This window comes from Panthera uncia (genome assembly GCF_023721935.1).
Source record: "Panthera uncia isolate 11264 chromosome A3 unlocalized genomic scaffold, Puncia_PCG_1.0 HiC_scaffold_12, whole genome shotgun sequence".
Lineage (NCBI taxonomy): Eukaryota > Metazoa > Chordata > Mammalia > Carnivora > Felidae > Panthera > Panthera uncia.
Window position 1 is genome coordinate 13,343,353 of NW_026057579.1, and position 142,875 is coordinate 13,486,227.

Below are 142,875 nucleotides of genomic sequence, written 5' to 3' on the forward strand. Positions count from 1 at the left end.
ATTATAAACCCACAAAAAGATGGTCTTTTAGTTTCTCCTCTTTGACAGATTAAGTTCTCTCTGAATAGGGTATCTTTCAAACCACCAGTTAGTTTGCCATTATATTAAAATAAAGTTCTGAGATTTTGTGTAGGGCGTGTATTGATTTTACACATATTCGTAACTTTAACTTGCAGTAAACAATAACTTACTAGAGTAGGGAAGGTGGGAATTTCTTGGAGAAATAAGATAAAATGTTTAGATGGGAATTTTTGACATACGAAATCTTAAAATACTGTTAACTTAGATTGAGAAAGAACCTTTTGTTAGTGCTTTTGTTTCTTCTCTGAACCAGACACTAAATTAGCATGTCCACATTCTCTGTGCAGATTATCTGAGATCTGCCACTATCATTCTCATTTCTTGCTCTAGATCCAAACTGAGCTAGTATCCATTCAAATGTGCTGGACACAGAAGAGTTAAATAAGTTCTTGCTAAGGGAAACCATTTGAAATCATGTCTGTATATACTAACCTATTTTCCCACTGCCCAAATCACTTACATTCTATTGGATTTTTTTATGTTGTGCCCATTCTACCTTTCTGGATATTTTATTTACCTATATTGTATCCTTTTGAAAATAGGTTTTAGACATATTCATAATACTTAACCATCTCTGTCTTAACTACTTTGGATGGTATTTGATTCATTATTTTTTAACAGGGCCATTGGGTTTACTTACAAAATACACTCATCACAGGGTACCTAATGTTATATAAAATGTCTTTTTTCCCTGCTATTCTTGTTTCTCGTTGCTCACTAACATAATTATAATCACTAGAAATGTTCTTTTTGTTGTTCAGTGCTCCGTTTCCACAGTTGTATACATTAATGTGTTCCTACAGTTCAAATCACTGATGGAGGCAGGTACGCATGTCAGTGTTTGAACTCACTCACCTTGGGTACTTTTAGTCACCTATAAAAGTATGTTGGTAAAGATGTTGCATAAACACAGCTGTTGGCATGAGAACTTCCCCAGTAAATCATTTACTTCCCACTAAATGTAAATGAAGAAACCTAGGGTGGAACTAGAATAAAACTTTTTTTTAAACATGTTCCCTAAGAATTTGAGGGAAGACCTTGAAAAACATATGGAGGTAAGTTAGTCCTGCCTTGGAAAATGTCCAGTGGCAAAGCCAGAAACAGGTAATTACAGAATATAATAAAAATGAAAGTTACACCAGGGCACTAGGATAACACAGTGTTTAGTATTGCTCCTATGAAGTAGAAACATGGTAGAAGCCAGTTAATAGACGGCTCTACATCTCTTCCTAAGTAATTTGGACCTAGTTTATATGCCTCAGTATACCAAAATATGCAACATCTGGATTCTATATAAATCACTGACCGGAGAAGAGAATGGATTTAAGGAGAGGGCAACGATTGGAATCAGAAGCATATATTATATCCCACATAATAATAGGGAGGGGGATGATTTCAATCTGAAACTTGGGGAAATGTCAGGAGACAGACTTGGGAATGATCAACATCCACTGACTTTGCATTGGGATATTCAGAATAAGGAGTCTGTATTAAATCACCAAAGAGGGGGAAAGGGCATTAGATCTTTCTAGATTAGACAGAATCTCAGGTCACAGAAGCAAGAGGAAAACAGCAGCAGCATGGGAATCTAGGTTTAGTAGTAAGGGCAGTAGTCTGTTACCCTTCATCAAGAGCATTGTGTTACCCCAGTTTCACACAAAGAATGAAGCCCAGGATGGTTGTTGAGTAGACTACCAACATTCATGTAGCTAGTAAGCAGGAGAGCTAGAATCAAACCTAGGCTCCAGAGCTCAGTAACCAACAATTCCATATACTACAGGGATTCAGTGAACCAGAGCTTAAAATACCCATTATATCTTGTGACCTTTTCAATAGAACTTCCAGAACTAAAGCCAGCTTACTGGAGTTTGAGGAAGGAAAGACATGAAAGTAAATTTAGACTGTTTCCAGAATCTTCACTAGAGGAGAAAGTAAAATAACAATGTAAAATTTAATGGAATGAAGTGTGCCCTGAGAGGTTACAAAAAGCCAAGGAAATTTTCAAGGAAATTTCAAGGAAATTTTCAAGTGAGTATCTTCAAGATATAGCAGAATTCTCTGTGAATTCAAAGCAAACCTATCTATTACTGACTGTATCTTAATGCCATTTTTTTAAATGCGGCATTTACAAGATAGTTGAGAAATTTTCTTGGGGAAAGTTTTGAAAAGTACAATCAGTTCCTCAGGACAAAAAGGTTTACTCCCAGCATAGTTTCCAGCACTTAACACAGCCTTAGCCAGCACTGGCTCTAATGTCTCCTGCATTAGATTCCTACAAAATCCTTTCTCACTCAATGTACCAGTGGTACTGAAGACCAATCAGATGTCAACTACATTGGGGTGCTTGGGTGGCCCAGTGGGTTAAGCAACCAACTTCAGCTCAGGTCATGATCTCATGTTTCATGAGTTCAAGCCCCTCATCAGGCTCTGTGCTGACAGCTAGGAGCTCAGAGCCCTCTTTGGATTCTGTGTCTCCCTCTCTCTCTCTGCCCTTCCCCTGCTCATGCTCGGTCTCTCTCTCTCAAAAATAAACATTTAAAAAAATTTATTTTTAAAGTCAACTACATTAGTGCAAAACTATAAAGAAATTTGTTTTATTCTAACCTTCAATTTTCAGAAATCCCAACTGAAAGGGATAAGGGAGGGCTTTTTTGTAATCTTATTTACAATGATGCTGAGATAATAGTTTTAAATATTGCACTGCTAACAGTTACCTTTTTTCCCTGTTATTTAAGTGCTTTTCCATGGAAAAACAAGAGTAATAGAAAGCATGTCTCCCCTAGAGGCACATCTGTAACAGACTAGGGCAATGAAATGTATACCTGTATTAAAATTGAAAAGCAATGTGTGGATACAACAAATATTTGCCTAACAATTCATTTAGAGCACCAGGAGATGGGTGTTCTGGATTCAGAACTTGAGTGCACTAACAATTATTAAGTATGATAATCTGTATAAAATGTCCACCATGATGTACAGTACATGGTATAAACTCAGTGTTTAGCTACTATCAATACATAAGTAATTACTACTCAGGAACACCTTAAACAGAACCGAAGGGAGAATATCTCTCGTCCCTTCCTGGTTCAAGTTTGGAATAAATGTTTCAATTCTCCTTATTACAACTTCAAAACAGCCTAAATTATCTTGATATCCTACATACAGACCTATGATGCTTCTTAATTCTAGTTTTTGTCTAATAAGAGAAATCTTTTCCAGTGTATTCAGTGTGTGTGTAGAACAGAGCAGCTTTGGGGCGCCTGGGTGGCTCAGTGGGTTAAGCGTCCAACTTCGGCTCAGGTCATGATCTCGCGGTCCGTGAGTTCGAGCCCCACGTCGGGCTCTGTGCTGACAGCTCAGAGCCTGGAGCCTGTTTCGGATTCTGTGTCTCCCTCTCTCTGACCCTCCCCTGTTCATGCTCTGTCTCTCTCTGTCTCAAAAATAAATAAACGTTAAAAAAAAAATTTAAAAGAAACAGAGCAGCTTTGCAACAGCATCAAGGACAACAAAGGGATGGAGGTGAAGATCAGGAGACTCCTTGTTTTTACATTTCTATCAAATATCCCCTCTAGTTGGGCACTTTTTTTTCCTAATGATAAAAAAAAAAAACAAGGTAAACTAAGAAGGTAGGATGATGCATCTGATTTAGCATAGTTTTCCAAAATGGAATTAGCAAGAACATGCAGTCATTGCAAAGAATACGCTGCTCGAATGGATTGCTCTAAGTAAAGGAATAAATTCCCAATCCTCGTCTTCCACAAATACTCTTTCCCAAACCTAGCTGAGAAAATAACTTTTCCCACTTCACCAAAAGACAGACAAGCAAACAAAAAGTCCACAATATATTTCTGATATATTCCTCTTGTGAATTGCACCAGGTGTAAAATCCTCTGGGTACCAAACACAGAGACCTTAAAATATATTGGTTATCTATTCAAAGCACTCCCACCCCTTAAATCTCTTTATATTTATTTCCCTTAAGGATCAAATTGCCCTGTCTAGGGAAATTCTGAATTCAGAGAAACCAAACGAGTATTGGTTAGTTATGTGGATTATTTTAAATATCACCAGACTATTTTATAAAAACCAAATCTTATTACGATTCATTGGATAAAACTCATAGACAAAATGTTAAATGCTTTCTTTCAGACTTGGAGGTCATTATTCAGTAAGGTACCTAGAACCTATTTTATCAAATCATGTCCTGAGATATTTATTCCGATCACAGTCAATGCTCATTTCATCTTACAGCAAGCAATAAACTTACTTAAACTTATGATAAAACATTTTGTACATAAACTTAAAAATGTGCAGGTGAGCAGAAAGGCTTAAAGACCATAAGCTGGTAAATGTCTTCATGTATGTCTGAGGACTTACTTCATTAATAATGCACTGTCCTAGACCAGAAGTAGCTGCCTATATCGTATACTAGAGAAGCCTCTTTTTGAGAGTATGATCTTTACTAGCACTGGGGTGTGTAGAACAACCCCTCTGAAGGTGTTTTAGCTATAGAAAAAGAGATGGTATGTGGCACTGGAAAGAATGCTATATTGGGAATTCAAAAACCAGTTATTTCATTTTTGAATAGCATTTTGAATAGCTATTACATGGCTCAAAATTCAAAACATAGAAAGTTTTTCACTGAAGTCTCTGTGTCCCTCTGCCACACAGTCCTCCCCCTACCCACTCATAGATATTTAATTTGTTACTGGTGTGTGGATGTGTCCTCTTTCAGAGATATTTTACACATATAAAGAGAATAAATAAGCTCATGTTTTCCCTCCACTTATACACGAATGATGGCATGCAATACATCCATACATACTGTTTTCACCTTGATTTTTCTTTAAAATTTATTTTGCAGACCTTTCTATAACAATTCATGAAGAGTTTCCTTTTTTTTTTTTTAATGTCTAAATGGCATTACATTGTATGGATAGATATAAGCGTTTATTTGTTTAACCAGGGCTTTATTAATTGATACTAGATTATTTACAGTGGTTTCCTATCCTGAACAATAATGTTATGATAAGCCGTTTTCACTTTGTATTTCTCTTGTGTCCCAGGAGATCTTGAGAGGTCATAAGTAAGAGCCGGGATTCTGGATCCATACTGCTGGGGTTTGAAGCCTAGCTTCACCACTTATTAGCTGTGTGTCCTTGGGCCTGTTACTTAAGTTCTCTGTGCCTCAAGTTTCTCATTGTTGGTAAGAACTCGAGTTACTACAGATATTCGATGAATGGCCCTGTGTAAACTACCTAGAGCAATGCCTGACATACAGTAAATCCTGTTTCAGCTGCTGCTACTACTGCTAACGTTATCATCATCATCATCATCTTTAGGATAAATTCCCAGACACAGAACTACTAGGTCAAAAAGAAAATACATGTTGAATTTTGACAGATGTTGCCAAAATGGTCTTCATCAAGGTTCCACAAATTTATATTCCCAACAGTGATATGTGAATGGAATGTCTACTTCCCCACACTCATGCCAAGAAAGTGTTCAAATTTTTTGAATCCGAGGAGTGAAAACTATTACTCTAGTACAGTTTTAAGTTATATTTCTTTTTAGGGAGAAGGGTAACATATTGCGTCCTCTGGATTTCTTTTGGTGTGAATTATCTTTTCAATTCCTTTGCCCATTTTATTTGAAACCCAGAAGTTGAATTTGTCTTAATGAATTTGTAGCTCTGTGTACTGCATTCTACTTAAAAAGGCTTGACCTATCTAATAATTTAAAATATTTATCCCATAGTTTATAGTACGGTTTGATGTTTTTCCATGTAAATCTTTCGTTCATTTGTAAATTATCATGGTGTAAGTTTTGAGCTGTAAATCCAAATTTATTTTAAGCTTGCTTCCCAGTGGTCGTTATTTTGCTGAATTATATTTATTTTCTGAAATGATATGAGATGACCACTTTATCATATACTTAATTATCCTACTGCTTCCTCAGTTTCTGGACTTGGTATTCTATGTCTATGAATTCATACCTTTATAATATTGTGCTTTAATATCTGATGGAGCTAATTAGTACTCACTCATTAGTATTTTTCAGATATTACTTTGCTGTTCATGTTTGTTCCTCCCCGACCATGAACTTTAAAATCGATTTGCTAATGAAAAACAAATTGCCTCTTAGCACTTTTTAGGAATTGAAGAAATTCAAAGGTTCATTCGAAGACAACTGAAATCTTTATGATGTTTCCTTCTTACCCAAAAATTTGGTGGCTTTCCATTCATCTCAATCTTCTTTCATGTCTCTCAGCAGCACTTTATTTTATTTTTTAACTTTTTTTTTCTTTAAGTTTATTTAAGTAATCTCTACACCCAACATGGCTCTTGAACTCACGACCCTGAGATCAAGACCCACATGCTCTTGCTACTGAGCCAGCCAGGCACCCCCATGTATGCAATTGTAAATCTTATGGCAGCCATGTTAAGAAAGTAAAAAAAGGTAAAATTATTTTTAATTATATATTTTATTTAACCCATTATATCAAAAATGTTATCATTGCAACCATGTAACCAATACTCAAAATTTCTTAAGGATGTAGTTTACCTTTTTTGTGAACTGTCTTTGAAATCTGACATGTTTTCAACCTACAGCACATTTTAATTTGGGTTAGCCACATTTTGAGTACTCAACAGCACACTGGCTGGTGCCTACCATTTTGGATGGTCCACATCTGGCAAGTTATTTTTTGTGTACTCAGTATTTGGTATATCATGAGCTGAAAAGGTGAAAATAAATGTCTTATTCCACTTATTTATTTGTGTTTTTCTCATTGAATCTCCTACACTTTTGTCCTATAAATGTTGATGTTCTATAGTTTGGTGAAAAACATCTGTCTGTAATTATATTTTCATTGTGGATTGTTCTCTTTAGCATTAAAATAGGCCCGCCTTTGTCTCTTTTTGTGCCTTTTGCCTTGAATTTAATTTTATGTGATACTATATCTATGACCAATATTTCCTCTGTTTTCATTTGCCTGATATATCTTTGTCCATTTTTTTTAACTTTTGAGTGTCTGAATCACTTATGACAAGCCTCTCATACACAGCCTAGGACTGGGTTTTTCTTTACCAGTCTGAGAATCTTTTTAATAGTTGAATTTAGCCCGTTTACATTTATATGACAGATATATTTGAACTTATTTGAACTCTTCTTATTTTAGGATGTGTTTTCCATTTTTAGACTTTTAAAAGCTACAAGGTCTCTTTGCTTTGGTTTTTGTATTCCGGTATTTAGAAGGATTTAGAGTTCTGTTCCAGTGTTTACCTTTATAACTATGCAGACTTGCCTTCACCTTCTATATCTTTAGAAATACTAAGAAAAGTCATTGGAAACCTGGAATTAAGGCCAAAGAGGGCTTCATGGCCTTTGGGTTTCATTCTAAAGTAGTATCTAACAAGTGTACATAAAGGTTATCTGACTTTCTAGAGCAATGATTCTCAAGTGTAGTACCCAGTTAGCAGGATCAGCACCAGTATCACTTAGGTACTTGTTAGAAATGCTAGTTCTCAGGCCCTACCCCAGACCAAAAGAATCAAACTGTGTGGATGGCCCCCAGCCATGTGTTTGAACAAGACCTCCAAATAATTCTGGGAAGTAGTTCTCAGAGATGGGCACTTTTGCCCCGTAGAGAACATGTGCAAATGTCTGGGTACATTTTTGGTTGTCACAACTTAAGGGAGAGGAGGATGTGCCACTGGCGTCTAGCAGTGTGACCTGCAATGCACAGCAGAGCCCCCACCCTGTCCCAACAAAAAATTATCTGGAACCAAGTGTCAGTCAAGCAGAGGTTGAGAAACTCTCTTCTAGGGGAACAGAACTTTGTTTGTTATACTATTTTTTATGGATTAGGATCCAGATTCTCACTTGAAGAAACTTAATAAGAATGCAAACAATTTTTATCTGGTAGGGAAACAACTTTTTGCACAGTAGATAATCTAAATCTTAGCGTTGAACTGTCCAGCAGGATATTGTGTTAGTTCTCTATTACTGTGTGACAAAATACCCTAAAACTTAGTAGCTTAAAACAACGCTAAGCATTTACTATTATCGTGATTTCTGTGGACTAGGAATTCATGAAGTGGCTTTAATACATGCAGAAACAATTTTCATCTGCTCTGTAACAGTGTGGTTGGTTGGCTTGCTTTCAGGTGAGAGGTCTTCTGATACCTATTTAGCTATATCCTTTTTTTTCCCCTCTGGTATGCCTTGGGTTTTTGTTTTAACTGTTTGTAATTTTGAACTTCTATCCAAAATCTATGGGAAGTTCATGCAGGGAAGGAGCCAGGATAATGTCCAGACCAGGTGAAATCTGTCACCATCCTGGGGTTTGCACTAAGTTCAATTAGTAAAGGCTAATTGGCAAGGACTGGCAACCACGGATCTTTTTTGGTTTTGTTTTGTCACAAGACTGTAGCAGCCTGCTATGGTAGAGCAGATCATGTTCTTGCAAATGTTCCCTGTGTGCTCTGCTCTGTTTCTCAGAACCAAACCAGGTTCGGGAGGCTCCTGACCCGGGCTGGTACATGCATTCCTTCCCTTGTGAACAAAGGATTGAGGAGATACACTTCAGAACTTGCCTCTGTGTTGAGAGGGTGCTTGTAGCTGCCTGTGTTTGTTTATAATCCCTCTGCTACGGGGACATCTCCCCTGAAAGCCTCTGATCAATCTCTGATGCTTTTGGCCATCTTTCCTGTTGGGCCCTCCTAGGCACTCTGCAAATGGAACTTGCTTTTTGTTGTTCTTCTCATTGTTGCTTCTAAACGATTTCCAGCAAGATTAGAATTAATCATTTCTTTTCCCACCCCCAGCTTTTTTAAACTACAAAACTGCTGAAACGCTTAAGGAATAGTACAATGAATATCCATATACCCTTTACACAGATTTAACAATTGTTAACATCTTGCCACATTCACTTTCTCTCTCTACACAAAAACTTGTTTTTCACTGAACCATTTTAAGATTTATTTATTTATTTATTTTTTAATTTTTTTTTTTTGAGATAGAGTCGGGGAGGAGCAGAGAGAGAGTATCCCACCACAGCAGAGCCCAATGTGGGGCTCGAACTCACGAACCCCGAGTTCATGAGCCAAAATCAGAAGTCAGACACTAAACCGACTGAGCCACCCAGGTGCCCCTCACTGAACCATTTTAAAGTAAATAGCAATATTGATACTTCATCCCTATGTTAGCAGGCACCTCCTAAAAATAAAGACATTCTCTTATAGAACCATGAAATCATTTTCATACTGAAGTGAATAAACTTTAAGTTATTTAACATATGGTAGTCTCCTTCCATCAGCAAAGTATATGTTCCAAGACCCCCAGCGAATGCCTGAAACCGCGGTTAACATTGAACCCCAATATAGGCTGTTTTTTCCTACAATATACCTATGATAAAGTTTAATTTATATATTAGGCACAGTAAGAGATTAACAACTAATAATAAAACAGAATGTAAATACTGCAGTGAAAGTTACGTGAATATCATCTCTCTTCCAAAACATCTTTTTTAAGTTTTTATTTATTTATTTACTTATTTATTTAGAGAGGGAGAGAGAGGGAGCATGAGTGGGGGAGGGGCAGAGAGTGAGAGAATCCCAAGCAGACTCTACTATCAGCATGGAACCCGACGCGGGGCTCAAAACCACATACCTGAGCTCATGACCTGAGCCAAAATCAGGAGTCGGAAACTTAACCGACTGAGCCACCCGGGCGCCCCTGTCTCTCAAAACCTCTTACAGGGCTGTACTCACCTTTCATCTTCTGATGATGTGAGGTAACACAATGCCCGCATGAGGAGAAGTGAGGTGAGTGAAGCAAGCTAGTGAGGTTGAATGTTGTGAGGCAGGGGTCACATTAGGCTACTATCGACCTATGACCTCCTGACAATTGGTCAGAAGGAGAATCACCTGCTTCAATGGTATCACCTGCAGGTAACTGAAACTCTGGAAACTGAGCTGCAGATAAAGGGGACTGCTATCGTTCGTATTTAGATTTCCCTAACTGCTGCCTGCAAAGTGTCTGCTTTAAAAGTCCCATCAAGGTTTACAACATTGCATTTGCTTGTTGCGTTTCATTTGGTTAATGTGTTTCCTTTGATCCAGAACTGCTTGGTCCCTTTTAGGTTTCTTTTTGAAGTGTTCAGGCCAGCTGCCTTACAGAATGCCCCCCAGCAATGCCTTCCTTTTGCTATTTTGTATAAAATGCAAGCCACTTAGTTTCTGAATAGATGTGAATTCCAAAGTGCTTGTTATTAACATTTTTAAAAGAAAATAGATATTTTTGTTTGAGGTCTGAGTACCATCTAGACTCCAGCAAGCAAGTTTTGGATGCAACTTGGATGAAGCTATTTCCTGAGGAGTCTTAAATTCCAACTAGTTTCCACTCATTACCACCTTCAGTAGTTGTAAAATACATTCTGGCTGTCAAATAAATGGTGTACTTTTTATTTTAAAAGTTAATTGTTTTTCTCTTGTCTGCCTCTATTAACACTAAATTCTTAAGGGTAGTTATGCGTTGACCTATGTTCCTCTAAACTCACATTTTACGCATTTGGTTTCTTTATGTTGTCTACCTATTTTCAAACAGAGAGACAACAGCCAGTGTTAGGAAACAGACCAGAATTAACCCTCCACACACATAATGTCAGGAATAAGAATATGCGTTTCATGTTGTTTAAATCATGCAGAATTTAGTTAAACGTTGGGTTTAGAGCCTCCAAAGTACACAGTCATGAAAACATATAGTCTGGGATCCTGCAGACAATTTTAGAAAAGAAACCTGCTTAACTGCAGAGTAAGATTAACTTACTTGTAAGATCTTTACATACGCTGTTCAACCTGATATTTGCATGTACTATTCAACCTGATGTTTACAATAGCTCTATGAGGTCTGTTGAGGAAGGTGGGGAAATCTCTCCTTTCACAGGAGGAAAGAAACTGAGGCTCACATAGAGGTACCTGACTTGCCCAGGGTCTCATGACTACAACTGGCAGAAACAAGATTTAAATCTGACTGCAGATCGCATGCCAGAGACAGGCTGCACTCTCTTCATTTGACTGAATTTACCTCCTCAGTCAAAAATCAATGTGTTTAGTTTAGAAATGCTAAGGTTCCTACCATCAGTAACAGTTTGACGCTCCCTTCTGCAGGAGTCCTGCCTTGCAAGTTAAACAGCAAGCCCTTTGGACCTTTGGAGAGACTGTTACCATGGACAGGGGGAGACATTATTGCTTAAGGAGGCAGCCACTCAACAAAAACTGTTCAATACCAACTAGGGCCACCCTCTGGTGAGGCCGACCTAAAACAGCATCAGTCCGATTTGTACATCCCTCTAGGAAGACTGAATTGCAGCATATAACATATTCTGTCCTGGTACCTGATACCAGTCACTGTTAAGAGTTTGGTTTTGCTTTTGCCTTTCACCTAAAAGGTGATAGTGACCATCAAATCTACAAAAGGAAGGTCTGGAGAAACCAGATATAATAGTTTATTTTGCTTCTCCATGAGTTTGCCTAATTTACTCATTTTACTGATTGTGGGAAATTGACAGATTGAAACATCAGAGTCACCAGTGGTTGTGAGTAAATAATATAATCAAAATTACAAGGTAGCTTCATTGTGGACACAGATTCCTCTTCAGCAAAGTAAGAATAGTAGTGTGTGTGTGAGTGTATGCATGTGTATGTGTACGAATACACATACACACACACAAATATGTTTGTTTTATTTTCTTTCTTGTTTGTATTTGTTTTTTTATTCAAGGTACATTTGGTATCTTTGTCACAGGAAGGCTGACAATATAAAACTCTTCTTAAATATGAAAACTCAAAACTAACCCAAACTCAGTGATGAGTGAAATAATTGCTTTGAGGAGAAAAAGAAGAGTCCAAGTTTCTTCCTGAATTTTCTTAAAATTAAAAAAACATATACAAGAAATGTTTCATGTACTGAAATTGCCATTTTCTGTTTTTAATTTTGTGAACATGTATTTCATTGCATTTATGAGTAGGAATAGATAGTATATATACATAGAGCCAACACATAGGGATGGCTGCTGGCTTTCTGAGGGGCTTTGTACATGGTGAGTTCTCTTATTACACAGTTTAATCAAAGCTCCCTCAACTAATAACTTCATTTAATTTGCACATTGATTTCTCAGTCTGTTTGGCACAATTAGTTCTAGCAATTCTGGAACTGTACTTTATGGAACCATCTTGCCTTAACGCCCACAGGCTCTCAGCTCCTGAGGGCAGAGATCAGGTGTTACTTGTCTTTGTGTATCTAGCACAGGACCTGCCCAGAGCAGGTGGTCAACTGTTTGCGGAATAGAACTGTCCTCAATTTTACCTAACAGAGAAGAAAGGCATTTCTTTGCTGAAGGGACTGCCCCTCACAGAAACAGATTCAGTCTTATGTGGTATACACACTTCAACTCCCAATGCAGAGCAGGGCACCTCTGTGGGTCCAGCTTCTCTCTGGTCACGAGGCACCAGGTCATTCCCCTTGCCCACTGGCTCAATCCGACCTCTATATTTGAACATGTTGAGCTAAGTTCTCTCTCTTCTAATCATGTAAAAAACAGACCCACATCTAATTATTTAGGTCAAAGGAAGATATTTAAAATATTGATACATGAAAAGCTGAAATAAAATATTAATCAAAGGTGGTTTCTGATGATCAGATTCTATGACTATTTAATTATGGATGGTGGTTTCTTCAGAAGAGGACAAAAGTTCCCTGTCACAACCCAAACTTTTCTTTTGTAACAAATAAAATTCTCAAAACTATATTGACTTTTTAAAGACTGCTGGGTGTTTTTCATTTCACTAAGTGGTTTGCTTTTCTGGTGGTTTGTTTTTCTCCTAAATTTTATCCCCCAAAATTTTAATTGATTTTGTAATCACCATCCACATTTCTTATTGGCAGTCTTAAAAGGAGTTTTAGGAAAGATAGCTAAACCTAGTCAGATGAGACAAGTATACTTAATTTTCCCCCATGGCAATTATAAATATCAGGAGAGTTTTCATGGCTGTCTCATAGCTTCCTTATGATGCAGAATGGGTAAGACTTATTGAATATAAATGTATGACTCGTTACATATCCTAATAGCAACTGTATGGTAAGAACAATCCCCATGGCAATTATAAATATCAGGAGAGTTTTCATGGCTGTCTCATAGCTTCCTTATGATGCAGAATGGGTAAGACTTATTGAATATAAATGTATGACTTGTTACATATCCTAATAGCAACTGTATGGTAAGAACAATGTAAACATCTTCTCCTTGGGTTGGTAGAACCATCACCTTCCAGGATCTGAAGAGCTTCTGTGTCCTTCTAGAAAATAAGTCCTGGTCCCCTCCAAAAAGCACAAAAGAAAAAAAAAAGACCTCTAAATTGACTCCTCCCCCACCAAAAGTTTATAAAAATACTGAAATAATATTCTCACAACAAAATTAAAGTTTGAGTTTAGAGAAGGAGTATCAAGTACATGCAGAAAAGCTTTCACTTCACTCATAGATAAATGGCTCTAGAAAAAGATAGATGAGAAAACTACCAACTACATCACCCAATCTTTGTGACACCTAACTAGAGCCCAGGAAGGAGGAAATAAATAGTTCACGGGGGAAATCCTCTGTCCCATAGTCCAATCAGGGAGATCCCATGGTGTCACCAGTCAATAAAAGTCCAAGGTATCTTTTCAGATAACTTCCTGAGTTGGAGCGTTCTTCAGAGTTTCTCATCTCGCTCCTTCCAAATGCCAATATGATTGCCTCCAGTGTCCTCGGCCTGAAGTCACCCATCCTGCAATACAAATCAGAACCTGTTGTATGTCTGGGTTGCATTTAACAAAATAAGAATATTCCTAGAAAGCAGTTTATCAGTTACATTTGAGGGAACATCTCAGATGATCAGTACTTTGACTCTCAAGATTTAGAGGGAATTAAAAGGTCATATAGTCCCATAGCACATGAAATCTTAAATCTTACAGAGTCCAACAAGGATGCTTATGTTAATGTTCCCTAAAGGGTGCTCCACAAAACACTGGTCTGTTAAATGCTTCTTCTCGAGGCTTCCCTCTTAGAAATCCACAATGTAAATATGCATAAGGGCACTGAGAACACTTGTAAGGGAAAAAGATATATATCTATATAAGTATATATACAGAGAGATAGAGAGAGAGAGGCAAAAGATATAAACATATTAAACTTTGTTTAGTCCAGCAATCCCTAGCCCTTATAAATTTGTTGATTAGATCTAATCTAGCAGAAGATAATGGAAAACAAAGAAGCATTACAAAGAAAATATACATGTTCTTACTGCCAAGAGAATAATTATGATCTGCCATCTTGTCCCTGCGATCCAGGGGCTCAATGATCATTGGTGAAATGATATCCATGGTCACAAAAAAATATTCACACCCTTGTATTTTAAAATGAGGGTGAATCCTGCAACTCAGCCAAAGGAAATATGCACATCACAAACACAACTGTCTTTTCTGTCAGTGGGCCTTTTTACTCTTGGGGCTCATAAACATCATCTGATTCTAAATAATAAGTGTGTAGATCATTTCTCTGAATCCCATTCATTACCTTGCCGGGCAGAAAAAAATCCTAAGTATGAAACGCCTTTGTCTACATACTCAACTGTGGTGTAATTTTGTCACCTTTTTTTTTCCTTTTTCCTTTTTTCCCTAAACAAGGGTAAATGTCTTCATTAGTTACTGATTTGGATGAGAAGGAGCCTGTATGCCATATGCATTTTATTTATATATGAACGTACTGTCTTCTTCAACTAGCACACATGAAATTCAATACTAGTAGTCAGTGACCTGTCTCTATGACTTATACATGAGAAAATTGAAGGGGTAAGACAAACCCTGAATGTAAACGTTCAATTTTCAAAGAATAAAATTAAATTAAAAAAAATGCAGATCTTTGTCTCTATTTGCTTATAGAGGCTGAAGATCCAGAACTCTTACTCATGTAAGTAATTGTCCTACATCTAACAGGTTGTGAATTTCTCGTAAGCCAGGAGCAAGGTTGAGGTAACTTGAACAGTGCTAGGTGAACAGAAGTGAGCTCATGGCTACTTTCACCATTATTAAGCAAAAGCAGGTACTCCTCTGAATTCAGAGATGGTCCATGAGGTGAGCACCATCTAGAAAGTTCTAGGTAGGCATCCCATGACCCTACCCATTGAAGCTCTTGTTTTTCCTGAGATTTCAATCATAGCCACAGCACTCATGGAAGTAGCCTCCACAGGCTGGGGTGGTAATGGGGTGACTAGCACAATTTTCAGGCTTCATCCAAAAAATCTTGCATAACGATTTCTGGCTTTTTTTTAGATCCCCTTGAGAATCTGCTCAATGCTGTGGACCTTTCCCCAGAAATGAGCATATGTCCATATATAATTTCACATAAAATGTAATACATTTTTGTAAACTCCTTGAGGCCCTTCTTTAGACCCCAAGTGAAGACCCTTCCCCCAGGATATCTTCCTCTGTCCTGGTATCAGGAATTTTTTCTTATTCACCTTTATATTCCCACCTTGAACTATGCTAGGCCAGTTGAAGAAATGGAAGGATAGGACTGAAAGATTTGCCAAGATGATCAATGAAGAAATGTTAAAAATACAGTTGGTATTGCAAACCTATTGAGACAGAAAGTAAATTAGTTGGTTGCCTAGGGCCAGAATGAGATAGGGGAGACGAGCAGTGACTGCTAATGGATACACTTGGGAATGACATAAATGTTCTGTAATTAGACTGCAGTGATGGTTGTGCATCTCTGTGACTACTAAAAACCACTGAATTATACACTTCAAATGAGTATGTTTTATAGTACATAAATTAGGTCTCAACACAGCTGTTTTTAAAAGTTGGTGTTCTAAAGAAAGGAAAAGAAATGGCTCAGCAGGAATTACAAGAAACTGCATAAGACTGAAAATAATATGTGGCCTCCTTATTAATTGTCTTCAATGAGGAAGGAACTAGAGGAATTTTGGTTAAAGGTCACTGGAGATTTTCTCATCAGGGGGAACTATGGAGACAGTGTGTTTAGGTCTCCTAAAGAGTGGAATGTAGAGGACCACCCATAAGAATAAAGAACACTGGCTCGATCCAATAGGATCTCTGCCTAACCCAATAATTCTGTTTATGAGAATGATTCCGTAGAGACGCAATGGCTGCCCTCCATGGCACAGCTTGAAAGGTTAAGAATATGACACCAATTTCCCCAAATCTTTTTTCTGAATACTCTATAGACTGTTGACTAATAAATTTATCTAAGTCTATCTTGAATCAATTTATATTTTCAGCTTATTCTAACAAATTCCATATGCTTCCCAATCTGCTTCGGATGATGTGAGTATAATTTCTGCATGGAGCCAGAGCCTGGCTTATAGAACCTTGAGTCTGCCATGTCTCTGATTCTCACCACCCCCTTCTCCATAGTGCTGTCAAATGCTTTGTGTGTGTGTGTGTGTGTGTGTGTGTGTGTGTGTGAGGGCAAGAGTTTCCAACTCTTCTTCTCTTTCTGCAGGTTTTTTGTTTCCACTGTCCCCCTCCCCCAAGTTTGGGCCCTGATTCTAGCTTGGAAAACTAAGCTGATTGGTAAAGAGTACTGGTCTATTGGATACACACAGTAAGTTATGGGTCCCTAGGACATCATTTTAGGACACAGAAATGGCAGACTTCACTTAGCTTTAGAACCCATCTGGTTCCATTTTGTTTTAAGTTTATTTATTTATCTGGAGAGAGAGACAGAGAGAGCACAAGTGCGTGAGGGAAAGAGAGGAGGAGGGACAGAATCCCAAGCAGGCCCTGCACCATCAACACAGAGTCCGATGTGGGGCTCAAACCCACAAACCATGAGATCATAACCTGAACCGAGATCAAGAGTCAAATGCTTAACCAACTGCACCACCCAGGTGCTCCCCATCTGGTTTAATTTTATACATGATGAAACAGATGCAAAGAGAAGAAATAATATGCCCATGATCATGTACCTAGCCAACAGCAAGACAAAAAGTGATATGTGTTAATGCCCAACCATTCAGCCCCCAAAACTATAGGCTGCCTCCCAGGCTCGCTATGATGCTCATGTCGGCCCCTTTCAGCCTCCCTCTAGTGATTTCATTTGTGGTTTGACCCAGCACTGACCTCACCATCCTGTCTGGTCTCACCAGCATCTGCTTCATCCTGGTCAGGCTCAAACTCAGTGGCCCGATCAACAACATCAACACCCGCCTGCACCCTGGGCTTCTCATTTTCCCACTTGGCAAAACCTTTGTCCTTTGCTGCTTTGTCATGGAACTTGGATTTCATTTTGGGGAAGGTGTGGGACCCCGAGTCCCCCCAGCCAGCTTCTGACCATACGGGTTCGGTCTGGGTGGCCTGGCTGGTGGTGGCACGCTGCAGCCTCACAGAGATCTTGCGAGAAGAGCCTGTGACCAATGTGATGGCTCTGCTGTCCAGGTCTCGGTGTCCTGCAGTGACACCAGGGAACTCGAACACTTCATCCTGCACTGGAAGGGGGAAGACTGTCATGATTATGTGACATCTGATCGCTTCACAGCAAACAACAGGAGTCTGGCGGGCAAGGCCCTAGAGGGACGGACCAGAGGCAGACCCAAGCTGGCTGCAGGTGAGTTGCAGAGAAGTGAGACCTGAAAGCAGAGAGAAGCAAGCGGGAGTCAAGGCTGTCGCCATGCCTCTCACCTGAAGTTGGCCTTGGTGTTTATAATGATTCCGACCAGGTTCAGATCCAGGACCCGGTGGAGGTCTAGGTGTGGGAAGGCAAGCCAAAAGAAAGAAAGTAGAAAAGAAAAGTAAGAAAGTAGAGGACATTACCTGGGGGCAATGAGGGACTTCCAGGCAGCGACCCATGACTGCTGCCCAAGGAGGGTGCCCGGGCAAATCTCCTGCAGGCCAGAACCAGGAGGTCTTTGCACTGTTTGTGACAATTGGCTCCACAGTCTGAAAAATCCCAAAATATCACAGATGATTAGTGTGAATCATGTGTACCTGGTGCTGACTGGGCTTCCAGGGTGGCATCTGAGCCAGGGCCGTGTCCTCCCCATGCTCCTTCCCGTGTTGACTCAGAGTCCAGCTCAGGCCCACAGGATCTGTCCAGGGGCTAGAAAAGGGCCAGTGGGACTCACTAGCCTTCCTGGGGTTCCTCTCACATTTGCTCAACTTCTTCCACTACACGATTCATTGAGGCGCTGGGAAGCAAACAAGTAGGGGCGAGGCAGAGTTGCCTTTGCTTGAAACTAAATGCCAGTTCCACGGGACTGGGGCTCTCCCAGGCCAAGATGGATTTTCCACCAAGAGGCTCCCTGAGCCAGAATGAGGGAAAGAAACCCCAGCGTCTAGTGTCTCCCAGGACCAACAGCTGCCTCTGATCATTTACAGCGAGATGGCCCTTCATTCAGTATTAGCCTACACCTTTTTATTCTTCTTCATTCCTCCAGATCTTTTCCAGAACAACTGAGTTTCTTAAGTCTACTTATTTATTTTGAGAGAGACAGAGACAGAGAGAGACAGAGAGAGAGAACCCCAAGCAGACTATACACTGTCAGCACAGAGCCAAATGTTGGGCTCAACCATCACAGTGAGATCATGACCTGAGCCAAAATCAAGAGTCAGACACTTGACTGAGTCACCCAGGTGCCTCTTGAGAACAAATGATCTTATCTCCTCCTTCTTTTCTTTGCATAGAAACAGAAAACAAGGTGGGCTTATGCCTAATAATAAAAGCCAGACTTGACTGTGGCTTTGAAATGGCAGCAGACTCTGTGAAATCTCCCATTAGAATGCTTTAATTAAGAAGGTAGAATTAGGGCACCTGGATGGCTCAGTCAGTTAAGCGCCTGACTCTTGATTTCAGCTCAGGTCATGATCTCATGTTACCTAAGATCAAGCCCCGCATCAGGCCCTGTGCTGACAGCGTGGAGCCTGCTTGGGATTCTTCTCTCTCTGTCTCTCTCAAAACTAAACAAATAAACATTTTAAAAATATTTTTTAAAAGAGTAGAATATTAATTGCTACTTGGGGCAGAAAATTTGGGCTGCTTTGGAAGAGAGCAACATAATTATTTCCTATAGAGGGTCCTACATTTCCCTTAGAATCACTGAACAAATATGATTATTTTAAAGAGTATAGTTCTCTTGGGGAACCTGGGTGGCTTAGCCGGGTAAGCGACTTCAGCTCAGGTCATGATCTCACAGTTCATGGGTTCCAGTCCCGCATTGGGCTCTGTGCTGACAGCTCAGAGCCTGGAGCCTATTTCAGATGCTGTGTCTCCCTCTCTCTCTGCCCCTCCCCCGTTCATACTCTGTCTCTGTCTCAAAAATAAATAAACATTAAAAATTTTTTTAATAAATAAAGAGTATATTTCTCTCTCACTATCAAAGAGGAACTTTCTAATTCTTTCCAATACTCACTTCTCCCCCAAATGGTCTTATTTCAAATGATCCTTTAATGACATCATGGAAAGACCAAATTATAATGACAGGTTCAGTCTATTTCAATTAATCTTTTCACTCTATGTGCCTTTAAGAGACAATACCAGGGGTGCCTGGGTGGCTCAGTTGGGTAAGCGTCCAACTTCGGCTCAGGTCATGATCTCACTCTGGGAGTTGGAGCACCGCATCAGGCTCTGTGCCGACAGCTCAGAGCCTGGAGGCTGCTTTGGATTCTGTGTCTCCCTCCCTCTCTGCCCCTTCCCCGCTGGCACTCTGTGTGTCTCTCTCTCTCAAAAGTAAAATAAAAACATAAGAAAATTTTTTTAAAAAAAGAAGAGAAAATACCATGTGCACAAAGATGATCCAAGGGCTTAATTGATTTTAATCTTCATAAAATTGTGTGTATATGTGTGTGTGTGTGGGGGGGTGTCTTTAGGGGATAGGGTCAGAAACCAGAATAAAACTATGGCTGGGCAGTAAGATATTGCAGTTGCTTACTGCTTGTAAGTAGAAATCCAAGTTACACTAAGACAACTGATACCAAGAACTAAAGGGAAGGTTTTTGAGACTGGCTCCCATTGAGGTTCAGGGAAGTTCTCTGTTCACGCAAAGTAAGGGCCAAATCCTGAAAGATAGCTACAGGGGAAAAAAGGCATTCTAAGGGAATAGTGTTAATCTAAAGCCATTCTGTGACTAAGATGTTTCCTTTTGTAGTTATATCTTTCAAGAGCATTATCAGATTCTTAAAACCATCAGTACAAATAGTCTGCATAAATTATCCAGCAATTTCTGAAATTAAACACCAAGAATGTGTAATGATCATATGTACAAAGAGCAACATATTCCTAAGTGCCTATTAATATGCATGCATATTGCATTCATCAAGTATATATTTATTTGTTTATAAATTCCTATTGAATGGGGCACTTTATGAACAAATTCATTGAAAAGGGACAAAAATAATTTGTTTAAGGCTTCTCTTTTCTCATCAGCATCTGTGATTTAGTGAGAAAGGAACAGCTTAGATGTGAGAGTAGAAAGAAAGGCATCTATATTACGGGAATGAGTGTGGGCTCTATTCCCATGAAGGATGCAGTTCCTTTATACGGTATTTTAGTTACACTCAGCACACTTCAGAAGTCCCACCTTAACTGTGTGCTTCACAAGACTGTGTGATTCACAAGACATCTTGGAGATGGGGCGACAGGTGTGTGGGTTGATAGGGGTGGTTTGCTGGCTCTTGCAACAAACTATAAAATTCCAGTCTGGGATCTCCAAAACTCCATGGATCCCCCCCCCCCACCGCCCCACCAAAAACATTAACTCTTCAACTGCCAGTGGCCAAAGACCCAAGTTCTCCATGACACCAAGAGTTTCTGTGGTTTCATCAGTCAAATTTGATTCCTGCCCCAAATATCACATTAAAAAATGTTAGGAACATTATATTTATTTACCTTTGCATTTGTATCCTTGCTTGATTATGCCCCAGAGCTGTAACAAAAGACAAAAGAATGTCAGAGAATCTGAATTAAAATCGGCGGGGTGGGGGGGGGGGGGGGGGGTGGGAAAGAAGACCAGAAGAAGGAAGTCCTGGGAGGCATGATGTTCGGTGGCGCACAAACAGGATGTAGCAGATCCTGACACCCTTCCTGTCAGATAGAAGAACCAGCTCCTAGCTCACTCCAGCTGGGGGCTGGGGCGATAACAGTTTTGCTTCCCTTTTCTTTCTGAAAGCCAAATGGGAGCTGGGATGGGAAACTGATGTTGGTACAATTACTGGACTTTGGTATAATGCGCTCTCAGCAAAATTCCACGGGGAGGCTGTCACTGTGTCTGGAAGCCCCCAGCTCCCCCTGCCTTCTTTTTCATCGCAGTAGCTCCTCTTGGCATGCCCCCTGGGAAATAAGCAACCTACACAGTGCGTATCCCACTAAAGCATTTGCACTGTGCAAGGTTCTTTTCCAAGTAGCATTGGTAACTTAAAAGAATACAGAAAAGGAAAAGATCTATTTGTTCATGTATTCATTCTCGGCCTGCTCAGTGTTTGGTCTGTGCCAAGGCTGTGGGAGATGCAGAATAATGTTCAGATTCTGCCAGTCAAGTAGGAAGGAGGATGTAGGAAGTGACAAGTGTCTGAGGAGAGATGTGAGGGCCTCCAGTGTAAGGAGGGGGTGGTCACCCAGGTCGTTCAGGGGATCATTCTGGTGGTGGTGTGTCCACCCTCCTGATACACCACATTCTTTCCCGTGCCTCCCACGGCATCAGACGTGCGGCCGAGGGACACAGGAGCATCGGTATTGTTTTGCTCAATTCAGCAGGTTTCGCTCAAGCTGGAAAATCTCCACTTTTAACCTTGTAGTGGTTAGGTTAGGTGACTGATACCTATTTAATAAAATGATTTTGAAAGAAACAGGGCCAGTGGCTTACTGGGGCTGATGAGGGCATCACTTACAGGTATTATAGGGGAACAATGCCCTGAGTGTTCACCTATGAGAAGAATAGATAGCTGCCAATGTGCAGTGACTCAGGGCATCAGGAAGACTGATTCTCACCCCCTTTCTGAGAAGGAAATTCCACCAGTGGAGAGCGATTCCTTTGAGTCTTAAAAGTTATTGGGTCCTTCAGAATATATTATTAAGATTCAAATGTGCCCTGGGATAGGAAGGATTATTAAGACAACTAACTGGAAGCAAGGCCTCAGGTGCCTGGGATGATTGGAAGAGGAATCCCTACAGAGCAGTCCATACAGAAAACCAGAAAACGGAAGTGGTGTCAGGACTATGACATCATGTCAGAGCTACAGGGATCTTAAAGATAATCTAGTTTGCGGCTCTTCTATAAAAGGTGACTGGGATGATCCAGAAAATTTAAATAATTTGCAAGGTCCCAGACATGGAGACTTTGCAGTGATAAGAAATTTTTCCTCCCCAAGACCTTGGTGATGTTAATAATAATAACCCTAACAGCTACCATTTATGGAACTTTTGCTGTGCAAAAGACACAGTTTTAAGCTTTTTATATGTATTAACATTATACATATATAGACTGGGCTAGCGAGAGGGGAAGTCACTTGGCAAGGTCTTGTCACTAATAAGTAGAGAAAGAAGACTGTGTCACATGAGGGAAAGACAGGAAGCCACTGCTCCTGGGAGTTTTGTGTGTGAGCAAAAGCCACTGATCTAGGACAAGAAAGGATAAGATTTAAGAAGAAGCATTCTAATATCCAGATATGGCACATTATTAGCATAGCTGCAGGAACTGCTGGAAAAAATAAAGTGAAGCATGAGTCCTATCAGGAGGGCAAATCAGGGCATCACTTGCTAATGCTTCTTTAATAACTAGCAGACAGCACAAGGCAGGAAGAGGCTCTGGGTCAGGTGCCAGACAAGGACAGGAGACAGTGACCTCATGTAGATGGGCATAGAGCAATATTTCCCACAGTCCTTTGATTTCGGACCTTAGGTTGCCGTAAGATTTGGAGAGACTATGGAACCAGTGGAACATGATGGCTGAATGAAGCTAACAAAACTGAGCTCTGGCATCTGGACCAAAGAGTAATAGGCATGCTGGCTGCAGGGCCATCTTGTCCTAGAGGATCACATTTTCATCTTCTACAACTTGGGTATCAACTAGACTTTCAGAGCCCATGAGTCTTTGTTCAATACCAAGGCCAAAGCTGCCTTTAGATGACAAAGAATTATCAAATGTGGGGAAAAGAAGTGAACCAGCTTCCTGGTTCCAGATTCAGAGTCAAAACACCCGTGTTTGAATCCTGGCTCTGGTAACTACTGGCTGTGTGATCCTGGGAAAGTGGACTTATCCTCTCTGGACCTCTCTGTCTTGATAGGCAAATGGGGAGAATAAAATGTCCTTGTCGTGAACTAGTTACGAGGATCAATTATACTAACGTCTATGGAAGTACTTCATTACTGTCAAGTGCCAAATAAACGTTACTTATTATTACAACCATCTTCCTTCCAAAAAGATTTTTTTTTTTACTTTTTGAGTTATGAATTATTGAGCCATGCCATGATGGATGTCTGGTGACTGCTACCACATGAAACAAGAACTTGGAGGAACTGGTGAAGATAAATACTCCCCTTAATTGCACCTGCTACGAGTATTAGTGACGAATGCCAAGGCTCATTGGGCAGAACCTTTCCCTGGCAGGGATTAACAGACAAACTGCTCTCTTGAGTTAACAAGCCTCTCCATCCTCCCCTGTTGCCAGCCCTACAATCCTAGAAAGAACATAGTGAAACCTGCAGATATTGCTTTTGTTTTAAACTTAATTTTTTAATTTCAGGGAGCCATCATACTTTACTTCTGATCTAAAGCACACAATGGATTCTGTTGGTGTATTATTTTCCGACACTCTCAGGATGCTGTACAAATAACTACACACAAGAGAAATAATGGAAAACAGACTTACAAATCCTGCACAGTGTTCACAGAAGGTTGGCTTGAGATAGGTCATCTCCTGAAAATTATGGACAAATCCTGGTCCCATTTTACAGTGTAATTGGGACTTAGCTCGCAGGAAGTAAGCCATCATTTCATCTTTACTAATTAGGCCATCCCTGTAAAGAGAATCAAAAAAGGGAACGATCTTTGAAGACCACGTTGCTAAGTGGCTGACACACTTTAATCACCCAACCTCCCAAACCTTTGTGGCCAAAAGCAGGTGGGCAGTGTTTACTTTTCTGTTCTATTTGAAAGGAGGGGACCTCGAAAGACAGCATTCAGTGCCAGAGGCTTTCAGAGTAAGAAGATGTGTGTGTGTGTGCGTGTGTGTGTGTGTGTGTGTGTGTGTCCTGTGTGTCATAGCACAGAAAGTCTCCTTCGTTACCAAAGAGTAGCTTCAGAAGGACATCTCTTTTCTAGCCCTAACCTAACAATAGGGTGTGCAAGAATCAGGCTGCTGGAGAAATGCAGAAAACTGTAATGACTGGGCCCACCAGTCTCAAATTCATTCAGCCTGCTGTCATCCAGGCCACTGCCAGTGGTGGTAATCTTTCATTCAGGTCTTATTGGCTTACAGACCATTTACCAGAGGGATTCTTCCAGATCTTCACAGCCAGTGGCACCCACCCACACATAATCAGACTTCTTGTTTACCAAGATCAAATCCACCTGATAAGAGGTGATCTTCATGCTGCCTTCTCACCACACCAGCACACGCTGGAGACCACACCCTTCTGTGCCAATTCAGAATTCCTTTGTATCTCATCTGTCCTCTCTTGGGTCCTCCTGGTCTGAGGAAGTCATGCTCCCATCCCCCACTCTCCAGCCTTCCAAGACACAGCTCCTTCTGGGTTCTGCTCAGTCTCTTCACCCACTCCTTCCTCTATGTACAAACACACTCGTGACTTCCTCTCTTGGAAAATGACTTTCCTCAACCTCGCTTCCAACTCCAGCACCTATCTTTCCCTTTCCCTTTCTTCCTCCCAAGCTTTCCAAAAGAATGTTCATTAGAGGTTTTTCTTTTTTTTTTTTCTCATTTCCTTTGATTACTCCTCACTCCATATAACCAGGCTTCTGACCCTACCTCTCTGTTGAAACTGTCACAAGGACATCCTCAGTGGCCTTTTCTCACTCCTTGATGTTGCTGACCTCCTGGCTGCACATGACTTGGGGACAGGGTTTTTCCTTTTTTGACACTCTCTCTTCCATGTGACCCTGTGATTCTAAGTAACCAGTTTCTCTCCTTCCTCCCATGCTTCTCCTGCGGGATCTACTTCTTTCTTTCAGCTGCATGTAGGGAGAAGAGCCCCTGAAGCTACATTCCTCAGGGCCCAAGCTCATCTTCCTTTAAACTTTGAATTTGCTCCCACACCCAGGACTCCAGCCCACGAGGCTGGGCTGAAGACCTAGCAATCTATGTCTCCAAAACTGTTCTCCTGAATCTTGGTACCACATCTAGAGCTTGCTAGAATCTCTTCCTGGATGGTCTACTGGCCTTGCAAAATCAACATATCTAAAGAAGAAATCATATACAGTATGAATATTTCAAACCTGCATTTTTAGGGAAAAATTTTTTTTATATCTTTGTATTTATATACAAAGATATATTATATCTTTGTATTGTATTTATATCTTTGCTGGCACAGTGTAAGGTCCATCTAAAGAATCAGCTGAAAAAACAAAAAGAAATGAAGAGTAGGAAGTGATTTTAAATTCATGCCCTACTGAATTTAGGTTACACATCACTGACAGAAACATACTAAGGGAGGTGGGCAGTTAGCAGGTAACTTAAATTTCATTTTGTAAAAGAAGTTTATTTCTAATAATTTAACTTATTTTAAAGGATTCCTTTTTCCAGAAATACAATGAAGATGAATTAAAGTTTTAAGATGTTTATGATACAGTACCAAGGAAAGCCTTAGTGTACTGAATTACCTACAGATTTAATTAAAAAAAAAAAAAAACAAACTTCACACACCAACAAAATTATTATAGAATTTTAAAGTGATATAATTTGGACATTCCACCAGTATAAAATCTAGCATCTCATTATAGATGATTTTTAAACTAAGAACTAATGTCACATAATTAAAAATGAAGCAATTGGGGAGCCTGGGTGGCTCAGTCAGTTGGGCAGCTGACTTCGGCTCAGGTCATGATCTCACAGCTCATGAGTTCGAGCCCCGCATCTGGCTCTGTGCTGACAACTCAGAACCTGGTGCCTGCTTCAGATTCTGTCTCCCTTTCTCTCTGCTCCTCCCCTGCTTGCTCTCTCTCTCTCTGTCAAAAATAAATAAACATTAAAAATTTTTTTTTTAAATGAAGCAATCAAATTACTAATGTCAGTGTTTCTCTGCAATATATATTTCATATCATTATTTTCCAGTGAGCTGGATATTAGCTTCCAAAGTCATCTACTTTTCCAGGAATCATTTGAAGCTCAATAGAAATATATTTTTACTTCATTAACCAAAATAACTTTTGAGCTAGTGGAGAGAAAAACAAAGCAAGGACCCTTCTTGGCTATCTGCAGACATCACCTGCTCTTCTGAAAGCTGTAAGTAATTTAAAATAATTTTCCTTCCTTAGTTTTAATATTGCCCTCAGGTCCACTGATGCTGAGGACTCTACCAGCCTAGATGTAACTATATTTCTCCTCCATTTTTTCTTCATGGAGGTTTTGGGGTTGATGAAATAGAGCTAATTAGAAGTAATATGGAGAGTTGGGCTCATTTGCAAATGGGCACTTACACTCAGTACTGATGATGTAGCCTGCCCTATAATCTCATCCAGCCAGTCAGGTTTGTGAACACCAAGAAAAAAATCAGTGAAACATTACACTTGTCTCATCAACACACTAGGATTGAAGCTGTCAAGATGCAAATTAAAGGTATCTCTGGGGTACCTGTGTGGCTCAATCAGTTAGCTTCTGGCTGTTCATGTCAGTTCAGGTCATGATCTCATGGTTTGTGAGTTCAAGCTCCACATCAGGCTCTGTGCTGACAGTGCAGAGCTTGCTTGGGATTCTCTCTCTCTCTCCCCTTCCCCTGCTCATGCTCTCTCTCTCTCTCTCTTTCAAAAAAATAAATAAACTTAAAAATAAAAATAAAAATAAAAATAAAGGTATCCCTGTTCTCCTCTGACACTAATTTTCTGTTTCAGGATAGCTGCATTAAAACATAACAAAATTAAAACTTACTGATCTTTGTCCAGGACACAGAAGGAATCCAAAAAGGGAAAATTGGCAGCTATACTTTCAAAGTCCTCTTGGGAGATGTACCCATCATGGTCATGGTCATAGTTTCTAAACACAGACTGCAAAGGAAATACAAATATTTACTGAATAACTGGGTATGAGTCAGGCTCTGAACTTGTTATTGGGAAAGCAGTGATAACTAGTATATTATTCTATCAAGGAGCTTGGAATCCAGTGGGAAATAATGAAATCAAGAAGCCTTTATGGTATAACAAGATAAGTGCAATGCTGAGGATAAAAATAGGCTGCTGTGGGGGAATTTTAAGGGAGATTTTAAAAGGTTTCCTGGAGGGGCACCTGGGTGGCTCAGTCGCTTAAGCGTCCAACTTTGGCTTGGGTCAAAATCTCACGGTTCCTGAGTTTGAGCCCCACATTGGGTTCACTGCTGTCAGCCTTTCAGTGAAGAGTCCACTTTGGATCCTCTGTCCCCCTCTCTCTGCCCCTCCCCTAGCTGCACTCTCCCAAAAATAAATAAATATTAAAAAAAAAAAAACATTTCCTGGAGAAAGTGAGGTCTAAACTGAGACCTCAGTTTTGGTAAAAGTTAAGTTTGGTGAACTCACAAATGCCAAAACCATAACAATAGACAATGAAGCTTTAAAATGTTAAATTATCTAAAAAAAATTCAAGTATACTTTTTTTTTTTGAGAGAGAAAGGGAGGGAGGGAGGGAGAGAGAGAAAGAGAGAGAGAGAGAGAGAGAGAGAGAGAGAGAGAGAGAGAATGAGCAGGGGAGGGGGAGAGGGAGATGGAGAGAACATTAAGCAGGCTCCAGGAAGAGGGGTTCTATCTCACCATCATGAGATCATGACTTGAGCCAAAATCAAGAGCCAGACACTTAACTGACTGAGCCACCCAGGTGCTCCTAAAAAATTCAAATATACTTTTAACACAATTACAATCAGAATTCCAGTGGCAATTTGTTTTATGTGAACAAATTGATTCTAAAGTTCAAATTAAAGTAAACATGTTGAGAATAGCCTAATATTGTTTAAGATAAGAAGAAATGAGAGAGAACGTGCCCCATCAGAAATCAAATATTCCACAAAGCTACATGAATCAAACAACATGGTACTACAACTTACTATAGAGAGCAGAGTCCAGAAATAGATCTATGTATATATAGGCATTTAGAGTATCAAAAAGTACCTTCTCAAATCCACAGAGAAATTAAAATTATCCAATAAGTGCTGTTGAGTTAAGTGGCTAATAATCTTACAAAATCAATTGCCCAAAACTAAATTCTAGATGCATTAAATATTTTAATGTCAAAAATAAAGCTATAGGGATGCCTGGGTGGTTAAGCATCCGACTTCAACCCAGGTCATGGTCTCATAGTTCATGAGTTTGAGCCCTGCTTTGGGCTCTGTGCTGACAGCTCAGAGCCTGGAGCCTGCTTCTGATTCTGTGTCTCCCTCTCTCTCTGCCCCTCCCCCACTCATGCTCTGTCTCCCTCTCAAAAATAAACATTAAAACAATTTTAATAATAAGAAAGCTGTAAAAGTATGAAAGATAAATAGATAAAAATAATTTTTATGTTTTGTAATCTCTGAGTGGGAAAGGCCTTCCTTAACATTACATCAAAGTCAGAAGCTGTAAACAATTAAAAAAATTTTTATTTTACAGAGAGAGAGAGAGAGAGAGCGAGTCTGAGCATGGGAGAGGGGCAAAAGGAGAGAGAGAGAGAGAGAGAGAGAGAGCGAGCCTGAGCAGGGGAGAGGGGCAAAGGGAGAGAGAGAGAATGAGAGAGAGAGAGAGAGAGAGAGAGAGAGAGAGAGAGAATCTCAAGCAAGCTCCATACTCAGCACAGAGCCCAATGCAGACTTGATCAAATAATCCTGGGATCATGACCTGAGCCAAAACTGAGTCAGATGCTTAACTAACTGAGTCACACAGGAGCCCCTACAAAAATATTTTATTACGTAAAATGCAAAATAATTGAATCAAAAAACTCAGCTGACAAATGTAAAGATAAATGTCAGAGAAGATTATTTGTAATATACCTGAGAGCAGAGACAGAAAAGGAAAACAGGAGGAGACCTGTTGCAGCTCAGGAGAGCTCAGGAGAAAAGGAGACCACCAAAGTAAAATTACACGTGGCCAATACATTCATGGGAAATGCTCGATTCTGCTAGTAATTACAGAAACACAAACAAAACATTTTTAAACCTCTCAGATTGGAAAACATTAAAATAATGGGTAATTTCCTAGGGAATGAGAAAATAGGCACTCTCATATTAGTTGATGAAGTAAATAGCCACAATCTTTCTGGAAGATAGTCAGTGCTTACTCTCTGACCCAGCAATTCCACTGATGGGAATCTGTTCTAGGAAAATAATTGAACAATGCTGCTCAAAGACATACGTGGGTGTATGTGTTTATGGGGGAATAAAGTCATACAAGATAGTTTACAAATTATCAGTGGTTCCCCTTCGAGAGCAGAATTCCCAAGGCCTAAAAGTAAAACTTGTATTCTCCGTATTTTATGAAAAGCTTGCACATTTACAATGATTCTGACTTTCTTTATAATTGAAAAATAAAAGGATTTTTCCATTGCCCTCTGCTAAATTGGGTTTTCCAAAAGGTTTGTTAAGTTCTCCCTAGAAGCAGATGTATGCAAACAGATTATAATGAATCTTTCTCCCTTTTCCCAATGCTTTCTCTCTATTCTATTTGATCCATATTGCCCTATGTTGCAAGCTGCTTCAGGGTACTTTGGGAGAGGAACAAGGTATAAATGAACAGATTACTTAAAAACATGACTGCTTAGAACCCATTGTAAGTTTATTTATAGAAAACTGAATTGTGCAAAATCACAAAATATACAGTCTTTTTGCAAGTCCCAATACCAATACTTACCTACAATCAAAGTTGCTTAAAATTAACTACTTATACCTACTTTTATAATCTAATATCCATATTTATATCCATATTAAGGATGCAATTCTTTTTGTAGAATAAAATTTAATGTGGAAATGCATAATAAAATCCAATCTTTCATTTGATTGAACCAACAGTAGGCAATTTATCCAAATTGGACCAATCTTCCACCATAAAATTGGAACTGGAGAGAAAATAAGAGAGAAGGTAAAAGGGAAGAGAGAGAGAGAGAGAGAGGAAGGGGGAGAGGGAGATACAGACTCCCCTTGTGTAGCAAAGAAAGTCTGTCTGCAGATAATGGAATGAGCATTCAGAGAAAAGCAGAGAAGAGAGTGGAAAAGAAAATAGTTGTGTCTTTTCATTTCCCGGTTCTAGACCTTCCTGAGCTGCAACCCTTGGAGCTGGATTCCTTCCCCACCTTCCCTGGCTCCAAGCTGGGTCTGTTACACAACATCAACACAAGGCCTCCACTGAATCTTATGGCCTTCTCAGACCTTTTCCTCACCCTTTCTGAACTTTCCTTGCTGCCTCACATGCTGCGTAGTAGTTTTCTTCCAATGCATCATGGTTTCCTTGATGATCCAAGATGTAGAAAATTCTTTCTTTTTCTTTAGGTGTGTGTGTGTGTGTGTGTGTGTGTGTGTGTGTGTGTTTAAAGTAGGCTTCACACCCAGCATGAAGCTCAATGCAGGCCCTAATCTCATGACCCTGAGATCAAGATCCAAGCTGAGATCAAGAGTTGGATGTTTAATCGACTAAGCCACCCAAGCACCCCCTCTTTTTCTTTAAACATCCACCCCCCAGAAAAAAAAGTTTATTTTATCCCAAAGATATGATTCTATTGTATCATACCAATCCATTAAAGCAGAGTGTTTAATCAGATGTCATAGTTTTTATTGCCAAATCTGTTTCCATTTTCCCCACAATGGTGCTTCTACTCTTCTTTCTACATGAAAACTCTGATAGACACTTTCCCATAATTAAGTAATGTTTCTGACGTAAATGGCTCTGTGCAGGTGTGTCACAGACCTCAATATAAACAGCAAGAGAAACTATGCATCCTACAGGATCTTTTCTTACCTTCAGGTAATCAATTTATTGGGCATTTTATTGGGACCCATATAGGTTTTTAATGAGTAGATTCTAATCCCCAAACAGTCCCTCAAATTGCAGGGGCAATGATGGAGGCATCAAATGCTGGTGAAAGAAAGTTGGAAGTAGCTGAGGGTATTTGGGTAAATGAGAACAGAATGACAGGAAGGGGAAAAAGGCCATTCTGGGGGAATCTCCCCCATAAGCCAATGCCATGTAGAGCTCAGTGTCTGCTAAATTGATCCTACCTGCAAGAGGGCTGTTTTCATTGACTTCAGTTGATTCTTGGGCAACTGTAGAATATTCTGGGAAGAGAAAAGGGCCTTCTAGTGCTCTCTACTCTCTCTCAATCACTTACCTCAACTAATTTCCTTATGTGCTTGTTGATGACTGTGGGGTCTGGCTTTGGCATCACTCCTGATGCCCACTCCAGGGGCACCACAGGCTTGGTGGGTGTTGTCGGGGAGGTAGGCTGCTGACAGGGGGGAAAAACACACTTTTCAACTTTATCTTAGACCTTAAGTAATTAGGGGACACTGAGAAAGACATACACATTTTTATGTTAATAATACAGTAAAAACTTACATATGTATCACTTAAATGTTCTGAAAACAAACATGTTTTGTCAATAGAATCTAATCTATAACTAAATACATATTTGCAGAGTGTATTTTGTTTAGCAGTAGTCTAGATTCCATTTTTTTAAGTGGGAAAAAGATACTGTTCTCTCATCCCACTCCAAAATTCTATCCAAGTTCCCCAAATATTACTAAAACATCCTTAAAACCTATATAATAATCCATACAGCTTTTTGTATAATGCAAAATATATAAAACACCTGTTATCTGGTTCTTTAATACCTGGTGTTGATAATAAACTAGTAGATGTTTGCAGTAAATGGGCCCATGTGAATGGCCAAGTTTATGTTCTCATGCTGGCATCTCTTTCAATATGCTTAATCGCTTCTCACTATTTGGCTAATTAGATCTTTCTAGCCTCTTTTGTGAACTTGCTTCCTCCATATGTTTTCCCACTTTCCTGCAAGACATTTTCACTAAATAATGTGGCCAAGATGGTAGCAATAATGCATAACGTGTTTACACAACACAGAGGCAAAACACAATCCTATCGGGAGACAAGCCAAGAGTGCAATGTACTTTATTCCTCTCCCCAGGACCTTCATTAAATGTAAATATTTTTGCTGGTGCATACATGCAAATCTGTTTTAACAGGTGTTTATTTGATACTAAATTGGGGACAAACATGTTTGCAAGAGTGACTGTACTAGATTTAAACCCTTTGCAATGTTTTGAGGTGGGTGTTGCTGGTATCCTTTGGGCTACCAACAGGACCAGAAAGTACTTGCCATCTGGATATGATCACCAACACATAGGCTCACTCACACATCATGACTCTTTCTATCAAGCTTTTCATTTTGTTCATCTGATGAAGGATAAAGCCACGGTTCCCAAACTGTATAACGAGGTGTCCATCCAGAACACTGCAGTGGACTCTCAGGGATACCAAAAGATATTTCAAACTCCCAAGGGAAATACAGCAGTACTCAGTATTTGTTAGACACCATGTAAACTACCAGCTTGAAATAGTTTACAGTTCACCCATTAGATCATGCTGTATTTCTTTCAATGGTATCAAATATTTCCAAAGCAAAAAAAACAATGTGGAACAAGAAAAAAGGTAGCCATATTCAATCTGATGACAAAATTTAAGATATTGTTTCATGCCCAACAGGCACACACATCCATTAGTAAGTAATTGTGGTTTTTAAAGAATTAAAATATTTTTTAATTTTTTTTAATGTTTATTTATTCTTGAGACAGTGAGGAAGAGACAGAGTGCAAGAAGGGGAGGGGCAGAGAGAGACACATACACACAGAATCTGAAGCGGGCACCAGGCTCTGAGCTGTCAGCACAGAGCCCAATGCGGGGCTCCAACTCACAAACTATGAGATTATGACCTGAGCCAAAGTCAGCCACTTAACTGACTGAGCCACCCAGGTGCCCCTAAAATATTATTTTGATTTCAACATATATGTATTGTTTTTTAAAGTGGGTTCTAAGTCATTAGAACATTAATATATATCAAGCTGTTTGGACCTAACTATTCTATACGTGGAATTGTGAGGTATTTCTTTTGACCTAGAGGTAGAGTGAAAAAACTGAGACACCAAATAAAACACAAAGAACCAGTGAGACACGAGCGTGCCCTGTGAAGAGAAAAAGGTTCATGGTGGGACTTTGGTGAGGTCCACCAGCACCAATGGTAAGCACACTGAAGTTACAGGCTCTTGGTACCATCATCCTGACAGGAGCTTGTTCTCCAGTGGCAGCATGTGTCAAACCTAATTGCAAAACAGGGTAACAAGCCACTTAAGATAAGAGACAGTAAGGGATTGGGAAATGTGTTTTCATAGATTCATAGGATTTTAGCACTTGGAAGGGACTTTCAAAGATTCTGCTTTACAAAAGATAAAAAGATTTTTCTGTATTTGATGGAAACATCTTCTGAAATTGGCCAAAATCTATCCTGAAAACAAATGTAAAAGGCACAACTCAGGCAAGTGTGCCTTGTTCTTACCATGTTCCCATATAAGATGTGGCAGGAAAAGGACAGGCAACCTCACGCAGTAGAAAAGCCTAGGCATTGGGGCACTTGGGTGTCTCAGTCAGTTAGGCGTCCAACTCTTGATTTTGGCTCAGGTCATGATCTTACGGTTCATGAGATTGAACTCCACGTTGGGCTCTGCACTGACAGTGTGGACCCTGCTTGGGATTCTCTGTCTCACTCTCTCTCTCTGCCCCTCCCCCACTTGTGCACACGCGCACACACTCTCTCTCTCTCTCTTTCTCTCTTTCAAAATAAATAGATACACATTTAAAAGAAAAAAGCACAGGTGTTGAAGACAGACAGGCCTGAAGCCACATCCCAGTTCTCCCACCTACTGGCTATTAGTGCTCCGTGTGAGACACCTATGCTCACCAGACTCAGTTTCCTTAACAGAGTTAATGAGATAACATGGATATGATGCCCCACCAGGTGCCCAACAACCAACTGGTAGCAATTAAAGTGCTCTGCTCCAGGTAAAGGAAGGTGTGGGCAGGTGGAAATGCCATGGGCACACACATAGCTTGCCACACCATGCTCAGCCTCTTCACAACAAAGCAAAGGAATGAGGAGCTCACAAGTTGCTTTTTGCCAGTAACTTTACCTTTCTCTCTAGCTCTTACTCATGCTAACTTTTCAGAGGCTAGCCTTCATGCCTCCATTTACCTCTGCTGTATTTTCCCACATGGGTCTGTTCTTCAGTGTCCCCAGGAGATGGGCCTCTAGTAGGGGAGCTGAAAATGCTGATGGAGCCACCACACTCACAATTTTAACAGACGTTACCAGGTCAACTAACTCAGACTCAAGTGCACACCCTCCCTGTACCAGAGAACAGCCCTGCCTCTTTGGGGCTGATGCTGCAGAGTCAGAATACAGGGACAGATTGAAGGTCCAAGTCACTGGCAACATCCCACAGAGTTCAACTGGTAAGGAGGTAAGTCATGAGATCTTTATCAGAAACCTGATCTGAGGATACGAGTCCAAGAGGCAAGTACAGACATGTTTTCCTTGAACATGCAAACCTCATCCTCGCCGCAAATTTCAAATTTACCCAGGTATTCTTTTATGAGTGCAAAACAGATCTAAGATACAGTCCGCTCACTAAAACTAATAATCAGTGTACATTCAGTAATGCAATTTCCTCAATCTTATCATATAATGTTTCTTTGCTAAGAGTCAGCCATTAATTGAGACACTATCCAATGTGATACTGAAATTATGAGTTGAGTCGATCATTAGCAGAGAAATTTGTGAATTATGATCAGGGTATTTAAAATTGATTAAACTTCATTTTATGCTGAATGGGATTTTATGTTGAAGAATCTAAAACGCTGTTTCACATTAAGATGCATTGTCTTTTGTTGAGGGGGAGGACCTATAGGTAGGCAGTCTCTCAGAGGAGACACAACACATAGATGATAACAAGAAAACAGAGTGATTGGAAATAATGGTTTTCTTTGTTAGCCTCTGATGAAGAAATCATACTCAAACTGTCAGAGCTAAGCTGTTCCACTGGCAAAATGGAATACAGGTTTTTTAAATTCTTCAGTCTTCAGATCACAAAGCATCACTGTAACAGCCAATTACTGTAAATGACAATCAATGGTGTTTGGCACTGATCTTTAGAAAAAATCCACCTACCGATTTAGAATTTCTAGGCTCCAGCACCAGTGACAATTTGTAAATATCATCTTCTGTGTGATAGAGGTCCAGAGAGAGCTACAACAAATTAGAAAGGATAAATGATGATGTTGGATCACATTTACTTATTTATTTACATTGCTGAAATATTTTCAAACCAAATGTTGAAGCTCAGTGTCTAATAATTTGAGAGAATGCAGAACATTAAAAAGATAGCATGCAGAGGCAGAACATGAAATTTTAAAACCAAACACTTTAGCATGGTCATCAGCATCCTATGTGCTATATCAGATGTGTTTATATCAACAAAAGGCAACATAGTTGAGCTATGAAGTAAGATGCCCCCACTCTCAATGCTACAGGAATTGCTCAGAGAGGCAGCATATAAAGCATGAAGGAAGGTTCTGGAGTCAGTTGGGCCTGAGTTCAAGTCCTAAGCCTGCCACTGGTTAGCCTGGCACCTTGAGCCAGTTATATCTTCTCTGACACTCATTTGCCACATCTGTAAAATGGAAATTATCATAAAAATCCCTACTGAATTGAATTTTGATCAAGATAAAATGGAATACTTCATGTGAAGTACTACACACACAACCTGGTACACAGTAAAATGCCAAGAAATGTTATTTGGTGTTGTTGATGTTACTATTATTATGACAGCTGTTACTACTAATATTATTATTATGTGGGGGGGGGGGAATGGAGGTCACTGAAAACAGAAATGATCAGGACAGAGTCACAGAGGACCTTGTGAACTAGGACCTAACTGGGACTATTCGGACAGAGAAAGAAGGAGAGAAAGATCAGGACAGGCAGGGACAACAACTTAGACCAAGATTGGAGTGCATGAATGAAATCAGTAAAAACTAAAATGCATGGTCCCATTCATCTAAAATAGAAGGCATGAGACTTAAAATCAGCCTGGATGAGTCTCACCCACACCCTTTAATGTTAAGATGCCAGATGAATCATGCCATTTCATCAGCAGTGAACATAACCAGGTGCCCTGTCCTTTCTTCGACCATTGGGGATGAAAAATTCTATTTAACATATTTGGCCTAAAAATAAAAACTTAATGTGTATGGGTATAGAGTGAGGGAGAAGCACAAGAAGGATGAAGTGGGAGAAAACTCAGAGGCAAAAGATGTCTTTCAAGGATTTATCTTGCTTTCATTATTTTTTTTTTGAGAGAGAGAGAGAGAGAGAGAGAGAGAGAGAGAGAGAGAGAGAGGCAGGTGAGGGAGAGAAAGGATCTTAAGCAGACTCCAAGCCCAGCACCAAGCCTGACGCGGAGCTCCATTTCATAACCATGAGATCATGACCTGAGCTGAACTCAAGAGTTGGACACTTCACCAACTGAGCTACCCAGACGCCCCTACAACATTTAAATTAAGGATTGCACACATCAGGTCATATACTGCTTTATCTAGACTTTGTCACCTAAAGATTTTTTCTAAACATAATGAAATTGACTTGACTATAAAACTGCCCCATCATCATTTCAGATCTTGAAAATCCTACCCACAAAGAACAGACACCATATCCATCTTCCATTAAACAGTCATTCCTACCTCCAGGGAGGAGAGGAACCATCCCCTAGTGCCTTTACAAACAAATGCCTTTACAAGGCAGCTCATTATATAAAAGAATGAAGTGAAATGCATGAAAAAGATCTTTTGGTAGAAACACCGGTATAATAATGTCTTATTTGCCAAAACCGTCTTCGCAGATGTAATTACCTTGGGACCTTTCCTCTGAGCTCAACAATAATAAAAATGTGTGATAAGTAGAATGTGACACTGGATCTCTGGGTTAGGGAGGTGACAGGGAGAGGTGGGGTCCCTGATGAATGGGAGACAGCCACTGCTCAGGTACAGCCAATTTTTGTCAGCTTGACCATTGACATATCTTCTCATTTGTCAAGAGAAGCCAGAAATCTGGAGTTTTACATGAAATATCTCAATTTTTAAATCCTGGCAACCAACATAAAATTTTTATGATTCTGTGTAGGCCAAATAAAACACATCTTGCCAATGGCAGTTGCCTGCTATTTTATAAATTCCACGATGGAAAACTCTACCGGCTTCTAAGCCTCACAGAAGCAGGCAGTGCATCCATTGCCATCTTTTCTGCCTCTATAATCCCAGCCACAGTTTGCTGCCTTGCATTGTGAACGTTCCATAGGGAGAAAATCAAGTCACTGTTTCCTTCTGGATTCCTTGTTATCAGGAGTTGATCTGGACTTCGATGAGCATGACCCTGTCCTACTGATTCGGCCTTTAATAATGAATGGCAGTGGCACCTGCTGGGAAAGGGATGACAACAGTGCCAGAACATCTGACCAGAAATCCAAATAAACCACACACTGAGTAGGGGAGATGCTCTCTCGAAAGACACAGAACATCTGTGGTATTTTCATATATCAGATGGACAGATACCAGATCCTATGATGGAAATGTCTTCTCCAAATGTTTGCCCTTAATTTATTAGTGGTGATTTGATCCTGAGCAAGTTATTAGCCTTTGTGGGACTCAGTCTTTTGGTCTTTAAAATGGGAGGCATAAATAATAGCTCCTTCCCAGGACTTCTGTGAAGATTAAATGAGCTAACATGCATTCAGTGGGGTTTGTGTAGTGGGCCATAGAGATGGGCATTGCATGGTTGGCTTCCAGTCAAATGCCACTGTGCTCATCAGTGAATGTATTACACCTGCCATCTTCTGCTTTCCCAGCCATGATCCTACCTACATGCATTCTCTCATCTCCTCTGGATTTTACAGCCCTGTGCAGAGCAACATGTTTTACTTCTTCCACAATTTTTTTTAAAATAATTAGAGGCAACTTGTCAATGGAATCTCAAGAATGCTTGCTTGTGTCTAACATATTTTGAGCTTGGAGAATGGTCTGAATCACTGTTTCATGTTGCTGCATTTACACCCAAGCCTATCAGCAAAGATGGTTGTGGATTTAGTCTGCACATTAAGACCTATGTCGCCCTGACTAGAGAACTGTAAAATAAAACACACTTGGTCATCAAACTATCTTATTGACCATTTTTGCAATTCTTCGTCTTCTTCTTCTTCTTCTTTTTTTTGAAACTGTAAAAATACAGGGGGCTTTCCAGTTATTTGCATATACTCAGAATGGTAAAAGTAACTGATAGATCTAAAAATACTATGAAAAGAATCAGATGATTTCGTATACCATAAAGTAAGAAGCATCAGCTTTTAAAGCTTCTGGTTCCAGGATTAGGATCACAGTGGAAAATGCCTTCTCTAGATTGTCCCTGAAAAGAGGAACAATCCAAAATCCATGTGTTTAGTGCTGGGGTCTCCCTTCCTTCATGTGCCCAGGGCTGTTCAGGGGCTAAATTTACAATGATAAAAATGGCACACAGAGTCTCTGACTCATAGATTTTGTTCTGTAATTAATTCCTTCTTTAGCCACCCATGAAGAGGGAAGGAGAGATTACTTAATTTTTACAGATGCAAAATAAAGTATATATAAAATAGATGTAAAATAAATCAGAGTAAATGCCCATCACTGAGAGACAGAGAGAGAGAGAGAGAGAGAGAGAGAGAGAGAGAGAGAGAGATACCCCCACCCCAAGCTGGAATTCAGAAGTTCTCCCTTTGCAAGCCTTTTGTCCTTTAGAAATCTGTTTCTTCCTTTGTAAAATACAAAGGGACAGGGGTGATGTTACACTCTCTGCCCTTCCCAAGGTCCCTGACAGGGTGTCTGTGTATATGAAATATATGTGAAAATGCTATGAAAAATGCAATCAGTTATTTCTGTAAAGTCCCAAGGTTGCTATGCAGCCTACCACATGGAGCGGACATTCCGTAATTGTTGATTTATTTAAGAGCTCTCATTTTCCATCTTTCAGGGCTCTCAATCATGTATTGGCTTTCTCACCTGGAACCATGTTTAGAGGCAAATAATCACTTCAGGTAAAAACCTGACCTAGAATCTTGGGGAAAAATGAATGGAGAAATGCTGCACGTATGGATGCCCTCACAGCTTCTGTCAGTCAAATGGTTCTAATCCTAACACATACCTGCTTCATGAGATGGCCACTGGGCTCTAGTGAACACCTGATGGGAATCTCCTTTATCTGCATTGAAGAGATTAATCTGCTTGTGGCCAGGAAGAATGAATGTATATTCCTGGGCAATGACCCTTCTTGGTTGTAGGGAAGGAGGAGGGGTCTTGGCTTTAAATAGAAACTGCCTTGATCGATGTCCATATGTGGGACTGTGCTATCTGAGGAGCCACTGGGCTGGAACCACAGTATCAGATTGACACCAGGCTCCTTATTCTCAAGGGGCCACCAGTCCTTATATCTAGAATCACAGAAGTTTAGAGCTGGAAGAGATCTCACAAATGAGCACAAAATCCCTTATGAAAAGACCAAGGGCAGGTCTAGCTAACAAGGAGACAAAACTAAGTAACTGCACACACAGAGCTAAAAGCTTGATCTCCTGCCCAGGATTCTTGCCACTGTACTACACTAGATAACATTGTTGTCCTAAATACAGTGCTTGGTGGCTTCTATATTTTAATACCCGAGGGGGGGTGGGGCGGGGATTGATTGTGTTGTCATCCTTTTTCTTTTTTCTTTCCTTCCCAGGCAGAAAAAAATATATATTTCTTAGCCTTTATTTCTAGGGTTCAAATTTTCCATTTGCACCCAAAAATTTCATTCAAAATCTTTTGATACTTCTCTAAATATCTGTCATTATGTTGCTTCATTCATAACTCAAAATTAATTCCCCTACTCCATCATCATCTTTTGTTGGGATAAGAAAATGCCCAAGCATAGGCACCTGCTCTATGACACTCTCCTCCACGTAGTGAAGGTAGCCTGGACACAGACAGGTGGAACTTCAGCTGGTCTGCAGACATCACCTGTGCCTGTGGCTTTGCTATCTGATTGGGGCTGCAACTCTGGTCACTTATTCGTGGAAACAGATTTACATGGCAAATGATTCATAAGCGCAGGTGCCTGGATTATTGAGAGGGTTTTCCCCCCCCAGTAGAGAACGTCTGTGTGTTTACTGTTTGTCATACAAACTCAGTCCCAAGAGATTTGTTTTTGTGTGTGTCAGCCACTTCTGCTTTATGCTAAGGTACAGCTGGTATTACTCCATGCACTTCAGGGGTTCTATGCCTTGGTAAACAATCATGTGTTCTAGGAACAGTGTGTGAGAAGGTCTAGGAACCACTCCTATGCCAGTGCAGTGGTCCCAGAGGATTTAGGCCCTCAGAGCTTCAGAAGGAAATTGTTTTCATTTTCCATGGCCACGAATGGAAAAGAGTCAATTCAGTATTGCAGTCAAGTGTCTGAAGCTTCCGTATTATAAACCCAAACAGGGAAGTTGCTTCTCCATTTGTTAAACAAGGGTGAAAGAATTTGGTTATGCCTCTTCCCCCTGACAAGGCAGCCATCAATGGGGTAGGTTCTCTCCCATACACCTGTTGTGTCTAAAAGCGCCGGGACCTAGAGATCAGCCACGAATGACAAAAAATATGAATGCTAGTCGAATTTCATCTGTCTGACCCACAACATTCCTAAATACAGCATTCAGTTCATCTGTTGAGCTCCTACATATGCCAGGTATCATGAGAGGCAGTGGGGATATGGGATATATACGGCAGGTAAACAGGAAAAAAAAAAATCTAATACAAAATGATACCTCCCTATGGTTAAGAAAGTATAAAGGTCAAGAGCCACACATGAAGCAGACACTTACTGCTCTGGAGAGGAACAGAGAATGCTCCAGAAAGACAGAAGGTTTTGAATTTGAGCTAGTCACAGGGGTGGATAGAGAAGGGATTTTCCAAGAAAGTGCAAAGGCCAGGAAGCAGAAGGCAGCAGTTCGAGGTGGAAAGCCCAGTGTTCCTCAATGGCAAGTGTGATGTGGCATCAAGTGATGACAACTCAGGATACATAGACAACAAGTCTAGAAGGGCCTCAAAGGCCAGGCTGGCAAGGGGAGGGTGGCAGTGGGGACAGGGAGATCATGGAGGAGGACCAGGTATTATCCCAGGCTTCAGCTATGCTGTGCGGGAGGGCAAAGGGAAATGGATGAGGTGAGGCCACGTAGAAGGTGGTGATGAGCTAGACTGGTGTGACAAAGGAGAGTGAGGGGCTGAGGGCGGAGGGCCTCTCCAAGAGCTCTAGGAGCAGAGCTATAGGGGTGGTACCTAGGCTCCTCAGGACAAAGGAAAATTTCTCTGCCCCGTGATTATAGTCTCAGCTCATGCCGGATATGGGGCTGGGCTCCCCTCCCCTCACCCACCCTTTCAGATCCTGCCCCATCTACCAGCCCTGCATGCAACCTGGTGAATGACCTTCAAGGACTTTCCCGCATCCCCTGGGAAGTGAGAAGAGCTCTCAGCACAAACTCCTGTCCCCTCAACTCACCGTGAGCAGGTTGATCAAATCCATGTTGGGTTCTAAGTGGTGGGAGGCATTCTGCAGAGACACCAGTTCGCTGAGGGTAACGGAGAGCTGGTGCATTTTTACAATGTTAACTTTGTTGTCCTCCATCCAGTCTGGGAAAATGACATGGACTGCTATCAAGTCTTTCAAGTGGACGCCAAGGATGGGAATCTTGAAGCCCTCGCAGTCGGCAAAGGCCTTGCGGTAATTGCAGTAATTGCCGTTGGAGGAGACCAGCTCTGTCATTTCGTTCCAGTTCTGGAACAGATGGAAAAGTAGGATTTTCAAACAGTCTTCCCTCCTACCCACCCCCAGGCCCTGCCGTGTGTGGCTAGGAAATTCCTCAGCCACTGAGAGAAGTATCAATTGCACGAACACTGATGCAGGGAAATTATTAACCTAGAAAAAGAAAATTAGAAAAATGTCCTGGGCCTGGCTATATGAGCTAGACAGTGTGTTCTATTCTACTGCAAAACAGAAACTGCCCGCACCTCTGCCTACCTACTAGGGCTGATAGGGTGTTAAAAAGCATCAATCATCTAGAAGTATTTGGCAATTCATGGAAATACTACAGTCCACAAACATAAGCATGTATTGTATTAAAATACAGTATGTAGTATAGTACAGTTGTTGTTCTAAGAAAGTTGCATTCAAGATATTACTTAAAGGTTAACCTGGAATGGGATGGGGTAGGAAAAGCCACACCGAGGTATGAGATAGCTGTGGTTTGGGACTCTGCCACTAACTAGACAGGTGACCTTTGGCAAGTAACTTCATTTTGAGGGGCCTCAGTTTCCTTTTTTGTAAGAAAGAAGAATTCAAATAATTTTTGAAGATCCACTGGTGGTTCCAAGCCTCTAAGAGCCTCCACTGAATTCTTACTCATCACAATGTGTAAAATGTGTTTTGCTCTTTACTTGAAATTCAGTACGAAGCTCAAGGAAAATAAGACACTTACATAATGAACCCCAGTATGCTTAGAACGAGTGATATGCTTTAGGTCAGAGAGCAATGCTTCTTGGCTTACAACCTCCTGTTTACCGCTGGTTGCCTAAGAGCAACCAGACCTTCCTCAATTTTAATCAGTCTACAACTTTCTGAAAGCAGCCCTGTGACTCAGATGGAGCTGTTTCCATTCCTAGGCCCAAGTTTGGGTCTGATTTACCGTCATTATAATTCCATCCTTCTTGTTTGTGATTGGTTCAAGAACACAGAGGTAAGCCAATTGGTACATTATATTCTTCTAGCAATTGTTATTGGTCCAGGGGTGAAAATGTGACCTGAGATGGTCCAATCTGCCTAAAAACAACGTCTTTCATTCCATGGGGGCAGGGCTGAAGGCGGAAGCTTTCCCTGTCTCCAACTTGCAGACAGCCCAATCAGGAGAAAGGCCGGTCTAAGGAAACAAACAACTGATACTGAAAGGTAGGCAGAACTACTGAGCCAGAGCTCTAATCAGATTATGCCTGGAGTTGGCCCTGCTTTTTGTACTTCCAGGTATGTGAGATGACCCATTGCCTTACTGTCTAAGCAATTTCAAGATTTTTTAAAACTTATAGCTGAAGGTGTCCTTACTGATACAGCACACTACATGCTTACAAAGAAATCTTTTCCTAAAGATGAAATGTTCTTTTTCACTGACAAAAGAAAAATATTATTATTGTGGTCTGGAAACAAATATGGCAGAAAAAGTTCAGTTTAAAAAGACATAGATCATTGTTTTTTTTAAAATATATATATATATATATATATATATATTTTTTTTTTTTTTCCTGAGAACTCAGCTATAAATCTGAGGGATTTTTAGACAAGGTCAACATCTCTCTCTTCCTTTGTATCTGTCCACTGTGTTTAAAACAGTGCTATGAATAGAGCAGGTGTTCATTGACTTGATTTGAGGAGGGTAGGGTAGGAATGATTTGTCTTATTTGCCTTGTACGCCCTGTGTGTGTCACAGTGCATATCACATAGTTAGCACCAAGTGCATATTTGTGGAGTACTCACAACTGCCATATGTTAATGGTATTCTTGTTGGTACACTTGGTATTCTTAAAGGCCTTCTTATTGGGACACTTGCCACCACTTCCAACCTGTTTTTGCCAGTGGTGTGCCTATTACCTTCCTTTTAATTCCCCATGTGTAACCAACCATTGTCTAGGAAGAGAACTTTCCCCTTCTGATAGGAGCATCCTATCCCTAAACAATTTACAAATGACTTTTGTACTCAGGATTGGAATTTAATCCACCATACCTTCGTAACTTCTGAAGAAAGATGAGAATGGGTCTCCTTGAGGCGTGAGATAGAACTATGACTAAGGCCTCCCACCACTGCCATCAGAGTGTTAAAATTTTTGAGCTGAAGGAGCTTCTGCAATAAAAAAAAATTACCATCAATACTTTGTAAGAATTTTTCAACTATTCTAGCCTCTCTGAAGTACAGGTGAATGCACTATTTTAATAACAAGGATCTAGGACAAATAATATCAATTTAACATGAAGCACAAATGCAATCCACCAGGAAAATATATCCATCATTTTACAGAAAACGTTACAACGAATGCTTCCAAGTACTGCCAATTAAAGGCAGTCTTCGTGCATGAGAGAAGTATGATGTTCACCACCAGATATTATGAATACTTTAATTGTCCTTTATGGTGTGAACCCCAAATTTCTTTGATGACTTTTCTCTAGAGGGAACAAACATCTAGAATCCTTTAAGAACCCCAGGCTAATGCCCAGACATACATACCTTGGCGACATTGATAAACTTTGTAATGACTTCTGCCCTTTGCTGGGGGGTTGGTTTGCTAAGAACCATCAACTGGACCCACTTAGAGATTCCATTAAATAAAGCAATAGATCTCTCCAAGGTTGGGTTATTCTCCAGGCAGCCATGGATGACATAGCTTTGGTAATCAGTGAACTAGTAAAGGAAGATTCAGAGACTCTGAATTATAATGGAGTCTTTGTAAAATCAGAAATTAGAACGTTGTGTGGAAGATGTGAGACGCTGTTTCATAACAACATAATGATTTCTTTCATTTAACATTTATGATGGTATCTTACACATTTGAATATACACGTACCCTTAACATATTATTTTGCTGTGTTTCACTCCGCCATACACAGATACATGCTTACACATCACAGTGTTGGACAGGGCGGGGAGGGACAAGAGTCTAAGTCACATTCCAGTGAATCTCAAATTTGCTGGATCATAAGATCCACCTGAGGCATTTGCATTATAACATACTGGTTTCTGGGGACACTTCAGACCTAAAGGATCAATATCTCCAAAGAAAGAACCCAAGAATCTTCATTTTTCACCCACTACTTGTGATTCCAACAGCCAGGCAAGTCTGAGATACAATGGCATACATTAAAGAAAAGGAAATGAATACAAATATAATGATTTCAAGTCAGAATAATTTTGTACAGTTTTTTAAGAAAAAAGAAGAAGAAAACAATAATTGAAGTAAGGCAGCTCCTTAGCAAAACAGACACCTTTTGGGGGAGTCAGCATGGATGCCACCAAATACATGTGAGCCTTCTATCATGTAAACAATGCAGGGGGTTCCCTCTCATGGCCTGCCAGGAAGGGATCATTAAGGTCCTCTCCAAATAGGATTATTTTGTGAAAAGAATCAGTCTTTCAGAAATCCATACTTCTAACCTCATGTTCTTCTTTGCAAGTAATAATGTAATTAATTTCCTGGAACCTTGGAAAAGAAAGAGGAGTGATTGCCCCAGAGCTTGGTGAGACAAAGCCTGATCGTGAGCCATTGTGGAAATAGTCTCATAATAAGTAAATAGAGAGTAGGTGGCTAGGAAGAGACCACAGTCAAGAGGAAGAGAAAGGAGGTGGAGAAGGAACACTATTAAGATGGAGTAGGAAAGAAAAGTTTAATTCCGGCTCTCTATATCTGGAAATAAACAACCTGATGTGAGAGTCTCATCAAAGCCTACAATTCTTATTCTCAACCTATGCCCGTAATTAGGCATTTATACAAATCCCAACCTAAATAAATATGTCTTCTCTCAAATGGAGGGCCTAGCAAAACATGTTCACTTGGGAGAAGTCAATGGAGCTAAATAAACCTTGAATGGTTAAATCTCCACTGAGTATTTAGAAAATCATGCTTTAATCGTATGAAAGGAGACATTGAAAATAGCGACAGATATATAGCTCCTAAGCCATAAAATAAAGGCAGGATAATATTTATCTTTGGTTAAAAGGGATTGTTCCTGTGAATTAAGGGCACTTTTCCAGTGGAGCACAATGACAGAGGCTGCCAATATGAAAACGCAGCTTTTGGGAAAGTTGGCATGGTGGTTGTTATCCTTGGAAGAATAAATGTCAGTTTCTTACTGAGATCCTTCTAAAAGATTTATGCTCCAGAAAAGTGAGGTGCTCAGCCAATTCAATGGGCTCCAGATGGTCAAACAGCAGACAGGCTTTTCCCTTCTTGGATACTTTTTTCCTCTGTGTGACTCTTCTCATCCAGTCATAGGAAGGACTATAAAAGAAACAGTGAGTCTGGTCAATGTGCTGAAAGGCCATTTCACTCAATGGAAGTTATTAACCTACTGACTCTGTAACTCTTGGCCTGCTTCCAGGAGCTTGCGCAAAATACACGCCCTGTCCTTCATATTTGAAGAGAAAACCACTGACCCACTGCCAACAGAACATAAACTTTGAGTTGTTTTTCCAGACAGGGTGGGTTTGCACCGATCCATCCAGAATTTCTTACTTGCTCTTTCTTGTGACCAGTAAGGTTTGGATCACAGGGGAGAGGTCAGGGTTAGGTGTATAAATTTGGCAGATTATCAATATATATGATGGTGATTGAAGGCACATGAAAACCACCTGAAGTTGGGTTCTTACACTTCAGCAACATATGGATTATCTGAAAAATTCGTTATAAAGACAGAGGACTGACCTCACTGCCAGAGATTCTGATTTACTAGGAATGAACCTGAATAATATGTATTTTTAACAACATCCCTAATGATTCCTGGATCATGCACTGTTGATCAAGACTCTTAAAGAACTATTCTAGGAAAATGGACCAGAGTATGAAAGCCCAGGACACAAAAACATATATTTGCAAGATGGATAACCATACTTAGGGCCATTGCATAGTTTTCTCTGTACAAAGTTAACTAGTAGATATAAAATGCGAATCTAATTAGCACTGAGTTCCTAGTAAATGAGCTAACCAGTTCATGGCAAAACAATGGTCAACATTTGTAAAGCCTCAGGCTGATCTCAGAAGCACATAGCACAGGGCTTCTCAAACTTGAATGTGCACATGAATCAGCTAGTGCTCTCTTATTAAAATGCAGTTTCCAATTCAGCAGGTTTAGGGTGGGGCCTGAGATTCTGAATTTCTACTGAGCTCCCATGTGATGCCAGTGCTACTGATCTACAGGCCACACTATGAGTGGCAAGGACTTAGGAGACAGGAACTAGACTTAGTAACTAAGTACTCAGCATCTATTACATGCCAAATGCTATCTTACTATGCATTTAATGGATGCTCATAGTAGCCCCATGACCAAGGTACTATCCCCATTTTATACATAAAGAAATTGAGGCTTGGAAAGATGAACTATGTCCAGTGGGGCTGTGCTCATTTTGCACCAAGACTTTCTTCACAAGAGCACACCTTGATTCTGAAATAGTATGGACTGAGGTCAAGCGGGACCATCACTATTCCATCCCCTCATCATGACTCATCATGTTTGAAAGAAGCTTGTGCCACTCTTACATGCTGGATATGTCGATGAGGCTGATGTGTTTTTCATACCCTAGTTGGCTAGCTACTTCTCGGAACTCTTCAGTCATACGGATCAAACCAAGGTCCAAATTAAACTCTGCAGGAAACTTGAGAATCCAGTACCTGAAAGGCATCAAATATTTTTGATGATGAGAAGATTTCAAGCTAGACCTTTATGGAAATTATTGTATCATTTTACAGATTACATTTCACCATAAACCCAGGACCATACCCCAAATGAGCAATCTCCTATTCCCCTCCGCATGATACCAGCTCTCACTTTTCCCTCCTTCAATCAAGGACCCAAGTCTACCACTCCCTCTCTGAGTCTCTCTTTCTGACCCTAAGTCCTGAGTGTCTCTACTCTCATCTAAGTGCAGGAAACTCTTCTCCCAGTTCATGGCGACTACATGGGAAAGTATATGGTGGGGAAATAGAAAAGAAATGAATTTACTCTTTCCAACAGCTAGTTTCATTCTCTAATCACATTTGCTATGGCTTGACCTCTAAAAGAAAGATAAATTCAACTCCCAGGAACAGAGGAGAGCCAATTTAATCAAAATCAGTAAAAGAGGGATCAGAGTCCATTCTATTGCCAAACTAGGTCTGCCGCTTGGGAAAAAAGAAATTATCAACAATTCCAGAACCATAAAGGAGAAGACAAATTACATGTATAAGTATATTTACCTCATGAAGTAGCAGATCTTTAACCGAAATTCATCACAGTTTTCTCCACTGGCATCTCGATACGTACACTAGTTAAAGAAAAAATCCTTGTACCTTGTTTCCTTTGCCCACACCTGCAGCTGTTTGACCAATTTAGATGAATTCCTAATAAGAAGTCCATACCAGGGACATGTGAGTTATATGGATGTTCAAATGGGGAGACAACAAGCTCTGATGATATCAGCACTGAATAATTGTAACCTATGCACTATTACACCCCCATATTGAGTCCTAGAGACTCTCAGACTACACTGAGGACCGGGATATTGCTCGCTTTCAAGAACCTCTGCTCAGGGTAAATGTCCCCTTACCCTCTCCAATATTCCCTTCTATCCTGAGGCTGTAGAAAGGATGGAGAGGAAAAGTAGAAAGTGGAGGAAGCTTGCAATGAGCCAATGGAAGCCCACATGGCCCTAATACTTGACAGACCCTCTGCCTATCAGGCTCCTACCCCGTAAGGTTTCCCAGTCATGTGGAGGCCCCTGGGGCTGGAAGCAGGCTGATAATAAACATTAGATCTCCAGGAATAAAACCTCCTTATACATGTGAGGCTATTTTGTCATTTTGTGTCATTTGGCTTTCAATCACCTTTTGGGACTGCACGGTGTATAAAAGTGGTAGATTGCTAAAAGCTCTTACTAGAATGGGGTTTCTGGGTCTTTTTGTTTGTTTCTTTGTTTGCTTTTGTATCAGAAGGAAATCTGAAATTAATATCAACCAACCGACTGCAATAAACCTGTTAGAATGTTCTTTGTGTCTTGTCAACAAGGGAAAATGTGAAAACTTAGGTGGCATGTGTGCCTGATTTGTGCCTTATTTTGGTTGGCATTTCCATATGTCTAAACCATATCCTCTGTGTCCATCATTTTGCCATCCTAAAAGGAATAAATTAGGTCTTAAATAAGTGTTGACTATTCTTTCATTATACTAACAGCAGAAATGTTTAAGACAAATTAGAAACATTCAGCCTAAGTTTCCATTTCATTGTATATCTAGTGATTATTTTCAAGTACAGCCAAAACACCCAGATGGATAGTCAACTCTTTGGTCCATCACGCAGATGCCTTGTGTAGACATCTATATATATATATCCACAAAAGAGCTGGATAACTGACTGAAGACTGTTTATTCATCTTAATTTACCAGCTTTTGTTAGACACTCTACTAAATACAGAACTTGATTTATGATTGTAAAAATTATGCAGTAGTTGAAAGGATATATGCAGAGAAGTTTTTCTGCCAATTCAGTGGAAGATAAATACCATCGGTGCATCAGTAGAACTATTCTTGGCAAATAACTATTGTTCAGCTCTCCATTGTCATCTGTTAAAAAAATAAAATAAAGTGGGAGTGAGGAGACAACAGTATTACTCTTTTTCTAATATCAGTAGAGAAACATTAGTGTCAAAACGTCTCATAGACCCAATTATTGTTTGGGTCTTCCTTGCAAGTTGAGTGAATAGGTAGGTCTCACCCTCCCTCTGGTGTTAGATTGCCAGATTTAGCAAATAGAAATACAGAACACTTAGTTAATCTCAATTAAGGTAAACCAAAACTAGATTTTTTAGCATAAGTATATCCAATGCATTATTTAGGATGTACTTACACTAAAAATGTACCTTATATGAAATTCAAATTTAACTAATCATCCCATATTTTATCTGGCCACCCGACTCTGGTCTAACACTTCCTATAATAATAAATTTAAAAAAACAATTAAAAAACAACCCCTTTGTGATTCCATTTGTGCAAAGAATATCCTGAAATGCTGAAGTGGATACATAAACAACATAAAAAGCATGTAGCTTAGTAGAAGGTACAAGTCATATAAACAAATATAGAATGCAGCAGATTGTGCTACCCATGCTTGTCTGAGACAAAAGACTGAGGAATAACCATAGCCCCATATACCAAGTACCATAAGAAAGTCCCAAAGGGCTATGGGAGGAAGCAATCCACACTGCTGACAGCGGGGATTAGGAATGGTAATATGAACACCTGAAATGGCAACTGAGATGGTCCCTGAAGCAAATTTTAGTGAAGGAGTGTAATAAAGGTGTAGGCATAGAAAGATGCAAGGATGTCCCAGAAACATTAAGTGGACCATGTGGCTGGCATATTAGCTGTGGGAAGTAAAGTGAAGAAGATGCAGAGAGGGCAGTGATCCTGGGGGAGACAGACTGGGGTCAATCACAAAGGACTCAAATCTAGAGGTGGAGATTGAATTCTGTTTCACAGCAACACTTGCACATGAAAAGGGGGATGTCAGAGCATCAAGATACGTAAAAGGGAGAAAACCCTCATACCAAACATCTCAATGCAAGTGCTCAGCAGTTCATCTAGTGTTGCTGCTTTTCCAAGTCCACTTGACCCCATGGTTATTAAGCCGTTGTCAAAAAACTAGATACATTTTCAGCAATAGGTAGACCATCTCCATAATCATGCAACTTGGTAACGTTTGTGCTAGTACTGGTGTCTGTCCTTAGTTATACTCCAAGACTCTAAAGAAACAAGAAAAGAAAGTTATTAGACTAGAGTTCAGACCTCATTATAGCATTACTTTCCTACCAAAAAAGATAATGACTTCCATTGACTGCATCTTTTTTTTTTTTTTTCAACGTTTATTTTTTTATTTTTGGGACAGAGAGAGACAGAGCATGAACGGGGGAGGGGCAGAGAGAGAGGGAGACACAGAATCGGAAACAGGCTCCAGGCTCCGAGCCATCAGCCCAGAGCCCGACGCGGGGCTCGAACTCACGGACTGTGAGATCCTGACCTGGCTGAAGTCGGACGCTTAACCGACTGCGCCACCCAGGTGCCCCTTGACTGCATCTTTCGACCAGAAAAGTATCAAAGTGACAGAGATAATATGTCAACCACCATGATGGCAAAATGCCTGCTGACCTGTTCCTTCACCTGCAGGTGCCCCAGGACCACAGAAATGTTCTGTTAAATACCAGCCCATTTTGCAGCCGACATTGTCTTGATACAATATCTTAACTTTCTTCATATTCTTTTTTTTAAGTTTTTATTTATTTTGAGAGAGAGACCATGCGCATGATCAGGGGAGGGGCAGAGAGAGAGGGGGGAAGAGAGAATCCCAAGGAGGTTCTGCGCCATCAGCATACAGCCTGATGCAGGGCTTGAACTCATAAACTGTGAAATGATGACCTGAGCCAAAACCAAGAGTCAGACACTTAACTGACTGAGCCACACAGGTGCCCCAACTTTCTTCATATTCTTAAGAGATAAGAGAGACATTCAAGAATATTATAAATGTTACTTGGTTTAATATTATTATAAGTATATAGAAGGAGGTAAATTTTTTTAAATGTTTATTTTATTTTGAGAGAGAGAGAGAGAAAGAGAGAGAGTATGCACATGAGTAGGGGAGGGGCACAGAAAGAGGGAGTGACAGATCAAAAGCAAGATCTGAGCTGTCAGCAAAGCCTGATGTGGGGCTCGCTCTCATGAACTGTGAGATCAGGACCTGAGCCAAAAATCAAGAGACAGAGGCTTAAGTGACTGAGCTACCCAGGTACCCCAAAGGAGGTAAATTTTAAAGTGCAAATATATTTGTGAGAATTATCCTCAATGATCATATAAACATTCAACAATTGATTTAAAAAGTCTTATTTGCATGATTTCTCTAATAGTGACCTTAGTACTAGTGGGAATAGTAATAAAAGTATTAACAATAATCTGTTGAACATCCACATTATAGATCAATCGCCATACCACTTTCTAGATATTATCCAACTTGACCTTCATAATAATACTGTTATGACCAACAAAATATTTCATAACAATGCTTCATAAAAATAGTAATTATTATTCCCAATTTACAGATGAGGTCATGGGATTTGCAGAGATTCAGCAACTGGTCTAAAACTACACAATTATTAAGGCCTAGAATCAGGACTCCATTGTAAAATGAAGCTTTTAATTTCCTTTTTCCCCTTTCATTGCTCTCCCAAGTATGGATATCATACATTGTCATGATTTTGCCCCCTAATCCAGTATGAGGAATATCACTCCTCCACACCATATCAGAAAGTTGACATAGCCAAATGATCTGTCACATAGGTAGAAAAAATGTGGGGATGACAGCTTTCTCATTTTACATCACTGTCATAGGGGAAATGGGATTGGAAACCACCTCTGAGAGTTCCTTATACTGAAAGCATTGCTGTTGGAGGCACCATCATTTTATTTCAGAGTCCTTGATGCGAGCTCCATATAGTGCTTAGAGAAGGTGAGAGCTCATCATGATGTAAGACAGTTATCCACTTTGGGCAGTTTAATAGGTTAATGTGCCCACTGGGAATTAATCTCTTAAACTGTTTGAAGTCAGTGTCTTTTCTACTTTCGAAATTTATTTATTTAACAGGCAATCATCAAGAACCTGACAGATGCCAGGCACTGGGCTAAGCATTGAGGCTGCCGAGATGAACAAATCATTGTCCCATCCCTGCCTTTAGTAGGCTCAAAGTCAACTTCAGAAAGCAGACACATGAATGAATAGGGGAAAAAAACTAACTTCCATGTGTATGGTTGTGTTAGTTCAACGGGACCACCAAAGAGTGACATATGAGTGGGTCTGTGCAGTAGGCATATAACTCCAAAGGAAATTTTTTACCGTGTATTATTTCTGTGTAAAACCATATTCTTGTGCTGACGGTGCCACATTTAGAGACTAAAAAGTAGGATTATTTCATATGTGCAGTAAAAATAACAGAAACACGGGATCAATGCTATCCCACTTCTGCTGCTCAAACGATTTGTGAAAGGGAAATATTAAAGATGTCTGGAAGCAATTCTTTTATGTCTCTTAACCCACTTACCTTATTGGTGAGGCCTTTCCTGACCACCCTATTTAAAACAACAAGACCTCTCTCCTCACACCCACCTCCCACTTGGCATGCCCTACCTCACCTCCCGGCTTTATTTTTCTTCATAACACTCGTCCCCATTTGAAGTACTATATATTTTACTTGTTTATTTGTTTTTAAATCTTTCTGGCACTATAAACATAAGCTCTATGAACGCAGGATTTTTGTGTTTGTTCTCTGGCATACTCCCCAACTCCTAAGATGTTGTCTCTCATAGAGAAGATGCTAAAAAAAAGCATTTGATAAATTAATGAATGAGTGGATGAATGGATGAAGAAATGATAAAATAAAAATTGTAAAAAGTTTATCTTTGAATATGTACATATTTATATGAATATGTACTATAATATTTTTAGTTTGTTTTAGTACTTTAAATCAGCTTTTAGTAAACAGCCTGGGATAGAGGTTCCTTCCAGCTTTCTAGATTTAATAGGATCTGTCTATATTCATAATAAGAACTTGGTACCTCTTCCAGGACATTTTGGGGGAAACACTTCTCTTACTTCCTTAATGTAAATTCTGTCAATCCCATTAAAAGTCAAGACTGGACAATTGACAAGTTTGATTACCCTTCATGTATATATAGACACTTTTTATCTTGTGAACTCTTGTTACTGAATGGTAAATATATTGCTTAGAACCAAATGGCCTACATTAACTAAACTAGTTTCTCAGGTCAAATCTATAATTATCCAGTTGGTCTACTTTTTTTTAAATTGTTTAAGTGTTTATTTATTTTTGAGAGAGAGAGAGTGAGCAGTGGAGGAACAGAGAGAGAGAGAGAGAGAGGGAGACACAGAATAAGAAACAGGCTCCAGGCCTCTGAGCTGTCAGCACAGAGCCCAACGTGAGGCTTGAACTCACAAACTGCGAGGTCATGACCTGAGCTGAAGTCAGATGCTTAACGGATTGATCCACCCAGGCACCTCTATTCAGCTGATCTTCTTGAGGAAGGTATTACCCTTCCATAAGGGGTTAGAAAGAAATAATGTGGTACCAAAGACCTGTCACTATGTTTGGGATTATATTTGTGATCTGCAAGGAAGGCAGCACATGAGAGCCAGGCAGGCCAGGCTCTCCAGTTACAATCTGTTTCTGCAATCAGTAGATGTGTGTCTGTGTCCCCACTTAGCATTCTGTCACCTGCACATGCACCTGAGATCTCATTTTATTTGTGTGGCTATTATTGTGTCTGCAACGGCTTTTTCAAAAGTAAAGCTTCTTTATTATAAAAGCAACATATATTCATCATTTAAAATAGGACAGGAAGGAAAAAAAGTTGCCTGCAATCTCACCATCCAAAGATAACTCTTGTTAATATCATAGCACGTTTCTTTCAGTTTTCCTAGGCATATTTATTTTGGCAAGTTTCGTATGTAATCTACAATGGTTTAAATAAATACTTACCTACTGGTTTCACACAGATAGGTATCCAGGTCTGCAAGAATGTTAAGGGCAGTTGTCATTCTTGGAAAATGCACTGGGGATGCAGTCTGCAGAACTGGTTTATCCAACTTGAATAATAAGTACTTTGCAGAACCTGATAAAAGAACATAAAGAAATCCCCAGACAGAGTTAAATAATAGAAACCCCAAAGAATCCATGTTGTGTTAAAACATTTCCAAAACCCTTGAGTTATAGGTGGTTTTCGAAATTTTGTCCATCTCAAAGTCAATTAAATAAAGAAAAATATTCGAAATAGTTATTTGGTGACATGGTATTTTTTAAATCAAATAGCTATTTTAAAGATCAGCCTATTAAAGTGCTGTAAATGTGGCAAAAACCAAAATTTATACACATAGTGTAAAATACTATTTTAGTCCAAATACACTTGTACCATTGGAGTACTCATTACGAATTTCCAAACACTGACCTTGGAATGTTAGTAAATCTCTAAAACAGTTTGTTGTGGTGATCATCAAACTCTGACTCTAAATCATTCCTGACTGTCTCAATGTGAGTGTCAATGTTATTTTAGTCCAGGTTGTTTAGTCTCCCAATGGTTTGGGACTTGCTTTAGTGTTGATAGGTACTCTCTGGCTGAAATGAGAATTATTGCTCCCCAGCATACACATTTTCTCACAAGTCTGAAAAGGACACAATAAAGCCAAAATTTCCCCAGGGCTTGAATTACTTCTATGAGAAAAGTTCTCACTTCAAAAGGGCAATAGAGTTCTGTTGGGTGTGATTCCAAAGGCCATGATGTCTGCCTGCAGCAAAAAGTCTTTCATTAACATGAAAGCCTCTGTCTTCAAAAAATCCTTGTGAGGTTGCCTAGGACAAAAAGAACTATGCTCCCAATTTTAGAAATAGTAAAAAGGAGTCAGCTCCATGCAGCTAGCATTAACGGACATAAATTAGCACCCCAGCCTCTTGACTCAGAACCTTTAGAGTCTTTGAAAATTGGATTTCAGTCCTAGATAAGCAAATGTGGGGGAGTTTTACTTACGTCTGAGTAAAATGCCAATATTGCTGCCTACTTTACTGGATTGTTGAAGGAGTTACAGAAGTAACATAAAATACACCCACCATATGTCCTGTAAAATACTGGGTGCTCAAGAGAATGTGCTTCCCTTCACCCACAGTATCTCTTCCCTTCCAATATTTAAAGGTCTTTAAGTTGAGGACTTAGGTGAAGTACAGGACCAATATGATTGAAGTGACAGGAAGAGAGATGTTAAGTTAGAGAAGAAAAAAAGAAATAGGAGAAAAAACATTGTGACACTAGAGCTTCTAAGAGTGGGGCAGATGGCCTCATCAGCAATGGAATCCCATTCCTGAAAGTTCTTGAGCCAAAGTAAAGTAATGACTGTCAGAGATGTTGTGGGCTTAATTCCCAGGAGGTGTCTAGGAAGCATGCCAAAATGACAGCAAAGGTTGCTCCTGGCTCCAGGATTACAGAATTTGTAAGTTGAAATATTATATCTAGTAAAAATTCAACAAACAGTTTTGAAATGATGTTGGCCATGTTAGAACTTCGAAAGATAGTCTTGTCTATAGCATTATCTCTATTGCAATAAAAAACTAACAAAAACCCTTAAAGACTCTTCCCTCCTAATGGCAGATATTGTCTTTATATATAAATGACCACAAATATGTCTTGGCTTTTATAAGACCTTCATATGGAAATAAGGGGGTTTCTCTAAATGCCTAAAACCTTAGTGAAAATGAGTGGTAATTATTACAAGCCTTTAAACCTTAAGGATTAACAACTAATTCATCCTAGCATTTGTTGTTCTGGCCACATTCAAGCTGAATCTCCCTTTCTCTCCACAGACACGAGATTCAAAAGGTGTTATGATTATATTCCCTAAGACTAAGGAGAATCAAGAATATTAAGTTCAGTAAGAGAAAGGTTAATAAAGCCCTGAAAAATAATGAATTTATTTGACAAATATTTACTGGGGATTTATTAGACACCAGATACTAAGTAAGGTACTGGAATGGCTGGTAGACAAGATTGGGGGCAAGCAGAGAAGAGGATAAATGGGTAAATGAGAAAGACATAATTCTTATCTTATACTCTAGCAAAGAATTAAACAAATAATTACAATAAAGTATCCCCTGAAGGGGAGGGGCACTACTTTAGTATAGGAGCGAAACGAGTTTTAGCTAGGCAAAGAGTGGATGGGAATATTGCAATTATGAAAAGCTGAAAGACATTTAGAATGACTGAAGTATTGAATATGGCAAGACATGAGACTAAAGAGTCCATAGGGGTAGTTCATGAACAGTATTGTAAGTTATATGAAGGTGTATGGGCTTTATCTGAAAGGCAATGGGAAACCATTGTTTCAGAGATGAATAAGAGAGCGGTGTGATCCTACCTAGATTTTAAAAAAAAATTTAACATTTATTTATTTTTGAGAGAGAGATGAGAGGGAGAGAGAGACAGAGCATGAGCGGGAGACGGGCAGAGAGAATCCAAAGCAGGTTCTAGGGTCTGAACTGTCAGCGCAGAGCCCAACACGGGACTGGAACCCACGAACTGTGAGATCATGATCTGAGCTGAAGTTGTACATTCACCTGATATGAGCTGATAGAGCCACCCTGGCACCCCTAGATTTTTTAAAGATCCCTCCAGCTGCAGTGTGGAAAAGAGATTAGTAGACACCTACACTGATGATGTGGAAAACAGTAGTCAATTATAACCATCCAAGCAAGAGATGATTGCTATCTAAACCAGTGTGTGGCAACAGAGATGGAGGGGGGTGGTTTGTTACAGAATATAATTTGAAGATAGACACAAGATTTGCTGATCCGATGGCTTTGGGGAATGAGCAGAAAGAAGGAATCAGGGATAATTCCCAGGTTTCTAGCTAAACATTCGGTTGGGTTATGGAGCCATTCCCTTGAGATTGAGAAATTGAGGGGAAGGGGAAGGAGTAGGAAATTCATGGTGGACAAAAGATGAGTTCACTTTTAGATGTGTTGAGTTAGAACTGTCTGAGACGTCCAAAGGGAAATGCTGAGTTAGCTTCTGGATACCCATTACAGACTTCTGATTTGACACCTGAGCATATTTAAGTGCTAATCAGTTGGAAAGGAAAATTTAAGGAACAGGAGAAGAATTTAACCTACATAACAAGGATCCCGAGAGGACAGAAGTGATGGAGCCATGTATAGGTGGAGGGATTTACTTTGGATAATGTAGCAGGTCAGCTTTCTCATTGAAACAGCAGGAAAGAGGGCAAAATAGGTAGAGATATATGTAGATTTGTCTTTTTGATAGCAGGAAGTCAAGGAAGGTTCTGTCTAATCACTTTTATTTACTCTAAAAAGAAGGAGACAAGGTCATCTGCTAGAAGGTCTGACGTTTATCAAGAGGAAAAAATATGCAACAGATGTGGTAAAAAGCACAGAAGAAAGAAACAGAATTATTGGGCTATTTCTCATTATTTCCATTGAGAAGGCTGATGTTTCTTTTCTGGAGTTTGTTTTGAGAGTTTAGTGTTCCTTGTTCTGTGGGTGACATCATTCGTGCCACATTTCTGAAAGTATTTAACTTTTCTGGAACAACTTATATGGCAAGTTTCTTCTTTATGGAGCAGGCAATTCTGAGTTAATGCCGTTATAGTCCAGTCACATGTGGTTTCCATAACTCAGAGCTAAAGCACGGCTGGCATTTGCTAGGTAGTTTCCACACAAGGGCATTCCTTCCTTCTCCCATTTTACCCAGCTTCGCTTCAAATGGTGAGGAAGAAGACAGATACTATTGGATGTGATATAATAAAGAAATTGTCTCTCACCCTTTGACTTGATCCAGAACACTGCATTCTGGGCAACTATAGCTCAGCCACCATTCCCATGTCCTCTATCTTCCCAGTCGGGATTTCTGTATCTCTGCCCTACCACGTACACACACCAATCTCCTCATTATCTATTATCTTTAAAAAGATCACAAATAACAAGATACATTACTGTTTCTTCTCAGTTCACTCTTCATATTTGGCATCCTTTGCTTTTTTCTGCATTGGTCTTCTTTTAACTTTAATTTTCCTTCTCATTGTTTTCAACATTACCTCTCAACTCTTTGAATTTCTCTTTCTACCTTATTTCCTCCAATTGATTACTCTTTCTCATCATACTCTGTCACAACCTCCTGTCATCACTGTCAAAGTTGATTCTATCACAAACCAACCCAGATAGTGTGTACTAAGGAAATGAGCCCAGTGCTTAGACCAAAGTTACAACATTTTAAATGGGCCATGGTGACCCAGAGAATAAAGTATCCCACGTTTACAGACAGTGGAGTAATAACCCCAAAGGTAATTGAACAAATGACATACAGGATAAGCAGCCCTGGAAAACGGTGTTTTTCTCAACTCTAAAAGTAATTTTTTTCATTCTTGTCTTGGATGGGTTTACCTAATGTGATAATAAGGTTTTCCTGAGTTTTAAATTGTTGTTGTTATTGTTTTTTTGTTTTTCTCTTGAAAAGAGCTTTTTCTAAATCGATAGGGCATTGATAATCAGTGTTGTTGTGGGGTGCCTGGGTGGCTCAGTCGGTTGAGCATCTGACTTTGGCTCAGGTCATGATCTCACAGTCTGTGGGTTCAAGCCCTGCGTTGGGATCTGTGCTGACAGCTCAGAGTCTGGAGCCTGCTTCAGATTCTGTGTGCGTCTCTCTCTCTGTTCCTCACCCCACTCCTGCTTTGTCTCTCAAAATAAATAAAAACGTTAAAAATTTTTTTAAAAATAAATAAATAATCAATGTTGTGGGTTTTCGAAAACAAAGTAATAATAGTTTCTTCAAATACTACTTGTTGGTGGCATATAATATGATACACATAATGTTGGGAAAATTACTTATAGTTAAATCTTAGAATATCATTTTGTTAAAGCAAAATATCATTCTCCCCATTTCATAGATGAAGAAATTGAGCTCCAGAAAGGTTAAATTACTTGTCCATGTCATATTACTAGTTAAGTGGCAAAGTCAGGTCTGTCCGACTCTGAAAATTTGTATTTTTTCTACTACCCACACAAATTTTAGCTGTTGTTAAGACTTGCCTATTAGATCAATTTCTAGGCATTGCCTAGAACAAATGTGTACTATGCCCTGTGTTTAGCTTCTAAGCATTCAATCACTGGCTCTATTGTCTCAAGATGAATAACCATCATTATTACAGCAGTTTGGCAATTCAGGAACTCACTGGTACCAAATACTGAACGGAAGTCAATAACCAGCTCAGAGCTCATTCCACAAGGCCCCCCTTGTAGCTCCAGTCAACAATTAAGTAACAAGGCTAAGCGGCATTTTGTTTATTTTTTCTTGGTTACTGGTATTTACTATTGGCAATCAAACGAATATATTTACATTTAACAGGAGTTAAATGAGAAATGAGAATCTTGAAGAAGCTTTAGCAATAAATACGAAATTCCAAAGTCCAACCAAGCAGGTATTTTCCTAGCATTTGGCTGAAGCTAAACACAGAAGAGAACTGATATATACACATATTAGACATTTGCAATCAGATGGTTTCCAGATGAACACATTCAACTCCTTGGAAAGGTTATGACCTACCATGGCAACTCTAGTGTTCAAATTGTAAATAGGATCCCAAAAGAAGATTCAGAACGAGAAAATGTTTAGGCTAGAAGTTAAAATTTTAAACTTTGGGAAAACAGCTTTTATGAAGATCAATGTTTTCTCCTCAAGATGCCAGCATTATATTCATAAGAATCTCATCTGTGGCACTAATGCTCTGGAAGGACCTGATTCCAAATCCCCTCAAGTAAAGTCACTATCCCTTACCCTTTGACTGTTCATTTACTCCAGATTGAGCTTGATGATGATGATGATGATGTTGGTGGAGGAGGAGGAAGTCATTGTTTTGAATGCTACCTGGGTCCTCATTGTGCTGAGTGCTTTACCCATTGAACTGTGGGAGGCCAGTGTTCTCCCCAGTAACCTAGCAATAAATAAAACACAGCTAAACATTGTTCCTTAATTGTTACCAAAATTGTTACCAAAAAAAGGCCGTGTGAGATGAGCTCTGAGCTGGTTCAGTACTTGGTACCAGCACTAACAGGCTCATGCCTCTGTGCCCACCAGGAGCAGGAAGAGATTTTCAGTAACTGGCATGGCTAAATACAACTCTTAGGGAACCAGCCACTGGGCCCAGATGACAATCTCAGGGGTTAGCATCTACACAAAAGAGAATGAAGGTACTACACAGAAAGCCTCTAAGAAGCAAAAGAATGTGAACGGAAGGCACAGCCAGCAGTATAATCTGTTTCACAGGAATGCAGCCAGCAGTATAATCTGTTTCACAGGAATGCAGTAAGAACCACCAACATACTGGAAGGCTGACTTAAAAAGTATGTCCATGCTTACAGAAAGGCATTTGTTTGGCTGAGCAAAAATAAGGCCAATGATTAAGTATCTGTTAAACATTAAGCACTGGAGGTGTAAAGAGCCCATTTTTTAAAGTTTATTCGTTTTTGAGGGGGGGTGGGGAGGGGAGAGAGATTAAGAGAGAGAAAGAGAGAGGGCGACACAGAATCTGAAGCAGGCTCCAGGCTCTGAGCTGTCAGCACAGAGTCCACTGTGGGGCTCGAGCCCATGGACCACGAGATAATGACCTGAGCCGAAGTCAGATGCTTAACCAAATGAACCACCCAGGCTCCCCTAAAGAGTCCATTTGAAGGGCCTACTTCCCCTGCAGGATACAGATTACAAACTGTTTTTTGTTGCTATTGTTTTTTGTTTTTTAATTTTTTTTAAGTTTTTATTTATTTATTTTTGATAGACGGCGGGGGGGGGGGGGGGGGGGCAGGGGGAGGGGGGGGGGGGGCGGGTCCCAAGCAGAATCACAGAGCCAGACATGGGACTCGAACCTACAAACCATGAGATCATGACCTGAGCTGAAACCAAGAGCTGGACACTCAACTGACTGAGCCACCCAGGTGCCCCTGTTTGTTTGTTTTTAGAGAGAGCATGAGCAGGGGAAAGGGGCAGAGGGGGAGAGGGAAAGGCAGAGGGGGAGAGAGAGAGAGAGAGACAGAGACAGAGACAGAGACAGAGACAGAGAGAGAATTTTAAGCAGGCTTAAAACTGAGTGTGGAGCCTGACATAGGGCTTGATCCCATGAGCCTGGGATCATGACCTGAGCCAAAATCAAGAGTCTGACACTCAACCCACTGAGCTACCCAGGCACTCCATAAACTGGTTATTATATAATAAGGATCCCATTACACCCAGTGTCAGGGAAACATGCCCAGGGCATTCTGGGAGCACAAATACGGGATCAAATTTAACCAAAGAGATCTGAGAAGGCTTCCTGAACAAGGACACTTCTGGGATTATTAAGTTTTATGGGTCACAAAACTAGAACAGAAAATACCAGCTAAATTCAGTGGTATCAGCAAAGTAGCCGGAAATATCTGAGCTTAATTCCAGAATTGGGCAGGACATTGATATCATCAACCTGTTACCAAGAAAGTTACCCTCAGAGCAACTGGGTGGCTCAGTCAGAGCTTCTGACTCTTGGCTTCAGCTTTGGGCATGATCTTGTGGTTCCTTAGTTCAAGCTCCATGTCAGGCTCTGTGCTGATAGTGCAGAGCCTGCTTGAGATTCTCTCTTCCCCTCTCTCTCTGCCCGTACCCCACTCATGTGCTTGCTCTTTCTCTCCGAATAAATTTAAAAAATTAAAAAAAAAAAAAAGAAACTTTCTCTCACAGGAAACACCCCCACACACAGACACACGACAATACTTAGAACAAGAGCTGATGACAGTAAAATGATTTTACTCAGGGATGCACTGAGTTCTGAACTGTCATTGGATTTTTCAAAAAGCATAAGTAAATGGATATACTAAAAGAAGAACGGAGGTTGTACAATGCTGCTTTATTAGTAGTGTTATTAATTTTGTTATCCAATTTTACTATGGACAGTGATAAGCTTTAAAAACTAAATTTCTTACACTATTCTAATGCTAACTCCTGTATACACATGCAGACCCATTTGAAGAGGTAATATTAATTTCTCCTTTGTAAGTGAAACTGTGCTATGTTATCATCTAAATGAAAACATTTTGCTCCTGTTCAGAAACCGGTATGCTCATAGTACTCTTTTCAGTTTGCGATTACTTCTGATTTGGAGCGAGACCTTTTATTGAAACCAATTAAAGGTAAAGTATAGGAACAAAAAACATTTTTAAAATTAGTTCTGCATCCTCCATTAAACGTATATAGCTTGAAGGCCATAATTAGAAGGCTCCACTTAATGACTTTGTCATTTTCTATGATTTCAGGTGTTTCTCCTCCAGCAAACGTTTCTTCCTTTCTCTAAAAGGAAGACATATCTCAAGAGGTGGTGACATCTCTCTTCTTCTCATTTGAGGCATTAACTAATTTCACCTTACCCCTACAAGGAATTCACTGTGTATACCAACAAAAGAGAAAATATTAGTGACTAATAAATGTCAGTGGTGTCTGAGGTCCCCTTTAACTTCTCTAAGGCTTGCTTTCATCATCCCTAACACGAGAGAAACAATATTACTGTGCCTTCCTCATCAGAACAAAAAAAGCCCACTTAAAAAAAGGCTTTAAGAGCATAAAACACAATGGAAAATAAAAAAGGAAATTATGAAATGTTCCCAACTATATTTGAAAAGTGATTTTGGAATTTAGAGTGCATTTCCCTATTAGAACAACATTATAAATGGATTAATAGCATATTACATACAGAAGATAAGGAGGTTGGGGTATCTATCAATGCCGAAAAGAACTTTTAGAATTCTCATGGACTATAGAGGTTGATAGTACTACTTTGTGAATATACCAAATTACCCTTTGGAAATTTTGTAACTCCTAGAAACATGAATCAGATTCAGATGGGTATTTTTCTCTTATTAGTGGATCTAGAGAGACACAGGAAGAGGGGAAAAAGACATAGGGAGAGGAAGACAGCTTTTCACAAAGTCACTATTAAAGAGTTGGAGGAGGCAAAAGACTGGAAACAAGGATTTTGTTGATATTCTTATAAAAAGGGAGCATTAATGAATTGGAGCTAAAGTACTAGCAGTTTAAGTAAATATGAGGTATCTTTCCTGACCAAAACCAGAAACAAACAAAGAACATCAGCTCCCTATTGGCCTCCTCTCCTATCGCTCTCATCCTTCACAGTCAGGTAGAATTTGCTGGATTGATTCCATGCCCTCTTCAGAACACCCAGATCAAATTCTGTCCACTTCTCCCTTCACTCCCTACTCCCACACTTCACCAAAACTACTCTGGCAGAAGACACCACATTCACCCCAAGGCTCAGCAGCCTTGCGTTGCCTCTTGACCACACTCCCCCTGAAATTCTCCCCTTGGATGGTTTTCCTGGCAACTTCTCTTCCCTGGTTTTACTCCTGTGCCTCTGGTCACACCTCAGACACACACAGACTCCTTTCTTACTGCTGGGGGTCCACAGGTGTCCATGCCTGGACTTTTCTTCTCACCTCAGACTCTCCATGACAAACTCATCCACAACCATGGCTTCAACTACCACTCCATGTTGGTAACTCCAAAAAAAACTGAGGCCAGATGCATGGTATACTGTAGAGGTCAGCGAGTGGAGGCTGCAGATGGGCAGACCTGGGATCACATCCCAGCTCTGGCACTTAACTGGGGGTGCCTTTGAGAAAGTTTTACTTAGCTCGTGGGTACGTTTTCATACCTTACCATCGCACATTGCTAGTGAAGATATGAAATGATACAGCTTTGGAAAACAATTTGGCAGTTTCTGAAAAACTTAAACAGAGAGTTACCATATGATTCAGCAAATTCATTCCTAGGTATATACCTGAAAGAATTGAAAACTTATGTTCAGAGGCGCCTGGGTGGCTCAGTTAAGTATCCGACTCTGGATTTCAGCTCAGGTCATGATCCCATGGTTCGTGAGATTGAACCCCACATCCGCCTCTGCACTGACAACACAAAGCCTGCTTGGGATTCTCTGTCTCTCTCCACTCCTCCCCTGCTAGCATGTGTGCATGATCTCTCTCTCTCTCTCTCTCTCTCTCTCTCTCTCTCTCATTTTCTCTCACAAAATAAATAAATGAACATTTAAAAGAAAAAACAACTATGTCCACACAAAAGTTTATTCACAAATGCTCAGCAGTAGTAATCATAATAACCCAAATGTTCAAACAACCCAAATGACTATGAACAGCTAAATAGACCAACAAAAGGAAGTGTATCTACGTGATGGAATTTTATTCAGCCACAAAAAGGAATAAAATACTGATACATGCTGCTACGTGGATATACCTTGAAAACATGATGCCACGTGAAGAAAAACATACAAATAAAATGAAATGAAATGAAATAAAATAAAGATAAAATAAAATGCCAGACCACAAAACAAGCCATATATTGTATAATTCCATTGAGATGAAATGGCCAAAATAGGCAAATTCATAGAGACAGAAAGTAAATTAGGGCTTCCAGGGGCTAAGGGAATGGAAGCATAAAGAGTGACTCTAATGAGTTCAGGGTTTCTTTCTGGGGTGATGAAAATGTTCTGAAGTTTGATAACAGTGGTTGCTTTATAACCTTGTGAATATATGAAAAATCATGAAACTATACAACTAAAAAGGATAGATTCTAGTAGTATATGAATTATATTTCAATTATAATTTATTAATTAATTAAAAATTATGTCCTCTTCACCCTCCTACTAAACTGTTTTATTTCCTTCCTTGATGTACGGCTTCATCTGCCCCGGCATTCCATGCTGGACACTGAGGACTCATCCCAGATTTCCCAGCTCCTCCTTTCCCCCTCCCTCCACAGGCAGGTCTGATCATGTACCTCCCAAATGCTTCTCATCTGCTCCCATCGCAGTTCCTCTCCACTTCCACTCTCGGGTTCAGGTTGCCATTACCTTTCCCCTGCTCCATGGCAGTGTGCACTGTTGAAAGTTTTCTAGATTGACCCTCAGTTATTCTAGGATGTTATATTACCATAAAATGAACTTCTTTTCTATGTATTATGGACTGAATGTTTGTGCCCCTGCCCAAATTTATATGTTGAACCCCTAATTCCCAGTGTGATGGTATTTGGGGACGGGGCCTTTGGGAGATAATTAGATCATGAAAATGGTTTGTTAAGCCACCCAGTCTATGGTATTTTTGTTACAGCAGCCTGCACTGACCAGGACATCATGCTTTGCCCATACTGTTTCTTTTTTAGAATGTTTCCCTTCCCCTCAATAAGTCTGTTTGGCAATCACACACTCACTTCTGAAATGCCTATTTGAATTCTTCTCCTCCCTCCCAGCTCCTCCAGGCAGACTTTGGTACTCAGCTTACTGACTTCCTTTAGGCTTTGTATGATTTATGTTACCAAGTGGTTCTGTCTCCCCAGTAATTTCTTAAGAACCAGACTGTGTCTTTTGTCTTTCTAGCCCTCAACCCAGAAATGTATCTGATATCTGTCTATGGTTATCTTTCTCTATGACCTTCTTCTTCCAAGATGATCTGCAAACGTCAGATTTCTTTTCCACTGTTTTTCTCTAATCTTATTTTCATCTTGAATTTCTTCTTTTATTCAGTGAATTTACTCCTCTTACATTAACATGCCCATGATGGAATTTCAAGACATGCTTCTAGATTTTTTATTACAGATTTAGGTTATAGAGAATAAAAATACACGGAAAACTTCTTCCAATCATTTTATCATTTATTTAATAAACACTTATTTCTGTGCCAGACACTGTGATTAACACCATGGCAGAGATACAAGATTGTATCAGGCATAGATTGTAATCTCAGAGGACTTAAAATCTAAACAGGGAGCCACGAAATGAACAGAAATTATGATACAGGGCATTATGAAAGAGTCACGAGAGAAGTAATAACTTCTGACTCACAGAATCGAGCGGTGCCTTAAAGCATGAGGGGGGCTGCACTGAGTGGAGAAAGAAGGAAAAACCGCATGCAAAGAAAACAACACTGAAAAAGGCAGAGAGGTGTGGAGAAGCAGGAATACTAACAGAATGGGGCTCTTAAAACTGGATTTAAAGTTCACATGTGTTCATTCCTTTCACTCAATCAACATTGAGACAGGGAGAGAGAGACTGTCGTGTTCCAAGCATCACAACTAAACGCCACTGTGAAGGTCCATGTGATATAATCCAATGCAGCCCTCTTCTGGGTCCGTGCAGGCTTTACACATTTTAGTCATTTAATGAGTTCTGAGTAGGCTTGATTGATGGTTAAGAGCCGACTCTACAGACAAACCACTGACACCAAATTTGACTCCTGTACTTTCTACTATGTGGCCTTGGGCAAATTATGTAAGCTTTATGATGCCTCTGTACCTTTATCTATATAGTTGGAGAGTAATAGTATCTATGTTGTAGGGTTATTATGAGAATTCAATGAGTTAATACAGGTTAAATGCGAATTAACTGTAATATAGTACATTCTCAGTGTTAGCTACTATTGTTTTTTCCCTGGTAAATGACCAAAAAGTGCCCTCTAACTATGGAATAAAATGATTCCTATTTACATCATGTCTCTCAAAGTTATAAGCCACATGTATTTTATAGACACATACTCATTTGGCGAAAGAGGAGAAAAGGCAGCATAGGCTAGAAATCTGAATTATGAAATGAGAGCTAGTTTAAATCCCATTTCTACTAATTGTACTGTTGTCCCATATTTTCTTAAAGATTCCATAATCAGTGGAGCACCAGCGTGGCTCCATCAGTTAAGCATCCACTGGACTCTTGATTTCAGCTCAGACTGTGATCTCATGGTTTCGTGAGTTCGAGCCCTGTGGGGCTCTGTGCGCTGAATGTGCGGAGCCTGTTTGGTGTTCTCCCCTCTTTCCTTCTCTCTCTCCACCCCTCCCCCATTCGTGCTTTCTCTGTCTCTATCAAAATAAATAAACTTTAAAAAGATTCCATAATCAGGTTATTACTATGTAGTATTCATTATTTGGGGAGGATAAAGTAGCTGTCTCTAGACATACAACCCAACTATTCATATTCACCTATTTATATTTTTACCCATCAGTTACAATCTATTTTTCAAAGAAATATCTATCAAGCATGTAAGATAGGTCCTTACAGGGATACACAGACACATACATGTCCCCAGAGAAGTTAAAGAGCAGGAAATTTTAGTAGATACATATAGAAATCTCAGTAGTATTTCATATATACCAAAGGGTCATGAATAGGACCCCAGTCTTGACATTGAACTCATTCTTCTCCAGAATGGGAATAAATGCATGTCAGGTTATCAAAACCCATAAAAAAATGTTCTTGAGATTAGATAGAACACAAAAACATTTCCACCTAAAGTTCTGCTGATGGAGATACTGGTCACAATAAGGATGTTGAAGAGTTGAAATAGTTAGTGAAACCGAGCCAGGCACTAAAAATAGAATGAGAGCCTTGTTGGCTTCTGTGGTAATTTGTGGGGATTTCACAAGTCCCCATGTTCACACAGTTTTAACCCCTCGCCAATCTTTATCTCGCCACAAGATCTCATATTTTCAACACTTCTAATTTCTAGTCCAGGAACCAGGCCACGTATTTATTTATTTAACTATCTTAGCACTCTTCAACCGTTAATCACAGAAAACCTGAAAGTTTTTACCAAGCATTTGGGTAAAGAGATATTTTCTCACTACTCAATGCAATGCTAATTATTTGTTGCATTCTTAAAACAGAAAAATATAAATGAAGATGTTTAGAGGTGCCTGGGTGGCTCAGTCAGTTGAGCATCCAACTCTTGATTTCGGCTCAGGTCATGATCTCATGTTTGGTGGGATCGAGCCCCACATTAGGCTCCTCGTTGACAGCGCAAGTCTGCTTGGGAGTCTCTCTTTCCCTCTCTCATTGCCCCTCCCACACTCTCTCACTCTCTCAAAAATAAATAAAAAAAGAGAAAATGTTTAAAACTCTCATTAATTTATTACTACATAGTAATACCTGGTTTGGGAGATAAAGGGGGAAAAGCCACCATAAAGCCATCAATTACTGGGAAGAAAAATACTGGAATACCTCAGTGTCTAGACTGAAAAATGAAGGAACACTCAAGACCCACAATGTGTTACCTTCAGGCATCTAAAGCAGTGTGAACAGAGCCCAAGTTTTGTACAAGTGTTTTTGGTTCTCAGGCATTATAATGCTTTTTCCAACATTCAGTTTTGCTTTTGGATAAGGGAGTCTTGCCTTTGATAATGTGCTGTCTACAAGGTACCAAACATCTATTTATAAAAACTGGAAAATTGTTTTTGCCATTTAGAAGTATCCAAATCTCCACATCTTTGTGGTTATATGAAGCAATCTGAGTCATCCCAATGAGTTTTTTATGATAACCCTGTTTATAGCAAGATGACTGAACAGATGCCATATATTGGACATTAATAACATCTCGATACAAAGATGTTCTTGTGGGTCCTGATACAAAATCGTACTTCCCACAAAATCTAAGGAACCCTAGATCTGATGCTATAGCAGTTAAGTATAAAAGTACACTGCTGCTTAAACATTGTATTGTTCTCAAATGCCCTTTTAAAATTTTTCTCTTTATCTAAGCACACCTATTTAAAGGCAAATACTGAACCACAAGTCCTAGTTTTATTTTTTCTCCAAATTGAAGATGGTGCAAATTAAGTTCTTCCTTACTTAGCATTCACAGATTATAGAATGGTGACCCTTTGGAAGAGGTCTGGCCCATCAATGTTATTTTTTTTTGTTAGGCCCTCACAAAGTTTCAAAATCTTTGCATTATTTGCAAAATGTACAAATCCAGACTTTACCTTTTAAAAATCCAGTTTTCTAGATTCTTGTGGAGAAATCTTATCTGCCCCATGAGGCAACATCTGGCTGGAGCTGAGTAGCGACTGCCTTCCAGTTCCCCAAAGTTCCAACTACCCTCTATTGTTTCCCCAGCTGAGGCCAAGGGTCATTGCCATTTATGTGCCTTTTCTTTTTAGCAGATTTATAAGGAAGTAGATTTATAAAGAAGATTCGTATCCCAATCTACTTCACTCATTATAGTGTCTTCTTGGCCTGCAGATATTTGCATTTGTGAGCCCCGAATTCAGACACATCAGGCTCCCTCTTGACATTACAGATGCTAAGCAAAGGTTAAGGGGGATTCTTCATTGTACAGGTCTTCATAATGTTACTACTCATGGATTAAACAAAGAAGAACCACAGCTACCAAGCCTTCTGGCATATTTTCATTCAAAAAGTAGGTTCAGATCGCAAGACAAACTTCACCTCCCACCCAAGCAAGGCAATAAGTTTGAGAATTTCTACAGCATTTGTCAGGCTTGCTTTGGCTAGCAGATTATTACTTATTTCCATTTATAATATGCTTATAATGTCTAGATTACTTCCAAGTTTTGCAATTCCCTCAGATTTCTGTGTTTTCCTTTTGTAGAAAAGTTCTTGTAAAATAGATGTTCATTAATGATTCCCAAACAGCATGGGACTTGGTGCCAATACCCTCTCAACGCTTTACTTTGCAGATTCTGGAAAGATTAAGGGAAAATAGAACGTATACTGGAACGTCTATATATTTTAAAAAATGTACCTACCCATGCTTAGTGGAGAATACATTTTTAGATTCCTCACATTATAGTGAATATCTAGTTTCACTCTCTCCCACTTCCTCCCTATGTTGCTTTGGATCTATTGACTACAGCTAGTAACAGCTTACTCCTCCATGTCAGATTTGAGTAATACACAGGTACTCATCACTGTGGGCTTTCAGGATAGCTTCCTGTGGATAATTTCCGGCACTTAGATAATGAGTCACTTGGGTAACTAGAGACTATACAAGTTGAGCTGGTATTCTTCCTTTGTTGTTGTTTATTGCTCTAAAAGGAGAAACCAGAAACCAAGGAAGGGTTATTTACTGGGTCAGTGCAGCTGCAAGGCCTGGTCTCTAAACACCTGATTTCATCATTGTGCTCATTCAAGTCTTCTGATAGTGCCTTTTTTGTCTACTACAAAGAAACCCTGTAGTTCTAAAAAGAGAAAGAGATTGTGGTGCAGGAGAGACAGAGAACATTTCTACTTTTCAAGGGGACCTTTTATTCACCAGGTAAACTACCTCACTTTCTAAAGGAGAGCCCCAAGGCCAAATAGATAACATAATTTGCCCAAGTTTAAACAGTGAGTTCATGGAAGGAAGGGAAACACATCATCACAGTGAGCTTCCAGAGAATCCAGCCTCATACTGGGGTCCCTGGGACATAAAAAGTACATGTGTCAGAAAGCTGATTTTGAACTAATGCATCTGTCTTAAAAAGTATAACTTTTCCAACATGAAGCAGCCTTTGGCCACTTAGACTTGGAGAAATGAGGCAGCTATCTGCCGTCTGTCATGGAATTTCTACTCAGCAATCTAATTTTAAGAGACTTTGGCTCTTTGTACAAATATGACTCCTAACCAATCATCTCCCTTTGTCAAAATATTTTTTGTATTCAGGGGCCTAAGATGATAATGAGGTTTTAGTAAAAAGCTAAAATCCCTTGTTGGTGGGTACTGGGCATCTGAAGCAGTTCTGGGGCTTATGACAAAGAAGCAGGATGACATTTTGTTGACCCACAAACCACAAGAGTTCAGACATCAGTGCACTGCAGTTCTCAGACAAAGGAAATTGATAATACATGTAATCTCTGCACCATCTCGAATGGGGTTGTGTGCCTATTTAATGTCTTTCTTCAAAAGGAATTAGAGGGCAATAATCTAACTTCACTCTACAAAATAATTCTGAAAAAGAGTTAGTAGTATTATTTCTTTGTTGTAAATAAATAGGATTACAAAGAAATTAAGTAAATTTTCGATTAGCTACTCAATCAATTCACCAATCAACAAGCATTTATTAAAGATTAACTTTTTTCTCTTTTATTTCTGAATGATGTGTAACTATTATCTGTTAATCCACTTAAAAGTGTGATTCAAACAGAAAAAAAAAGATCTGACTCTTTTTTTTTTTTTAAGTTTATTTATTTTGAGAGAGAGAGCAAGAGAGAGAATGAGCAGGGGAGGGGCAGAGAAAGAGGGGAAAGAGAGAAGCCTAAGCAGGCTCTGTGCTGTCAGCACAGAGCCCAGCATAGGGCTTGAACTCATGAATTGTGAGATCACGACCTGAGCAGAAATCAAGAGTAGGATCCTTAAGCGACTGAGCTACCCAGGTGCCCCAAAAGGATCTGATTCTTATCTCATCAGGATAAAAGTAAGTGTCTGTTTAGGCTTAGTATCCAAATAGTTCTTTACTGATTAAAAAAATAATGACTGAACACAATACCTCTACCTTCCAGATATTATGCCAGGGCCTGGGTATCTGGTGAACAAAAGAGACCCGATCCCTGCCCAATGGTGTAGACAAACCGATATATAATTACAAGCTGTTATAAGAGCTAGGAATGAAAACTCACCCAGTATGCTAAGATAGAGAATGACAAGAGCAATTATTTTAGGTAAGTAGCAAGGACAGATCTCTTTGAAGAGTTGGAACTTGGAGATTAAGTTAGTAAGAGATGTGAAAGACTGAAAGGCCTGAAAAACCGTCAGAATTATAACTCCATTAACTGAGATAGAGAAGATTGGCAGGATGGCAGGAGTGCTTAAGATGTGCGATGGTTGAGGGGCACCTGGGTGGCTCAGTTGGTGGAGCATCTGACTCTTGATTTGGGCTCAGATCATGATCCCAGGGTTGTGGGATGGATCTGAGCATGGAGCCTGCTTGGGATTCCCTCTCTCTCTCTCTCTCTCTCTCTCTCTCTCTCTCTCCCTCTCTCTCTCTCTCTGCCCCTCTCCCCCACTCACACTCTCTCTAAAATAAAAAAATAAATAAATTAAAACCAAAAAAGAATGTGTTAAGGTTGAGATGCCTGTGGAACTCCTGGGTGCAGGTCTCAAGGTGTAGTTATTTAAACAAACATGGAAAGATCTGAGATGGAATTTAATTTGGGGAATTGTCCCCATATGAACAGAATCTAAAGCTACATAAATGATTCAGATCACTTAGGAGGAAAGTATAAAGAGAAAGGACAAGAGCATTCCACCTTGAGCATTCCAACATCTAGAGGTCAGAAAAAGGAGGTAAAGCAGCAGAGCGTCATGAGGAGTTGTCAGAGAGACAGAAGGAAAATGTCAAGCAAGTTGCTCCATGAGGCCAAGAGAAGGACATGCTTATGGAAGCTGAAACCATTAACTGTGTTGAATGCTACTGAGAGAGGTCAAACAAGAGAGATGGGAAACTCTGCTTTTTAAATTTTTGCTACAAGGAGGTTAGTGGTCACCTTGACAAGAGCAGCTTTAGTGGAGCTGTGGGCAGAAGCCAGGTTGCTGTGAGCTGAAGAGTAAATGGCAGATCAAGAAACAAAGACAGCTTGTGGAGAATATTAATTTAATAACTCTGTCTAGAATCGAAGAGAGATTGGCAGTGGATGCGGGGATCAAGGGACATTTTTACAAGATGAGAGCTGCCGAAACATACCTGTATCCTGATGGGGATGATCTTGTAGAGAAGAAGACGTTAAGGAATCAGGAGGAGGAAGGACTAACCAAGGGTCTGAGCACCTGTTGGAACATGAATGAAGAAAGGAAGAGAACGTGGTTGTAAACATAGAGTATATAATTACCAAGGGCAAGATGAAGAAGAACATAAATCAGAGACATAATCATCAGGTTGCCAACAGGAGTTTATCTAATCCACCTGCTTCTGACACAGTCAGTTCTCCTTCTTGAGATTTTGAAGAGGAAAGAAGGAAGCAGAGAAATGAGCTCTCCAAGTCCCAGAGGGAGAAGTCCCAGGATGAACTGTCCTATGACTTAGGATCTAATGATCCCTTCCCCCGCTCTCTTAAACAGCAGGGCCCCAATTCCTTTGAATATTTTTTTAGTAATTAAATATCTACATTCTTGCCTGCCAACGTTTGATGCTCTTAGATACCAAAGAGTGCTTTTGACTTGTATGGTCAACCACTCAATTCAGCTTTCTGTGGATCTTATTCTGAAGGACTGTTCATTTTACATCCCCGTTTTTGCCATGGTGCCAATGCAGTAGCATTTCTTAAGGATATAGGTCACCACCACATACTCTTCAACAAGTCACAAGATGAAATGGCACATGTAAATCATCTACAGTGTTTTCAAGGCATACTAGAGTTAGATCTATAACTGACATATATGGATCGGGGTGTTTCAACCTCAATACTACAGATACTTCAGCTGGATAATTCTTTGTTGTAGGGTCCATCCCATGCACTGCAGGCTGGTTAGCAGCATCCTTGGCCTCTATTCACTAGGTGCCAGTAGTACCCCACCCCCATCCCCAGTAGGGACAGCCCAAAATGTCTCCAGACATTGCCAAATGTCCCCAGAGGGCAAAATTGTCCCCAGTTGAAAACCACTGAAACAGGCTGTTGTCTGAACATCAAACTGGAAACTGAAAAAGTTAATCAAACATCTAAATTTCTTCCTAGTATCAGAATGTCTGCCTTTTGTGTAAGCAAATGCCTGGTTATGTAACTGAATTTTTCGGTCTTCAAATGAATCCTAGACATCTTCATCAACAATAAGCATTTGAACAAATGCATCTTCTAGACATCATCTCCACTTGATTTTTAATTCTGGAGCCAATTGGAAGGTTTTAAAATGTCAGAACTTGACTTAATTTAGAACATTTCAAAGCTTTCTAAGTCTAAGTTTGTCCATCATTCTACTAACTGACATATTTTGGCCCTTGTTTTATTCTTATGTTAATCATTTTCAGCTTCATTTTATTTTTGCTGTTTACCATAAGCCACATGAAGTCTTTCTGGAGAATGTCAGAGGACTTATGAACACAAGTACTTTTTTTTTTTCTCAATATGTGAATCAAGAGTTCTCTTTTGAGAGAATAGGTTACCTTCTTTCCTATTGCCCAAGAACTGGCTCCTCTTGAGTAATCTCAGGATGGGTCTAGATAGAATGCATCGCCTGTACTACAGTTTTGACTAATAAACCATCTACTCTGTCACACTGTTCTGCAGAGTTGTTACAGGCAGGCAGGGATGCTCAGTGTGAAACTGTTGGAGGTGATCTGTTCTCATACCTGCCCAATCATTTACTGGCAGAGTGTGTATGCTTCTAGGGGTCAGTTTCTTCACATTCAAATTCAGTTAACATTTACTGGGAAGCATGTAGTTTTGCCAAGTCAATTCTTGCCATTGCCTCAAAGACCGTTTGGTGGTCGAGTATGGCTGCTCCATATGGCCACAACTTTTGAGGATCAAGAAGTTCTCAAACAGCTCCTTGTTTTCATCAATAACCCAGTAAGAGTCGGCCATGAATTGTGTTAATCCTTCTTGAGTCCCAGCCTTTTGGCAAAATAAATGTATAAGATCAATCACTCTTGTATAAAATATGAATTTTCAATAAACAAATATTGAACTCCAGTTAATAATATGTATGATGAAGTACTTATAAATGAAGTGCACTGCTGTCTGCAACTTATTATGGAAAAAAAAAAAGATGAAACAACGGATGGATAGAAGATAAATGAATAGATGTGAAAAAGAAAACATGATAAATTGTTAATGTTAAAATTGAATTGGTGGTATATGGACATACACTGTACAATTCTTCCAAGATTTTTTGTTTGTTTGAACATTTTCATCATACAGTATGAAAAACTTCTTTCAATTATTTTAAATTTACATCTTTCAAACCTTTAGTGTTCGGGGATTTGATGAATAAATCATGTTTATTAGCCTTTGTGATTTTACAACTATTATTGTGTGCTAACTAAAGAGGTCTCAGTCATCAGGCTGTCCAAGGGGCTCCTGTAGACCCTTGAGCATTTTAGATGCTACTCTGGATGTTTTAATTTTTGTTAATGACTTTTTAAGTTGGAACAATCAAAATTACTCCAAATGTTCCAGGTCTGAAAGCTTTGTTTGAGGGTAATAGGAAGATATTTTTGGATTTGTTTCCAAACATCTCTGGCTAATGAAAAACCAGGCTAAATTGCTTTTCAAGGAATCCCTACACTGTATCAGTTATTGGCATATTCATATGCTGGTTATGCAAGTTAAAATGTCCAAATTTTCCTTAACTCCATTCTCACCTTCACCCCTGTATCTAATTGATCTCACAAACTATCAATTTACTTTTTAAGTATTCTGAAAATTCTTCCACCTTCTCCATCACTATTGGCTTGGTTCAAATCCATCTCTGGAGTCTTCTATTGGTTTGGTCTTTTTTCTATTCAACCTATTCCCCTCATTGCCTCTAGAGTTTTCTTTCTAGATTACAAATATATTCCTATCACTTCCTTACTTGACAAGCCAAAATAATAGTTATGAATTATTATTTTTTAAGTTTGTCTGTTTGTTTTGAGACAGGGCAAAAGCATAGGAAGAGCAGAGAGAGAGGGAGAGAGAGAATCCCCAGCAGGCTCCACACTGTCAGTGCAGAGCCAGATGCAGGGCTTAATATCATGAACTGTGAGATCATGACCTGAGCCATAATCAAGAGTTGGAAGTTTAACCAACTGAGCTACCCAGGCACCCAAATTGTTAATTATTTTAGATGTATTAATTACATTATGGATTTTTCAAAAGAAAACTTATATTTTAGAAATACATACTGAATACATACTAAAATATTTATGAGTGGAATGATTAAATGTTTGAGATTTGTGTCAAAACTAATATGGGAACAAGAGAACATGCATGGGGATAGAAATGAAACAAGATTCGTCATCAAAAATTGTTGAAGTCAGGTAATGAATACATGGGGGTTCATTATATTACTCTGTCTACTTGTGTATATGTTGGAAATGTTTTATAATAAAAATATTTTTTTAAATTTTAAATCATCCTCAAAAATATCTAAATGCTGCAGAAGGGCAAACACTACCTCAGCCATCAGAATACCCTTATCTTTGAGCCTTTTCTCCAGTTCCTCTTCCAACATGTACCCTCTGATTCAGCTCTACCAAGCTACATGTTATTTGTGGAAAGAAGACTTTTAAAATACAGTTTTTTCTTCTTGAACAATGGCTACTTGTCCTTTTGAACCTAGTTCAAATGTCACCAAATCTAAGGAACATTCCTTAACTCACACAAATAGTCATCTTCTCTTCCCCAGCATCCACAAAACTCTACACAAGCCTTTGTTATAGACCAGATATTTGTGTGTTATGATTATTGTGATTTTAAAAAATATATTGGTATGCTTAATATAGGTGGTAATATCCTACAGGGTAAAGTTTGTGCCATTATTCAGGTTAGTGCAATAGGCAACAGAAAGCATATGTTTAAAAATACTTGCCAAATTAATTGTAGGAAAATATATTTGGGGCTTTTTTTTTCTTTAACTTTTGTTACCTAAATGTAAACTCCAGCTTCCACATAAGAAGTCCCATAAACTAGACTGTACTTACTGAAGTTTTAATAACTTTTGGTTGAGTAAAATCTCCGTATCTGAGAATTAAAACTCAAAACAATTTTTTGAACGTATTAGCCTCTCTTACACAAGCTTGATGTGAGAGAAAATTCCAAAGAGTTGCAGAATTCTATGTGTGATATATTTCTCAGTCATCGTGATAGCTGAAAAGATAAAACCTCAATTCTTACACAGTAAAACCACCATCACTGGCTTAAGTCGACCACAGTTCCTGCAGCTTCCAAGAGAGTGTGAAGGAAGTATTTCTTCTAAAACACAGAGAATTAAAATAGCATGAGATATGTTCCACTGGTCCTGCTTCAAGGTCTGCTTGCCCTTTTATCTATTTGTAATCATGGCCCCAAGAAACAATTTATTAAGCGAGTATGATTGCTTCTTTTGATGCCAACATTATGTCACTTCTCATAAAAACCAAATATAACTTAAAGCAAACGGTCACTGCTTGTTAATCAGCCAGGTCCTCCAGTCATGATCTTCTTTATACTTGTCATCATCTGAGATCGTGTAATGATTTTTGAGTGTAGCCAGAGGCTAGGCTCTGCAAGAGAACCCTGCCCACGGTGCAGAATGCCACAGCTGAGAGAACACCTCAACAATGCAAGCAGGATGAGTGTTTTCTGGGTGCAGGCTACAAGGAGACTGCGGGATGCAGTCATAAATCCACAGATTCCTAGGAAGTCTCTTTGTGCTATGGCACTCCTCTAATGGAAATGGCTAGGTATTGGGCATGATGTAATGTTGGTTACATGACAAGGCCAGCAGAATCCAGACTCCACAGAATGGCTGCCCTTTCCATAGTGAGCACCAGATTTTAACATAAACATAGTGAGAGACAAGTGTGGTTGAGTAGAAAAGGCACACACTTTGTTTACAGGCAGACTAGGACCAGAACCCTGGCTTCACTACTCCCTGGCTTGTGACCATGTGCAAGATACTCAACCTCTCTGAAATTTAGTTTTCTCTTCTGTAAGAATGTCAATGATAATGTCTACCTCTGGACGTTGTGAAAATAAACATCAGTTTCTTTCCTCTCCCAGCAGCAGATTCTGTTTAAATGCCAACTACAGGGGCACCTGGGTGGTTCAGTCAGTAGAGTGTCCGACTCCTGATTTCGGCTCAGGTCATGATCTCACAGTTTGTGGGTTCGAGCCCCATGTTGGGCTCTGCTGACAGTATGGAGCTTGCTTTGGATTCTCTCTCTCCCTCTCTCTCTCTCTGCCCCTCCCCCACTCATTCTCGCTCTCTCTCTCTCTCTCTCTCAAAATAAACTTAAAAAAAAATAAATGCCAACTACAGAAGGAAAAGAGAGACAGATTCATCTTAGAATCTGAATGAGTAGGGAGAGAAAGAGATAACAGAGAAACCTAGAGCACCACCATTCAGTTGAGCACCGTCCTTGCCATAAACAGTGATCTGCAAAACATCCTGTCAACTCATATGATTTTGAATGGCAAGCATTCCATGTATACACGAAATACTTTCTACGTTTAGAAAGCAGAACTGAAAGTAAGACAGAATCCAAAGTTCAGTCAAATTGAAACCAGGGTATGATTTTTCCAGATTTTTCCAGAAATTATACTCAGTTCTTCCATTTTAAAAAAGTTTTAAATTCTTGAGTACTTTTTGAGCTCCAGAATTCTATGTTAACTTGATATTTGAGAACATGCCTCCTTGATAGTCATAGGCAAGTTGACAGGGTGTGGCTAGATGAGGCTGTTTGTCTTTCCAAGCTCCTCGATTCTGGGTCCAAAGAGTTCTATCAAACCAGTGTGTCAGTTCCTGAATAGGAACCTCTAGCTGGTACCTTCCTAAAGTGAACTTATATAAAAGTCTCCAAGGAAAATTGATTCTGCTCATTTTGAATTGTTAAATGAAATGAAAAATAATTATTTTCTCAAAACAAAACAGAGGCATGACTGAACAGACTTTTTTTCACCTTTCTTTCTTTCTTTCTTTCTTTCTTTCTTTCTTTCTTTCTCCTATACCCCATTCTCTCTCTCTCTCTCTCTCTCTCTCTCTCTTTCTTAATTTGGAGTCTGATTCCATGGCAAATTGATGGCCTCTTTGCCTAAGTTCTTCTCCAGCCCCTTGCCTTCCTAGTTCATCAGTTGCTAAGGTCTCAATCACAGTACAAATATTTCAGAAGGGAAAAAGAAAAGCAATTAAAATCATGTAAACACATTCAAATGTAGTTACTTGTCTGTGATTTTTTTAAGACACTTTTTAAAAAATGTTTATTTATTTATTTTTAAGAGAGAGGGAGAGAGAGCATGTGTGGGAGAAGGACAGAGAGAGAGAGGGAGACAGAGAATCCCAAGCAGGCTCCACACTGTCAGCACAGAGCCCAACATGGGGCTTGAACTCACAAATCAACCATGAGATCATGACCTGAGCTGAAACCAAGAGCCGGATGCTTAACCCCGGATGCATAGCCAAATGAGCCCCACCCCTCCCCAGGTACCCCCCCTTGTCTGTGATTTTTGAAACAATGAAGCAGCAGCAAAGTGACTAAAGTGAAGTTCTGGAACTAATGACAAACTTTTTTCCACATTATTTTCCCCATCACTAGTTTTCTGTCAAAGACTGTACCTGGAACACATTCACTTACAACACTTACAATGCAAAAGCAAATCAATGGCATAATGATCTAGGCAAGGCTCTTGGAATATTCTGTGGGGTGGGGACAGATCCTCCTAAAGCAGCACAAAGTTATGAGTAAAGATAGAGCAGCAGTTTGAATAGACGAGTCTTCAAGAAATAAAATGACTGGTTTGATCACATAGAAACTTCCAAGATGTTAGGGTATGTGCAGGCACGCAAATCATTCATATATTGAGTTGAACTCTCAACTTACAATAGGGGCTACTTCCTATTCTACAGGCTGGAATCCAGGAAGCTAAGCCTTTAACGTACCATCTTATTTTTTCTTTCTTTCTTTCTTTCTTTCTTTCTTTCTTTCTTTCTTTCTAATTTTTTTCCCCCTTTGTCTTCTTGAAAGGTGCAGAAAGTTCTGATTACTACAGTAGTTGCTAAGGAAAAATGCTCTTTGTGTCAACTCATGAATTAAATGTTGTTCAGGATTTTTTAAATTAAAAGAAGGCTACCTTTCACATTCATACTAAAAAAAAAGCTACTTTAAAGAAACAACAACACTGTAATAGCTGTTACGGTCAAAGAGCTGTCCCTTGTCCCCCCACACCCCCACCTCAAAGCCATAGCCATTAAAATGTGCAGCTGCATCATAAAATCATCAGGCACTTGTGCTGTCATTTTTATGACCTTACCAACATACAGATAGCACTGTTATACAATGAACTGGGTTACCATACCAGAAAACTGACTAGTAGTGAAGAGTCTCAATTATTCTAGAGAGCTAGGACTCTCTCAGTAGTGGGCAGATAACTTTGCAGAGGGAAATGGTCACAGGGGACACTGTTGCTAGTAGTCAGAGTATACTATTTCCCACGTGAATAAGGGTAATGTAACCAGGCAGAACTTCTAATAATGCTTTTGTTCCATGATTTTGTTCCAATAATGATTTTTGTGGGATAATGGAGTGCATGCTGGACAACAGACTGCGTTTTTTATATCTAAAACAAACAAAAAACCCAAATACCTTATAAAAGTTGAATATTACATCATACCGTAGTTAGTATGACTCCAACTTACGTTGGATCTGCAGGGAGGAAGATTACCAAGTTTGTTTAGAAATACCACCCCAAGCAAATACTACCATGTCTATCACTAAGGCTGACCTTGTTTCTGAGGCCAAATATCTGTAGGCTTTGGAAATACCATCACTGACATGCATGGGATGGTACATCACAAATCAGTCTCTCATTTAACTTTTGCCCATCAGAAGATAATACAAATTACAGCACTTTTGATCACAGAGGACAATTCTACAGGTATTATTCAGAGTCAGAAGACAGAGGACTTAGGTGAGTGCTCCCAGTTACTGGTCCCATGACCACAGACAAGTTCACTCACCTTCCCTCATTCTAAGTTTCCTCACTGTAAACAGTGGTGATGGTGATGATGTCCTCCCTCATTCCGTAGAATTGTGGCAAAGTGCAAGGAAGCGCCTTACACCAGAAAATTCCTACATAAATGCAGGAATCTATCTTCTCGATACTACAAAAGGGCTCAAGATCCAACACAGTGAACCTACGCCACGGACTCCAGAGAGACTGCTGTGATCATCTGAAAATGCAACAACACCCCACAAAACCCAGATTTTCAAATCCCTAAAACAAAGGGAATGTGACATGCAAACAGCTGAACAACTCTACGGCTTGTAAATGAGCGATCACTGCAAAGGGAAAATGAGACCCAAGGGAGTTAACTCTTCCGGAACAGGTTCTTTGGAATACACAGTCTGGAAAAGACAAAGAAACAAAGGCAGCCGACATGGCATCACAAATTTTGTTTCCTCATCCTAAAAGGTCCCAAGAAGATAACCAAACACTTTATCTTGCTTTAAACCAGCTCTGGAGTATACCTTACAGACTCTGCAGTGATTCTGAGTCTGTCTCATGTGTCTCTTGTATAAATAACCCACTGGACTATGCCAACTGCCATGAAAATAAGCCATTCCCACCAAGGACTGGAGGTAATTTCCAGTGGTTCTGTTTTAGCAGACTATATTGCTGATTTCTCCGGAGTTGGGCTTAGTTTTAGAAGCATCAGTAGGTGAGAAGTCGATTAAAAATTCCCCCTTCTTGCTATATGGAGCTTGATCTTCAGAATGTGTAATTTTGTCATATAACAGCCTTGAAAAAACATTGACCACTTTCTCAAAGACATCCATGACTGGTCTACATACTTAATTCTCCTCCTGATTAAGCAAAGGACCCTTCTGCTACATGTGCATTACTCAGTGCTCTTTCTTATTGCCAGTCCTAATTTTGACATTGAACCACATGGAGGAATATGGAGAGCCAAATGAAATTTTGAGATTTTTTTAAGATTTCTTTAAAGCTTGGTCTCTGGCTGATGAGCCAGAGAAGCTGCAGGTTCATGGCCTGCAAGCATGGCGACCATATGCAGGTCGGGGGAGTGTGCAGAGAAAAGCACACCTCTCCTCCCTCACCTCAGTGCCCCAGCCTACCGTCTCCCCTCACAGCTCAGAACAAATGGAGCAAACAAAAGGTGTACATTGTTTCTGTTCATGAACAACCACCCCCTACTTGGACAACCAACGTTCCAGGTTGAACAACAATGTACAGGTCTGCCTCATAGTTTTATCACCACCAAGCCAGCTATTTGGTGTGGGGTACAGGTGGAGTGGCTGTCCTCCAAAGGAAAGGAGTGACAGGAAAAGCTGAGAGAAAAGGCCAGAAAGGGCAACAAGAGTGGTGTATTCCAGGGTAATCATAAAGCTCAAACTTGCTGTTCTGACCAATGCGGGAGCCATCACTGAACTACTCTCAGCGAGAAAAACAGGCTGCAGGTCAGTGACCCTGCACAGCCTGGGCTTGGACTGTCACAAGGGGAAACCTCGCCCTTCCTGCCAGGGACCGTTCGAAAGAGCCTTAACACACGTTGTGTGTCTAATTGTATTGCACTGAAATATTCTCATTTGCATCCCGTTAAGCATGTCATTAAGCATTAAGCTTTTAAGTTTAAATGTGTGGAATTAGTGTATGTGTTCCACGTTAAGTCTTTTAATGTGTGCAGTTTCTGGTGTCCATTCCAGGAGCCAATTGGGTCTGTGCTACATATTGCCCAGCTAAGGGGGTCCCCGAGCTTCAGTTTCTTTGCCTATAAAACTGGAATAATAATATATAGCACATAGACTTACTCTGAAGATTATAAGAAAATAAATACATTTGCTTAGCACATCATTTGGCAAAGTGCTCAATAAATTCAAGTTATAATTATCAGTGTTAATGTTATAATAATAATATAATAATCCTGGCAGAAGCCTCTAGCCCTCTTTCCTGGCTCTGCGACTAACACTTTGACCCAGACACATTGGTTAGAATTTTCTCAACTCTGAAATGTGCTCAATTGCACACTCTAAAATTCCTATCCAGATCTGAAAGTCTTTGACCCTATGGACATACTACCTACATGTAAAATAATTATTATTCTGTTGATATTTTGAAAGTCAAGATATCATTGGATTTTTCAAAATAGTCTGTGGGCCTTCAAAATATCGGCACTTGAATAATTCCGAAGGCTGTTCTAGAGATAGCCAGTGAGACCCTCCATTTTACTGAAGGTGTCTCTATTATTCTGGAGAAATCAACTTCACCTCATAGTTCTTTTCCAATAGACTCGCAGTAAAAGTGAAACTACAGCAGCAGCAAACTCCCTAAAAAAGTGGCCCAGTGGGTAGCTAGGGCCCTGTAGTCAAATAGGGAAGTCATTGGGCCATGTGGCCACAGGCTAAATCAAGGACTTCACACAAAAGTCATAAAAAGAAATGGCGGAGTTAGAAATAACTTTTTGTCTCATTGAACACTCTGAGTCTGGTCGAATCTTTTCCATTTTATGGGAAAGAAGGGGAGAAACTTCCCAGCGCCAGACTAGCCACTTTCTCGGAGGGTCATCCGAAGGTGCTTCCACCCCAGATCTTTGGCCAGTGTGCTACTCCAGACCAAGTGTGTTGAGGAAAACTGCAGCGGGACCAGCGTGCCCCAGGTCATTTCCAGTCTGCCCTCCACATACCAGGGCAGGGAGGTGGGGCGGGGAGAGCTGTGTTCCATCCAGGCAGGGGGCAGAAATTGCAAGAAAACCGGACGGCCTGAGCATAGCTGACAATCCATCCGTCACCTGGAGAAGCAAACACACTTCAGGGTGCCCTGTGCTCGTCACAAGCAAAATAACTGTTTGGTAAGAATTCAAATCAAAACAACCTACTCCCCCTCCCCCCACCTTCCTTAATGTCCAGGCAATCCAGAAAAAGGAACTGATTTGGTTATCTCGCTCAATGCTCTGATTCAGAGACCTGTCACTTCCAGAGGTTTACCTCATCCATTACGGGTGCTGTCCTCTCCCTTTCCCCTTTTCCTTTCTGAAACATTCTGGCTGGTAACTACCCCAGAAGGACAAAAGTCTCCAAACAACACATCAATTCCAGCATAATGCCTGCTCTGTGCTCTCCTAAGAGCAAGCCCCAGCACCACTGAATGAACCCGAGAAAGAAGAGATCTCAGCTATTTGGAAGCCCTCCCCTCCGCCCCCAGGGTTGATAATCAACTTCAGGTAACATTTTTTAATAATCCAGGCAAGAGGTAGGACACTGAGCATCATCAAAACACTAACTTTCCTTTATCTAAAGTAAGGAAGACCAGGGGTGACTAAAAACTTCAGTGTCAAAGCAACGAAGTTGAAAAAGCTCGTTCAAGAGAAGAGCTAGAAAATATGTCTTTGATGAGTTATGAAGCTTGCCTGAAACCCAAACATGCTTTCTAATCTAAATCTCAATATTATTTTGTTAGTTTTCTATATTGCAGATTGTTATGCATTGTTAAATGAAAGAGTTTTCAAAGTTGAGTAGAAATGGTCAAGTCAGACATACAAATTTCTCAAAACACTATTTTGCAAGCTTCAATGGTAAAAATTGATTAAAATCAAACCTAGTCATCAATTCACTTTAATACACTCTCCACTTCATAATCTCAAACTTGACTTTGAACCTAAACACCACGGATCATGAACATCCCAGGCACCAGGAAATCAACTTGTTGTTTTCCTAGATAGGAATCAAGCAGTATGCCTCATTCACACTTTAAGTCAGAAAACATTGCTGCAAATGACAGGTTCTAAAAAAAAAAAAAATCAGTAAAAATACAAATGGCTATTGCCAACAGACAACACAAGTAACACAAATAATATACCTCCTTTAGTGCCAGAGGGAAACCAAAATCAAAATTAAAAATTGTCAGTGCCTTACAAAATGCACACACACACACACACACACACACACACACACACACACAAAAGTTCTCCAGTTACTTACTGGGGCGGTTCTGTCGCCTAGTCCTCACATCAGCACCCTGCCTGTCCAGCTGCCAAATGCAGGAGCATGCCGCAAGCAGCTGTTTCCTCCAAGCTGGGGCTCTGTCTCTTAACCAGTCACATGCGCCTCCTGATAAATACTGCCGCCTGCGCCAGGAGGTCAGAAACTGAAGATCATTATTCTCCTAATTCGCAAACCCCGTAACCCCTGAGCTGGCTCAGCCGTTTCATTAGCACGCAGGGCAGGACATTCCACCGTTTGTTTTCTTTTAGTGGCAAACCCCAAACATCTGATAAGTCACCCTGGAGGGCAGGTCACTGCAAGTGGAAAGTTGATGGGGGTGGGGTAGGGCGTGGGGTGGGGAGGCTGGCAGTCCCTGTGCTCTGCCCTCTCACTCAGGTCTTCACTGGGGCTCTAGAACAGCAAGGAAGGAAGCACAGAACGGCCCAGCAGGTGGAAACAGTGCTGCATCCCAGGTGCCCCCGGGAGTACAGCAAAGCAGTGCTCCATCTTGGTTTCGTTTTCTCCACATCCTGGGCTCACTTTGGTGGTAGAGCTGTTAACAAGGCAGCCTGTTCTGAGGAAAGCAGACTAAGAATGCTCAAGTTTAACTGCAAAGGCCAGGCCTGCTGTGCCAAGTGATGCTGAGGGGCAGACGTGTGAGGGTTAATGGAGAATATCAGAAACAGCTTCGTCTAGACAGCCATTGGAAACGACTGCAGGTAGCTTAAGACCAAACCTCCACACACTCTAGTTACCTGTTGGATTGTATCAACGTTCGGGGCACAGCAGAGCCATTGAGATGATCAGCCGGGGAATCAGAGTGGAAACAGAAACGATCACAAAATGTACAAGCCATTTTATAGATGTGCTGCTGCCCCCTTTGGCGCAAGGAAGTTGAACCAACGTGCTGTTTCCTGTGCTGCTCACGAAGGTGCCAGACCATCTGGGCACCTAGTTGAATTCAGACCTCTCACCTTAGCAGATTTCCCCACCCCGTCCTCTTCATCTTTCTCTCCAAGGAAAGCCTGCGGACTATCTGACTTTGGGTAGCGCCTGACTTACTGCTATAGTAAGAGTGACACTTTCTAAGACCAGAGCCCAAGCAGGGCAGAATGGAGATATGGCAGGGAGTCAGCTCATTTGGCAAAATGAACATCCAAAAAAGATTTTAAAAGGTTAAAATGCCCCAGGGGATTTCTGAACCATAATGAGCCTGTTAAACTGTCAACCTTGATTTTTAATAAGTGAGCTCTTACTCAATAGAGGAGTTTATGTGGGAAATCTTTCATATGCGGGTTTTGTCTCATAATTATTTACAGAATTAAACCAGCAGTTCCCTCCATACAGAGGATAGAGTGTTTTTCCAGAATAACAAAGACCAAAACTCCTCAGGCTTGCCAATTTTTCAGGGGACTAATTTGCTACCAACATGTGAATGCCCAAAGTGTAAATCCAGAAATTTTTTGCAAGCTTCAAAACAATCCCCTGTAGTTCAAAGTTAGTAATAAACTACAGATATCAAAATACAGTGTGCTAAAATATGTCACCTTCATAAAACTTTCTCCTCGTGTGACAATCATTAATCAGACACAGAAAAGGAGGCATATTGAAGATGTGAAATGTTATTTTGATTTATTTATTGGAAACTTTTGTGATCTTATGGCATCCATCAATCACTTTATTTACAACTAACAGTGTTATTCTGATGGTCTATTGCATACCACATAGTTAATGAGACAGAGACTTCTGGAAAATCCTTCAAAAAACAGTCTCAGGGTGCCGAGGTGGCTCAGTCAGTTGAGCATACCACTCAGCTCAGGTCATGATCTCACGCTTCATGAGTTCAAGCCCCTCATCGAGCCGGCTGCTGTCAGCACAGAGCCAGCTTCAGATCCTCTATCCCCCCTCTCTCTGTCTCTCCCTTACTCCTGCTCTCTCTCTCAAAAATAAATAAAACATTAGAAAGAGAGAGAGAGACAGAGAAACAGCCTCAAGAAAGGCAAGCATAAAAGTTCTCTCATTTCTATGAGAAGAAGGGACGGACCCCAAATCGTACATATAAAGTGAACTGTCAGTGCAGAACAAGACCCTGGACCCTTCTGACAATATCCAGCAGTGTAACTGAGGTTCCACAAACACACTCAGCCTTGCAAAGAAATGGGGAGACCCCACCTCTCTGTCCCAAATGCCTATGGGTACCAATCATCTCCTTCAACTCAAAAAAAAGAGCCCTCCTTCCATCAAAGGCCATCAGCCCTTGGACTTTGTGTCTCACCCTGGGACCCCTACCTGTTCAGGATCCTTTGGCCAACAATCATGCCTTCTCTCCCTGTCCACTCACCTTCCTCATTATCCAAATATGCTCACATTATTTTTACGTCTTAAAAGCCATTTGTTTTGATCCTTTGCTCCTTTCATTGTTGCCCTAACCCGCTCATTCCCTTCACAGCTAAGCTTCTGGAGAAACACCTCATGCCTCTGTCATCTTCACAAGCCATTTACATTGAGATCTGCTTATAGTCTGGCTTCTTTCTCCCAACTTTACCGAAACTGCTTTCCCCAAGTCACCAAAGACTGATGCTACTGGACACATTGTTGCTTTTATCTTACTTGACCTCTCAGCTGCACTTAACCTAAGTGGCCAAGAATTCCCAAATGTGTCCTCTTGTGGCTTCTGCAACATTTCACTTCGACCTCCTTCAGCCTCCTGTGTGGACTCTTCTAATACCTGCCGCCCTCACATGTGAAAATCCCCCCTTTTCTTCCTGTTTCCTAACAGTTTTTACATGTCTTAATTTATTACTGAATGATTACAGTGGTTTCCTAGTTAATTGTCTGGCCTCCAAAAGTCTGCCTCTGACCTTAACTAATTCATTTATTTTTTTACACTTTCATGCTGAAAGCTTCCCCAAAACCATGGTAAAATCGTAGGCATCTTTGCATTCCCAGAAGCTGTGATAGGGTTCAAGCCCTTCTTTTGTAAATTCTGCTACCATTGCATTTCTTTGTGTCAAATTAGGTCTTAATGTATCTATGTCCCATCCAAACTTTGACAACCTTAAAGAAAGCTTGTGACTTGTTCATTTTATATCCTGCAGTGCCTAATACCATGCCTGACTCTTGCAGGAGACACATAGCTGAAACAATGCTGACTGAATAAATGAATGATTAAAGAGAAAGGTCTTCTGTTTATTCTGCTCAGAAAAGATATGAGAAAAGTTTACAAAAACCAATTTTATATTAGGCCACCCAAAAATTGTAAGTGATTTGCGCCCAAAAGAAATTATTTTCACCACAATCTATGACCAGACTGGAATAAAACTATAATATAATTGCAAAAGTATAAGTCAAAAAAGAGCAAAGCTCTTGGAAAAATTATATAACTCTTCTTTTAAAAAATAATGCATTGGGGGGTGCCTGGGTGGCTCAGTTGGTTAAGCATCCAACTTTGGCTCAGGTCACAATCTCGTGGTTGGTGGGTTCGAGCCCCTAGTAGGGCTCTGTGCTGACAGCCCAGAGCCTGAAGCCTACTCCAGATGCTGTGTGTGTCTCTCTCTCTGCCCCTCTCCTGCTTACTCTCTCTCTCTCTCTCCCAAAGATAAATAAACATTAAAAAAATGGAAAAATCATCGATTGAGAAAAAATCAAAAAGGCAATTATCAAATACTTAGAAGTTTTCAGTAATGAGAACACCACACACCAAATATTGTAAGTAGAGCCAAAAGAGTTAATTAGAAGAAAACTAACTCAAAAAGCTGAAAAACAACAGATCAATAATCATGGAACAATGTAAAAGGTATTGAGAAATTGTTCCCGAGGAAAGTTTTTAGTCCAAATTACTTACACAATCAAGTTCTCCCTGAGTTTCAAGCCACAGATAATTTCCTGGCTGTATAAAATGTTCAAATGTGCAAAAGTAACAGAAATCTAACATAATACCCCTGATGTAAAAACAAACAAACTGATTAATAATGGAAACCACAGACGAACCTCACATATAAACATAGTTTACCATAGAGATGTGAATAATCTCAATAGTTAAGATACCATGATAGGAAACAGTCTTGGAATTAGCACAGTAGATACTCTTGAAAAGACTTTTGATAAAATTCAATATCAGTTTTTTTTTTTAATTAATGAAATGGAGTTAGGACAATTTTTCCTGGCATGATCAAGATTACCCCAAACCAAACACAGGCATCATACCTCATGGTGTAGTCCTAGAGGTATTAACGTTAAAATCAGGAACAAAAAACGATGCTCATTGTCACTAGTATCATTTAGCACTATTCTGGACATTCAAGCCAAGGTAACTAGACAACAACAACAACAACAAAACTAAAGAACTATGAGAAAGCAAGAGACAAAATTATCTAACTTGCATATGTTATAATCCCTTAATAGATTCAACTTCTAAAACTGTTTTAAATAATTAGAAATGTCAGTGAGGTGAACAGTCACAAAATAAAATTAATTGAGTGCCCCACATAATAGCCTAAAACTGTTAGAAAACATCAGGAAAAAAAAATCTTATTCACAATAGCAACAATAATAACAGAATTTCTAGGAAAAACAAGAAAAATGAAGAATATATAAAGAAATGTATGAAACTCTACTGAAAAAATAAAAAAACATTTCAATAAATGGATCATTGTACGATTTTCCAAGACTGGAAGACTCAACATTGTACGGATGTCGATTCTCCTCTATTTAATTTATAAATGTAATTACAGTTAGATTAAAATGCCAGAAATTTGAAAAAAAAAAAAAAACAGATCAAAAAGAAATCCTGAAGTTTATTTGAAAGAAAAAAACCTGAAAATTTTTTTTAAAAGAGAAGTTTATAAAACAACAGTGAGTGGGGGGTACTGGGTATTAAGTAGGCTGAAAACATCAAGAATTAGAAGTTTGGGCACACCTGCGTGGCTCAGTCAGTTAAGTGTCCCACTCTTGATTTCAGCTCAGGTCATGATCTCCGCTCAGGTCATGATCTCATGATTAGTGGGTTTGAGCCCCATGTGGGACTCTGCACTGACAGTGAGGAGCCTGCTTGGAATTCTCTCTCTCTCTCTCTCTCTCTCTCTCTCTCTCTCTCTCTCTCTCTGCCCCTCTCCCACTTGTGTGCACTCTCTCTCTCAAAATAAATAAATAAACTAAAAAAAAAAAAGGATTAAAGATTTGATTCTGTTGCTAAAAGAGGCAGAGCAATGAAACAGAACAGAAAGCCAGAAAATATAAATACAAGTACTATATTAAAATGTTTGTTGGGGTGCCTGGATGACTCAATCGGTTAGGTGTCTGACTTTGGCTCAGGTCATGATCTCAGTTCATGAGTTCAACTCCTCATTGGGCTCTGTGCTGACAGCTTGGAGCCCGGAGCCTGCTTCAGATTCTATGTCTCCCCCTCTCGCTGCCCCTCCCCTGCTCACGTTCTCTCTCTCTCTCAAAAATGAAAAAAAAAAAAAATTAAAAAAATAAAATGTTTATTTGTTAAATATGATATTTAAACCCAGTGGGAAAAGAATGGATTATTTAATAGCTGGTTGAATAATTAAGTATTAGGAAAAATTAAAGATGCAATTATTACCTCACACCATATACAAAGTAAATGCCTAGTGGGCGAAAGAGCTAAATGTGAAAATAAGACCACACACAGATTTGAACAAAATCATGTGATTGTTTTTATAATCTGAAAATTATTTTAATCATGGTTAAATACTTTTATCATGAAAATTGTTTTATTTTAATTATGATCACAAAAGCTGAAGCCAATTAAAAAAGTTTTAAATATTTAAATAACTAAAATGTAAAATTTATGTATGTCAAAAATAACCCTACTATAAACAAAATTAAATCACAAATGACAGAATGAGATTAAAACATGAAACCTGTATGGTAAAGGGTTAATGGCCTTAACATATAAGTAGTGTTTATAATTAACAACTTGGCAAAGAATATGATAAAGACTTTACAAGTGGGGCGCCTGGGTGGGTCAGTCCGTTGAGTGTTCGACTTCGGCTCAGGTCATGATCTCACGGTTTGTGAGTTTGAGCCCCGTCAGGCACTGTGCTGACAGCTCGGGGCCTGGAGCCTGCTTCGGATTCTGTGTCTCCCTCTCTCTCTCTGTCCCTCTCCTGCTCATGCTCTGTCTCTCTCTCTCGCAAAAATAAATAAACATTAAAAAAAAAGACTTTCGGGGCGCCTGGGTGGCGCAGTTGGTTAAGCGTCCGACTTCAGCCAGGTCACGATCTCGCGGTCCGTGAGTTCGAGCCCCGCGTCAGGCTCTGGGCTGATGGCTCGGAGCCTGGAGCCTGTTTCCAATTCTGTGTCTCCCTCTCTCTCTGACCCTCCCCCGTTCATGCTCTGTCTCTCTCTGTCCCAAAAATAAAAAATTAAAAAAAAAAAAAAAAAGACTTTACAAGTAAAGAAATATATTGGGGCACCTGGGTGGCTCAGTCGGTTAAGCATCCGATTTCAGCTCAGGTCATGATTTCTCTGTTCATGGGTTTGAGCCCTGCACTGGGCTCTGTGCTGACAGCTCAGAGCCTATTCGAGATTCTCTCTCTCTTTCCCTCCTTTCTGCCCTCCCCCACTTTCAGTTTCTTTCTCTCTCAAAATAAATAAATTTTTAAAAAAGGATCTCTTTTCAAGTAAAGAAATATAAATGACCAGTATAAATAAAAATCAGCTTCCTAAAATGGAGTACAAATTAAATAAGTGATAGGATACTATTTAGTATTTCTAATCATAACAAAGATAAAAAAATTGATAATTCCCAATGCTGGCAGGAGGTTTTGGAAAATGGCACCTTTATACTCTGGGGGCAAGAGTATAAATTGGTACCAGCTGTAAGAAAGATAACTTTGTGATATGTAGCAAAAGCTTTTTAAAATATGTATACCCTTTAATTCATCAGTTCCTGTCCTAGAAATATATCCCTAGAAAATAATATTGATTTTCATATGTGCAGGAATGTTTCTCACAGCATTGTTTATACTAGTGAAAAATTAGAAACAATCTGTGTACCAAAAATAGTTGAATAAATTACTATACATTTGTAAGGTTTAGCACTACACAATCATTATAAAGTAATGTTGTTGCAGTATATTAACACAGAAAAATATTCAGCATAGATTAAGCGGAAAACACAAGGTATAAAACAGTTTATTCAGTATGACCTCATTTTTCTAAAAAAAACCATGTGAACATATGTAAAAGTCTGAAATGTTATACAGTGGACATTTGAACCACACAGGGGTGAGGGGTGCCGACCCCCCATGCAGTCGAAAATCCTTATTTAACTTTTGACTGCCCCAAACCTTATGACTAATAGACTTCTGTTGACTGGAAGCCTTTCTCATAACATAAACAGCCAATTAACACATATTTTGCATTGTAGATGCATTATATACTGTATTCTTACCATAAAGTAAGCTAGAGAAAAGAAAATGCTATTAAGAAAATAATAAAGAAAATACATTTAGAGTGCTGTATTTATTGATAAAAATCCACATGCAAGTAGGTTCAAACCTGTGTTGTTCAAGGGTCAACTATATATCAAGTTTTTAATAGTGATTATCTTTGGGAACTGGGGTCAGTGTTTTCCAAGCCCTTTGCACTTATCACCTTTTTTCTACTGTTTCTGTTATAAATGTGTATCAGTTATTCATTTTTAATTTTTTTTAACATTTATTCATTATTTACAGAGAGAGAGAGAGAGACAGCACGAGGGGGGAGGCTCAGAGAGAGAGGGAGACACAGAATCCGAAGCTGGTTCCAGGCTCTGAGCCATCAGCACAGAGCCTGACGTGGGGCTGGAATCCACGGAACCTGAGCCGAACTCGGACACTCAACTGACTAAGTCACCGAGGCACTCCCAGTTGTTCATTTTTAAACGACATCTTTTTTTTTTCTTAATTTTTTTTTTTTAATGTTTATTTTTGAGACAGGGAGAGACAGAGCATGAACAGGGGAGGGTCAGAGAGAGGGAGACACAGAATGTGAAGCAGTCTCCAGGCTCTGAGCTGTCAGCACAGAGCCCGACGCGGGGCTAGAACTCATGGACTGCAAGATCATGACCTGAGCCGAAGTCGGCCGCCCAACCGAATGAGCCACCCAGGCACCCCTAAATGACATCTTTTTTATATAAAGAGACATGCAATCATCCTTAAATGTTTTAATTATCTCCACAAAGAGGAGAAAGCCATTGTCAAGAAATATGATCAAGAAAAAAGGACCAAGAGCAGCAAAGTCTCACCATCCATTAATAAAACTACACATATCTGCCCAACCGAGTCTCAGTTCTCTACCCTTCTGGTCCTGGACCCAATATTCAATAGCAAATCACTGAAAGTAGTGGAACCACCAGGTTCAAAGGATGCGGGAAGAGGAAAGAAGTATGGTGTTGCTTGAGCAGCTGGATTCCGTCTCTCAGAGATGCCCTGATGGGCCTCTATGCCTACACGAGGCATTCCCTTAGGTAGAAATTCCTAAATGGTACCCATCCCATGTACACATGCTCAGAGAGCAGGAACCTCTTCTGCCAGCTGCCCCCTGCCGAAGCGGCCCATCTATCTGTCCGCCTTGTGCCAAATTCCAAACAAGCTGCTCCGAGTTGGGGACACGCCACCTGCTGGTCAATTGAGGTACTAAGGCTATATTGTATCCCCACCCCACCTCCATTTCCTTTCAGGGGACCGCCTACACAACATTACTTTCTTACTTCTCAAGTTTAGCAAATTCTACCCAGTCTTCTCTTTCTTAAATACATACATTTTTTGGATTCCTTCTCTCTTCTTTTTTCTTCTAACATCTGTCTAGGTATCATGGGGAATTTTCTCTCTCACTCTTGTTCTTCCCCTTTTCTTTCCCATGAGCCAAAGTAAATACCCAGGCACAATGAGTTATCATAAGAATTGTGTTCACTACATGCCTGTAACAAAGAGAAAGAAAATGTGGAAAAATCAAAGTGGAGAGTTTTAGTCTCTAAAGCCCTTGAACAAAGCAAATCATTGTCAACAAATGAACACATCTAGGGTCTATGTTCAAAGTGCATTGCATTTAAGACTCACCAAAATACACAACGAAACTCTCTACTCTCAAAGGTTATAATCTCTCTGGGAGAAAAGGGGAGTATGCAGAAAGCCATATAAAAGGAATAATAACGATCATATATCATAACAATTAGTATCTATTAATACTGTAACATTTTATACTAATGTAGTATTAATATATAACAAGCTAACATCTGTGCACAATACTCATTGAATTCTGACAACAAAGCTCTAAGGAGATGCTATTATCACCCCTGATGATGACCTTTAATGAGATTAACTAGCCTGCCCACAACCCGTGAGCAGCAGAGAAAGAAAGAGAGAGAAATGTGGATGTAAAAGAACCCAGGTCCATCTGACTCCAAACCCTCCACATTTAACACCACCTCCCACCCACCAAATGATTTAGGGGCCACAAAAATTTTCATAGACTGGCCCATCCTTCTCTAATTAAACCTGCTTACACTCATGTGCAATAGCCAAGTCAACTGTAATGCACTTTGGGGTCTAATTATTGGCATTACAACAGTAGTTGTAATTTATAGATTTACAAGGGAACCTTTTGAACACAAGCCATTCAGAAACTGGAGACCAGCTGCATAGAAATAAAAAGGAGATTGAAAAAAGGGGACAGCCTCCACCAGAAACTGCTCCCACAGCCCAGTCTCAGCACCCTGCCTCCCCTCTTCAGCATCTCTGGAGAATCCCCAAATTTCTGGACAAACCAGCCCAGGTTAAAAATGGACTTCTACTTTTGGTCTCTTTTTTTTTCCCTATATTTTATCTCTCTTCTCTCTCCCTTTTTGTAAAATTTCATTTGTGTTTTTAAAACCCTATTACATATTGGTAAAGTTGTGTTCACTTAATCTAATTAATTTAAATTTACCTTTATGGCAGATTTTTTTTTCCCTCCATCGAATCACCTTCTTAAACTAGGCTAGCTTTCCAGCTGAAGCTGGATTCAGTAAACACAAGAAGGAAAGGTTAGCACCCTCAACACAAATCACCTTACTTAGCATAATTGCTTCCATAACAAACTTTTCCAGTAGTTTTATTTCTAAACCCTGATTTGACACCAACTGGCATTCAGATTTGAGGATCGCACCCCCATCAACCACAGACTAGTGGTCAATCTGAATCTAAATCTTCCACAATGCCACTGCTGCTTCCAGGACTGCTTTACTTCTTGAAGAAGTTGCTTAGAGGAGAAAAACAATTTCCTAAGCCTGCCTCTGTGCATTTTTTCTGAGAATCATTTAGTGTACAGAAAATAATAGAAAGGCAGTTTCAGATTTATAATTTCCTTTCTATCCAAGTTTCAGCATCGTTGCTATTTCAAAGCAGAAAATACAAAGCTGATTCAGGGAAAATGAGACCAAAAAAAAAATTAAAATTTTTCTTCTCGAAATATGTGATAACGAAATACACGGGGCGGGCACAATTTGATCTTTGCAGGCATCAGAGGAAAAGCACAGTTAGGAGCTCCAAATCCTCTTTTTCTCATTTGTGAACTCGAGGCACCCCCTTGCCTTCCTCTCCCCATCCTCCACTGAGTCTGCTGAACTGTACTGGGTTCATACCAAAGCCCACGAGCCTTGGCTGGAAGATGATGCTCAGTGTATGAAGGAAGGAATTGCTACACCATGGTTGTAATTATAAAACAGCCATATTATTTTGATACTAAATCCATCCGCTAACATTGTGCGTGCGAGCCTCCAACGTTTTGAAAGTTCAGGTTATGCCACTTCACTTTTACAAAAGAGCTACATTAGCACCTCCTTTTGCTTACCAACAGAAATCCAAAAAAAGTGAGAAGCGAAAACGGTGTTCAGCATTTGGCACATTGCCTTTACAGAGGCAGCGCAGCGCGTAAGATTGCACTGCCCAGCTCCTTCCCCGGGAGCTGCCTCCAGCATCTCAGTATCAAGCTGCTGCCGCAGTTTTGAACTGCCTCCGTGAGCCTCTGTTTTTTCTCTATTTATTTTGTGCATCCATTAGTAAGATGTGGTATCAGAAAAGCCTAAGAGAGGTTATTTTTGGAGTGTGGGAACGTTGGAAAAGTTTTCCATATACGTTAGTGGTAAGTGCTTCATTGCTTTACGCCATTTTTGGCTTACAAAAGGTTTCATAGGAATGCTCTCCTTTTGAATAGCTGGGGAAACCTATAATTCTAAACAATGTCAGTGTTCTATGTAATCGCTTCCGCTCTTCGCTTTATCACATTATCCAAACCCAGCTAGCTAACTGCAAGTCCTGTTTTCCAGTCCTTTGTGCCAAACTACTTGCTCACGTTTTAATCCAACCATCACCACCTCTAGGTTATAAATCTGTGAGGACTGAGCTTCTAACCTCATTTCCATATCCTTTCCTAAAGTTTCATTCCTTTTATCACACGCTCCACTAAACATCGCCATGATTTTCTTACACTGTGTTTGCTCAAACTCTTGGCTGCAGTCTTGGGGTTACTCACACCCTTTGTGTATAGAAAGCCTTTGGATAAGATGTTCTTCATCATGACTGCCTGGGAGCACACAAGGTGACCACAGACAGAGCAGGAACCCACTGAGTAATGAGAATCTAATATTACTGCAACCAGATTTTCTCATTTGTAGATCAGAGGGGGTAAACTAAGAAAGCACTCTAAGAAGCACATAAAAAAAAGTGGTATGAAAATTTCCAGTTTTCCTTCATGTTTTAATTAAACAGGAAGTTTTTGTTCTCAGGGCTCATCTTTGTGATTGCCACTCTTATTAGTGAAAAGCAATAGACCAAAAACGCTGTACTAAAACTCTAATTGAGAGGCAGGTGAAGGGGAGAGGTCAGAACTGAGAGGTGGGTGTTGCTTCTTTATAACTATAGGAAGTAAGAACTCTGGAAAACTTCTTGGCTCCTGGAGATAAACACATGGGAGGGCACAGTCAAATGCAGGGGAGCTCAAGCTAAAACAGCTGAAAAATACCAGCCTACGTGATGATGCTTTGATAGGTATTTGAATGCCTATAAATTCTTCTTCAATTTCTATTCTAATGGTCAGAATAACTGCATTATCACATAGAAGAATAGTCTTGTTTCCTTTTGCAAAATTGGAAGAGCAAGACTCCTATGTTTCTTTTTTACTTTCCAAAATATTTAAGTTTAGAAAGAAATTTGCTCATTGTACCAAATCAAATGATATATAGACATAAAGAAAAGTTTAGTAACCTCTCTCTCCTATCCACTCCCATCTTGCCAAGATAATACACACCTACAAAAAATGTATTGCTACATACATAGATGTATGGGGTTCTATTCTTTCCATTAAAAAAAGAATCTGTATTTGATTTTTCCCCTTAATGTATCATGAACACATATATTGGCTCCAAGGTCAATAATATAATTTAATTTGTACTCTTCAATAGTTGCATACTTCTCCACAGTGTATATCATACTTTATTCACCCTATTAATGAACATTCTAGATGCTCCCAGTTCTGTGCTTCTCTAAGCAATGTTGCACTAAACATCCTTGCATGTTTACCTTTAGCTTCTAGTGCTTTTAATTCCAAAGTATAGATATCCAAAACTGGGATTATTGGGTTTGGAAAATTATTCATTTTACTATACATTTTCAGTCATTTTCCCAAACCTGACCTAAAATCAATACAAAGGTCTATGGCCTTAAGAAGGCCTTAAAATAGACCTGATAAATGTCAACTTAGAGGATCAAGATTTTTATATTAAAAGCACTAAAAATTTCTCTCAGAATTATATTCCACCAGGTATATTAACTAAATTATTTATTTTGAAGATGCTTCCTTTTCACGAATAATACTATTTTTTAAAACCAAAAATGTCTTGGGGAGCCTGGGTGGCTCAGTCAGTTAAGCATCAGACTTCAGCTTAGGTCATGATCTCGTGATCCGTGGGTTCGAGCCCTGCATCGGGCTCTGTGCTGACAGCTCGGAGCCTAGAGCCTGCTTCAGGTTCTGTGTCTCCCTCTCTCTAAGCCCCTCCCTTGCTCAAGTTCTGCCTCTCTCTCTCTCTCTCTCTCTCTCTCTCTCAAAAATAAATAAAACTTAAAAAAAATTTAAACCAAAATTGTCTTAAATCAACTAAAATGGGTCAAAGTTAAAAGTTAGAGCCTAGTCCTTATTGTCTTCACACACCAAAAATTCCATAAACTCTAAAGGCCATTCCAGTTGTAGAATCAACTACTGATTAATTAAAAAATATATGAGCAGGGCTCCTAGGTGGCTCAGTCCGTTAAACGTCCGACTTCGGCTCAGGTCATGATCTCATGGTTCGTGAGTTCAAGCCCCGTGTCGGGCTCTGGGCTGACAGCTCGCAGCCTGGAGCCTGCTTTGGATTCTGTGTCTCCCTCTCTCTCTGCCCCTCTTCCTTTCTTTCTCTCTCTCTCTCTCTCTCTCTCTCTCTCAAAAATAAATAAACATTAAAAAATACATGAGCAAATGTGAATAAGTTATGAAGAACAAAAATGTTCACATTGGACCAAAAATATTTCAGTGTACTTTCAAAGAATGCGATGGTGCTAGTGTGAAAGAGGATCAGTCAAAACCTCACTCGTTTCTGTTTTATTCTCTGGACTGTGGCCTGAGTAAGCGAAGAGCCAGCTCTTCCCTACGGCTCCACCGTGAGACAGGAATAGGGCCCACAGTCCACACACAAGGATAGGAGTGCCCACGGTCTACAGCCACACTCCTCCCGGCGGAAGTTGGTTTTCTAAAACCACCTCTTCAAAATTATGTGGTTTTGTCATGTCATTTGATTTGGGACTTGAGAGTGAGAAGTTGAACTATATTTTTCTACGTTCCTAATAACAGCACATGTACTCCACATTATAGTTAACGAGTATCGCCATACCATCCAACACACTCTAAGACACAAGCAACCAAGCATAGAGTTCCCTGCCTTAAGAAAAGAAAAAATAAGTTATAATCAACATAAATTCAGGGAATTTGTTCACATTACCAAAGCATTCTTTATTTTAGAAAGCCACTCACTGCAGGATTACAAGAAATGTGTGCACTCTTGCTGCATTAAAAATGGCATTCAACCAACCTAAACTCAACTCATATTATTCAAGAGCACATTTATTAAGTAAAATAAACATGAGTCCAATTTTGGACCTCACTTACTGGCCCAGATGGTGTGTGTCCTTTCCTTCGGAACAAAAAAGTGGGCAAGCAATTCCTAGCTGCCTGTGATGGACAGGCTATTTCACAACTCCCCCCCCCCCCAAAAAGGGCTTAAAGCAACCTGCTAAAAATAGCCCCTCAGCTCTCACATTAGTGTCCTCAGCTGAAGGGCCAGGTGAAAATATAAATTGCTTGAAATACGTCCTGCATTCTAATTCCATAGAACTACCATTAGCTGAAAATCCCTGCTAATCCTTCTGACAATTCCAACATTAATAACGTTTTTCTTTTTTGACCATTTTTCCAAACTAGTAGGAGAAGCAGTGAGTTGAGGGTTGAGGATGTTGACACATTGGAGCCCTGGGAAATCAGGGCTCTCATGCCCTTATCAGCCACTCACCAGCTGAGTAAGCTTAACCCTTTAAGCATAAAATTCCTCAATTGTGAAAAGGAAATGATAATACCCAAGTCGAAAAATGGCTATATGAGCTGGGAATAATGCACTGTATTTCAGGATTTTATCCTATAAAAATATTCAACAAGTGCACAAAGACATATGCTAAGACAAACTCCATGAGACACCTGTAATCACAACAAAAAAAAAAGAAAAAAAATAGCCTAAAAGTAAAGAGAGGTTAATAAAAACAATCACAATGCCATTAATTCAATGCTACATATGTCATACGGCCGTGAAAAAGATGAGATGGGCAGATGGTGTGGTAGTAAGAAGTGAAAAAAGCAAGCTGCAGAAAGCACTGTGCATAAATGATTATTATTTTAAGCCCCCAAACCCCTCCACTATGTATTTAGCTCCATTTTTACCACAATCATATATGCTTTCAATAGAAAACATCTGCAGTGACAAGTAATAAACGTATATCCACTCTGAAGAAAACAAAGGGTTTCAAGAATTGCCAGTCTTTCCTTTGTTACACTATCCATTTTTGACAAGCACATTTATTTACAATAAACCTGTACTGTTTTTATAATTAAAAATTAAAGGCAATAAAGAAAGCAATGAGAAGTAATTACTGTAAAGCACTTGGCACAACGCCCAGTGGGCTTTGAGGAACGGTAATTATCACAGTTACTTCTGCCAGAAGCCACAGAACTTTTAAGCAAAACAAAGCCCCTGAAAACTAGCAGACGTTGGTAACATGCAGCCTGTTAAGCTCAAGTGTGAACTGAATCTATTTTTTAAGAGGCCACGCATGATCTTGGTGGTGGTGATGGCTTCACGGGTGTATGCACGTGTCAAGACATCAAACTGTATACTTGTGACACGCACCTTTTATTCTATGTCAATTATCCCTTGACAAAACTGCTTAAAAGAGAAAAACTGCGGAGCTAAAATTTTCCTCAGTGATAAGACGGCAGATGGGAGAATGCGATCAAAACGAAAGGTTTGCAAGATCTATGCGCTATGCAGAAGATGTCAATATGGAGATCTTAACTTTAGACTCTGTTACATCAAATAATGTCTTTTACGTGCACCCAGTTACAAGAACAGACACAGAGGACCTAACTTCCAAAGCCCTAGAGGAGAGAAACTGGAATATGGAAAACTTGAAAGATCCAAAAGAAGCAGGAGAGGAGAGAAAAAGAGCGGTAAACAGGGAATAAAAAACAGCATTATTAATTCCTCAATAACCACAACCAGTATAGACTGTCTGGACTCACCGTTAAAATGCAAAGACTATTATTAAATAACAAGCAAAAGGATGGATCTGTTTTTAATTAGTTCAGCTTCACAGGTGTAGGGAGGGAGGGTGTGTGTGTGTGTGTGTGTGTGTGTGTGTGTAGAGAAAGCAGGATCAGATAGCTTCCTTCAACTCAATCTCTTTTAACTGCTTTTCTGAAGCCTTGAAATTAATGGGAGGAAAGTTCTTTACACCAAAAATAACAAAGAGAACTGACTTGGTTGGGAGGGGAGAGGGTGGGGGAGGTGTAAGGGACGCAGAGAGGACTGGCAAATACAGAGTGTTTCCCCACCATAACCTCACCAGAGGGTGAATAAAACGCACAGGGAGCTGTCTAGCTGACACCAGATGGGGCCACCCTTCCAGCCTACATGCTCCCCTCTGGCCAGCGTGGAGCACACATCCGGGACATCTAACTCCTCTTCTCGAGAGGTCTGAAGGTAAAGAGGCCGTCCCTGCCTGGAGGAGTTAGCACTCTTCTGAGAAATGCGGACTAAACATAGCCAGGCCAGACGGGACAATTCATCCATTCTTTCATGGAATCTGCAAAACTGAGTAGATGGTTCTAATCAATCTTATCTGGAAAACAGATGGAAAATTCTTCCCAGAAGTTAATTCTTTAGTCTTATTCCAAAAGGAGGCCACATGGCTCCTCTGGCTGTGTGCGCTTAGAAGCGCCCTCCAAGCCTCTACTGGTTTGACACGGGTTGGGGTTGCTGTGCAGGCAGTCGTGGGGGAGACCCTAGGTGACTAGGGGACAATCAGTCATACAGTCCCCTGGCTGTGAATGGCACCTCCACATGTCCTCCCCTGCCCAGTTATCCAGGAATCTGTGATTTGGGCCTGATCACTGGGGTGCTAACATACAAACCCAATCAGACTAAGAAGCAAAAGACAGGATTTCTGCTACCAGCTCTGCTCAATCTAGTTGAGGGATAGTGAGTGAGTCGGCCACATTACCATAAGGAGTCCACCATAATCATCAATAAAGTAGGAATGACAATATCCATCTCACAGGTTTTTCTGGAAAGCTAATGAAATGAAGTACTTTGAAACCCCATAATATATTGTAGAAATGCAAAGTGTACTCATTTCTTACACTGGTAAGACAGCTTTAAGCCTTCATAGGACCTTTGCTTCCATCATAGCATTGCCTACAGGGGAGGCTGAGGAGTTTCAGCTGACATCTCCAGTGATGTCTGCCTACATGCCCACTCTCAAGGGCAAGCTCATCTGCCCCTCCCACCTTGAGAAACTCTTTGGTATTTGGGGCAAAGTTCATTGTCCAGGGAGAGGCATGTGATCCAAACTGCTGTAGTCTTAGTACCTCTCTTGCTTTGGCCACATTCGAGTGTTTCAGGGGTGAACATCTGATTCAGGCAGATGATTCCCTAACCTATGAGTCACTTCCCCATGCTTTTCAGACATGGAGCCAGAACATCTTTTTTCTGTCGCTAAGTCTTAGGATACAAAACCTAGAACTTATTAGCAATCACATTTTCTGTTCTGCCCATAACATTCTAGGATCTAAGTGGGAGTAGAAATCTGGTGTCAAACTTCAATTAACCTCTAGTTACTAAAAAAATTTTAAGCATTTATTTTTGAGAGAGAGAGGGCAAGCACAGAAAGGGCAGAGAGAGAGGAGGACAGAGGATCCAAAGCAGGCTCAGTGCTGACAGCAGAGAACCCCATGCGGGGCTCGAACCCACAAACCGTGAGATCATGACTGGAGCCGAAGTCTGACCAGAGCCAAAGCCGGACACTTAACTGACTGAGCCACCCAGGTACCCCTCTAGTTTTAAATATAAAATCCATGCTTTCAGCTGGACCCCATCCAAAGACCAGGGTCCCCAGTCTACACACCCCATGTTTTAACTTCTTGAGAGAAAAAAACCTCCAGAGTCCTGCTACACCAAGGGAGGGGGCAACTCCCAACTATGTAAAGTAAGGGAAGGGATCTGGGAATCTGCTTATTAGGAAGACTTTCAACCAGTCTTCCTGATGTTAGCCTCATCTTCACCTACAGTTTCAGGGGAATTCCTGGGTTCTCCAGGGCAAACTGGATTGATTTTCTGATTTCTATTGTTGAGTTACTAGTCAGCTATTTTCCACCTTTCAAAATATTGTCACTGTGCATTTGTGACTTAAAAAAAAACCCACTGATCTCATTTGAATGGGATCTCAGACTTAAAGTTTTGTGTTACACCCTTCTTTAGCCAAAAACTCAGGGTCTTTATAATACACTCATCACTCTATAATATGCAACCCTCTTTGGTGGTCCCTGGGGGCCAGGCCCACCCCAGGCTCTCTACCTTGGCCACCCTTCCCAGTCTTATGCTCCAGATTTCAAAACTATTCTTCTTCCCAGGCAACTTCCTTAATTCACAGGATTATTTATACAACCCAACTTAGAAAAGTACGATAACCCAAGTTTATGTCAAGGTATCACAGGGGGTTGACTTGATCCTATTTGGAATAGTTGCAGTTTTCAAAAAGTGACTTATGTTCTTTGTACGTGTGTGATTTCAAAACTCATGTATGTTCACCACAAACAATTTGCAAAGTACAGAAAAGCACAAAGAAAAATAAGATCGACTGTCATCACACCATTCTTAAACTTCCTTTTCATGTACATGTATGATAACCTGCAGAAAGATGGTATCCAGTGACCCTCATATGACTTATACCTCATGGAATTTATAATTAAATTGATGAGAGGAGAAACTCCTGGAAAATTAACTAGGGAGGCATAAAATGACTGAAAAAATGAAATATCCCAAATATACCAAACATCCTGTGATTCAATATATTAGATAGACAGTGTGTTATAGCATTTCTGAAGAGGTCAAGGTCCCTGAAGACTGCTGATGGCTTTGTTAAAAATGGCAGATGGGTACCACATCTGGAAGCCTGCAGGATTTGGATTGAGAGAAAAAAGGGGATGTGGTGGAACCTGAGCTGCCTAGATCAGCACAGGGAAATCTGCAGAGAGGGAAAACACACGACATGTTTAGGCAAAGTTAGGAGACACATTATTGGTTAGGACCTGGCAGAGAGAAGTAAAATAATAAAATAAAATGCTCTATTACATCCGAAGGCCAGATGTGTAAGAGATGGTTTACATAGCACAAGCCTCTCTTCTGAAAACTGTCCCCGTCCTCAGGACTACTACCGTGCCTCCTCTCTCAAGGTCATAAATGACCAGACAAGGAACTGATACACCTGAAGCAGGTTTAGGTCAGTCTGATTATTAGATTCTTTCTCAAGAGAATTGGGAATTCAAAGCAGGAGATCTATCCATTTCTATCGGTGCTTGAACAAAAAGGACCTTCAAACTGAGGAGGTGATGGACATCCTCCTTCCTCCTGTGCTCAGTGAGACAGGAAAAGCAAGGGGGCCAGGAGAGCAGAGCCTCTGAGGAATGGCAAAACCCATCAGGTTCCAGCAGTCACGGCCTCAGGCCCTGATCACCTGGTTTCTGGAGGGAGGTCCTTGCCGTTCTCAACTTCACTTCTGGTGCTTCCAGGACATATTTTTCTTAAAACCAGTATAGCTACGTTGAGTGAATTTCCATTCACTGAAGCTTGTCTAAGACCACAGGCAGTTTGCAGGCTTCTGTCAGGAATTTAGCTAAGTTACTCCACGGTGTTGCTACCTCAGCATCCATTTTGTTTGGCCAAGTGGCCTGCGGACCTTACACAGGCACTAGCCCCTCATGTGAGGGGATAATATCCTGCAGAGTCACAGGTACATGTAAGTTCCTAACAGGACTTCCCTAATGACCCTTGTGATAAACAGTCCCCCCAGCCTCCCAGGGCCTTCCCTCATGCTACCCTTAGGTAAGACCCCGGTGGAGCTTACCAAACTCTTTTTGGTTTGAATCGACCAATCTGGCCATAGCCCAGGAACCCCAAAGCATTCCACTCACAGACTCTAATAAAGGCATGTGCCCTCGTCCTGTACCTGTACCCTACCTTGACCTCCCCGTGTAGACCCTCAAGGTATGCAGAGTGCCTCCTCCAGGACCTGTGAGTAGTAAATCTATTTCAGTTTCTGGTATGGACTTCCGTTTTGTTCACCATCCAGCAACAGGGGTCTACTTAACAATTGTTAACAAAGTCCTAACACTCTCCAAGACAGAGTATTCTCCCAGGAGTATGGAGAGGTGGGTGTGAGGGAAGGGGAGAGCCTGAGGGAAGGAAATCAGCTGGATGGCTGCTCACAGAGTCCTTGATTGAGGTAAAAACAAACAAACAAACAAACAAACAAACAAGAATGGAAGCAGTAGTGACAGGAAGGGAGGAATGGAATATGAGACACATTTAACAGGAAGGATGATCTACTTATGGGGTTACCTGGAGGTGAAGAACAAGTTAGAGGAAAAATGGTTCCAACCCAGATGGGATGATGTCACCATCAAAGGAAAGAACACAGGGAGGCCGGGTAGATAAGGGAAACAGGGTAGGGTTTTTGTTTTGGACGTGCTAAGTTTGAAACGATGATGGAACATCAAGTAGAAACAGACAGACAGAGACCTGCACCTAGAATGGAGGCTAAAATTCCCTCAGAGTTAGATAAGCAAGTTCAGAGTTATTTACAGATGGAAGCCATGAATAAGATCTCTGAGGGAGAAAGGATTTAGACAAACACAGATGACAAGGACCCCTGGTAAACAGCTACAATGGAGGGCAGAGAAAAAAAAAAAAACCCTTATCAAGATTGGAAGAAATTGGGAACAATGTGGCATCTCAGATTTCAACAGAGGAAAATCGTAGGATATTAAATGGTACAGGGATCAAGAGGAATAAAAATGGGAAGAGATCATTTCCCACATCAGTCAGAAAGTTTCTGACATTATATTTTCAGTATAATGGGATTGAGGACAGAGTATCTGATTTTATGTGTTTAAAACTTTGAAAGAGAAATGAGAAAACGAAGGTGGTATGTGCCAGAATACATGCTGAGAATTTCAGCAGTGGAATTTGAGAGTTCAAATGAGTACTTAGTGTAGGCAGTGGATTTAGGTAGTCTGAGTCGTAGTTCTCAGAGCAAAGAAAAATCATAGATGCTTGCTTGCTTGCTTGCTTGCTTTATTTATTTATTTATTTGTTTATTTATTTATTTATTGAGAGAGAAAGAGAGAAAGCATGAGCAGGGGAGGGACAGAGAGAGAGGCAGACAGAGAATCCCAAGCAGGCTCTGCATTGTCAGTACAAAGCCCAGCGTGGGGCTAGAACTCACAAAATCGTGAGATCATGACCTAAGGCTGGAAATCAAGAGTCAGACATTTAACCAACTGAGCCACCCAGGTGCCCCCAAATCATGGATGTTTTAAAGAAAATGTCCTAGAAGCAAAATAAATTGAGAGAAAGGATTTCGAAGAAGGATGGGCTCATCCGTCGGGAGGGGTAGGGATAGTTTGGGATACAGAGAACACAGATGTGCGTGCCCCAGATGTAGCATGCCTCTTTGAGCAGCCTGTGGCACAACATGCCTTGATCTCTGTTAGTTGCCTTCCGTTACCAGAGAGACAGCCCCAGTTCGCAGCCAGAAGGAATTATTGGAAGGTGTTCCGAAAGAGAGAAGTCATAGGAATCCATTGTTCTCCTGGCCCAGACTCCTGTTCTTGAGCTACATACATAATGTCAACTGACCCACATGCCCTTGAATTCTCTTGCTGATTTGTCAAGCCAACCGGTGGCCCCATTCAGCCCAGACTTCTTGACCTTGCCTAAAGGCCAGTTAATGCCTGACTTCACCACCTGCTCTTCATTTACTGGTGATTAGAAAGAGCCATGGTGGTATCCACAGAATCCAAGAGTTCATGGCACTCACGAAGATACAAAAAACTGAGTTGGAAATCGTACCCAATACGCAAAGACCACCTGCACACCCCTCCCTCCCCTCCTGTTTCCCACCCTGAAGGCTTCATGGAAAAGCACAGAGAACCATCCAAAGTTGAGTCCATCATTCTCTGCCTTTCTTTCCCTGCAGGAGAACGGGGCATTTGTGCACGAATCTCTGTATCATGTGCCCACATATTCTCTTTCACTGTGGCCTTCCTCTCCAACTTCCCTCTTGGCCAAATGTTACTCAGGAAAATCTCACCCTATTTGGGAGTGAGAAAGGATCCTAATTATGGCTCCGCACTAAAAGCATTGCTAGGGGTACTTCTTCCTTAAGGAGAAGACAAATCCTAAGTTTAGACATACAAATGTAAAGGCTTTCTCCCCCTAAGAGTCTCATAGGTAAGGCACCCTCCTTAGTAAAGAATTCCATCTATTTCCTCATTCTTCCTTGGTGAATTTGCTTTCCTACCAACATTAAGGGACAAAATAAGTAGGATATATCTTTGATGCTTGTTCCCGAGCCTGGTGCAACACCAGACATTTGCAAGCTCCTCTTCCAGTGCTCAATGTTTTGGATGTAAGGTGACTCTGAGTTAATTCAGCATATTTTTTGTTTTAATTATTCATATACTATTTATGGATTAATGTAGTGTAATTATTAACATATTATTAATGTATGATATAGTAATGTAGAAGTGATACAATAATTTTATTTCACTAAAATGCATAGGAATAGGGGAGCCTGGGTGTCTCACTCAGTTAAGTGTCCGACTTCGGCTCAGGTCATGATCCCACGGTTCACGAGTTCGAGCCCTGCCTTGGGCTCTGTGCTGACAGCTCAGAGTCTGGAGCCAGTTTCGGATTCTGTGTCTCCCTCTCTCTCTGACCCTTCCCTGCTTGTGCTCTGTCTGTCTCTCTCAAAAATAAATAAGCATTCAAAAAAAATTTTAATGCCTTGTAATAATTTAACTAACATGTATTCATAAAATAATAATGATTAATAAAGAAGAATTACTTAATGTAATACATTGCAAATATATAGTAAATACATTGCAACAATTTCATTGAGAATATATGTTATTTTAGGTGCACATACCCAGTCACTATTTATGACTTTGTTTCTATGGGGAAAATGGAAAGTTACTTCCGAAGGCCAAGAAAATTCTTACAAACAAGCTTTTGGAGCACTACCAATTTGTAAATCGATGGATGGTCATCATGTACATTTGATTTTAGAGTTTTCTGACTGCTTTAAATCTGGCTTTCCTAAACAAACCCTCCCGGAATAAGCAATGAACCCAAACGACGATCGTTCTAGGGAGCTGGGACTTGCCGCCAGGACTTCTGGGGCTCTTGTGTCCAGGTTCCTGCCATTGGTGGGGCCACAAGAACCTACAATGTCTTGTAGTTTTATCCACTTCCACTAGTTCTATTTTTGGATCCCTACATTTAGCACACAGAGCTATCTTTATCGCTCCAGCTGACTGGCATGAGAGTCCCCAGGGCATAGTAGTTATACAAGATTGTTGAAGCATACTTCCTTCTCTTCAAATAAGACAAGGCAGAATGCACAATAGACATCAGCAAGCAATCACAATGTTAGGAGTGTGTGTGTGTGTGAGTGCGTGTGTGCGTGTGTGTGTGTGTGTATGTGTGTGTATTACTAAAGATTTCTTTCTTTGTGCTAAGTTGCATGCATTATTAGAAACACGATGTTCATAATGCTTTCTGGAAGTTAGTTTTAGGCTGTGTAATGGAATCTATTCCTATGCCTAACTTCACTTGAAAACATTGTTATAAAATAAAGTCTCTTAACAATTACATAGTCCAGATTTCAAAAATTGGGAGTTTTTAAAAACCTCTATTACCCCTATCTACCCTCAACTGAGGAATCCATTACAGACACAGTCTAAACGAACAGCTGGATTGTTCTAACAGGGAAAATAGTTGGATCTAATAGGCAAAAAGTCAAAAACTGGCCATCTTTTCTTGCTCTTCAGTTATTCAACTATTCAGTTGCAGATGATCCCTGTTCGAGTGGCATGCTAGTACATCACAGAGGAGAAGGCTGAGTCCTGGACAGACAGTGGGATCTCACAGCCCAAATTTCAGATGCCATTTACATTACTGTGGCTGCACTATATAGGTCTTCTGTTTAGATTCCCACTGTCTACTACAGTGGCCACCAGGCACCTGACTCCATTCAGCATGTAAGATGAGCCTTGTCTGAACTGAGACACATGCAAAGTACACACTGGATGTCAAGGACTTAGTACCGAAAAAAGAAAATGTAGACTACCTCAGTAATAGCCTTTTATATTGATTGCGTGTCAAAATGATAATGTTTTGGTATATTGGGTAAAATAAACTATATTTAAAAAATTAATTCCGTTTCTTTTTATCTTTGTAATGTGGCAACTGGAAAACATAGCATGACAGTTGTGGCTCACATTATATTCCTATGGGGCAGCACCGGTCTAGAGGTCTCCACAACAAAGAGCATGACCAGTGAGAGGTTTTTAAGATTGGAAGCGAGAGCTGCTGCAGAATTTTACTCCAAATCAGGCTAATCTGAGAAGAATATGACTTGGAGTACAGGTTAAAGCACGCCCTGCATGTGTAGTTCCCCCATGCTAAGAATTTTAACAGTGCCCAGCAGGACAGTTAAGTTGTGCTCACAGACAGAAGCCACTAGGGTGGAGAAATGTTACCACAGTGTATGTAACACCTGCCTTACTTAGCTCTTTCCTAGTTGAGAATGCAGCCTTCATTTTCAGCTCAGCGGTTACTAATTGTGCTCATTCCACCAGAGAGTGAATCATGAATTCACTTATTTTGAGTTTTGGTTGTTTGTTCCCCACCCCCACCCCCAACCCCCTGCTGTTCAAATGAAGACTAGGGATCATTTCACAGAAAAGAGAAATATGGATTTGATATTTTAAAGTTTAATAGAAAATGAAGTGTTTAAAATTTCATGTATGGGCCACAAATGGCCAGTTTATTAAAAAGGAGCGTTATTAGTGGACACACACAGGGAGAAGTTCACACTGGCCCTGAGTATCGATATACATAAAAAATTCAGTTCCAAATCCTTGATGTGTGATTACCGGATTACTGAATCAAAAACATATTGGGGGGGTCACTGCTGCCAGCAAAGAATTGTGTAACTGCTGGTAAAAACAACAGTGATTTCAGGAGTGGATTGAAAACAAAACAATAATATCTTTGTAATGTTCTGAAATCGTTGTAGGAACAAAACTGAGACTGGCCCCTTTGCATTTCCCAGTCTGATCTGCTGACCATCTTGTCTGCCCATAATTGTTTTCTGCCATTCATTTCCTCCAATTGTCAATTATTACTAAAACAATTATGAAAAAAAAGTGTGTGTCTTTGTTTCCTGTTGCTGATGAATATAGTGAAGTCATAGACCAGGCTAGTGCATCATCATCTTTTCCATTACAATGAATTATGCTGTCCCAAACAGGATACAGCTCTTGACTGGGCAGAGAGGCCGTAAATGGAGCTGAATTAGCACCTACATGATTGTCAGCCATGACAGCAAGAAATCAGAACACTGGCACTCAGCTCTCCTCTTTTTCAAAACACAACTGTTTTTTTGTTCCCAATTATAAGAGTGGTACATGCTTATCTTGGGGAACATGCTTATCCTGGAAACAAGTAGAAAATAAAAATCCCCATTATCCCACCAACTAGAGACTTCTATTGTTAATATTTTGGTATATAAATGCTCAGCTCTCAGCTTTTTCAGGTAAACATATATATTTCTTAAGAAAGTGAGATCATACCATGTATATACTTTTTTTGCCTTCTCTCTTTCACTTAGCATTTAGTATAAACATTAAATAGTTTAATGTAATTTGATGCCTATATGAAATTCCACATTGTGGAATACTACTCAACAATTTCCTTATTTTTTTTTTGTACAATAAAACCTTGGAATGCGAGTAACTTTTTCTGCGAGTGTTCCGCAAGACGAGCCAACATTTCTAATAAGTTTTAACTTGATAAATGAATGATGTCTCGCAATACGAGTAGTATGGGACGCCAAACATCACATGATCACAACTGTGCCAACAGTTCTTGAAATTCGCTTTGATAAACAAGCGCTTTGCATTACAAGCATGTTTCCGGAACAAATTATGCTTGCAAGCCAAGGTTTTACTGTATATTTGTCCAAAATTTGTCCATTACAAATAGGTAAGCATTCTTTTATATACAGTTTTGTCTGGATCTATGAATATTTCCTTAGGCTGTATTCCTCAAAGACAGATTATTCACTTTTGACTAAAAACTATATTGTGTATCTTGAAGTAAATATTTGGAATAAAAGGAAAATTGATTAACAACAAAATCACATAGGTGCATTCAAAGCTATTTAATAACCAAACTTGATAATATGTGCCTTCCTAACAAGATAAAAAAGTGATTTTTTTTTAATGATTACAAAGTTTAAGATAAATATAACACTGGTCTATTCAAAATGCCCTTCAGGCCAGCCAGCTGGAAGGGGGTACGTAATGCCACGAAGTCCTTTTCCAGAACCTCCTAGCACAACTAGCCTCCAAACCACTGAGGAACCCACAGATGATTCTGCAGTGATTCTCTGAACTATTGGTTTCCTAAGGAGCAGGGGCTGCCTGCGTGGTCCCTGCCTGGCCTGAGCGTCGTTACCTGAGGCAGCCACTAGAGGGCAACCCAGGATAGAGCAAGGAGTTCAACATTCTCTGGCCTGTTTGCAGCATAATCTTTAATTCACCAGGTAGGTGACGAAAAGTAAAAAATGAGGCACTGAAGGGAAAACCAATTTTGGAAATAAATGTGCAAATAAATAAACACAAAAATCTGAGTATAACCTCCTCCCTTTTCCTCGGGGAGATTAACTAAAAGGTGCATAACTCTGAGAGCTACCACACTTAGAAAAAATTGAAGACCAGGAATCCAGTTAAAACTCAGGTGACAGTGGGGCGTCTGGGTGGCTCAGTTGGTTGAACATTCAACTCTTGATTTCAGCTCAGGTCATGACCCTGGGCTGTGGGACAGAGCTCTGCGGAGGGCTCCACACTGAGTGTGGAAGCTGATTAAGATTCTCTCTCTCCCTCTACCCCTCTCCCCTCTTCATGCATTCTCTCTCCCTCTCAAAAATAATAATAATAATAATAATAATAATAATCAGATAACAGCATGGAAAATTGGTTCCTTTAGATCTCTGCAGATGCAAAAAATGAATCCAGAGCAGATCCTCCTTGTTCTCCATGGGAATTAGCAGGCATGTGGGCTTTGGCCTCTTACACACTTGCGTTCCATTCTCTACCTGTCTCTCACTAGCTAGCTGGTGGTGAACGTGTTACTTAACCTTTCTGAGCTGCAGTTTCCTCATTCATAAAATGAGGCCAGTGATACAACCTGCCCATGGGTGGTTGTAAGCATTCAACAAGACACTGGACATGAAAGGCTTAGCAGAAAAGGAAATGCTGGCCGTTATCTCTTCTGCTTCTCACCTCCCTCTTAAGCTGTTTCCCATTTCCAGCTGTTCACTTACTCTTTCCACCTGACTATGCCATCACAGCATCAAATTTAATAGGCCTGAAACCAAAATCCTCATCTTCCCCGCTAACTCCCTGACCTGCTGCTACCTCTCTGATTGGCTATTTCTTAGAATAGACAGTAAAACATAACATCCTCTGTAACACTTCCTCTCTTCCTATAACCATAGCCAATTAGTTTACAAAACATGTTGATTTGTTCTCTAATGTGTCTCCATCTGGTTTCCTTCTCTCTGTTGTCACCAGGCATCAGAAACCTGCTCTGTTTGACCCACCAGGTCCTGCCTTGAATGGGCAGATCTCACTGATGTCATTTCCTTCTTCAAAGCCCCTCACTGGCTTCCCAGGGGATTCAAATTAGATTCTGCACCCCTCTGTCTGGCATTACAGTCCCACCACAGTCTGACCCCAACCTCCTCCAGACGCTTCTCTCTTGCCCCTTATGCTTATTGCCCCTGCTTATGTCAAGCTGTTGACACACAGCTCCCTGGTATGGTTGCCAGATTTAGGAAATGAAAACAGAGGACACCCAGTTACATGTGAATTTCAGACTAACAACAAACTTTTTTTGAGTGTAAGTATCTCCGATTGCACTGGTGTGTATGAAGCCTACTGCATGGGACTTACTTATTCAAAAATATTGTTTGTTGTTTATCTAACATTCACATGTAACTGGGAATCCTGTTTTTCATCTGACAACCCTATTCCTTGGGCACACCAAGAATATTCCCATCCCTGCCCATGTACACAGTTCCAATCTCGTCTCGGACACTTATTTCTCACAGTACCATCAGATCTTCTGCCTGCGAGGTCAGCTCAACCTCATACCTCCGTGAAACCTGCCTGAGTCAGGAGAACCTCCTTATCTGGTACCCACTATGTACATCACTAATTTGGTTAATTTTTTTTTTTAACATTTATTTATTTTTGAGACAGAGAGAGAGAGCATGAACAAGGGAGGGTCAGAGAAAGAGGGAGACACAGAATCTGAAACAGGCTCCAGGCTCTGAGCGGTCAGCACAGAGCCCGACGCGGGGCTCGAACCCATGGACCGCGAGATCATGACCTGAGCCAAAGTTGGACGCTCAACCGACTGAGCCACCCAGGCGCCCCTAATTTGGTTAATATTAACCATTAATTTGGTATAAGATGCTTTGTGTCCTATAGAATTCCATTTCTCTGAGTAAATGTTGAGTTATCAAAGGTAAAGTTTGCAGTGCAAGTAGGAAAACTTCATAAATATGCTTGTGTGGTGTGGGGCTGCTGTAAACCTGTAATATAGGGCGTGAAGGGATGAGAGCAGAGGAGAAAGAAAACTCCAGACACACTAAAACCAATATGCAACCCCCCCATCCCCACAGCATCAGGCCAGGTGGGTCCAGCTGCCTGACCTTGGCATGCTTCGCCCCACACTCCATTTCAACGCATCCTACAAGTCATGGGTTACACATGGTGACATGTCAATTTGTCACCACTTCACACTATCTCTTCAGTAATCTGATTTCACTTATATTTAAATGTGAGGGCCAGAGGTGGCTTGATAACGTCACCTATTAACACACAGTAAATAAGAGTCATGCTGGAAACCAAGCAACGGATTTCTATTTGATTAACAGAAAAGCTAAAAAAAAAAAAAAAAAAAAAAAGCTCCTAATTTTGTTTTCAAAATTAGCTAACTCTAACATAAAATACACTCAGGAGCTCGAAAAAAAATCAAGAAACTGGTGAAACTATTAAACAGTCCCCCCCAAATCTATTTTAAATAACTGGCATTGCAGGAACACATTTATGACCATCTGCGGGCATCCAGAAACCAATGACCAAGCATAAGACTTCTCAAAGTGAAAAAAAAATATGTTCTTAGAATAAAACACATAACTCCTAATTGTCTGTATTAGTTAAATCTTCGATCGTATTTAAAACATTTCTATTCTCAAAATGTAAATATACAAGTGAAAAATACACATTTTGGGAGTGCCTAGGTGGCTCAGTCGGTTGAGCGACCGACTTCGACTCAGTTTCATCATCTCCCGGTTCATGAGCTCGAGCCCCGCATCGGGCTCTGTGCTGACAGCTCAGAGCCTGGACCCTACTTCAGATTCTGTGTGTCTCTCTCGCTGCCCCTCCCCTGCTTGTGCTGTCTCTCTCTCTCTCTCTAAGAATAAATAAACATTAAAAATATGTTTTAAAAAAAGAAAAATATACATTTTTCAAATGAAAAAGTTGTTTTGAAACTGTAAGGGCAGGGAGTTCAACATTCACAGAAACCAGGACCACTGTAAGCAGCACCTCTATCACTAGTCTCACGTGGAGTGGAAATTAATCAGATTACCCTGGATTTCACTTGGTGCAAAAAATACAATGGATGCAGAACTGACTATGTGGCACTGGAGTGTCTTGGAAACAAGTGCTAAGAGTTTGTTTTACTTGTTTCTTCAGATCGATCATATTTACCCAGATTTATGTTATTTCTGTCTTTATTTTTATGGTTTCAGAGCAACTAAGAAAACTGGTTCTCTCTATTCAAGAATACTACACTTTGCTACAGTTTCCAAGGAATGGATTGTAATTTTTCTAAACAGAAAAAAAAATACTAATAACGCTTAAACTCTCCTAGGAAGGAGAACAGCCAGTCAAGTCCACATGGAGCCACAGCCACGTCTTGGCTCCTTGCACCAGTTACAATCTGGCTGGCTCAGCTTTTTCTGGCTTCCAGCTTTGCTATCTTCTTGCAACAGATTCTAAACATACCAGTCTCGAACTGGGATAAGCCAAAATAACAGCCAACGTTTCCTTCTGCTCTTTCTTTTCAACAGACCACTAGAGACGTATCCCTTTGTTGTCATTGTGACATCAATCAAGTTACTGCAGGACACAAATGGGGGGTAGTTATCAGTGGTGGATGCAAATATGGTGCATCATTTCAACAAATGTGCTTGTCTGATGGCAAGGAATGTTAAAAGAATTCGGAATGTCCCTAGGAGCTTTCCAAGTTTTTGTGGGCAGCATCAACTGTTCTTGGATTTAACCTTTCCACCTTTCCACTTCCAAAGCTAGTGGCATTTTTCAGGTCACTCAGAAAATGCCTGCTAATTGAATGTTTTGAAATCCTAACTTAAATGTAAATAAATTATGGTGAACAGTTTCTATCACCATAGCTGTTCAGTGTTGTTTTGGTGCTTCTAGAAAGTCCTCCTTTGTCTGAAAATGAATGTCCCAGAGAAGAAGCTTTGTGTTGAAAACAACAACAACAACAACAACAACAACAACAACAACTTTATCTTCACTTACTTTTCTACAAAATTTAACTTTTAGTTAAGTAACTTTTCTCAAGTTTGAGAGCTGATTTAAATATATTCTAAACCAGTATTGATCAAAGAAATGGTACATGATCATTAATCAGCACTTTGAAGAGAATAAACAGACAAATCCTAGAAATCATTTTTCAAAAATGATCTTCAGCAAAAGTATTTATACTATTTAATCCCCTGGTGATCACGAAACTGAAGAAAGCTTAATGGAGATAAAGCTATCTTAAGGAAACAAATACTATTTCAAAAAAATATATATCATTGTTAAAGACTGAATATGTCATAACTGAGACTGATTTCTATATTTCTTCAGAAATATAAATAAGCTTATGAGCTTTTCATGAGGACCTGCCTTCAAAGCATATATACTGTCTCTGGCTACTTCCATTGCTTATGATATCCCTTATAGACATAACAATGGACAGTCTTAAAAATGACACTTACCTTAACTCACAGACGTGGAATCATATCAAGCTCATTCCTCTCTTGAATTTTCTCTTTCCACTTCACCAACCCCTAACAAGTTTCTCTTCCCTGTGTGCAAACACCTAGAGATTTCTGTTCTGGCTTCTGAAACACTGCCATCACCTTCAATGCCCCAGTGCTGGTCAAAAGTGGGGAGAGAAAAAAAATTCAAATTTGCAAGCTGTTTACGCCTAACAACGACAGTGAAGCTGCTGGGCTTTGAGCTCAATGAATTAAAGGTTGTTTGGCTAAATGGCAGGCACACTTCCTCCTATTCTTTCTGAACTTAGTTTTCCTGCCTCCAGTGGAGCTTTTTCCTTTTCTGGGCTATAAATAGGCTGGTCGTAAGAGCACTGAGGAAAGAAGAAGGCAGGAAATGCATTTGATTTCAAAAAGTCTGAGGTGTGTGTGTGTGTGTGTGTGTGTGTGTGTGTGTGTGTGTGTATGTGTTTCTTTCAAGTGAATACCAATAAACAAGCTGAGGAAAATTCAGCGTTCGTAATGGTACCAGAGTCAAAGTTTAATTTCCTATCATCTACACTTCGCTAAATTGACATTTTCCATAAGGAAAGCTTGGGTTTGGAGATGTATCATTTTCTGTATAAAATACCATCAGCAAACATGTGTCACCTCGTTCATTTCCCAAAGGAATGGCTTATAAATAGAATTTCCTGGGGGAAATGAGGGATAGGGCAGACCACAGGGGTCACCAAACTTATTTCTTTTTATTCAAAAGTAGTTGAAATACTTTTGGAGGCAAGGTTCAACAAAAGGAAGTTATCAACAGGTGAACAAGAAAAGCACACACTTTTGCTTAAAAGAAATTATGAAGTTGAGTTTATAGACTGGTCGCCCATCTGTATTAAAGATTATCCACGGTTTTGCAACTGAAAGATGTTTAACTTCTCTCATGATTACATACAACATAAGATAAAAATTAGATATTGCTTTTCACATATCAGACGGACAGGTCAAAATTTTGGTATTGCCTAATACCATTCAAGTGTGGAGGAATAAGCATCCCCATAACAGCTGATGGAAGTATAAACTGGCACAAACTATGTGGAGGGCAGTTCTCAACTTCTTTCAAAATGTGAAATTCAGATACTCAAACAAGATACTTAAACACGGTTGATTTGGCAAAGTGGGAGTGTGGATCTGGAATGTGGGGACAGATCAGTTTGTGATATACATATTTAGTGCCCTTTTATTTTTTGTAGTGTGCACCCATGCTGTAAAAACTTATTAATTTTAACAACAGAACTTTATTGTTTTTTAATTTTTTAATGTTTATTTTATTATTATTTTTGAGAGAGCATGAGCAAGGGCAGGGCAGAGAGTGAGAAGGAGACACAGAATCCGAAGCAGGCTCCAGGCTCCGAGCTGTCAGCACAGAGCCTGATGCAGGGCTTGAACCCACGAATCGTGAGATCACGACCCGAGCCAAAGTCAGACGCTTAATCGACTGAGCCATCCAGGCTCCCCAACGACAAAATTTTAAAAACTGTTATTACTTAAGATCCATCACATGATTCTATTAGTTACCTATTGATTATCTATCATTTTCTGTCAGTCGTTCCACACTTACTATCAACAATTTGTTCTTTGTGTTAGGGGAACACTTTGAGAAGCAATCCAGGAGAAGCTAGAGAATCTCTTGATTGGAGGGGCTACTCGGCGTGCTGCACGTGCTGTCTAATGACCGGTAGACTCAGTAGCACAGGGATCAGACTCTCAGGGGCAGGGCCCAGCAACTGTCTTAACCCCAGGTGATTCTGGTGCTCACTGAAGTATGAGAAGCAGTGGCCTATAAAATTATTCTCCTTACTAATATCCCACCTTCTAAAAAGGATTTGGTGACTATAGCTAATGACACTGTAATGTGTATTTGAAAAAAAATTTTTGAACATTTATTCATTTTTGAGAGACAGAGTGCAAGTGGGCAAGGGCAGAGAGAGAGGGAGACACAGAATCTGAAGCTGAGTTGTCAGCTCAGAGCTGGATGCGGGGTTTGAACCCACAAACTGCAAGGTCATGACCTGAGCCGAAGTCAGATGCTCACCTGCCTAAGCCATCCAGGCGCCCCTGTGATGTGTATTTGAAAGTTGCTAAAAGAGTAGAACTCGGGAGTTTTAGCAGAATAAAAACTAAAATTTTACAAATATGTTTGATGGCAGACGTTAACTCGACTTACTGTGGTGATCATTGCATAATATATACAAATATTGAATCATTATGTGGTAACCTGAAACTGGTCCATTATACTTTGATTAAAAAAATAAAAATGAACAGGATTAGACAACTGGTTTTGTTTTACCTAAGAATAAGGAAAACTTCTAAATCCTTTTTATGCTGGTGACTCCTATTTAGAAGACTAGAAGATGGAGTGCCAAAGCGTCAGACTTCGGCTCAGGTCATGATCTCATGGTTTGGGGGTTTGAGCCCCACATTGGGCTGTGCACTGACAGCCTGGAGGTTGGAGCCTGCTTCAGATTCTGTGTCTCCCTTTCTCTCTCTCTCTCTCTCTGCCCCTCCCCTGCTTGTGCACACGTGCATGCACTCTCTCTTAAAAATAAACATTTAAAAAACTTTTAGAAGACTCGAAGAGTTTTTACATACAATGTTAAGAAGACACATTAATTTCCCTATTGCTGTGGAGAAGCCAGCTGAAGAAGCAAAAGCTGTGAAAAAACAAGCTGATGGTATTTAAGGGAGAGACAAAAGCTCTCTCTCATTTGGGGTAGTCTTGATAAAAATGGATCAAGTCAAAGCCAACTTTACTAATATGAATGTTTGAAAATTACAAGTTGCCTGCAATAAGATGAAACCAGGGGCATGTGGGTGGCTCAGTCAGTCAGTTAAGCACCTGACTCTTGATTTTGGCTCAGGTCATGATCTCACAGTCTGTGAGATCGAGCCCTGCATTGGTCTCTGCGATGACAGCACGGAGGCTGCTTGGGATTCTCTCTCTCTCTCTCTCTCTCTCTCTCTGCCCCTCCCCACTTCAAACTAAATAAATAACCATTAAAAAAAAAAAGATGAAACCAAAGAAAACGTGAAGAAATTAAGTCTCTAGATGAAAAAAAAAAAAGTCCCATTCCCTGCTTTTGTTCAGTGATTTATTGTTTTTGGACCCAGCCATTTCTTGTTCATTTGTAGCCTTAATGCAAAGTCCTGTATATTAGAAAGAATAGGCTAAACAATGAACTCAGCAAGATCTGGTGAGGGAAAAGCAAGAGCATATACATTCCCAGGCAGAGAGGGGGAGGAAAAGATTTCTTTAAAAAAGAGACAGAAAGTGAGGAGTGAATGGCCCTGTTGTAATGGCAGAAAGGATGAAAGAAGTCCATGGTGGTCAGGATATAACAGCTGCAGTGTAGTGAAGCGGCTAAAGGGGACACAGGCTGACGTTGGCAAGAAATGGCCAGACACAGGGTAGTATGTTTCTAGGAGCAAACCATGCTCCCATGTGCAAAGCAAGAACTCTGATTCAAACACCAAGTACATCTGCCAGGCTTCCATTGTTCACCAGAAACGTTACTTCTCTTTTTGTGAGGAAGTATTTTACTTCTCACTAAGAACAGCTTCACAGAGCTCCCCATATAGCCCATCTCTAGAAATGAAGCATTAAAACATTTTATGGGAACAGAGAGGCTCTGTGCTCCTAATCTAAAATTAATGATAGATTCTCTCAAAAGGCATTAGGGGAAAAAGTCAAAGTCCTCATGGGGAAAGGTAATGTGCGGCTTTCTTCCACTATTTGGGTTTTGCAAGTAGAAGAAAATACATTTTTTTTATTGTAGTCACCTACAAAGAATTTCAGTGTATACAATACAGAGGAATCCCAAGCCAAAGTCGTCAAACAAAATGCAACAAAGATCTGCATATTTTTGTTCAAGCTGAATGTACTGCACCTAAATGCCTTATAGATACCTTTAATAAAAGCCTGGCTTTGTTCACAACGTGTAGAAGTGCTAGGTGACGACCACACGGTGGGGAACTGTGTTCCTTGGACTTGAATTGTATCATACTAATGAAAATGAATGAGAACTCCTGGAAGGATGAATTGAAAGGACGCAGGTAAAGGATGGACCTCTGACTGTAGTAGGATGGGGTGCCTGGGTGACTCAGTTGGTTAAGTGTCTATTTCAGCTCAGGTCATGATCTCATGGTTCGTGGGATCAAGCCCTGTGTCGGGTTCTGTGCTGACAGCACAGAGCCTACTTTTATTCTCTGTCTCCCTCTCTCTCTGCCTCTCCCTGCCACAAAAATAAATAATAAAATAAACTTTAACATTAAATTCTAGTTGAAACACTGAAAAGATGGTTGAAGTTTAGGAAGGAGTTCTACATTATAAAAATAAGACATAAAAGTTAACCATTCTTTGAAGGAACAAGAATACTTAGTGGGATAGAAATAAAACTTTCCCATTAAGGTCATTAAAATTGAATTGTGTTCACCAGTAGTTTATTTTTACTTAGACTATTGTCAGTAAACAATAATATTATAGTTACTTTGCAAAATTACAATAATGCTGGCAGAAATCAAACAGTTCAGACTATCTCGCAAGAGAAGCCCAGCCTTGGTGAAGTTCAGTGGGAAAATCTAAACCAGATTGCCTTCCTTCACTGGATTTGGCTTTGACCTCTATTGGTATTTTGTCACTGCCAAGCACCTAAAATAAAACAGTGCTAGTTTCCATGTAATGAAGGGGGAAATAAAGGATCCCGAGACTATCCAATAATAAATGCCTAGAGCTTTATCAGTTTTGTCAAGACTAAAATCTGATGTCATAGTAACTAAAGAAGTTGTAATTGGTGCTGTGGTAAAAGTTTTCCTATTAATGTTGAAACAGGGACACTTTCTTTTTGCTGTTTCTGCCAGTTGTGTGTCCCTTTGGGCAAAGCCTTTGGACTCAACCATAAGGTAGTTTGTGAGCTAATCACTGTTGGAAGCAGGGAGAAGCAAAGCTGTCACTGGGAAGAAATATGCAGAAAAGAAAACAGATGACTGTAGGGACAGAGCATGACATACTTCTGAAGCAGCGGGGGGGGGGGGGGGATAAGAGATTACCATAAATTCCAAGAGCATTGGTGCCCAAATATTACCTTATTTTTGTGTAACATTTGGAGAGAAGGAAGGAAGGAAGGAGGGGAAAGAACATGGCAGTGAAATTGATTTGCCAAGCAAAAATTAAAATTTATTGCTTTGATAGTCACTCTGGTCTAGTAAAGGCCAAGTGGTAGGTTGGTTGATAATTTAATAGTGCATACAATTTCCTTGCTTAAAATACAGTATGTTTGGCCTGGGTGACTCACTTGGTTAAGTGTCCAACTCTTGATTTCAACTCAGGTCATGATCTCACCACTCGTAGGATTGAGCCCCGAGTTGGGCTCCGCGCTGAGGGCACAAAGCCTGCTTGGGATGTTCTCTTTCTCCCTCTTTCTCTGCTTCTACCCACCTCAAAATAAATACATAAACTTAAAAAAACATAGTACATTTGTTTGAATTCACAATACAGTCAATATGCTCCACAATCTCCTGAACCGTATCATTATATAACTAATGAAAAAGGTTCAGAATGGGTTTACATTGATATGGTCAAGGTGAACATGATCACAAGCCTTAGAATTTAACATAAATCATGGGGTGCAAATTCACCCCAAATAGATACAGCAATTTAAAATAAGTGAGTCTTCTGGGGCACCTGGGTGGCTCAGTCGGTTAAGTGTCCAGCTCTGGCTCAGTCATGATCTCGCAGTTCATAAGATGGAGCCCCGTGTTGGGCTCTGTGCTGACAGCTCAGAGCCTGGAGCCTGCTTCAGATTCTGTGTCTCCCTCTATCTCTGCCCCTCCCCTGTTTGCTCTCTCTCTCTCTCTGTCTCTCTCAAAAATAAATAAATATTAAAAAAATTAAAATAAGTGAGTCTTCTGACCATATCCAATATGACAAAGAGTCTGTCTCTTCCTTGCTGGCTTTGAAAAAGCAAGCTGCCCTGTTGTGAGCTGCCTCTGAAGAGCACCACATGGCAAGGACATGGGGGTAGCCTCCTTCTACTGACCAGCAAGAAACTGAGGCCCTCAAACCAACAGCATGCAAGGAATGGATACTGCAAACAATCACATGTGTTTGGAAGCAGTTCCTTCCCCAGTTGAGCCTCAGATAAAACCACAGCTCTAGCCAGTACCTTGACTGAAGCCTTATAAGACTCTGAGGAAGTGGACCCAGCTAAGCCATCTCTGGCCAGGCAGGCTATGGAAGAGTCTCCTATCAAGATGGTTTACAGTCATATGTAAGGTAATCTCATACATATAACCATGTATATTCCATTACCTTTGATGCATTCAGTTGGTTAGAAGCAAGTTACAGGTCTTGCCCAAACTCAGAGGGTGGAGATCAAAGGGCGTGAATATCAAGAGGTAGGGGATCATGGCAGCTGCCCTAGAGTCTGTCTGCCACAATGAATAAAAGACACAGAAAGAAGAAACAAATACATGTAATGTGTGGTATGTTACTAAAGAATAGTTAGGACAGGGGCGCCTGGGTGGCGCAGTCGGTTAAGCGTCCGACTTCAGCCAGGTCACGATCTCGCGGTCCGTGAGTTCGAGCCCCGCGACGACCTCGCGGTCCGTGAGTTCGAGCCCCGCGTCAGGCTCTGGGCTGATGGCTCGGAGCCTGGAGCCTGTTTCCGATTCTGTGTCTCCCTCTCTCTCTGACCCTCCCCCGTTCATGCTCTGTCTCTCTCTGTCCCAAAAATAAATAAAAAACGTTGAAAAAAAAATTAAAAAAAAAAAAAAAAAAAAAAAAGAATAGTTAGGACAATGTTACCCAAAGACAGAATAGACAAAACAACTTCTTAATTTTTCTTCATTCAAAGCAGTGGGAAGTGTACGGCCTTGAGAAAGAAGCAAGGCATCTCTCTACCATCATGCACTTGTGAGCAACTCAGTTACTTGAATGTCCTTAGGATCTATCCTTGAGGTCCTTTTAGTTCTAAGCTTCTGTGACTTTCGACCTGACCCTCCAAGTCTCTCAAGATGTTTCAGAATGCCACAAATCCTGGTTATATTCATACCAAGCATTTGGTGACCTCTGTGCTACTGTGGACATCATAATAAAATGATACAGGGAAGAAAGAGAATGTATATTAGTCCCTCAGAAAAGTTAAAAGCCAAATCGACTGGGGTGTTACTATCTGACCCAACTTTTGATTCTCCATTTGAATGTTTATAGTTCTGCCGCATGATGTCATTCTAAAAATACATGGAGATAAAACCATTATGAAATTCACTTTGCATAGGCAAATTTTGAGCTACAAACTCTGTCCTCTGTGGGGAACAAATTACATTTCATATTACATCCAAGTAATATTGAGTGCATCAAGAAATTACTCTGGCAGCATAAATTCACAGACTCTCAGGGTCAGAAAGCCTTCACAGACCACCGCCCATCTCATAGGCAAAATTCCTCTCAAGCATGAAGAACAAATTACCTTATTAATTTCCAAGTAAAAAGCTGCCATTGAACATTTTTGTGATATCATATATGTAAATGTTCCACTAGAAACAAAATTATGAATTTTATCTAAATGAGGCAATTCCAAATTGCTTTGCTCACTAGATAAATGAACTTCTTTTTCTTCAGACAAAAAATTAAATTCTCAAGTACATGGAACTTTAAACACATATTCACAGTTATTCTTGTGTGGACAGACTACACAATGAAATACATCATAATGCTGTCTAATACTTCATTAACAACATAGATTAAAAGCTGTAAGGGGCGCCTGGGTGGCTCAGTCGGTTAAGCGTCCGACTTCGGCTCAGGTCATGATCTCGCGGTCTGTGAGTTCGAGCCCCGCGTCGGGCTCTGTGCTGACAGCTCGGAGCCTGGAGCCTGTTTCAGATTCTGTATCTCCCTCTCTCTGACCCTCCCCCATTCATGCTCTGTCTCTCTCTCAAAAATAAACAAAGGTTAAAAAAAAAAATTAAAAAAAAAAAAAAAAAAAAAAAGGCTGTAAGTCAGGTTGAAACCAGGAATGAATGCTTCATTTTCATTTAAAGGCTGAAGAGGGATAAAAAGTTCAAGAAGGAAATGACTTTTTAGAGTTATATGAGATCAGAGGATCTGAGAGCCTGGATTTCAAAACACTAAACACTAAAGCCACATATTTTGAACTTGCATCATATTATAGCTCCTTCTTATATGGCTTGCTCAAATACCAAGTATTAACGCACGATTAATTCTGAAAGAAACCACATGCTACAGATTATATTTTATTTGGACAAGGGTAGCAGATACTTTTTTTATTGTGTTTTTTTCAACCACAAGTAAGTCCCTACTAAGTACAAAGCTCTGAGCTTGAGCCATAGAAGAGAAAATAAAATTAAACATTTGGCCTTTGCCCTAAAAGCAGCATACCTTCCAAAGCAGAATTTCTCAAATCACGGTACAAGGACAGCCTGTATCAGAATAACATAGAGTTGACTGAATATGCAGACTGCTGGGCCTCAGCCTTGGAAGATTTCCAATTCAGTAAGCCTGGGGTAAGCCTTGGAATATACATTTATAATAAGCCTGTGATTGTTAACTACATACTGAAGTTTGAGAACCATGGATCCCACGTTTAAAACATACATTCTTTTTTTTCTTTAATGTTTATTTATTTTTGAGAGAGAAACAGAGACAAAGCATGAGTGGGGGAGGGGTAGAGAGAGAGTGAGACAGAGAATCCAACGCAGGCTCCAGGCTCTGAGCTGTCAGCACAGAACCTGAAGTGGAGTTCAAACTCAAAGACCTTGAGATCATGACCTGAGCTGAAGTTGGACGCTTAACCAACTGAGCCACCCAGGCACCCCTAAAACATACAATCTTAACATACATTCTTACTAGTACAAGTACTGAGTGAATTGTTATTATAGCTGGAGCCAACATCAAGGTTCCAAACTGGAACACATGTTAAGGAGTAAACGTCCTTTAAAGTCAGCTCTAATTTGTGCATAATGGTAGCAAGGTCAGTTTGCAGCTCTTAGGAAAATACCTGAATGGAGGGAACTTCTTTTTCTGGGCACTAAAAAATTTTTTTGGTATTTTTTTCTATTGTGGTAAAAAAATACCTAACATAAAATTTCCCATCTTAACAATTTTTAAGTGCACAGTGCAGTTAAGTGTATTCGTATTGTTGTGAATCAGATCTCCAGAACTTTTTCTTGCAAAACTAAAATTCTATACCCCAGAACAGCAACTTTCCCTTTTCACCCTCCCCCAAACCCTTGGTAACCACAATTCTACTTTCTGTTTCTATGATGGGAGGACCATTTTTGAAACCCAATCCTAAGACAAAGTACCAGATCTGAGCAAGGAGAGCTGAGTCCAAACATCAAAATCAGGGGTTACATTTAAGAAATGAGATCATAAAGCAGAAGGAAGAAGCAAAGCGGACAGACCGATGTGGAACCAGAGGCATTTTCCAGAACTGAGTTGATCCAGTTTGGCCTTCTGGCTATGGGTGTTGGGTGCCATGGAAACATGCTCTTTGAAGCCACATGAATTGTAAGTCACTGTCAGCTATCAGATACTCCCCCTACATTTGGCGAACAAATGAATATGACTAAAATAGGTGGGAGGGAGGTCAGGTAATGAAGATTGGGGATTATAAAGAATATTTTCCACTTTGAAAATTTGCTGCAGACTTAGGAGATGGTCAGATCAGTGGTAAAACCCATTGTGATGGTTTGCTAGGTTTGGAGTGGTAGAATGTCCTTGGGGCATTGTGGTCTCTCTGATCTGGGCACAGTTGTCATAAGTATTATGTGTCAAAAGGCACCATTCCAAATGCAGAGCCATCAGAAGTTCTGGAGGGCCATGGTTAATGCTTTAATAGGCCTTAATGATCTAACAGAGTTGGGGAGTTGGCCTGAGGCAAGTCAAGGACTTAGATGAAGGTGTTCCCCAATGCATTAATCTGAGGGACTAGACACCTCTTTTACTGTGTATGCTGGATGGCTCCTAATCTCATCCAAAGAAGCATGGAAAAAGTAGAAAGAACCTAGATTTTATAGTCAGACACACCCGGCTTCAAATTTGACTGCCTCTTAACATCTGGATGACCTTTAAACCCTGTCAATATTCATTTCCTCATGTATACCTCAAAGTAGAGAAATACCTACTTTTTAGAAGTAAGAGTAATTATGCAATATACTAGCACGATACCTGGCCCAAGAGCAGTCAATAAATGGTTGTAATGGTTATTGCTATTAACAATTGTGACAAGTTGTGTCCTTGCTTTTGTTATCAGAATGCCTGCAAAGTGGTTTCTGCCACCCCCTATTATTTAAATGTGCAGGATAGGAAATTTTTCTCAGCTAGTTTGGCTGTCTTGCCCGTAATATAGGTGGAATTGAAAGAAAGAAAGAAAGAAAGAAAGAAAGAAAGAAAGAAAGAAAGAAAGAAAGGGAATGAAGGGAAGGGAAGGGAAGGGAATGGAAGGGAAGGGAAGGGAAGGGAAGGGAAGGGAAGGGAAGGAAAGGAAAGGAAAGGAAAGGAAAGGAAAGGAAAGGAAAGGAAGAAGGAAGGAAGAAGAATGGAGGAGGGAAGGAAGGAAGAGGGAGAGAGAGAAAAAAATGGGGTGGAGAGGGTATGAGGGAAAGGGAGAAAGGGAGAGTGTGAGAGGGAGGGAGGAGGAAGAAATGAAGGAAGGAAGGAAGGAAGGCAGACAGGCTCATTTTTGCTTTGTCTTAAATGATGTAGACCCCAACCACCAGATTTTTCATCACAGGAAGTCTGGCCCTTAAAGGTGACATATTTATATCTTAAACATGATTTTTTAAGTATTAGAATATTCCATTAAATCTGTTTTATTATCTTCTGTGCCCTTGCAAGTGAAAAAAAAAAATCCAGGTGTGTCTTGATATAGCAAGTCTAATGATGTAATGCCTGGGTGCACTGCCTGGGCCAAGGCAAGCCCCCATAGACATTTCCCATTTTTAAAAAATATTTATTTATTTTTGAGAGAGGGAGAGAGAGAGAAAGAGAGAGAACTAGTGGGGGAGAGGCACAGAGAGAGGGAGAGAGAGAATCTGAAGCAGGCTCCATGCTATCAGCACAAAGCCTGATGTGGTGCTCTAACTCACAAACTGTGAAATCAGTACCTGAGCCAAAGTCAGATGCTCAACTGACTGAGCCACCCAGACGCCCCATAGACATTTCCCATTTTGGAGTCAATGTTGTGGCTGGACTGGCCCATGTGGTTCTTATTATGATTGCAAGACACACCTTAGCAATGACCATTAGGGAGTTCTGGAAAAACAACAACAACAACAACAACAACGTTTACTACTCACAAGGTCTGGAGAGTTCATGTCAAACCTGGGGCCACAGAGCAAGATTATGGGTAGAGAGAGAGCATGCAAAGACCTGGGGTTCTGCTTTTATTGGAGTTAAGGGTTCTGAAAAAAGGAAACTTCATGGGTGGGATGGCCTCTTTTTCCAGTTGTCTTGCTAGCAGTATGTTTACTGGAGTTGGCTGTTTTTGAAGTAGATGGCTCTGCAATCAAAAGCCTAATGTCAGGCATGTACATTACAATAAACATTGTCAGACCTCTGCAATACCAGGGGCCTTTAGAGTGTCTGAAAACCAACCCTGGAGCATCACCATGGCTCTTTCTTTGGCTAAAATCTTTACTTCAAACTCTCGGATTGGGTTCTCCTTGAGACTAGAAATGTGGTGCTTCTGGGCTCATATCTTCACAGTGACCAGAGAGAAAAGGGGCTCCCTTCTTGCACTTCTCATGAGAGAACTTCTGTGGCAGCACTCTGACTGGCTTGAGTACCAAGCCCACTTCTTATAAAAATCACTGTGACCACAGATGAGGTCATAGGACTGGCCCAGGCTGTCTCATGACCATCCCTAGAGTCAGAGAGGTTGACTGCTGGAGAGGAAAGTGGGGAGGGATCTTGACAGGCAAAACAGTGGGGATCCAGAGCCTGCCATTCATTCCCATTCAGTACCAAAGGCATTGGCCCCAAAGACTGGGGGAAACTCTAGATCAAAGTAGACCAAAATAAAGATGACAAATTTTCAGTTCTCAGAATTCAGGCCTGATGGCTGGAATCTAAGCAAAGATAACTCTTCTCCTTCTTGGGTTGGTTAACAGGACATGAAGAGTAAGAAAGCTCAGGAATGAAGTTCTAGGTCTAGAAAAATCTGGGAATTACCTGATGGCCTGAACAGGGAGTTTCTACCAAGACTAAAATCATGAACTGCATTAGCTAAACAGAAATTAGCTTGAGAATCCCATTTCTGATCTACTGATCTGAGTCTGAATCATATACTCACAAAATTTATGTTCACCCAGAACCTTAGAATGAGGTTATTTAAAAATAAACCTTATTTTAATAGGTTTAATAACCTCAGAATGACCGTATTTAAAAATAGGGTCTTTGCAGATGTAATTTTTGGGAATCTCAAGATGAAATCATCCTGGATTTAAGACTGGACCTACATCCAATGACTGGTGTCCTTCTAAGAAGAGAAGAGAACACACAGAGATAAACTCCCTATGAAGATGAAGGCAGAGACTGGTGTAATGTAGCAAGAAACAACTCAATGAACACCAAGAAACGTCTGGAGCCTCCAGAAGGTAGGAAGAGGTAAGGAAGCATTCTCCTGTAGAACCTTCAGAGGAAGCACAGCCCTGCCAACACTTTGATTTCAGATGTCTAGCCTCCAAAACAAAGAGAATAAACTTCCGTTACATTAAGGTACCCAGTGTGTGGTAATTTGTTACAGCTGGCCCAGCCCAATGCCAGTTTCTATCAAGTGCACCAAGAATGGCTTTCAGGTTACCAAGCAAGAGATGCCCTCAGCCCTCTGGACAGGAAGCTGGGTGGGGTTTGAGGTCGGCTGTCTCCTAGAAGAGCAGGATCTTCTGTTTGCCCCAGTAGGCCACAAGCATTATTATTTTTCAAAGAATATTTTTAATGTACAGACATGTGAAAAGTGTTGGAAGCTCCATGAAATACTTGTCTGGAAGCATGGCATCATGCAGGCCCATGAGTTCGTCTAGTATCCTGCTTACCAACGTTCAGGAAATGCCTAGGGAAATGCTTGGGGAAATGCAAAGACCACAACCATTACTTGGCACAGAGATATAATTGAGTTAATGCTCTCCAAGACCCAGACAATGTTCCCTACTTTCTAAACGTATAATTTTATGGAGATTCAGCCAGAGAGTAGGTCTCAGCGTCACTGATTAGAAAATGGATACGGGTCTGGAGAGGAATTCTCTAGAGGCAGTAGTCAGCAGGGAGGAGCTAGCATTCTTCTTCATTAAAAAGGGCATTGGTTCTTCTGCTCGGGAGGTGGAGGGTCCGAAGAATTCTCAACACAAGTTTGTGTCAGTGGAGACTCAGAAACCCAGCAGAGCCATTGGGCAAGGGCATGGGTCCTGAACTGTGTAACACAGTGAAGATGCTCTGTGAGAGTAAGGCCGTTTCTCCTCGTGAGCATGAAAGCATCCTGGTAAGAACTAGATGTGGTTAGGATCCAAAGGTTGAGAAGCATAGGGTAGGCAGGGAGATACATGGAGGTCTGAGTGGCTAAGATTGCCTTGATAAAACAGAATGTGGCAAAAGTAACAATGCATGACCTCCCAGGTGAAATTTAAAAAAGGAAGGACCTTTTCTGCTGGCTTCTTAGAAATTGCTCTAGAAATCTTCAGCTACCATATAACAAATCTAGATACTCTAAGACCACCATGTGGAAGAACCACATGGAGACACACACACACACACACACACACACACACACACACACACACAGAGACAAAGAGAGACAGAGAGAGACCTAAGGAGTTCCAGCTGTTCCTGCCCCCAACTATTTGAGTCTCCCCAGTCCAGGTGCCAGAATCTTTCAAGATGATACCAGCCTCAGCCACCACCTGATGACAGGGTCAGGAGACACCCCAATCCAGAATGCTCAGCCAATCTGCTTCTACTTCTGACCCACTGAAGCCATGAGGGACAACAAGTGCTTGTTATTTTAAGCCACTCAGTTTTGGGATGATTTATTATGTAGCATTCGATAACCAGACCAGAGCCTGAGAATAACAAACTGCTTAAGAAAACCCCCAAGATTCCGGGAAAAAAACAAGTTTTTCTGAAGAAGGGCATGGAGGTGGGTAAAAGATGCAGTAGCAGAGAGCTAGTGTCTGCCATCACCATGCTGATACGAGCTAGGAGGGTTCCTGTCTGAAGACTCTGTAAGTTACTCCTGCAGCATCACGGCACCGGGAACGGGGGTGATGCTAACAGTTTGCTCACCACTGCCCGGACAAGGGCAGAGTCTCTGAGAACCGAAGCAGGAATTGTTAAAAATGTCATTTGCCACTGGTGATAGTGGTGGGGAGGGGTTAGCAGAGGAGGAGGAGGAGCTGGCCAAGTGGTCAGGGTTAGGGCTAGGGTTGTAGAGTGAGGGTGTACAATCTTAAGTTTTTATCTTTTAAGTCCAAACGCTCTTCCATACCCTGCTTTGTGCTGCTGGCAATGAAACTACAAAAGGCATTTCTGTTTTTCCAGCTGGATTCCTTTGATGGTCTGTAGGGGGCACTCAAAGGAGCCTGCGAGGACTCGCTGCTTCCTGTCCCTACCCCTGTGATGTCACCTCAGCAGAGCTTCTCACCCCACCAGAGGCACCACCTCCCCCAGCAACAGCTGAATCCACTTTTCAATTACGTCCCACTTCCATAACCAGGGTACATAACCATATCCCTTCAGAGACACCAGCCCCTGTGGACCAATACCACATCCTCAGAGATTGTTTTAGCTCTACAGGTGATTCTTTTTTTTTATTTTATCTTTTAAGTTTTTATTTTAATTCCAGTTACTTAACATACAGTGCAATACTAGTTTCTGGTATACAAAACAGTGAGTCACTGTTCTGTATAACACCCAGTCCTCCTCATAACATGTGTACTCCTTGATCTCCATCACCTGTTTAAACCATCCCCCCTGCCCACCTCCCCTCTCATAATCACCAGTTTGTCCCCTATAGTTAAGACTCTGTTTTGGGGCGCCTGGGTGGCTCAGTCGGTTAAGTGTCTGACTTCGGCCTAGGTCATGATCTCACCGTTCCCGAGTTCAAGCCCCGCGTCTGGCTCTGTGCTGACAGCTCAGAACCTGGAGCCTGTTTCAGATTCTGTGTCTCCTGCTCTCTCTCTGCCCCTGCCCCACTCATGCTGTCTGTCTGTCTCTCTCTCTCAAAAATAAATAAACATTAAAAAAAAAGGCTTGGTTTCTCTCTCTCTCTTTATTCCCCTTGGCTCGCTTGCTTTGTCTCTTAAATTCTACATATGAGTGAAATCATATGGTATTTGTCATTCTCTGACTTACTTCAAGTCACATTACAAAAAGCTATAGTAATCAAAACAGTATGTACAGTCTCAAAAGTAGACAAATAGATGAACAGAACAGGAAAGAAAACCCAGACATAACCCCACAACTATATGGTCAATTAATCTTCAACAAAGCAGGAAAGAACATCTAATAGGAAAAAGACAGTCTCTTCAACAAATGGTGCTGGGAAAACTGGGCAGCAATATGCAGAAGAATGGTACTGGACCATTTTCTTACACCATACACAAAAATAAATTCAAAATGGATGAAAGACCCAAATGTGAGACAGGAAACCATCAAAATCCTAGAGGAAAACACAGGGAGCAGCCTCTTTGACATTGGCCATAGCAACTTTATTCTAGATATGTCTCCTGAAGCAAGGGAAACAGAAGCAAAAATAAATTATTGGGACTACATCAAAATAGAAAGCTTCTGTACAGAGAAGGAAACAATCAACAAAACTAAGAGGTAACCTACACAATGGGAGAAGATATTTATAAATGTCATATCGGATAAAGGGTGAGTATCCAAAATCTATAAGGAATTTATAAAACTCAACACCAAAAAATCAAATAATCCAATTAAAAAATGGACAGAAGACATGAACAGACATTTCTCCAAAGAAGACATCCAGATGGCTAACAGACACATGAAAAGATGCCCATGATCACTTATCATCAGAGAAATGCAAAACAGAACTACAGTGAGATATCACCTCACACCTATCAGAATGGCTAAAATCAAAAACATTATAAACAACACGTGTTGGCAAGGATGTGGAGAGAGGGGAACCCTCTTAACACTGTTGGTGGGAATGCCAACTAGGGCCACCACTCTGGAAAACAGTATGGAGGTTTCTCAGAAAGTTAGAAATAAAACTGCCATATAATCCAACAATTGCACTACTGGGTATTTATCCAAAGAAAATGAAAACAGTAATTCAAAGGGATACATGCATGCTTATGTTTATAGCAGCATTATTTACATGAGCCAAAGTATAGATGCAGGCAATTCTTTATATTAAAATTCCCCTGGTCACATATCTGGTGTGGTTTTTGCCTCCTCAATGGATCTTGGCTGATATAGAAGTGTTCCTTTCAAAAATAATCTGTGATAGTAACTTAACTGAGGTTTAAATACCAGGGAGACTAAGCACAAATACCAAATGTGAGGACAAGATACAGGCTTTGGAGAAGTAATAATAAAACACCAGAAGGTTGAAACTGGGCAGAGACAGAATCAAAATAACAGTAAGGCAGGAACAAGATAGAAGGTTCAGGGTAATTGCTATGAAGATGATTGATTATTAACCCACTCCACCCCCAAAGGACTACATTGCTATGGGGCATAACTCATTATCAGGGGGTAGGCTGTTGGACTGGCTTAAAAATCCCAGCAAAGTGGACATAAATTGTCTAGATTTGGGGTTGGTAACTTCCAAGGGAAGTTTGCAAAATGATTCCTAGTGTGTTTTGTCTATGATCATAGTATCAGAGAGACATGGAAAATAGTCCTTTTGGTCTCATGGCTCTTCCCTAGCCCACCACATCTACTCCAAGGACAAAAACTGCCTTGAGGCCAAAGTCGTGAGAGCACTTGATCAGTGTGTACTCAGAATTGCTATCTGAACATTGTCAGGTACTCATCACAGAGGCTTCTCAGCTTCAGACTGGTCTATATCATGGAATCTCAACATCTCCATGTGACTGTTCCCAGGCATCTCAAACTCACCACGTCCAAGATTGGATTCCATTTCTTTTTAATTTTCCCCATGGGACGTAGGTACGAAGCACTAGCTCCCTTCGACACAGCCACCCAAACCAGAAATCTAGCATCATCCTAGAATCTTTCTTTCTTCCTTCTCTCTTCCTGGTTTCAGACCATTTGGAAAATGTGTTTGACATATCAGTGAAAAAGATGAAGTCTTGTTGCCTAGTTGGGCAGGGCGGGGGGGGGGGGGGGGGGGGGAAGAGAATCAGTAAAAGATAAATATGAGGAAGACTTTTTATTCAAATGTCTCTTATAGAAGGGAGTCATGAGCAAGTGATAAAATGGGAGCAGGACTGATGATTAGGAACATGGGGGGAGAGAAATCTCAAGATCTCCAGCTCTTATCTGCAGGAGGCCTATGAGAACAAAGTACTCTATGCCGCTGTTTGATTTTTGCCTGATTCTGAAGTGCAGAAGTCCCCTGGCAGGAAACCCTGTGGAGACTACAGACTAACCCATCCTGCCATTGTCAGCCCCAAGAGGGGCTGAGCAACGGGAGCAAAAGGAAGTTGTTTTATTGTTTTGTTTTGGTTTTGTCTTAAAGAGATATCCTTCTTAAAATTTGTGTTAAGGCCTTGACTAAAGATGTAGAAGGTATGCAAACTTGAAAGAGACAGCAATCATACTGGATGACAGAATCAGAATCTCAAAAGATCTTGACAGGCTAAAGTAAAGGGACTAATGGGAGAGGTGAAGTTAATTGGAGCCAACGTAAATGCATCGTCCAAAACAACCACTTGCACAAGTTCAGAAAGGAGAGCTCCAACTTAACAGGAGCTCATACTCTTCAAACTTTTTACTGATGTTATGTCAATCAGGATAAGCTAATTGCTATAATTACAGTTCCCCAGCCTCTGTGGTTTTAAAATATTCTATGGAGGAAAAAGTTCCAAAGGGATGCCCATGCTGGCTTAGTCAATTGATTGCTTCTAGAATGTCTTCAGACATTTCCATTAATGTGTGCCCAGAAAGATTTTAGAAATTCTCTCATTTTACCTAAGGCAACATTCATATTGGAGAAAAATGTTTTAAAAAGATTCCTGCAGGCGAAAGAAAGATAAAATCAAAATGAATGTAAAGAAAATGGCAGAGCAAACCCGTCTACTCGGACTACAAAGACTTCATCAGCCACACTATGGGTAAATAACGCCTTCAATTACAAAACTATCAAGAAGGCCATTTGAAATACGTATTTACATCCACTGCCATTAATGGTAAAACTCTCTCTTAATTGGCTAGCATATTATGTCTTGAGATACCGAGTAATAACAGGAAGTTTGGTGATGAGCAAGACAACTAAAAGCTAAGCATCCAGAACAGGAAGACAAATTTTAGTTTTTCAGAGACGTTGAAAGTAATTTGGAACTCTGATATATAATTAACATTATATTAAATCTTAAAATCATTAAGGCTTTTCACAGAATTGCAAAAATAAAAAATAAAATAATGTGGCACAAACCCAGCTCTTGACAAAGCTCACAAAATATACAGATAATTGCTTTTCTAAAGAAGCTTCTTTTGAGGTTTTTCACTTTGTAATGAGGAACAAAAAAGCCACAAACCCTCAGGGTCCCTAGTTCATCCTGCAGGAGTTTAAGAAAAAAAAAATGCTGAAATAATTGTAAAACAAAAGACTAACAAACTAAAAGGCATTCCTTTGTCAGCAAATTTTCTGGAAAGTCACATAGAAAACACTGATGAAGATATGAAGAAACAAATATTAAAACAGATTCCTTAGTATTGGCCATGCATTTGGGTGAAAGTGCAAATGTTTGTAACATGTCTCAGCTTATGGGATTTGTTAGATTCTGGTTTTTGTTTTTTTTGTTGTTTCGTTTTTTTTGATGGTTACATTCCTGAAGAACTGCTTCCCCTGAGGCTTTTTAAAGAAAAATCCTACCAAAGACTATCCCAATGATAAATGATTTCATAAATAAAAGGAATGATTTCTGGGAAAACTGTTGAAGTATAACCACTGAAGTCAGAAGAATGAAAGGTATTCCTGCAGAGGAAATAAAGGAAGACTTTGGGAAACCTTGATAGGGATGCTCCTCTCCGTGATTTTACCCGATGCTTCATTCTCCAGGCAGGGCAGCAAAGAAACTGATATGGGAGCCACACATCATGCCACCTGATGTCACTGATGTTAGTTTTAACGAAAACTTTTAAAAACAGAACTTTACAAGATCATAATGAGACAGCGAGTCTGTTGAGACTGCATTATGACTCACTTTCTTCTTCTGCCCAGTTCTGCTTCCTTCCCTTCCCTTCCATAGGCACTGGTCCCAAGAACACTCCCTAACCTAGTTCCTGTATGCCGATCTCCATCTCAGAGTCGGCTTCCTGGGAAATGCAACTTGTAACCCTGGCAGGTCCAACAAAACAGACATTCACATGGGATTCTGAATCTGCCACCCACAGGCCAGCTTGCAGTGAGGATCCTGATCATCAGAAGGAGGAGGGTTGCTGTTACATGATGGGACAGAAAAGAAAACGATGGCATCCTGGTGATCCAATGGGATGCCTCTTGATATTTCCTTGCTCATCTTGATGATAAATGAACAAACACAACAGTTGTGTTGAAGAAGGGCATGGAGATCAGGAGCTCAGAGGCCAACAAGTAAGCAAGCCATCTACTCAGCAAGGATGGTGGCTGAGAAGGAGGCAATCTAGAATTGGTGGTAGACGGTGGAGAGCGATTGTAGCCCCAGTTGCTTGCGCTCCAACTGCTTCTACCTGGGGCTGCCATTTACCCTGCTAACCTTCTTATCTGTTTCTTCTAGGAAAAGAGGTCCAACAGGATCCTGGAGGAACTCTTCCCAGAACTGACAGGGAGAGTTGGGTCAAAGTAGCACAAATGGTAGATCAGAGCAGAAGCTGTGATGTGCCATTCTGACTGCTTTAAGACTGAAACGAAGGGCTTATTCCTTCACCCACTGAGAGTGTGACTGGCTGACAGTCCTCAGAAATGACCCTAGGCTGGAGAGTTCTGCCTTGTGCAAAGACATGCCTCCTTCCCCAGAGCGGCTCAGATCCAATAACTGGTCAGTGTATTACTAAGTCAGATCCCTCATCTTATCTCAGGACAACACTGAGAGCTCAGCAGAGCTTCAGGGCTTCCCAAAGTTGGCCTCGTCTTTTTTGAGACTGCATCAATTTCTTCCTCTCTCCAATATTGACTGCTTCCTTCTCTTCCCTTCTACAGTGTTGATCCTAAGAGCGCTCGCTGTAAAATTCCTGCACGCTACTCTCCATCCCAGAGTCTGTTTCCTGGGATACCCATCCCTCAACAACATCATTGGGATACCTGATGAAATGTGAATATGAACTCCTTTGATAATAGGACTGTGTCAATGTTAAATTTCCTGAGTTTTGACCACATACTGAGTTTATATAAGATAATGTCCTTGTTCTTAGGAAACACACTGAAGTAAATAGGGGTAAAGATATAAGATATCTATGACTTAATTTGAAATAATTTAGAAAAAATTGTACATGAAGAGGTGGAAGGTCAGAGAGAGTTAAAGATTAAAGAAAACAGGGTAAAATGTAACATTGGGAAATGTGGGTAGAAAATACAGGGGAGTTATTTATATCCTTCTTTTCTGTAAGTTTGTTTTATATCAAAATGAAAAGTTACAAAAATAGGATGACCAGACCTTACCTAAGTCCTAGTAGTTGATTTGCTTGGTAGGGTATTGGTATTAGTGGTTTCAGTTTTTTGTTTTTGTTTTTGTTTTTTGTTTTGTTTGTTTTTCGGTTATTGTTGTTTTAACTCCCCAGGGTTTAGAACTATTACCATCATGGGAAAGGTCAACATGAAACAAATAATTTCAATAAAATAAAATGTGATGAGTGTTAATGAGAGAGGAAGTACAGAGTATCAAAAGAAAACATGCAAAGAGGGCCTAACCTAGTTAGCTGGGTCAAGGAAGGTATCCTTAGAAAAGTGACAGCTGACACCTGAAGGACCACTTAGATGAAGAAGTATTGATAAGAAGGAGGGAGTATTCCAAGCAAGAAGAACAGGCTATGGGAAAGTCCTAAAGGAAGAAAGAGGGAGTTACCATCATGGAATTAAAATAAGTTAAGTGGGAGCGGGTAACTGCTGACTGGAGATGGCATGAGGTGAGCCTGAGGAGGTCAGCGGAGGACACGTGGAGATTTAACTGGAAGACAAAGTCAGGTCACTGAATGGTTTTCAACAGGGGACTGACTTGATCAGGTTTATATTTTTGAAACATCTCTCTGGCTACCAGGCAGAGAATGATTGCAGGGTGGCGAGCATAGGAGCAGGCAGACCAGTCAGGATGGACTGTGAAGACGGGGAGATGGCTTAGACCATAGCAGTGCAAATGACAGAGATGGGAAGTGGATGGAATCCAGAGATAGGTAGGATGTGGAATCAATAATACCTGCTACTGGGGTGCCTGGGTGGCTCATGTGGCTGGGCCTCTGACTTTGGCTCAGGTCATGATCTCACAGTTAGTGAATTTGAGCCTTGCCATGGGCTCTCTGCTGACAGCTCAGAGCCTGGAGCCTGCTTTGGATTCTGTGTCTCCCTCCCTCTCTACCCCTCGCCTGCTCACACTCTGTCTGTCTCTCTTTCAAAAATAAACCTTAAAAAAAAAAGTTTAATAATACCTGCTAATGACTGACTGTGGGGGATGGGGTGCGGGGGAGGGAAGGGTGCCTTTCAGATTGTAGGTTGGACAACCAGATAAGTCAGGGAACATCTGAGCTCCATGGAAGCAGGGGCCTTGTCCATAGTGGGTGCTGTTATATTCCCAACACTCAGCCCTACTCTGTAGATGTGTCTCTGTGAGTCCTCTTTTGAAAGCCCACTCTGGGGACTATATAACCTTTCATTTAATTCTGAAGGTAAACAGTGGAAAGATAACTCCTGTATCTTTATTTTGAGACCATCATTCTCCCTAGTATTTAGAAGTCTGAAGTCCCCATGAGACTTTGTTTAATCAATATCTCATCACTTTGGACCTAATTTGATTTTAAAATGACATAATGACTAAATATTGACCTTAACTAATGGGGGAAATTGCCTGACTTTGTGGTCATACAAATTTCCTTATCCTGTTTTGATCACAATACACATAATTGTTTTTCCTTCTTTTTTTTTTTTTTTTCACCTTGAACTTGTGCACAACATGTCATAGCCATTTCATATTAAGGTGTTCTGGCAAAAGTTAATTCTAAAAGCATGGCATTTTTAAGTGGACAAGCAGGACTAGTTAATGAGAAGGGGGAAAAAAGAAAGAAAAGAAAGAAAAAGAATAGAGAGAAATCCAAGGATTTTTACTGCCATCCAGTGGTGGTATCTCAGACAAATATGGCACTAAACCCATGGTTAATCTCTGTTTTGCACAAAGTCCCAAATGCCATTCATTCTAGCATAGGAATTAACCAATAGTACTAGCTTGCCATGAAAATCGTATTATGTTTTCCTGCTTTCAAAGTAATAACTTCAATTGGTCTCTTGCGGTCCTGAAGAAGATCAGAGGATCCTTAACAACCAGTTTACTTTGAGAATATACTCAATGTGGGGAGAATCTGGCTCATTAAAGCCCTCATATTTTTATATTTTTAATGTTAATTTATTTATGTTGAGAGAGAGAGAGAGAGTGCACAAGTGGGAGAGAGGGAGAGAGAGAATCCCAAGCAGGCTCTGCACTGTCAGTGCAGAGCCGGACCTGGGGCTCAATCTCATGAACCTCAGCCAATATCAAGAGTTGGACGTTTAACTCAAAGAGTCACCCAGGTTCTCCAGAGCCCCCGCCTTGATGACACACCAAGCCCCTGCCCTGTTCTTCCTAGCCCACCCTGTATACAGACCCTTATGGAGAGTGATCATCACTGATTCACCTTTTAGTCCATACTAGACATTTCCAAGTCATTTGTTATCTGTGCTCTTATAATTGTGAGATCCAGGAATGACAGACTGTTTAGAGTCCGTGGAAACAAAAGAAAAAACTGGCCAAACCCCAACTCACTGATTTTAACCAAGGAAGAGCCTGGGCCAACCCACTGCGGGGGTGGGGGGGTGGGGGGTGGGGGGGGTGGCGGGGAGAATATTATCATGATTTAGAATAAAAGAAAAAATTGGCCCTAGCACATCATGTAAATTTTATAGAAAGCACACTTTTTGGCCTTGACACACATTACCAAGTTCACATGAAGCTCATAAAAGTGTTAATATTTCCTACTTTTAAAACATACATATAGTGTTCTCTGTGCTCTAATGATGTGGCCTGTTAACCAAGGTCTGACCTTTCTGTGCTGTAAATCCAAGCCCACCCACCAGCTTCTCCAATAATCTTGTCATAATCTCTGGTAGTGATGTCATTCCCTGACACTGAAAACAAACACTACCCAGATTTCTGTTTCCTTTCCCCTGTAGGTTCATTGTCCATTGTAGAGGTGCTGATGGGCAGGGGATCAGGAGACCACAGGGTTTTTGCTTGTGCCCCCTGGCTTCAGCAACTGGCTTCCGAGGACTGGCCCAGACCAAAAAAACATTTCCTGAGAATGCTATACAAGCTCTGCTTAAACCGTTCATAAGGATATGAAGACCAAAGCACAAAGCTGGCATCCAATGAAATGTCAATAAATATTGTATTCACTGGTAGCTAAGAGGCCAATTTTATAAGCAAATTTTGGAGGGAAATGTAGAGGAAAAAATTGAAATAGTTTTCATCTCACTTGTTTGTTTTTTAAAGATAGTCTGTTTAATGTTTATTCATTTTTGAGAGCGAGACAGGGCATGAGCAGGGGAGGGGAGAGAGAGAGAAGGAGCCACAGGATCCGAATCAGGCTCCGGGCTCTGAGCTGTCAGCACAGCTTAACTGATGGAGCCACCCAGCCACCCCCTCATTTCACTTGTTTTAAAGAGATTTTAATGTGGTTCTGTAGATACAGTATGCTATATACAGGAGTCCAGATGAAAATCATTGGTTATAGTTATACAATAATATTCTACTAATCCTGAAAAAAAAATCAGATGGTTAAAAAGAAACACATTAGTGACTTTTGGTACCAAGTAGGCTACAAAACAAAACAAATTTACTGGTAAATGAAATCCCACATCCCACACGGAATACTGTATAAATTAATATCAACACCACTTCCAATGAATCCCAGAAGCCAAAAGTAAGTCACAACGCGAAATGATGCCGACTATGTTTTACAAAAACTAATGCAAATCAACTAGCAAAACAAAATGCCTAAGAACAATTTCCTATACAGTAGCCAAAGGAGTCAGGAAAAACTTGGTATAAACCTTACAAGGAAATAAATGTGAAGGAATACCTATTTTATACTCATACAAAGAGTGAAGCTACTATTTCAGTGAATGTAGCACACGGTAAACAACAAAAAGAAAACAAAAGGATTCTAATACAAACAAATCTGATTCTAAGATTATAACAATGCCTCCAATGGCTCACAGATAACATTCACTTTGCTTTGATGTTGGGTGACACTATGCTCTATCACTAGGGGATCTCATAATTGGCACTGTCTTCCTGTTTTCTCTTCCTTACCCTCTCTCCATATTGTTGGGACTTGCATCTTTAATATGGGTACACTGGTGGGTGGGGTAGGGGGGATATATCCTGCCAGAGCAGATAAAGTAACTGTCCTTTCTAAATTTGAGGGTACTGCATTTGGCTGTTCTATGCCTTTGCACCAAATATTTCCTAGACAAACCTTCTGGAAATACAATATACTTGTGGTTTTAATTTTGTACCAAGGAATGCGCTTGAAGTTGTATACTGTTTAAGAGAAGTTATGATTTCCAGTAATTGGCTAACTGCCTGCTTAAAGGGGGGATAATCAAAGATTTTATCTCAATCAATCAATGAACTTTTTTTTTTTTTTAATAATCCTAAGTGACCTGGGTTTCTTGGATGATGCACTGAGTATTCCACCCCAACAGAGGCCATTTCAGGCATATTTCAGCTTAGAGGTTTACTCTTGAGTTACATGAGATTTCTGCAGGCAACAAAACTAAAAAATTTGTCTTTAGCTGCAAATAATTTAATAAAATTCAATATTTATTTTCATATTAGGCCCACTAACAAATCAGGAACAGGAAGGAATATCCTTCAGCAGATAAAAGCATACATAAAGACACTTTAGCATTGGGGTGCCTGGCTGGCTCAGTCAGAAGAGCTTGTGATTTTTCACCTAGGGGTCAAGAGTTCAAGCCCCACGCTGGGTTTGGAGAATGCTTAACTAAATAAAAAACTTAAAAAATAATAATAATAAGTGGGCACCTGAGTGGCTCAGTCTGTTAAGAGTCTGACTCCTGATTTCAGCTCAGGTCATGATCTCACAATTTGTTAGTTCAAGCCCAGCGTCTGGCTCCACACTGACAGTGCAGAGTCTGCTTGGGATTCTCCCTCTCTCGCTCTCTCTCTGCCCCTTCCCTGCTTGTGGGCTCTCTCTCTCTCTTTCTCTCAAAACAAATAAATAAACTTTAAAAAAATAGTTAAAAAAATAATAAAAACACTTAAGTATCATAAGTATCATATTTAATATGGCAACAATAAAAAGATTTTCTTAAAACCCACGATGCCTGCTATCACCATCACCATTCAGACAAGAAAATTAAAAATATAGACTGGAAAGGAAGAAACAAAACAATAATTATTCGTAGAAGATTCAAGAAAATCCTAAAATAATCTAAGGATCAATTGTTTGAATTAAGAAGACAATTTAGCAAGGTTATCATCAATATATAAAAGTCAACTATATTTCTAGACATCAGAAACAAACTACTAAACATAAACTTTTAAAAAATAGAACATTTCCAGAAAAATACCAACAAAAAATAAGATACTTAAGGAAAATCTACCAAAATGTTTGTAAAGCCTGAATGAAGGAAATTATACAATTTTATTGACAGACATTAAAAAAAATCTAAATAAATGTCATGGACCAGAAGATTCAATACAGTAAAGCTGCCATTTCTCCCCAAAATGATCTATAGAATCAATGTAATTCTAAATTAAAATCCTAACAAGGTGTTTTTGTTTTTGTTTTAACTTGACAAAATGATTTTAAGAGAATGAAAAGAAAGCTACAGACTGGGAGCAAATCTTTGACAACACATATCCAAAATATACAGGGGTGCCTCAGTGGCTCAGTAGGTTAAGCATCTGACTTTTGGTTTCATCTCAAGTCATGATCCCAGAGCCCCACGTCAGGCTCTGAGCTGACAGCGTGGAGCCTGCTTGGGATTCTCTCTCTCTCTCTCTCTCTCTCTCTCTCTCTCTCTCTCTTTCTTCTGCTCATACACTCTCTCTCTCAAAATAAACATCAATATATATAATAATATAATATATAC

At 40.2% G+C, this 142,875-nt stretch overlaps 1 protein-coding gene across 7 annotated transcripts; it reads right to left on the reverse strand.

Annotated features, from left to right (window-relative positions):
* Nucleotides 1-9,054: 9,054 nt before the first annotated feature.
* On the reverse strand, nt 9,055-116,759 carry RASGRP3 (RAS guanyl releasing protein 3). Of its 7 annotated transcripts, XM_049652307.1 has the most exons (18): nt 116,327-116,757; nt 73,344-73,426; nt 54,779-54,911; nt 50,786-50,980; nt 48,441-49,802; nt 47,745-47,876; nt 46,343-46,490; nt 44,723-44,896; nt 44,225-44,341; nt 41,956-42,231; nt 35,530-35,607; nt 31,621-31,737; nt 27,235-27,350; nt 24,004-24,151; nt 21,026-21,062; nt 17,956-18,081; nt 17,266-17,630; nt 9,055-13,907 (listed from the first exon to the last, which is right to left on the reverse strand). In XM_049652307.1, exons 5-18 carry the CDS (start codon nt 48,443-48,445, stop codon nt 13,899-13,901), a joined length of 1,848 nt encoding a protein of 615 aa, XP_049508264.1. In that variant the 5' UTR covers nt 48,446-49,802; nt 50,786-50,980; nt 54,779-54,911; nt 73,344-73,426; nt 116,327-116,757; the 3' UTR covers nt 9,055-13,898. The 7 variants fall into 7 exon arrangements, with proteins under 7 accessions (XP_049508264.1, XP_049508263.1, XP_049508259.1 ...); XM_049652306.1 differs by lacking the exon at nt 9,055-13,907 and having other exon boundaries at nt 13,914-17,630; nt 31,621-31,734; nt 116,327-116,759; XM_049652302.1 differs by lacking the exon at nt 9,055-13,907 and having other exon boundaries at nt 13,914-17,630.
* Nucleotides 116,760-142,875: the final 26,116 nt, after the last annotated feature.

Excerpts from the sequence above, each read along its gene's own strand:
- RASGRP3 (XM_049652308.1), bottom strand. The coding sequence starts at position 50,855 with ATGGGGTCAAGTGGACTTGGAAAAGCAGCAACACTAGATGAACTGCTG. Across the intron at positions 49,803-50,785 it reads CACTTGCATTGAGATGTTTG|ATGACAATGGAGAGCTGAAC; the intron begins GTATGAGGGTTT and ends TTTTTTTAACAG. Across the intron at positions 48,504-49,699 it reads GCAGAAAAACTTCTCTGCAT|GTATCGAGATGCCAGTGGAG; the intron begins ATATCCTTTCAA and ends TAACTAGTGTAC.